This window comes from Aquarana catesbeiana, linkage group LG02, assembly GCF_042186555.1.
Source record: "Aquarana catesbeiana isolate 2022-GZ linkage group LG02, ASM4218655v1, whole genome shotgun sequence".
NCBI classification, from domain to species: Eukaryota; Metazoa; Chordata; class Amphibia; order Anura; family Ranidae; genus Aquarana; species Aquarana catesbeiana.
The window spans coordinates 315,342,583-315,486,761 of record NC_133325.1 but is presented as its reverse complement, the minus strand read 5'-3'; the positions used below and the strand labels follow the sequence as shown (position 1 = coordinate 315,486,761).

Genomic DNA, 144,179 nt, shown 5'->3' with positions numbered 1-144,179 from the left:
TGCGTGCAGTGTTTTCCATGCATTCCAATGTCTCTAGTTCACACCAGTGCAGTCAGTTTTCAGTGCAGAAAAAAAAGTAGAGTGTGCTGCATTTTTTCTACACAGAACTGTACTGGAACCTAGCAAATTGTATCATGCACTGGAACTGCGTGTGGTGTGAACTGTATGCAAAAACTAATCCGAAACGTATGAGTGCATTTTTGTGGTGTGAACTGGCCCTAAAAATGCATGCACAGTGTTTTCCATGTGTTCCAATGGCTCTAGTTCACACCATGCAGTCAGTTTCTGCACCTGAAACTGACTGGAACTGACTGCACTGATGTGAACTAGAGTCATTGGAATACATAGAAAACACTGTGCATGCATTTTTAGGGCCAGTTCACACCACAAAAATGCACTCATACGTTTCGGATTAGTTTTTGCATACAGTTCACACCACACGCAGTTCCAGTGCATGATACAATTTGCTAGGTTCCAGTACAGTTCTGTGTAGAAAAAATGCAGCACACTCTACTTTTTTTTCTGCACTGAAAACTGACTGCACTGGTGTGAACTAGAGACATTGGAATGCATGGAAAACACTGCACGCATTTTTAGTGCAGAAAAACAGAACTGCATCTGGTATGAACAAGCACTTAGTGCAGAAAAAAAGAGCACGGAATTGCATCAGGTGTGAACTAGCACTAAAATCTTGTTTCTTTTCCTATAAAAAATAATAAACATGTTATACTTACCTGCTCTGTTGCAGTGGATTTGCACTGAGCAGCCCCAATCCTCTTCTTCTTGGGTCCCTCTTCTGTGATCCTGGTCCCTCCCTCCTGTTCAGTGCCTTCAGATCTTTGCAAATCCACTGCAACAGAGCAGGTAAGTATAACAGGTTTGTTATTTTTATAGGAAAGTTTGAGCTGCTGTCAATCAAAGTCAGCTTGCCAATTAGGGGAGAGAGGGGGCGGGGCAGGATCAGGGCTCTGTGTCTGAATGGACACGGAGCCCTGATCCGGGTCCAATCCCCTCTCCCCTGATTGGCTAGCTGAATTTGATTAACAGCAGCACAAGCCAATGGCGCCGCTGCTGTGTCTCAGCCAATCAGGAAGGAGAATCTCGGACAGCTTAGACACTCGTGGACAGAGAGGGACCTCAGGTAAGTATTAGGGGGCTGCTACACATAGAAAGCTTTTAATCTTAATGTATAGAATGCATTAGGATAAAAAAAAAACTGCCGTTACAACCCCTTTAACCACTTGAGCCCCGGACCATTATGCTGCCTAAGGACCAGAGGTCTTTTTCCAATTTGGCACTGCGTCGCTTTAACTGCTAATTGCGCGGTCATGCAATGCTGTACCCAAACGAAATTTGCGTCCTTTTCTTCCCACAAATAGAGCTTTCTTTTGATGGCATTTGATCACCTCTGCGGTTTTTATTTTTTGCGCTATAAACGGAAAAAGACCGAAAATTTTGAAAAAAAATGATATTTTCTACTTTTTGTTATAAAAAAAATCCAATAAACTCAATTTTAGTCATACATTTAGGCCAAAATTTATTCGGCCACATGTCTTTGGTAAAAAAAATGTCAATAAGCGTATATTTATTGGTTTGCGCAAAAGTTATAGCGTCTACAAACTAGGGTACATTTTCTGGAATTTACACAGCTTTTAGTTTATGACTGCCTATGTCATTTCTTGAGGTGCTAAAATGGCAGGGCAGTACAAAACCCCCCCAAATGACCCCATTTTGGAAAGTAGACACCCCAAGGAAATTGCTGAGAGTCATGTTGAACCCACTGAATATTTATTTTTTTTGTCCCAAGTGATTGAATAATGACAAAAAAAAAAAAAAAAAAAATATTTACAAAAAGTTGTCACTAAATGATATATTGCTCACATAGGCCATGGGCCTATGTGGAATTGCACCCCAAAATACATTCAGCTGCTTCTCCTGAGTATGGGGATACCACATGTGTGGGACTTTTTGGGAGCCTAGCCGCGTACGGGGCCCCGAAAACCAATCACCGCCTTCAGGATTTCTAAGGGCATAAATTTTTGATTTCACTCCTCACTACCTATCACAGTTTTGAAGCCCATAAAATGCCCAGATGGCACAAACCCCCCCAAATGACCCCATTTTGGAAAGTAGACACCCCAAGCTATTTGCTGAGAGGCATGTTGAGTCCATGGAATACTTTCTTTTTTGACACAAGTTGCGGGAAAGTGACAATTTTTTTTTTTTTTTTGCACAAAGTTGTCACTAAATGATATATTTCTCACACAGGCCATGGGCATATGTGGAATTGCACCCCAAAATACATTTAGCTGCTTCTCCTGAGTATGGGGATACCACATGTGTGGGACTTTTTGGGAGCCTAGCCGCATACGGGGCCCCGAAAACCAAGCACCGCGTTCAGGATTTCTAAGGGCGTAATGTTGTGATTTCACTCCTCACTACCTATCACAGTTTTGAAGGCCATAAAATGCCAAGATGGCACAAAACCCCCCCAAATGACCCCATTTTGGAAAGTAGATACCCCAAACTATTTGCTGAGAGGCATGTTGAGTCCATGGAATATTTTATATTTTGACACAAGTTGCGGGAAAGTAACACTTTTTTTTTTTTTTTTTTTTTTTTTGCACAAAGTTGTCACTAAATGATATATTGCTCAAACATGCCATGGGCATATGTGGAATTACACCCCAAAATACATTCTGCTGCTTCTCCTGAGTATGGGGATACCACATGTTTAGGACTTTTTGGGAGCCTATCCGCGTACGGGGCCCCGAAAACCAAGCACCGCCTTCAGGATTTCTAAGGGCATAAATTTTTGATTTCACTCCTCACTTCCTATCACAGTTTTGAAGGCCATAAAATGCCAAGATGGCACAACCCCCCCCCCAAATGACCCCATTTTGGAAAGTAGACACCCCAAGCTATTTGCTGAGAGGCATGTTGAGTCCATGGAATATTTTATTTTTTGACACAAGTTGCGGGAAAGTGACAATTTTTTTTTTTTTTTGCACAAAGTTGTCACTAAATGATATATTTCTCACACAGGCCATGGGCATATGTGGAATTGCACCCCAAAATACATTCAGCTGCTTCTCCTGAGTATCGGGATACCACATGTGTGGGACTTTTTGGGAGCCTAGCCGCATACGGGGCCCCGAAAACCAAGCACCGCCTTCAGGATTTCTAAGGGCGTAAAGTTGTGATTTCACTCCTCACTGCCTATCACAGTTTTGAAGGCCATAAAAAGCCCAGATGGCACAAAACCCCCCCAAATGACCCCATTTTGGAAAGTAGACACCCCAAGCTATTTGCTGAGAGGCATGGTGAGTATTTTGCAGCTCTCATTTGTTTTTGAAAATGAAGAAAGACAAGAAAAATGTATTTTTTTTTTCTTTTTTCAATTTTCGAAAGTTTGTGACAAAAAGTGAGGTCTGCAAAATACTCACTATACCTCTCAGCAAATAGCTTGGGGTGTCTATTTTCCAAAATGGGGTCATTTGGGGGGGGGTTGTGCCATCTGGGCATTCCATGGCCTCCGAAACTGTGCTAGGCAGTGAAGAGTGAAATCAAAAATTTACACCCTTAGAAAGCCTGAAGGCGGTGCTTGGTTTTCGGGGTCCCGTGTGCGGCTAGGCTCCCAAAAAGTCCCACACATGTGGTATCCCCATACTTAGGAGAAGCAACAGAATGTATTTTGGGGTGTAATTTCACATATTCCCATGGCATGTTTGAGCAATATATCATTTAGTGACAACTTTGTGCAAAAAAAAAAAAAAAAAAAAAGATTTGTCTCTTTCCCGCAACTTGTGTCACAATATAAAATATTCCATGGACTCGACATGCCTCTCAGCAAATAGCTTGGGGTGTCTACTTTCCAAAATGGGGTCATTTGGGGGGTTTTGAACTGTCCTGGCATTTTATGCACAACATTTAGAAGCTTATGTCACACATCACCCACTCTTCTAACCACTTGAAGACAAAGCCCTTTCTGACACTTTTTGATTACATGAAGAAATAATTTTTTTTTGCAAGAAAATTACTTTAAACCCCCAAACATTATATATTTTTTTAAAGCAAATGCCCTACAGATTGAAATGGTGGGTGTTTCATATTTTTTTTTCACACAGTATTTGCGCAGCGATTTTTCAAACGCATTTTTTGGGGAAAAAACACACTTTTTTAAATTTTAATGCACTAAAACACACTATATTGCCCAAATGTTTGATGAAATAAAAAAGATGATCTTAGGCCGAGTACATGGATACCAAACATGACATGCTTTAAAATTGCGCACAAACGCGCAGCGGCAACAAAATAAATACATTTTTAAAAGCCTTTACAGGTTACCACTTTAGATTTACAGAGGAGGTCTACTGCTAAAATGACTGCCCTCGTTCTGTCCTTCGCGGTGATACCTCACATGCATGGTGCAATTGCTATTTACATTTGACGCCAGACCGACGCTTGCGTTCGCCTTTGCGCGAGAGCAGGGGGGGACAGGGGTGCTTTTTTTTTTTTTTTTTCTTTATTATTTTTTTGCTTTTTTATCTTATTTTTAAACTGTTCCTTTCATTTTTATTTTTTTTTTTATTAATTTTATTGTTATCTCAGGGAATGTAAATATCCCCTATGATAGCAATAGGTAGTGACAGGTACTCTTTTTTTAAAAAATTGGGCTCTATTAGACCCTAGATCTCTCCTCTGCCCTCAAAGCATCTGACCACACCAAGATCGGTGTGATAAAATGCTTTCCCAATTTCCCAATGGCGCTGTTTACATTCGGCGAAATCTAAGTCATGAAATGCTCGTAGCTTCCGGTTTCTTAGGCCATAGAGATGTTTGGAGCCATTCTGGTCTCTGATCAGCTCTATGGTCAGCTGGCTGAATCACCGGCTGCATTTTCAGGTTCCCTGTTGGGACAGGAAAGCCAGAGAAAAACATGGAAGACGGTGGGGGGGGGGGGGGGCATTCCCTCCCACTGTTTGCAAAAGCAGTCTAGAGGCTAATTAGCCGCTAGGATTGCTTTTACATAAAAGCCGACCGCTGGCTGAAAAGAATGATACCAAGATGATACCTAAACCTGCAGGCATCATTCTGGTATAACCACTCAAAGTCCAGCAACATACCAGTACGTTGCTGGTCCTTGTTAGGCATATATTGTGAACTTTTTTTCATGCAGCCTGTGGGCTGAACGAAAAAAAGATATTGATCGGTGGGTATGCCCACCATTAGAATACCTCCCTTCATCCACCCACTTCTAATGATGGGCATACATGCACCATTTATATATGCCGAAGCATGGGGGCATCCTCCCGCAAAAGGCAGGAGCAAATTGCTCCTCCACCCACTGCTGCCCCCACGCTTCGGCATATATGCTGAAGTATGTAACTGTGGTGGTGAAATCACCTCCGACAGCGCTGGAGTCACGGCTTTATATATCGTGGGAGCAAACGCTGTTGCTGTCAAGATAAATAAATCCGCGCTGCAACTGAATGGCGTACCTGCTAAGCAAATGATGGTTAACAATAAAACAAAGTAACATTACAGTATAACAGTAAGACTTACCATACCTGCAAAGCAAATACAAAAAAAAAAAACATAGTAAAAAATAAAACATTTAACGCAACCTGTGCCTAAAATATATATATGCCGAAGCATGGGGGCATCCTCCCGCAAAAGGCAGGAGCAAATTGCTCCTCCACCCACTGCTGCCCCCACGCTTCGGCATATATGCTGAAGTATGTAACTGAGGGACTCAAGAAGAGGAGGATCTGGGCTCCTCCAACAGCGCTGGAGTCACGGCTTTATATATCGTGGGAGCAAACACTGTTGCTGTCAAGATAAATAAATCCGCGCTGCAACTGAATGGCGTACCTGCTAAGCAAATGATGGTTAACAATAAAACAAAGTAACATTACAGTATAACAGTAAGACTTACCATACCTGCAAAGCAAATACAAAAAAAAAAAACATAGTAAAAAATAAAACATTTAACGCAACCTGTGCCTAAAATATATATATGCCGAAGCATGGGGGCATCCTCCCGCAAAAGGCAGGAGCAAATTGCTCCTCCACCCACTGCTGCCCCCACGCTTCGGCATATATGCTGAAGTATGTAACTGTGGTGGTGAAATCACCTCCGACAGCGCTGGAGTCACGGCTTTATATATCGTGGGAGCAAACGCTGTTGCTGTCAAGATAAATAAATCCGCGCTGCAACTGAATGGCGTACCTGAAAACAATAAAATGGTTACCAACAAAACACAGTAAACGGTAAAGTATAAAAAATCTGAAAAGCAAACATGGTAAAACATAATAACAATAAAACATTGCAGAATAGAATACAGTAAAAAAGAGCAGAACAATAGAGAGAGAGAGAACAATAAAACAACAACTATTTTTGGTTTTTTTATTTTATATTTTTTTTTGTGTTTTTATTTTTTTTAATTTTTTTTTTTTTTTTTTTTACACTTTTTTTTAGTAACTTTTAACTTTTGTAACTCGTTCCAGGTTTGGGTCTCTCAAAATGCAATGGCATCTTGGGAGACCCTGTGTTAGTGTGCCTAGTCTGTGCAGTGCTGAACCCTACGCTAATACTCAACTAATGTATGGTAGCGTTCAAAGCATTCACCCATGCAAAGACCAGGATTGCCAGGACAGGAGGGACAATAAGACCGGGTGTCACCCCTAAATCCGCGCTTGCTGCAGACACGACATCTTTTTTGGGGGGCTTTTTGGGTAGGGGTACTCGGGATGGCATAAAGAAAATGCCGCTCATGCAGCCGGCTTACTGCATTTGGTTGGGGAAGGTGAGGTAGAGCACCGTCTGGAAACAGAAGGGCTCTGACGATCTCTTCCTGGAATTTAAGGAAGGATCCAGTCTGTCCTGAAGCTCTGTATAGCACATGAGCGTTCAGCAAAGCCAATTGAAATAAGTATACAGACACTTTTTTGTACCAGCGTCTGGCCTTACGGGCAACTAGGTACGGCGCCAACAACTGGTCGTTGAGGTCCACCCCTCCCATATTAAGGTTGTATTCGTGGACACAGAGGGGTTTCTCCACAACACCAGTCGCCGTAGGAATTTGGGTCGTCGTGTCTGCATGAAGGGAGGTGAGAACGAAAACATTCTTCTTATCCCTCCACTTCATAGCAAGCAAATTATTATACTTCAAGCAGGCTCTCTCCCCCAGCCTAAGACGGGAATCTACAAGCCGCTGGGGAAAGCCCCGGCGATTAGGTCGCACGGTGCCACATGCTCCAATCTGCTGATCAAACAAGTGACTAAAAAGTGGCACGCTCGTATAATAATTGTCCACGTACAAGTGGTACCCCTTTCCGAATAAGGGTGACACCATGTCCCACACTATCTTGCCAGCGCTTCCTATGTAGTCAGGGCAGTTTGTCGGCTCTACGTGACTATCTTTGCCCTCGTAAACCATAAAACTATATGTATAGCCTGTGGCCCTGTCACGCTTGCTGGGAAGGTACTGTTTGAATGACAAGCGGCCAGAAAATTTAATCAGGGACTCATCAATGCAGACAACTTGATGGGGGGTAAACAAGTCTGCAAAACGTTGGTTGAAGTGGTTTACGAGGGGCCGAATTTTGTAGAGCCGATCGTATGCAGGGTCTCCACGAGTTCATTGTCGTTGAAGTGCATGAACCGCAAAATCTGCTCGTATCGTGCCCTGGCCATGGAAGCAGAGAACAAGGGTGAATGGTAAATTGGGTCAGTGGACCAATATGACCGCAACTTACTCTTTTTATTCAACCCCATGAGGAGGGAAAGGCCCAGAAAGGTCTTAAATTCGGAGACCGTAATTGGTCTCCAATCTCTGGCAAGGGAGGACTGGGGATTAGCGGCGATGTGTTGACCAGCGTATAAATTGCTTTGGTCCACAATAGATCTATAGAGATCTTCGGTGAAAAACAGTGAATAAAAATCCAGTGGCGTAAAGTCAACTGTTTCCACCTGAATTCCGGGTTGGCCAGTGAAAGGGGGAAGTACGGGTGCTGCAGAAGTGGAGGGTTCCCAATTCGGATTGGCCAATGCAGCAGGAAGGGCACTATGGGCACGACGGGCCTGTCTTTGTCTTCTTGGTGGCAGCGGGACACTACTAGTGCTTGCCACCTCGCCAGCTTGAACTGCACTTATGGGACTCGCCACGTCACCACGTGATACTGCAGTGCTGGATGTACGACCAGGGTGTACTAGGCCGCTGGTGCTTGCCAGTTCACCAGAAGGAATAGCGGCGCTAGTACTTCTCTGCTCCATACGAGAGCCCTGCGGTTCTTGCACTTCAAGGACAGAAGAAGATTGGGGTCTGGTACGCCTGACCTTAGCAGGGACCACAACTCTGTCGTCAGAGCTATCTGTCATGGAGCCGCTGTCCTCTACAGGTTCGTATTCTGAGCCTGAACTTGACAGATGAGTGACTTCCTCTTCACTATCTGTCATACTCAGAAACGTGTAGGCCTCTTCACTAGTGTACCTTCGATTTGCCATTTTGGGCTCTAAATTTAGGGGTACACTAGTGAGACTCACAGGCAAAAAAGCTCCTGACTGTCAGCGACTGTATCAAAACGCTACCAAAAAACTGTTAGCGATCGCAGGGATCAGGCCTGACTCTGCGAACGCTGCAGTTATGTGTGCTTAGTGTTTTGTAAGTGTCAGTTATCGATCGATACTGCACTTGAGTGGGCTGGGCAGGGCTGGGCCGAGGAGCAAAACGCAGGTGCTAGCAGGTATCTGGGCTGATCCCGCTAACACTGCGTTTCAGGGAACCCTAAACTGCTGGGGAGTATAGATCTGATCGGATCAGATATCAATCCGCTCAGATACTATAGCACTAAGGGAGGTGTATGCTGCGTGCGTGGGTTTTAGCGGTACTGGCGCTAACCTGACGCTGCCTGGGGCGACGCAGACCTTAGCTGACCCTAAAAATGTAATTTATATCACCGCCGGGCAATTAGGGGGTTAAACCTTTATAGGGTAATAAACGGCGGGTGCCCTAAAACTATAATAAACTGTAATAAACTACAAAAAACAAACTAGCTAACCAGCGTCACCCGTAACACTTATACGGTGATCGCTGGTGAAAGGGTTAACTAGGGGGCAATCAGGGGGTTAAAACCTTTAGCAGGTAGTATATGGGGGTCCCTGTCGCTATAAAACACTGACAACGAACCTATATACTTACCTCCCTAACTAGCGTCACCTGTGTCACTAATACAGCGATCAGAAAAACGATCGCTTAGCGACACTGGTGACGGGGGGTAATCAAGGGGTTAACTTTTATTACGGGGGGTTAGGGGGGGTACCCTGGACCTAAGGGGGGGTACGCTAGACCTAAAGGGGGCTAACCTAACTGCCCTAACACTTGTAACTGACACAAACTGACACCAATGCAAAAAAAAAAAAAAATGCTATTGGTGTCAGAGTGACAGGGGGTACAGGGGGGTGATCGGGGGGTAATGGGGGGTGACAAGTGTGCCTGGCGTGTTCTACTGTTAGTGTAGTGTTGTGCAGACTTACTTGATGTCTTCTCTCCTCGGCGCCGGATCAAAAAGACCGACTCGAGGAGGGATGACATGACTTCCTTTCCCTCTGTTTACCTTACAGAGGGAAAGGAAGCATTCTCATTCGCCGGGAGCGATCGGGAGGGGGTGGCCAACAATGGATGGCCTCCCCCTCACCTCTCATCGCCCGGGAAGAAATGGCGACCGCCTCGGGCACTGGGGGGGGGACCGATCGGACCCCCCACCCGCGGAAGGCAAATCACGTATATATACGTGATTTTGCCTGTCCGTGCCACCTTGCCGACGTAAATCGGCGTGAGGCGGTCGTCAAGTGGTTAAGCAAAATAAAAATATTTGCACAAGCCTTTTTTTTTATGTTTTCAGGGCCAGTTCACACCACATACAGTCCAGTGTGTTTTTATTTCTGGATCAATAAAAGCATGGAAAGTAGGTTATATGGTTTCCAATGGCATAGTTCACACCAGTGCAGTCCATTCCAGGGCTTTCCAGTTTGAGAAAAAAAAAATAGAACATGCTGCCTTTTTCCTGCACTGGACTGTACTGGAACGCAGTAAAACAGATCAAAAATGCACCAGACGCCAGTACACGGTAAAAAAAACTAAAAAAAGAACAAAAGCATCTGGAAATGCATCAAAAACACTCTGGAACGTGCCAAAAACACACATGCAGAAACATGTGGAATGGATCTGGAGTGTGTTTTTGTGTTGTGAACCAGCCCTAAAGCCCATTTTTGTGGAGATGGGGTACTTGCTGTTATTGTGCATTGTGTTATTGTGCATTTTACAAGTGCATTCATTTCTGTGGCAGATGTGGTTTTGTCAAAATGCAGGAAAAATGGTGCTAACAGGACTTTTAATAAATATAATGGAAAAAAATACATGAGAATAAACGTCAATGTATTATGATAGTATAGACACCATCAGGCATTTTGTGTGTTGCAGCAAGAGTGCAGAAGTGTGACTGGGACCTAAACAATGATGTGTGTATTTCCTCACTAGTTTCACTAGGGGGTGTCTTTGTAACGTAAGTCAATCCAAGTTTTGTCATGGAAGTGGTCTCATTTTCTATGGAATAAAAGTGTCAGTATCATGAAAAATATTGTATTGTACAACTTTAAGTGGGTAATACCTTTAACGACAGTATTCAGTGTATTCCTTCTTTTTTTTATTTTCCTTGTCAAAAGAAGTTTATTGAGTATACAATGTTATAAAGATACATAAAGTAAGTTTACAAGGATCTATAAAGTAAGCTCATTGTTTTACAGTAGGGTTTATATAGGTAAATATCATGAAATTTCAAATATTAAACATTGGGTTCACGTAAACCTAAATTAAAGATATATATCATTTCCTTAGTTACTTTTGTAGGTATTTAAATGATTTATACCTACTATACATATTGTTTACAAGTAGAGTGTATATAGGTCAAATAAATTCTGATAATGAGCTTTAATCGTAAGGTGGAGAAAAGGAAAGAGAAAGAAGAAAAAGGGCTGAAAGGTAGAGGTATGGTCCACAAGGTTGTCCCGCTCGTCAGTTTATTATTCTTTTTAGTTCTCTTTGAAGCCTTAGAATGGGTGTCTCTGTAAGTCTTTTAATCTGTTACCATGGCAACAGGACAGAGTCATTGAAGTTTGACAGGAACTGTTGTTTTATCCAAGGATGCCAAAGTTTTTCAAATTTTGGAATTTGATTTTGATCGATGGCTACCATCTTAGCATGGGACATTGTATTATTCATTCTGTGAATTGTTTCTGCTAGTACCAATGTAGGAGATTTCCATGCCTTGGCCACTGTTTGTTTTGCAGCCGTTATTAGTTGGATCATAAGTTTGAATTGAGAGAGTGTTAACCATTCCGGTTTTAGATTAAGTAAAGTTAAATATGGATCTGGTTGTATTATTTTTTTAAATATTTTAGATGCAATCACGAAGACTTCCTTCCAGAAGGTTTGGATTACTGGGCACGTCCACCATATGTGTAAATATGTGCCTATTTCTGGGCATCCTCGAAAACAAAGAGTTGAGGTATTAGGTGAATATTTTGCCACTCTAGCGGGTACAAGGTACCAGCGAGTTAGGACTTTAAAATTTGTCTCCAGTGCTAAGATGTTGGGTGAAGATGACTTAGATGTGAGCCATATGTTAGACCAGTCCGTGTCTTCTAAAGTTCGTCCCAGGTCCTCCTCCCACCTCTGAACGTAAGAGGGTCTATTAAGATTTGCCACTCCATATAATTGATTATAAAGTGATGAAATTGTACCTTTAGCAAATGGATCTTTTGTACAGATTGATTCAAAAATGGATAATTGGGATAATGGTGTATCCCCCTTTAGGAATGGTGTATAGAAATTTTTGATTTGGAGATATCTAAATATCTCAGAGTTTGGTAGATCATATTTTTCTCTAAGCGATGGGAATGAAAGGAATGATTTAGATGCTATGAAGTCATTTAGTGTCTGAATGCCTGATGTTGTCCAAGCTTTAAAAGAATTTTGGTAGATCCATGCCGGATAAAAGGCCGGATTTCTGATAAAAGAAAGACGAGGATTGTGTGGAGATTGTAACTGATATTTGGTTTTTAGTTTATCTCAGAGAGATAAGAAGTGTTTAGTTATGGGATTATGAATTTTAAAGCGGTCTTTAGGATCAAGCCATAATAAATTTGATATTAATAGAGGGTCATTTTCTGAAGCCTCTATAAATACCCATAATGGGATTTCCTGTTTTGCATGGTATTTGGACAGACTGGCCAAATGTGCTGCTCTGTAGTAGTTAGTAAAATTAGGGTATCCCAGGCCTCCTTTATTTTTGGGAAGATGTAGTGTGTGTATAGGTATACGTGGTTTAGAAGAGCCCCATATAAACGAAGTTGCTCTTTTTTGTACTATTCTCAAAAAATAGGAAGGAATTGGAATAGGGAGGACTCTGAATAGATAAAGCAATTTGGGTAGAATAGTCATTTTGATTGCATTAATCTTCCCTATCCAGGATAAAGGAAGTTGCGACCATTGTTTTATTAGATTTGTGATCTGTCTTAATACAGGAGGATAATTGGTTGAGAATAAGTCAGAATGAGATGCTGTTAAATGAATTCCAAGATATGGGATTGATTTTTCTGCCCATGTGAATGGGAGTGCAGCCCTAGCCGGGATCAATTCCATGTTTGTGAGTGAAATATTAAGCACTAGGCATTTCTTAGGATTAATCATAAGGCCGGATAGGGCTGCAAATCCATCAAGAGCTGGTATTAAGTTAGGACCAGAGACCTGTGGTGATGATAGAAAAAGTAATATATCGTCTGCAAATATACATAATTTGTGTGTAATACCTCCTACTTCAATGCCAGTTATAGTTTGGTTTGTTCTGATGTATTGGGCCATGGGTTCGAGTATAAGGGCAAATAATAAGGGAGATAATGGGCAACCCTGTCGGGTACCTCTTTCGATATTAAAGGCTTCAGATTTGTATCCAGCATATTTTATATAGGCTTTGGGTTTATTATATAATGCTTTGATCCATGTTAAAAAGTGGGGTCCAAAACCCCATTTTTGTAATGAATATTGCATATATTGCCAGGATACTGTGTCAAATGCCCTCTTAATATCGAGAGATAGAAAACATAAAGGGATTTTCCGTTTTTTAGCAATATGTGCCAATAACACTGCCCTGCGTATATTATCGCCTGCCTGTCTATTTGGCATGAAGCCTACTTGATCTCTATGTATTAATTTTCCTATAATGCTATTGAGGCGTTTTGCTATTATTTTTGCTAATAATTTAATATCAAGGTTTAACAGAGAGATAGGCCGATAATTCACACAGGAAGTATCATCAGAAAGGGGTTTTGGGATCATACAAACAATTGCCATTAGTGTTTCTTGCCGCAAAGAATGTCCATCTAGAAGTTTGTTAAAAGTTTCAGTGAGAATGGGAGAGAGTATTTCTGAGAATGTTTTATAGTATAAAGCCGAGTAGCCGTCTGGGCCTGGTCTTTTGTTAAGTTTTAGGTCTTTTATGGCGTTAGCAACTTCATCTATAGTTATAGGCTCATCCAAACTGCTTTTTTGATTCTGAGATAACTCAGGTAAGGTTATTTTTGAGAAGAAGGATTCAGCTTCTATAGGATTAAATTCATTGTTTGTCTTGTATAAAGTTGCGAGATGTGAGTGAAATTTATGGACTATTTTAACTGGATTACAAGTGTAAATATTTTTTGATAATTTCAAACGTATAGGTTTGAAAGATTTGTTAGTTGAATTTAATGCCCGAGCCAAATATGTACCTGGTTTGTTTGTATTCATGTAGAAATTGTGTTTGGAGCGTTTGAGGGATTTATCAACTGACTCAGTGAGAAATAGATCATATTCCAATCTAGATTTTTCCAGATGAGATTTTGTACTCTGAGATGGATTATCTTGAAATGATATGTAGGCTGCATTAAAATTGAGTTCTAGTTTTTTTGCTAGATTTTTGCGTTCCCGTTTAAATAGTGCCATTTGTCTTTGTATTGTACCACGCAAGACAGGCTTATGAGCTTCCCACAGTGTTATTGGGGAGATGTCTGTTGTATTATTAATTGATATGTATTCCTTTAAAGCTTGTTCAATGGCCATCTGATGTAGTGGGTGTTTGAGCATTATGTCCGGTAAGTACCACGTTGGGTCATGCGCTTTTGGTATGGCTGAGGCTATAGTAGTGTATACTGCATTATGGTCAGACCACGGAATCGGAATTATATCTGATGCAATAATTTCTGGTATCATTCCTATTGTTAGAAAAATATGATCTATTCTGGTGAAGGCTTGATGAGGGTGCGAGAAATAAGTGAATTTCTTTTTCATTGGGTTACTTTCTCTCCATGAATCTACCAGATTATATTTGGAAAGAAGTTGAGAAAAAGGTAATCTAGAGGTTATTTTGGATCGTGTAAAAGGTGATTTATCTAGAAATGGGAGGAGGACCTGGTTCGAATCCCCACACATTATCACTGTTCCTATTTTGTGTGTATTAATCACTTGTAATATATGTGAGAGGAATGGTGTAGGTTGTTTGTTAGGAGCGTAGTAGGAAATCACCGTGATTGCTGTATCCATTATATAACCCATGAGTATCAGGTATCTACCTTCTGGGTCTTTAATTTCTGATGATAAGGTGAATGGTGTGGATCGGTGAAATGCAATTAGAGTTCCCCTTTGCTTGGTACAGGCAGAAGCCGTGTAAATTTGTTGATAAAAAGGAGAAATATATTTTGGAGTAGAATCTTTGGTGAAGTGTGTTTCTTGGAGACATACTATGTGAGCCTTCTTGTTATGGAAAGTACGGAAGGCTTTGGTCCTTTTTTGAGGGACATTTATTCCCTGAACATTCAGGGAAAGTATATTCAGTGGTGCCATGGCAATAGATCAAATAGTTTTGACTTACTTTTTGTTATGCAGAGCTGACTGCGCAGATCAACCTGTGTGGACTGAAGAAATGAATAGATAGAAAAGAAACCAGTGAATTCTGGAGTAAAGAGTAAACAAAAAACATATGAGATTAGATGATACATTGTATAAATTATTTTTTGCAAGTAATCACAATTTACCCGTGAAAGAGAATAAATATCTCTTTCAGGGGAATAAGTGCCTTCGTCACACTCCCACATAATATGGTTGGGAGAATGAGGAGGGCTAATGGGGGTACACGGATCTTCCGCTTACAGGAGAGAAGTGCTATGTCAAAAGACATCAAAATGATGTTTCATTAATTGGAGTGCAGAATATAGTTTTTGTTGAAATTATTTATTCCAGGGTGGTTGTATATGGTTAGTCTTGCCCTAGGCTAAATAATTCAGTTAGAAAGGTACTGTTAATAACTTTGGTATTAATGAAGATAGTTTGAATTATTTTGGGATTTTAACCCTTTTAGAGTAAACAATTACATATTTTATTCATATGTAACTGTTTAGATATGTTAACTCATAAAATTGAGGTTGTATTGCTTCAGATTAGAATAAACAAAAACATAATTCTAGGAACTAGTTAGGTAATAATATATTTGTTTTAAGAAAAGAAAGAAAAAGCTTCCATTACTTCTGGATTATTGAACATATTTGTCCTAAAAAGTAATAAATCTATTGTTATTACCTGATAATATATAACTGAACAAGAATTTCCTTATTTCACTTATATATTCTAAGGCTATATGAATCAGAAGTAATAAGAAATATAACTGGAATGTAACATGATCCCACACAGTGTGTGACTATCAGAATGCAGTTACATTCAGTTATAAATATAGGTTTTTTTATAGAGAACCATCTCTTAGTATAATAAATGAAGAGATATCAGGAATTAGGATGTCAGTCCATTGAATCTTCTTGGTCCATGGATGATGTGGCATAACGGCCTCTTTTATGAGAATGATGATTCCCATTTTGTTCTGAAATTTTCTGGGTGCTGCCTGAAGGTGAAGATGACGCCATTCTTCTGCGTGTGGGAGTGTTGCTGCTTGTGGGTTCTGTCAGATTTAATTTTAAAAGGGTTTGTTGTAGTTCATCTGCTGATCTGCTTCTGTAAATTGTACCTTGGTAGTTAAATCTGACTGAAAAGGGGAAGCCCCATTGATACATAATGTTGTGGCGTTGCAGTTCCATTAGTTTGGGTTTCATGGATCGTCTTTTAGTAATAGTAAGTTGGGATAGGTCAGCAAAAATTTGATAATTGTGTCCTTGAAAATTAAGTTCCTTTTTTTCTCTTGCAGCAAATAGTATTTGTTCTTTCGTTCTGTAATAATGAAATTTTGTGATTATATCACGTGGGGGTCCATCTTTCTTTTTGGCTGTGAGGGCTCTGTGTACTCTGTCCAGTTCTAAACGTTCAACAGGGATATCTGGCTTTAGTTCTTGTAATAGAGCAGTAATAGTAGATTGCAGGTCTGTCACAGTTTCAGGTATTCCCCTTATGCGCAAGTTTGAACGTCTGGCTCTATTTTCGTAATCTTCGAGCTTAGTTTGAAATATTAAATTCTCTTTTTTTAATTGTTCCAATTCTGTTATATTTTCTTGGGTTGTAATTTCAATTTCATCCATTTTTATTTCTAAGGCTGCGGTGCGGTTTCCCAGCTCTCTTATATCTTTGGTTAGGCTGTTTGTTATTTGGTCTGAGGTTTGTTTTAAAGCCTTATGAAGCATCTTTTCAAATTGTAATAATATTACTGGGGATGGTGAGGAGGCTTGTGGAGAAGTTTGTGAGAGGATTTGTTCTGTATCTGACTCAAATGGAGAGTCTTGCTGTGACATGTTTTGTCTGTTAGAACGCCCTGATGCTGTATCTTGTGAGGTGACTGGAGCTGCTTCAGCTGCAATGAGTGCCTGTGAGCTCTTTGTGAGGTGATTTTTATTTCTGCCACGGTTTCCTCCCAGTACCATATTTCCTGCCCAAACTTTCACAGTTTGTTCCCTGGGGCAAAAAGGTTCAAATGGATACCTTTTGAGCCTGCAGGCTCCGCTTTGTCCTTCTCTTCTCTCCTCAGCGGTGTGGAGCTCTAACAATGCATGTCTGCTCCGCTAGGCTCCGCCTCCTGCCCCCCTTTTTTTTATTTTCATATGCCTTTATTTGTATTTCCATATTTTAATGCAAGTTAACAGGCAAAAAAAAAACAGGGGTTGTAATAAACTATACAAATGTTAGGAGTACTCGAGCAGTTACCCACAGTAGAGGCATAGTTTAAAACAGACCTGGGGAAATTGCGCCCAGACCCCTATCCAGCCCTTGAGCCTGTTTTCTTACTAAGATCATCACAGATGTTTGTGCGCAGAGCTGCAAGAACTGGAAGAAGAGAGCCTAAGGAGCTGATCACAACAGTGGGTAGGCTCAGTTCTGGTGGGGGGAGCATTGCCTAGGAGACATCCCAACACTCTCCCGCCACTTTGCTAGCTGGCCATGTTCTTTTTGTTTCAGCACCTGCACGCTGCAAACCGCAGGAGCCATGCAACTGTTCTTCACTCCAGGTCAGGATGGGCAGAAATCTCTGCTGCGCCGATCTCAGGCTCTCTCCTTCCAGTCACAGTTCTTTTTAGAGGGCATTTGGTAGGTGGTGAGAAGGTGTTATGTCGCCTCCCACCACCTAATTTAACCATATAATGCCACACTACCACTCTGCAATCCCATGCATTGTGTGTGGTTGCAGCATGGCCCCACTGAACTCACTGGGTGAGTTTGACAAGTGGTGCCCCTTGTCAAACTCTGCACCTCAAGTTAAAAAATGGCGTGGTCGTTGCATGTAAACAGCCTCGTCCGGCTATTATTTTACAGTTCAGATGGACATTCGAGAGGCAGTAAAACTGCATTGGGAAAATTAATTGCCCACCCATGGTTTATAAGGTTGAAAAAAGATACAGGTCCATCCAGTTCATTATATACAGTGGGAAAAGAAAGTATTCAGACCCCCTTAAAATTTTCACTCTTTGTTATATTGCAGCCATTTGCTAAAATCTTTTAAGTTCATTTTTTTCCTCATTAATGTACACACAGCACCCCATATTGACAGAAAAACACAGAATTGTTGACATTTTTGCAGATTTATTAAAAAAGAAAAAGTGAAATATCACATGGTCCTAAGTATTCAGACCCTTTGCTCAGTATTTAGTAGAAGCACCCTTTTGATCTAATATAGCCATGAGTCTTTTTGGGAAAGATGCAACAAGTTTTTCACACCTGGATTTGGGGATCCTCTGCCATTCCTCCTTGCAGATCCTCTCCTGTTCTGTCAGGTTGGATAGTAAACGTTGGTGGACAGCCATTTTTAGGTCTCTCCAGAGATGCTCAATTGGGTTTAAGTCAGGGCTCTGGCTGGGCCATTCAAGAACAGTCACAGAGTTGTTGTGAAGCCAGTCCTTCCTTATTTTAGGTGTGTGTTTAGGGTCATTGTCTTGTTGGAAGGTAAACCTTCGGCCCAGTCTGAAGTCCTGAGCACTCTGGAGGAGGGTTTCATCCAGGATATCCCTGTACTTGGCCGCATTCATCTTTCCCTCGATTGCAACAAGTTGTCCTGTCCCTGCAGCTGAAAAACACCCCTACAGCATGATGCTGCCACCACCATGCTTCACTGTTGGGACTGTATTGGACAGGTGATGAGCAGTGCCTGGTTTTCTTCACACATACCGCTTAGAATTAAGGCCAAAAAGTTCTATCTTGGTCTCATCAGACCAGAGAATCTTATTTCTCACCATCTTGGAGTCCTTCAGGTGTTTTTTTTTTAGCAAACTCCATGTGGGCTTTTATGTGTCTTGCACTGAGAGGCTTCCGTCGGGCCACTCTGCCATAAAGCCCCTACTGGTGGAGGGCTGCAGTGATGGTTGACCTTCTACAACTTTCTCCCATCTCCTGACTGCATCTCTGGAGCTCAGGTGTGTGGCTTTCCTAATCAAGTCCAATCAGTATAATCAAACACAGCTGGACTCAAATGAAGGCGTAGAACCATCTCAAGGATGATCAGAAGAAATGGACAGCACCTGAATTAAATATATGAGTGTCACAGCAAAGGGTCTGAATACTTAGGACCATGTGATATTGCAGTTTTTCTTTTTTTAATAAATCTGCAAAAATGTCAACAATTCTGTGTTTTTCTGTCAATATGGGGTGCTGTGTGTACATTAATGAGGAAAAAAATGAACTTAAATGATTTTAGCAAATGGCTGCAATATAACAAAGAGTGAAAAATTTAAGGGGGTCTGAATACTTTCTGCCCCCACTGTATGTGTAAAGTCCAAATGCAGCGCTGAAGGTGAGAAATGGATGAAAAGACGGTGGATACAGATGGACGTGGGAAGAGAAAACCTCACACCAACTTCAGTGTATGTTCAAAACACACCACCGTGCTGACAAACATATCTTTTTACCAGAAAGCCAGTAATAACAGACAAGTAGATGTATCCAAAATGTTATACAGGCAGCATAATCAGCTTACTCATCAGATTCAGAATAGGAGCTCTGGGCATAGGATCCTCTGCAGCCTTCAAAGACCAGCAATGTACCGCATGAACTCCAATAGCAATCAATGAGAAGGATGGATCCCATAAAAAGAAATAAGAAGGCGCATAGTGAAGCCCATAAAAACAAATCCTCAATTTATTTAGAAAGGGCTACTCACAAACAAGTGATGACGTTGAGCATTGTGAAAATCAAAAGAACCGTGGTATTGTAGCGTGCTGGCGTCCTCACAACGTCACCTAATGCATTTCAGTCTATTGGCCATCATCAGAGGGGGTCATATATGAGTGTGCATGATGTTTATTCTCTAACAATTTGCATAGCCCTGTATATTCTGCTTCCTGAGGAAGACATCTAGTAGTTTTTTTTTTAAGTTGTCAATTCTCTCGGCTAGTGCGACTTCCTGGAGAAGGGAGTTCCACTTTTGTACTGCTCGAACAGTAATAAACCCGTCCTGCAATACAAAGTTAAGTGTCCTTTCTATTAACTTAAATTGTGGCCGCATGTCTTCTTCAGGGACTTTAGAGTAAACAGTTTATTACAGCTACTGGAGTCACCTTTAATATATTTGTACATTGTTATTACATCCCCTCCTAAAGGGTAACTCCATTTTTGTAGGGAAAACAAATAAATAGCAAATAAAAAGATAATAATATAGCATACACAATTGCGACACAAGTCATATTGTAATAGAATGTTATTAAAAATGACCTTTCCTTTTCAATCTGCAGCGCTATAATTTTCTGTAAATTCAATGCAATATGGTAAGCTGGAGGTGCTCTGTACACAGAATGTGTACAGAACGCCCCCCAGAAACATCATTTCCTGCTTGTGTGATTGGCTCACTGATTTTCCCAGTTGTCTGCACTAAGATACAAGTCAGATATCAGACACCTCTGGAACACAAATGTCATTTTTGGTGAGACACTCCCAATAGGAAATCACGTCTAAAGGAATGCAGAACCTGCAATTTTCCTCATTAGAGCTCTGCGGGTGCAGCAGCTGATTGATAATCAGAATAACAAAATGTAGGAATCTGCAACGTTTGTTAAAATCCTTGGAATGTACATAGATCACCCAGAGGGGAATGTTTTTTTTACTCAACAAAAGTGGAGTTACTCTTTAAGCATCTCTTTTCCAGAGTGAATAACTGTGATCCTATGTAATCGATCCTCATAGCTGAGGTCCTCCATCCCCATTATTCATTTTTTTGCCCTTCGCTGAACCCTTTCTAATACAACTACGTCTTTCCTGAGGATTGATGACCAAAAGTGAAGTGTATTTTGTAAAGGGGTAGAATTATTGATTTATCTCTTCAATGTATGCTGTTGTTAATGCATGACATGCATGGCTTGGCATTGCATGCTATCACTAAAACTGGATACACACTATACAATTTTCTGTAGATTTTTTTCCTTCAGATTTACCAAAACCATATAATATGAGGTCAAACCTTAAGAGTTTTCAACTTGTATGCAATCAGGCAGGCCCTTGCACCACATGGTTTTGGTAAACCTAAGGGCACTTTCACACTGCCAGCGCCCGGGCGTTGGTGGTAAAGCGCCGCTATTTTTTGCGGCGCTTTACCATAGTTTTTGCAGCGCTTTTCGGTTGCTAGCGGGGCGCTTTTAGCCCCCGCTAGCGGCCGAAAAAGGTTTGAAACTGCCCACAAAGCGCCACTTTGCCGGCGGTTCGGCTGCGCTGCTCATTGATTTCAGTGGGCAGAGGCACTTTAGGTGCGGTGTATTCACCGCTCGTACAGCGCTGCAAAGAAGCTGCTTACAGGGCTTTTTTTTATGTCCTGCCAGCGCAGCGCCCCAGTGTGAAAGCACTTGCAGCTGAGGCTTTTTACAGGCGCTTTATAGGCGCAATTTTTAGCGCTAAAGCGCCTGAAAAATGCCTCCAGTGTGAAAGAAGTCTTAAGGAAATCAGACAACAAAAGTTGTATAGTGTGTATGGGGTCTAGGCCTGTGATCTACAAGGCCCTCAAATCCTTTTCCATCATTGATTCTCCCAGGATATTCCCTGCTAAAGTGTATTTTGTTTGTGTATTTTTGGCACACAATGCATACATTTCTCAGTATTGAACCTCAACTGCCATGTAGCTGCCCAACCTCCTATTTTACCAAGATCTTCCTCTAATGATGTTATATCGTGTGATAAATGTATTTCCATGTATAATTTGGAATCATCTGCAAACACTGAAATCAAGCCCTTGATTCCAACCTCTATATATCATCAATAAACATGGGTAGGTGTGACATGGTGCAGCTGCAGTAAACACTCAGAGCCCAGTTGCAGAAAACAGAACTGTATTGAAATTGAAGTTCAGTAATGCACAACAAGCCAGGCAGGGAAGACAACCCGACCGGGTGCATCACAGAATGTACAGCGATGAGTGGTAGCAGTGGTCTCAGATGTGCCGACACAGTCTGTTTCGAGGAGCGGAATGGAGCCTGGCCTGTGGGGAACAAGCAGGGAGCCTTCCAGGAAGAATTGAATGCCCTCGCACTTTCCCTACTCATCTGGAACCTCTCCCTGACACTAAGGACTGTCAGAGCTGGGTGACCTGTCCCTACTCTATCTACAAGCAAAATGCGTGCAAAACCCGGGAGCCAGCGTCTTAAATAGACTCTGCCCGACCCAAGATGGACCAACAAAGTCACATGGGATGCCAGCATCCAATCGGATGCCACCTCTCAGTGACTTAGGAGATCATAAAGGCTCCTCTCGACTTCCTCCTCCACCTGCATTGCCGCTAGGAATGAGCGCTGCCTGCAGTTGAGAAAATAGACTGCACCTGCCTACAAACGTTGAACAGCATTGGCCCCAAGACAGAACCCTGGGGCACACCGCTCACAGTTGCAGCAGCAGTATAAAAAAAAAAAAAAAACAAGACATTTAAAGCCCATTGTCAGGCAAAAATGTAATTTAACTAAAACATTGTGCATCCGTTACCTTACTCCTCAGGCTTGATTACAGACATTTCTTCCTAATCTATCTTGTAGTCTAAAGGATCAAAGTCACAGTTTCATTAATGCGCCAAACGAATTTCTTGCTCTGATGACCGGACATTCTTCCCTGCTCCTTATCTTCTTGAGCACTGGTCCACTCGCCACTCCGTGGAGTTCTCCTGTCTCTGGAGCCTATGAGTGAGGACCAGGGCACTGGAAGTGTCACCTCCGCCAATAAGAAGATTGCACATTGTGCAGGCAGTGATATGAACACCTGAGGAAGAACTGCAGGAAGTGAACAGAGGAAGAGAGAAGGATTACCATGTGACTGGGACTTCAGGTAAGTAAAATGGACTTTTAATTAGGTTTGACTTTTTTTTTTCCATCCTAGCTGTTATTTAGGAGGGATGGGAGGTTGCGGTTACTAAAAACCTGAAGTTGAGCTTTAAACCATAAAAATAAAAGTTGACTGCTGTAAACTCATAAAATACCTGCTTGGGAGTGGAAGTCAGTGGGAAATAGCAAATGTTTTATCCGTCTTTGAGAGCAGCACATGGTCAGTATTTTGATCCTTTGTCTTCTCTGTAGAAGAGTGATGCATTGGTCTCACTCTCAGATTGAGACAACAAGAGTCTTGTGGGCTGAGAAAAATGTTTTAGCTTCTATGCATGTCATTGGAGGTGCAATCACTGCAAATGATACTACGCTGAAAATGCTGGAAGTGTCAGAAGACAGTATATGGACACCCCAAGAAGACCACATTGCCTTTTAATTTAAAGCACCCATACAATTCTGGGATCTACTGTTTAAGCATGGTGCTATTTCTTTTTGCACCTTGTATTGTCACAGTATACAACTTTGCCATATAGAGCAATATCATGTTTTTTTAATACAGCCAGGGCTTTTTTTCAGCAGGAACGCGGGGGAACGCAGTTCCAGCACCTCCAGCACTGAATGTATGTAATAGCATGGGGTGTGGGGTGTGCTGGAGGGTCTATTGATGTTGTCTGCTGCGGGATCTATTGTCACTGGTGAGGATCTGATTTTGTGTGAGTGTCTATTGTTGCTGGGGGGTCTTATGTTCCTGGGGTGGATATTTTGTTACTGGGTGTGATATTTTGTTGTGGGTGGTTCACTGTTGCTGGTGGAGTCTATTGTTGTGTGGGGATCTATTGCTGGGATTCTATTGTTGCTGGCTGCAGGGGATCTATTTTACTGCTTTTTCTTTTTATCATTACCATGTTCCATACAAATGATTTAGCACCACAAAATGATACTTGGTTCTGTATTCTCTAAAAGAGGCAGTACTGGTAGGTGGGTAGGGGGTGGAATCAAGAGATGGTGGTCAGAGGTGGGTAGGGGACTCAGATGGGGGGAGTTCCTGCACCTATTCTCCGAGAAAAAAAAGCCCTGAATACAGCTATTCTAAGTGTCAATCAGTTATAGTTTGCTACTGGCCCCAGAGCAGCCATCAGAAATTGTGGAACCCTTTACCCAGCTTTAGGTCTGGGCCCCCTGGGCCTGACCACCAACATTCCCCAGGGCCTGCCCACTGGCCACCCCACCGAGTCCTTCAGCGTCCCCACTTTTATTTTAACACTCTTATGCCCCGTACACACGATCGGACATTCCGACAACAAAATCCATGGGTTTTTGGAGCCTACACACGGTCGGAATTTCTGAAAACAAGCTCCCATCGAACAATTTCTGTCGGAAAATCCTACCGTGTGTACGGGGCATTACAGCTTAATATATCCTCCATCCCATGTCCTCCTCCTCCTCTTGTCCCATCCCCTCTTCCTCCAGTCCCATCTCCTCCTCCAATCCCATCTCCTTCACCCCACGTTGTCCTCCTCCTCCTGTCCCACCTCCTCCATCCCATGCCCTCCTCCTCTTCCAGTCCTATCTCCCCTATCCCATGTCCTCCTCTTCCAGTCTCATCTCCCCCATCCCATGTCCTCCTCATGCTCATTCACATACTGTAGGTGCTGTGGCCTGTACAGGTGTTGTGGCCTATTTCTGTGTGCAGGTAGCCTATGTTATGCTATGGGGACACAGCAGCTGTACGAACACAGCCACAGGTTGTTATTTGACAGGTGTGTGGATTCAGGTGTACGGCCCCAAACAGACAGTATGCATTCAGGGCCACTCATCCGTACCTGCACTTCTGACAAATTAGGACTTGCGGCTGTGCTCATACAGCGGCTGCATCCTCAGAGTAACAGGCGGCTCCAGCAAACCGCTCATTTACACTATATGGGCCAGAAAACCAGTGTGAATGAGCTCTTAAATGTTTAAATCATTTTTTACAATATTTCAAAATATTTTTTTTACAATTTATTTTTTTTACATTTTTTTAAATTATTTTTTACATTTCTTTACACAATGCTTTTGCGGGTGTTTGCTGAGATATCAGGGGTCTAAACGAACCCCTGACAGCTCACCTTTGAGACAGAGAAAGGAATTAAGGACACATTCTTCAATTTTTCTCTTCAACTTTCTCTGTAGCCTCAGCTGCACTGCAGATGAATGAACAGGAGACAGATTCTCCTAGTCATTCATAAACTGAAGCATAGTAAACACAGTTTATTATGCTCAGTTATCAATGGACACAGGAGCGATAATAACCGATCGCGCACTATGTCTATTCATTCACTAGAAGAAGGGGCTGGTTACCAGCCCTTTCCACTGCTCTCCATCCTGACAGATGCTCCTGTGTACCCGCAGCCACTGGTGAGACAGGAAACTGGCAGAGCTGCGGGGAGTCGGGCACACAGGAGGGAATCCAATGTAGGTAGGACAGGGAGGGGGATCAGTGCAGTGGGACAGGGGGGCTATTATAGGAACAAAGCTCTATATGCCTCTCCCTGCAGCAGTTGAAAGAAAACAGGAGGGAGAGAGGGTGAAACCAGTTTTCAGCTGTTCTGCATCTCTCCCTCTGCACTGGGGTCACATTAGCTGAGTAATGGAGAGAAATTGAGGAGGAAGAGAAACATTGGAATACTAGTAAGTACCAGTGTGCAAAAGTGTATTTGCTTTGGAAGACTAAATGACCTCTAATATTGGGTGCCCTACGTGTGTATGTTTCTGTATTATGTAAGACTATTAGAATCGTTTTTTATATTTTAGAATGGGGTGCCTTGAGACTGTCCATAATTTTAAAGGGTGCCTTTAGATTGTTTTTAATTTTAAAAAGTGCGTCGACTGAAAAAAGGGTTGGGAAACACTGATCTGGAACATATATCACATGATCCAAATATAAAAGATGCATTGGAAAGAGTCCCAGAGCCAGCCCGGAACCATTTCCCTGTACAATCCTACTATGGATTATGTGGCTGGCTCCTCACCAGTCATTCTTTGCTCCAAGTGAGTGTAGATAAAGGAGGCAGCAAAGGGTGGGGACTTAAAATGAGGGTGGAAAGGTGAGACAAGCCCAAAACCTGCATCTGTTATTTCATATGGGTCTCTGGTACAGACCCCTTTCTTTATTACAACCCCAATTCCAAAAAAAAGTTGGGTTGCTGTGTAAAATCTACATAATAACAGAATGCAATGATTTGCAAATCGCATAAACCCATATTTTATTCACAGTAGAAACTATATTGAATGTTTGAACTGAGAAAACATACTATTTTAGGGAAAAAAATAAGGTAATTTTGAAATTTGGGGCATGTTTGCCACGGTGTAGCATCCACTGTTCTTTTAATTACACTCTGTAAATGTCTGGGGACTGAGGAGACCAGTTGCTGGAGTTTTGGGAGAGGAATGTTCCATTCTTGCCTGATATACTATTCTAACTGCTCAACACTTCTGGGTCTTCTTTAGTCATATGTATTTTCAATAGGTGAAAGCTCTGGACTGCAGACAGGCCAGTTAAGAACCTGGACTCTTCTACTATGAAGTCATGCAGTTATCATTATTATTATTATTATACAGGATTTATATAGCGCCGACAGTTTACGCAGCGCTTTACAACATTAGGGCAGACAGTACAAGTACAATACAATTCAATACAGGAGGAATCAGAGGGCCCTGCTCTTTAGAGCTTACAATCTAGATGCAGTATGCGGTTTAGCATTGTCCTGCTGAAATATTCAAGGCCTTCCATGAAAAGTTGTTGTCTGGATGGGAGCATTTGCTGCTTTAAAACCTGGATATATCTTTCAGCATTGATGGAGCCTCCTTACCAGTGATTGACAGCAGATGGAAGTGAGCAGTGGGCAGACTCCATAGCCACTTCTCAGTCCAATAGCTGTCAATCACAGGCAAGGCAGACCTGATGGGGAACTAGTCTCTCAGAATTCAGTGCCACTGTACCTGTTGGATGGGTGGAACCTAATGGGGTCTGCCTTCCTTATAAAAGCCTGGTCTGTCTGTAATGAAAACAAGTATATAGTCTCTGTAGCTGGACTAGGCTGCTAGGACAAATTTAGTTTTGGTTTCACTGTAATCAGTGGAGCAGGGGTTGATTAATTGGGGCTGCTCAGGGTTTCACAGGCTGCTGGTCTGCTACTCCCCCTGTTTTCTAGAGGTTTCTAAAACATAGTGGGTGGGAGGGCAGAGTCTGCAGCCGGAAAATTTATGGAACTCCAGCCAATCCCTGGGAAGCTGTGTGTCCAGAGGGTGGGGGGGGTTGGCCATAAATATTCCACCACCTGTACAGAAAGGGCAGCCTGCAGTATGTGGGTGTGGGGCAGTGTTATCATAGATGCAGTATGCGGTTTAACACTGTTCTACTGAAATATGCAAAGCCTTCCATGAAAAAGTTGTCTGGATGGGAGCCTATGCTGCTCTAAAACCTGGATAAATCTTTCAGCATTGTTGGAGCCTCCTTACCTGTGATTGACAGCAGATGGCAGTGGGCAACTCCATAGCCACTTAGTCCAATAGCTGTCAGTCACAGGCAAGGCAGACCTGATGGGGAACTAGTAGTCTCTCAGAGTTCACGGCCACTGCATCTGTTGGATGGGCAGAACCTAATGGGGTCTGTCTTCTTTAGAAAAACCTGGTCTGTAATGAAAACAAGTATATAGTCTCTGTAGCTAGACTAGGCTGCTAGGCCAAATTAAGTTTTGGTTTCACTGTAATCAGCGAAGCAGTGGTTGATTAATTGGAGCTGCTCAGGCTTTCACAGGCTGCTGTTCTGCTACTTTCCCCTGTTTTCTAGAGATTTCTAGAACATAGTGAGTGGGAGGGCAGAGTCTGCAGCCTGAAAATGTATAGAACTCCAGCTAATCCCTGGGAAGGTGTGTGCCCAGAAGGTGGGGGTGGGCCCATAAATATTCCACCACCTGTGCAGAAAGGGTAGCCTGCAGTATATGGGTGTGGGGCACTGTCAGCGCGAGCCTGCAGGAGCAGACCACTGTTGAGGGGCCTTGCCCTCCTGGGCAGAAGCCAGGGAAGGAAGCCAGCCTGAACCAACAGAGGCCCCGGCTAGGCCTATTATTAAAGTAACCCAAGAATCCAGAGGGTCAGGAGAGAGATCACAGGATAGAACCGGGAGGAAGCTGTAGGAGAGAACCCAAGTTGTCCAGAGGCGGTGTGCCTCTACATCTCCATCACTAGGAAGAGCCTGGAAAGATATCGGCAGGAGTCAACTGATGTTGCTGGTGGCTGAGTGAGTACGAGACCCCATTGTTGCAAGGTTGACAGTGAGGTATTTGGGAGTGTGAGTGAAGTACAGGTCACGGGCAGCTGGAAATTCTATGGGATTTTGCTGGGAGAGTGCAGCCAGAAGTTCTGCAGTACAGCCACGCAGTTGTGGAATACATCCAGGAGTTGTGTAAGTGCAGTCAGTTTTGTGCAGGGTTCTCAAGAATTGTGCAGGGCAGACAGAAAGTGAGTGGTCCACAAGTTGTTCAAGTTCACGTTTTACAATTCCGAGGTATCCCATGCTCCCTAACTCTATCCAAGTTCATTGTTCTCCAATAAAAACACAAAAATACACCCCTAGACTGAATATTGAGCAAGAGGAAGAATGCCAAAAATGCTGTGTGCCTGGCTTTGTATGCTGTGAGATGGGGAAAATAGGCTCAAATTACCAGCAGGGGTAGCTCTACAGGGGATGCTATTAATTTGACTTCAAATTCTCTGTTCTTACACAGAGTATTGTTCCCGTAATGTAAGAGAGCCTGGATGTAGACTGATATACAGCATATTATGAGAACTCTTGTGTAAGTATTATATACTGTATATACTCTAAATATGGAGTTTTCCTTCAAGTAGTCAAGGTAGACTAATTGTCACAAAAATTACTTTGTGTATTTTAAGTCAGTGACTTTATGATATATTGCAAACAATATAAATAATTATGCCTAAAGCAGCAGGATAAAAAGCAACAAAGTATAAGGCTAGGTTCATACCTGTGTGGGTTGTGCAGCTAACGTTTGCATCAGCACAGCAGCCCATTTATTTAAATAAATAATAAATAAATAAATTCCCAGCAGGTACAGGCTGCTGTACCTGCTGGGAATAAAGGGGCAAAGTCCCCAACCCTTTTTTTAAAACGCGACCGTACGGAACTACATGGTGCTATGGCCTGCGGGTAGTGCTAATTACATGAGATCCCTGACCCGCATATGTGTGAAACTAGGCTAACATTTATTTGGCTTAATTTTTTTGTTTGTTTGGCAGCAAAGCATTGGAGGAAATGGGATTGCAAAGGCTCTACAGAGGAGTCACAAGACTCGCTGTAGATTATTTAAAATCTCTGCAGAACCAGCTAGGTTAACTGTTGAAATGTTTGTATATAAAGCATACAACTTTCCACATCCAGTAACAAAATTTGTGTTTTGGATTTTTACAGTTCTAATCTATACTAAGTTGGCGGCATAATGGTTTTAGTCTTCATAAAATGAAGGAGGATCTCTGAATAAAACCATGTTTTGTCTGGTGTATGCCTTATACTCATCACTATGAACAATTCTTTACCTTTATAACAGAGTTAAAACTGAGTTTATATTCCACATATGGTTGTAAAAGGTGCAAATATTCAAATTTTCAAAAAGTACAACTTTTTTAAAAATAGTTTTATTTTTTTATTTTTACAGAAATAAATGTAGTGCAATGTAATTTCCAAAAGATATATAATACTGACGGTGTGTTATTTTACCATGTTGCAATTCATGCCAGCTATTATCATGCAATAAAACATCTGTAATGTAAAATCTAGTACTACATTAGACTTAGGTTCTTTTTATTCAGTAAGTTTAGATAAACTCTTTACTACAATACTACATACATGTCACTTGTCATAAGTGTAAAAAATGGTTTCTACGTGAAAAATGTTGCACCATACCTAATATCATTAGATTAGACATTTCACACATCCACACTAAGTTCTACACTTTTTCCAAATGATTTCAGTACCTTGGTGACGTATTAGATTTTGTTGGATAAGAATTAGTATGCAATATAAAAAAAAAAAAAAATCACATTTTTTAACCACTTAAGGACCAGGCCTATTTTTGACATCTGTTGCTTACAAGTTAAAATCAGTTTTTTTTTTTTGCTAGAAAATTACATAGAACCCCCAAACGTTATATATATATTTTTCAGACACCCAATTGGCGGTCGTTGTAATACTTTATGTCACACCGTATTTGAGCAGCGGTCTTACAAACACAATTTTTTGGGAAAAAATACACTTTTTTTTATTAAAAAATAAGAACACAGTAAAGTTAGCCCAATTGTTTTCTATATTGTGAAAGATGATGTTACGCCAAGTAAACTGATACCCAATGTGTCATGCTTCAAAATTGCGCCCGCTCCTGGAATGGCGACAAAAATCTCCATAGGCGACATTTAAAAATTTCACAAATTTACACTTAAAAGCAATTAAAAATTTTTTTTTAAATTTAATTTTTTTTTTTTTTTTTTTTTAAATTGTCCCATTTAAGGGCATTGGGCTGCACTGCTCAAACTAGACCCAACACAATGACAAAGCTGAGTACTATTTTTTTTTACAGGCCAAGTTTATATAAAGGCTCTGCCTTGGTGTGTGCTGGGTACAATTGGAACATGTACTTGAATTCAAAGTGTTACAACTCGTCGCAGCGTGCTGTCACAAACATTGAAAGAAAAATGTAAGTATTTTGGTTCCAGCTGTGATACAAAAAAAGAATGTACATCAACACAACGCAATACAAATTGCATGTCAATGCACATCACCTCACGTGCACTTAGTACACTAAATGTATTGCACATGATGTGGATCTAGCCTCACAGTTCATATGAATCAAGGATATAGCTACAGCTGTTCATTTTAAATTGCTTTGAGATCAAGTATTACAGTGATGGGGGGGTCAGATACACTATATTGTCAAAAGTATTGGGACGCCTGCCTTTACACGCACATGAACTTTAATGGCATCCCAGTCTTTGTCCGTAGGTTTCAATATTGAGTTGGCACTCCTTTTGCAGCTATAACAGCTATAAGAGCTGACTTACTGTTAGCTTCTCAAGGGAAAAGTATAGAATTGTAATAAAGGACAAAGAAAAAGCATAAGGCATTGTACATAAGCCATGTACCATGCATGTATATTATAAGAAAATATAATTGCTATAAAATATGAATCTAAATTGTGTTACATTCAGTAATCTTGAAGGATATTCATGATAATCAACTACTATATACAATCTATTCAGATCAGTGTATATATTTTTAATGACTAAAGTGTCAAACTTTTTTTTATTATGGAAAAAGAACAAATATGTCAAATATATGTCTTAGGAAAACGCGTGTATGTTAACTTGCTGCTTTTGATCCATCATATGATTATTATATATCTTTTCCACATTCAGGACACAGAATGTCATCTCTCTCTGTAAGAAAGCCACGGCCCACCAAGGAGATGGCGCACTTCTTACAGTTAAAACAATCGCTGTGCCACTGACGCTCCTCAAAGGATATGTATTTTGTTCCTCCAAGCCCTGAAAGATGAAAACATAACAGAAAACACAAAATTAAGTGTTTGTTTATGCAAAAAATGTTTAACAAATGTCCATAAAACAAAGAGAGCATGGCTCAACCCCACCCCTGCCCCTGTTCCCTCCTCACTGGCTGCGATTGACTGCAGCGGGAGCCAATTGCTCATGCTGCTGCATCTCAGCCAATGAGGAGGGAGAGTCCCCAGAGAGCCAAGGCTCTCGGACACATTGCTGGATTGAGATGGGGATCAGGTAAGTATTAGGGGAGGCAGAGGGGAAGCTGCACACTGAAGGTTGTTTACCTTCATCATAGAATGCAATGAAGGTAAAATGCCTTCAGCCTTTAGAATAACTTTAAGACACATATACTTTTATGCCTATTTTAATGGTCAACTCTGGGCAAAACATTTTCATTTAAGGTTAGAACCTCTGTCAGGTTTGTATTAATGTCTGTGTGCCACTAGGGCCCTGGTGTATAGCCTGTGGCCTAAAGGAAACATGTATCCCCTTGTTACTTACTGTGAGACCCATGGGCCCAGTAGCCTATAGTCACTGTATTGCAGGGATGTGCAGTCAGGGGAGGCAGGTGAGGCAGGACCTCATCTGCCATGAACATTGAAAAAAAAAATAAATCAAATCATCCAGCTTCGAGGGTTGTAGTTTGGCAACCTTGGGTGTGTTTGGGAGGTATGTAGCCTAAGTCCTACCCCACCACTGGTAAAAAATTTGGGGCTCCTACGACCTATGGTTCTGGAGATACCGGCCTCCTTGCACAGCCTGTCTAAATACAGAGCAGCCACTTTAAATACAAGCTGGCACACTCTGTTTGCAGCAGACTGAGAGGTTGAGCTCACAGTGCCTCTCCTCTCTTCTTGTCAGACGCACTGAGCTCAATGAACAGCTTGGAGTCTTAGACCAATGGTAAAGTACCATTGGTCCCAGCTGTCCACCAAAAATGCTGCAGTGGAGGCATGCCTCTCACTGCAGTGTCATATAAGGGTCATGTGTCTAAAAGACAAATGCTCCCTTCCAGCCCAGCCCTCTTAACTACAAGGAAAAAACCTGTTTATGTGTATAAGATTTACCCGCAATCCCATGTTTTTCTCACACAGTTAAGCGGGAGAAACTGATTCTGCTGAAAAGGTACTGTTAAATTCAAGTTAAATCATATATATATATATATATATATATATATATATATATATATATATGCTATATGTTATAACATAAATAATAAATGATTATCTATTTACTGTAAAATTACTGGTTCAAAGTTTAACTTCAAACTTCAGTAATTTGTCCGTTAAGCCACCTGCTTGAGTACAGATTTTGAAAATATAGTAAATTACCTTAAAAAAAATATATAATAATTAGTTGTATATTACTTACTTACATAATTAACCCCTTGCCACCCAGGCAAATTCTGACACTTCTCTCACATGTAAAAAGTATAATTTTTTTGCTAGAAAATTACTCAGAACTCCCAAACATTATATATACTGTTTTAGCAGACTCCTAGGGAATAAAATGGTGGTCGTTGCAACTTTTTATGTCACACGGTATCTGCACAGCAATTTTTTTAAACACATTTAATTTTTTTGAAAAAAGTTTCATGAATAAAAAAAAACACTAACGTTAGCCTGATTTTTTTGTATAATGTGAAAGATGATGTTATGCTGAGTAAATAGATACCTAACATGTCATACTTTAAAATTGCGCACACTCGTGGAATGGCGCCAAACTTCAGTACTTATAAATTTCCATAGGTAATGCTTTAAAAATGTTTACAGGTTACGTGTTTAGAGTTACAGAGGAGGTCTAGTGCTAGAATTATTGCTCTCGCTCTAACGATCGTGGTGTATGTAACCTGTGTGTATCTGGCTCTGATACTAACCACTGCCTCACCAGCCACTGACCTCATCACATGTCCCTGCTGTATTGCTTGCGTAGGTGCTTAGTAAGGGACAGTGAATGAGAATATGCTTTAACCTGAATTTTGAATGTTTTGTTCTATTTTAATTACACTTTCTTACCCTTTTTTGCTCTCCATTCTCTTTTCTCTTTTTGTGTATTTTTTTTTTCCGCTGGCCTTGTGTAAGGTATCTTGATGAATGGATATGACGTGGCATATTTTAAGGGGATTTTGGGGCACCAATTTGTAAAGGGTCTGTAATGACCTGACCTCTAGCAGTCTCTTGTATTGTGTCCCTGTCTCTGACAGTCTCTAGCCAACTACTGTGTTTTGCCCCCTCTGACCATTTTCTGAAGTATTATACTGTATACATTATGTGCAGCCCCAGGTAAGTAGCTGTACTTGGGGTCCCCTTATATCAAGAATGATGATCAACACTGTTCTAGGGAGAATCACCCTCTCTATTTTTCCTGATGACTGGTACAAAAAGTGGGAAGAAATCCAAAATTTAGGTTTACTTATCAACATAGTTAGGATAATTCATCTGAAACTAGCATTTCATTTTTATATACTTAAAGGATCACTAAAGTTATTTATTTTATTTTTTTTTAAATAACAAACATGTTATACTTACCTCCACTGTGCAGCTAGTTTTGCACAGAGTGGCCCTGAACCTGGTCTTCTGGGGTCCCTCGGCGGCTGTTTCGGCTCCCCCCCGCAAGGACTCAACACCTTCATGCAAGCTCCCTCGCATGGTGTTGAGTGCTTGCGGGCGTGCTCCCATGATACAGTCGGCGGCCATAGCCGCTCACTGTATCACTCGGCCCCGCCCCCCGGCGCGCCGCGTCATTGGATGTGACTGACAGCAGCGCGAGCCAATGGCTGCGCTGCTTTCAATCCATCCACTCTAGCCAATCAACGTCCAGAATGAGCGGCGAAGAGGATGTCGGGGGCGAGCGCGGGACTTTCGAGGGGTCAGGTAAGTAAAACGGGGGGGGGGGGGGGGGCTGGGGGGATGGTATTGTCGGATGTTTTTTCATAGAATGCATTAAGGTGAAAAACTTTTACCTTTACAACCCCTTTAAATCGATATTAAACTCCAAAACCAAAATTTATTAAATTGCAGCTCACTATTTCTTAGATGTGAAAATTTGAAGGAACAGAATGGAAATTGTTTCCCCAACTAACATTTTTCGAATAGTGTGTGTGGGTTTTGGTTCGGGAAAGTACATTCATTCTAAAATCAAATGTTAAAAGCAAACAGGATTTCAAAAAACAATCAAGCCACCGAATGAGAATTTTCATTTGAAAATCTACTAGTGTATACCAAGCTTAAAGGATCACTAAAGATATATATTTTTTCTTTTTAAAATAACAAACATGTTATACTTACCTCCACTGTGCAACTCGTTTTGCACAGAGTGGCCCCAAACCTGGTCTTCTGGGGTCCATCGGCGGCTGTCTCGGCTCCCCCCCGCAAGGACTCAACACTTTCATGCGAGCTCCCTCACATGGTGTTGAGTGCTTGCGGGCGCGCTCCCGTGATACAGCCGATGGCCATAGCCGCTCACTGTATCACTCAGCCCAGCCCCCCGGCGCGCCGCGTCATTGGATGTGATTGACAGCAGCACGAGCCAATGGCTGCGCTGCTTTCAATCCATCCACTGTAATCAATCAATAGCCAGGCTGAGCAGCGAAGAGGATGTCGAGGGCGAGCATGGGACTTTCGAGGGGTCAGGTAAGTAAAACAGGGGGGGGGGGGCTGGGGGGGCTGGGGGGGGGGCAGTATTGTCAGATGTTTTTTCACCTTAATGCATAGAATGCATTATGGTGAAAAAAACTTTTACCTTTACAACCCCTTTAAAGTGGAAGTAAACTCTAATTCAATAATTTTCCCCATGTAAAGCAGCCTAGAGTAACTTACATGTGAATATCTTTTATATTGCTCCAATGTGCTCCCTTTAGAAGAAATCACCAATGTTTACTTCAATGACGTCACCAGCGCATGCGCATTTTTGCCTCTATTTACGGCATGCTTCATGGGCTGTCAGTCTATTCCTCTTGTGCCATGCCTGCATCATCAGCAGGATATGTCACGAGATTACAGACCCATTGAGATTTTTCTGATACACCCCATGTGACTTGCTAGGTCACAGGGGGTGTAACATTGGTAGGGGATAAAGGTGTAGCGCTAAAAAATGGTGGTGAATAAACAAAAAGTTCATATATAATAGATTCAATAGCATAAAAAATGAATGCATAAAATTAAAGTCCATCTGAAGAACTCCAATAAGATGAAGAGAGAGAGAACCGTCACCAACACCCAATATAACTGACTCTTACCGCCAGAAATACACAATAAGCAAATCACTAAAAGGTCAGATCCATAGCTCCTCCTGTTCATCAAACGGTCCACTAATTAAGAGATCCTTCTTCCACAGACCCACAAGATGCAAATAGCTTAATCTTTCCAACACCTTGGCTAAAAAGTATGCTCATCAGGTATAGCACGGTGGTCACATATATGGGAAATGAAAGAAATACTCTCATTGCGCAGACATCCAATAAAAGGGCAAATTTATTTAATTAAAAGCTAGCTATATACAACTCACATGTGATGTGTGCAATACAGGTAGTGGGAAAGCGTCCAGTGCTTCCTACCAACAAGAGAGCGGCCACTCCTCTGTCCACACCACTACGTCACTCGTCCCTTGCTCAACCAGACGTTTCATCACAAATGTGCATCTTCAGGGGCGTGGTCATGACGTGTGACGCTACTATTTGTAGGGAACGGACTTGGATATAAGGCCGGATATTGAGTGCGATCCACTAGGCGGAAGTCATCACCTCCCGACCAATGAACAGCGCAACCGCATATTAAGTGCGATCCACAGGGCGGAAGTCATCACCTCCCGACCAATGAACCACACAACCCGGAAGTTGTGTGCGTTCCACAGGACGGAAGTAGTGATCTCCGGGCCACTAAACAGCACCTCCCAGAAAAATGATCCAAAGTGTGCTCCACAGACCAGAAACAATTGCCAGCCATTGTCAATAAACAATAAGGGCTCATTTACACTTGCTTCGGCTTCAACACACATTATACTTGCTTCAAAACAAGGCTTCAGACACGCTTTGTTAAAGCTCTCTGAACGCTAGTCAAAGCTCCTGTCACTAAATAAAATGGTTAGCTTACAGTCCTGTTTACACCTTTGCTTTGCTTTGCTTTGCTTCGGCTTTGCTGCAAAAATTATACCCCATGTATCTTTATTTGTGCTTCAAATTGTCTTCAAAGTCTCCATAGAAGGCTATGGAAAAGCTTGCTTTAAGCCCCACCGAAGCTTCATCGAACCTCCACCGAAGCCCCACCAAAGGGTCATCGAAGCTCTACCAAAGCCCCACCAAAGGCTCATTGAAGCCTCACTGAAGCTTCATCGAAGCACCAAGCAAAAGCAAGGTGTAAACAGCCCTACAAACTAACCACTTTATTTAGTGACAGGAGCTTTGACTGGCGCTCAGAGAGCTTAAACAAAGCGTTTCCAAAGCCATGTTTTGAAGCGAGTGTAAACTAGCCCCAAAGGTAAAACAAAATTTTGGATTTATCCTCACTTGGTGATACTGGTGATTAGCACAATAAGAGAGTGAATCTCCAAAGAAGTCACAATGATAAAGCACAGCATAAACATCTGAAAGCGTTTCTAACCTGTCATCGTTCTATCCAAATCTTAGTTTTACTTTAATCTGAGTATTTTGTTTTATATTCTTAATAAAAGAAAATAAAGCTAAAGAATTTGAAATGCAGTGTATACTTTAAGCAATACATAACTATGAATAACAGAAAAAAATACATATTTGGAAAGTAAATACCGCTTATGGGGGTAGTACAAGCAGCACATTTCTTGGCATACAAGTCGCAGAAGCAGTTCAGACAATAAGCAAATTCATCTCTAGAAGTAAATCGTTGTCCCGACAGAGGTTTCTTGCATCCTGTACAAAGAAAGCATTCTTTATGCCAGGGCTGATCTCGGTAGGTGACACCTCCAGTGGTGATGGCCTTTAAGAGAAACAATCATTTTCACCAAACAGTTCATTACTTTATCCATTTATTCATTTTATTTTTGCAAGCACAATTTATTGAAGTTTAAGAGTCAAAAGAATTTTGCACAGATCAAAGTTCCCAGATGTTCCTCTTTTGGACATAAAACACCTGTCCTTCTTTTAAATATGGTGTAAAGAGTTGTACACATAAATGTGGTATCAAAAGTGTCCTTATTGCTCTCAGCTTTATGTTTAAAGAGATTTTTATCATCTTTCCCATGCAGGAAAGTGTCTCTGTAAAGGGCCCCATTTACACTTTTTCATGGAAATTCAACTGGCAGGGAGGAAGGACAATTCAGCAATAATACAAAAACAGGCCAATAATGGCTTGGAAAATATTTCACAGGTTACACTTTCCTCATAATTTTTTCTGTGGATGTTCTCAGGGCTTTTTTTCTCAGGAAATAGGTGCAGGTACTCCCCTTCAGACTCACCCCTTGTCTTCACCCCCTACCTACCTCCCCATACCGTTCCTTGGTTCCACACCCTACCCACCCCCAGTACCTTTTACCTATTTTACAGAATACAGAGCCAAGTGTCACTTTTGGTGCTAAGTAATTTATATGGAATTAGATAATAACAACAAGAAAGACAGTCAAATAGATGCCCTGCAGCCAGCAATAATGGATCTCCTTAGCAGCAATAGATCCCCTCCAGCAACGATAGATCCCGCAGCAACAATAGACACCCCTGCAACAAAATACCCCCAGAATAACAACGGATCCCTCCCAGCAATAGTTGACCCCAGAGCAACAATAAATCCTCACCCCAGTGACAATAGATACACCTGCGGTCTGCATCAATAGACCCTCAAGCACCCCTTGGCATTACAGTGTACATACATCAGTGCTGGAGGTGCCAGAACTGCGTCCCCCCACATTCCGTCTGAAAAAAAGCTCTGGATGTTCTGATTTAAATACAGGCTAGTGCTTCTACTTCTTTCCCCTACCTAACCTGGCACTACCCCCTCCCTAACCTGATGCTGCCCCTTCACTAACCTGGCATTTCTCCTTCCCCAAAAAGCAGCCAAGATTTAGTAGACAAAGTCAGTGCTCTGCCTACATAGTGACATAATTTAGGTAGAGTTTAGGAGGCAGAGTCCTGCTGCATTGCAGGCATGATGGGTGAACTCCACCTCTTTGCTAGTAATGATAAAATGAAGGAAGGAATAAATGATGTCATGCTGGTGGGCAGAGTTTGAGAAGTAGAATCCCACTGCTGGTCCTTGTAAGTGGGTAGCAGCGCTCTACTTCTCTAATTCTGCTCTCCAACATGACCTCATCTATTCATTTGCTACTGGTTGAGAGGCTGAGCTCACTCCCTGTGCCTGCAGTCCAGCAGCAAATAAGCAGGGCACAGCAGGGTCATCTTGGGGTCTATGGGACTCTGGGATTTTCTTCAAAATGCGGGACAGCTCTGCAAAATTCAAATTAAGAGGTATAGTGGCAGTGTTATTCCCCTACCCCCCACCCCACATACAGGCTTTAGTAGTAAAGAGGCAGTGTTATTTAACCCCACAGCATTGGTGGTCACTGGTAACCTACCTGATCACAAGATCCTGCAGGGGCAGCGATCAACCATGAAAATCATGGGACTGGGTTGACAAAAATACAAATCTTTTGGTAGGTAAAACGGCCTCCTTATATTATCATCTGTGTATTTAGCTGTTTATATTGAGTTCAGCTTTAGGCTACTACAGACTTGATTCCACATTGTAATCAGAATAAACGAAGTAGGGATTTCTAGCCATCACATTTTTCTACAAAAAGTAGAAGATATAAAGTTCCTGTCTGCTGAAAAGTTTGAAGCTATTCCTGCATAGCTTTTACAAATATTTTGCCTTCCCTTAAACTATAACTAATGAGAAAAGGTTTGAACAATGTGCAGACTGCACTCTTTTATGGTATCAGTTACAGAAAAAATGTTTTCTTCATTATTGTGCATAATTCTTATCTTCAGTGTATTGCTCAATAAGTTCCAAAGGCCAAAGCAAAGGAGGTGGATGTCAGCAACGTGCTTTTCATATTTTTAAAGCATGCAATATTGGTTAGAATCTTTAACAGATGGCTTGGTTGTCACTTACTTTTTTGCACTGGATGCAGTGCATTGCAAACTGCTTTTCATAGCATGGCACACAAAAGTTCTGGTTCTCCTTAGGGATAAAGCTTTTCGTTCCTATTGGTTGCTGACAGCGGGAACACACAAAGCAGGTCTCGTGCCAGCTATTTCCCTTATATTCCATCTTACGTGTTCCTGTTTGGAAACCAAAGATTGTAAAGGTTAGTCATCATCACTTGACAACACTTACAAGTACATTGTTCCTGTAAAGTATGGGGCATATATATACTGTATGAAGCAGTCAATGTGACATTCACCAAATATTTACTGCAGGTGAATCTTCCTGGGCGATGTGTTTTTTTCTTAATCAAAAGGTTTTATTGAGCCAAAAAGAACATTGCCAATCTGGTGTCCATACAAGAATTCAATGTTCACCAACAGCCAATCAAATGAAAGTTTGTCAATGATACACAGTCTACTCAGGAAACAAATACATGACAAATAGTACATTAGTAAGTGTCTAAATAAATTACATCCGATCATGTAGTAACATTGCAGAAGCCTTGTTTTAACCAATTCTATAGGGCTCAAACCCGGAGTATCGAGCCAGGTGGCCATAGCCTTTCCCCAGGCAACCTCTATGTTGATACACATATCATTCAAAAATAAGAGTATTGCCCATATGAGTCACCCATTGTTTAACTGAGGGGGGATCTGGGGACTTCCAAAACATTAAAAGTGTTTTGTGGGCCTGAAAGAAGGAGCAAGAAATCGCCACTCCAGTCAGCTCCTCAGGCACACAATCACTTAGAATACCAAGAAGGCAGTGCTTTGGGTCAAGAGGAAATGTGGTTTGAAACACTCTGTTAAGGGTGGTTAAGACAGCCAGCCAGTAGCGGTGTAATTTCAGTCAGTGCCAAAGGAGATGTTCGAAATCCCCTCTGTTATTCTTTACATTTGCAGCAAGCTAGTTCAGACATCAGTCACATTTTATGTAACTTATGGGGTGTGGTCAATGTGTTTTAATATGCAGTGAGTTATTCTCCATCAGTGAATGTTTACTGACTGTCATATTCACTGCTTTATAAATATGCCCCTTAGTGTAACTACAGTTGGCAGGTATCCCAACATGCATTCATGTGCTGCATAAATATAAAATCATGTATTGACTAATAACTTCCAAAACATTTCTTTGCCATAAAAATTGTAAATACTTTATCCTACATCTAAATTGTTTGTTCTTAAATTCTGAGTAAACAAATTCTGTGTGTTATTTGGTAAAAAAAAAATCTCATGTAAAAAGACTCCATACATTTTTGACTCTGTACAATGAATGTATTGGTCCGCTGATAATTTGGCCCATATGTACTGGGGTATTGCCATTTATGATTGTTTCTTTTTTCATTGGAATACTTTTATGTATTCTTAAATGACCAACCTACTTTTAGATTTAAAGAAACATTTGAAAACCTAACCTTACCAGGCTGTGGGTAAAGCTGTACAATAGTGCCAACATTTTTAAAATGGCACCAAAAATTTAGAAAGAAAATTCTAAAATCCCCTTTTTTGCCTTTCCCCATACCTATAGTTAAAAAAAAGCCAGACCTCAAAGCAAATTAGTCTTTCCAGAACATTGTAGCAGTTGGAGGTTTGTAGCAAGCATAGCTAGGTGAATGTATATATATATATATATATATATATATATATATATATATATATATATATATATATATATATAATTTATATTTATCTTTATTGAATCTGTCTAGGATATGTGATTCATCTAGTCACAACTTGTTAAATAAATTTCACCAAAGATTTTGGCAGCAGGTTGTTATGCCCCGTACACACGATGAGATTATCGGACGAATAATCGTTAATTTTTTTTTGCATGCTAATCTCAGATCGAATCTGATGAGTTTACTAAAGTCACAAAAATTCCCGTATGACAGAAAAAAAATTCGGAAGTGATGTCATGTGTTTTCGAACGATAGCTGTACTGATTAAACGAAAATCGTACGATCTGGCATCGCACAAAAAATTTTTTCGTGCACGTCCGATAGAATAATATTGGATGAACTGTCATGATCGTCTCTCGAAAGCTCTGTACTAACGATCCGATTATGGTACGATCGCTTCGAAAGTGGTATTTTCCGTATAATTTTCCATTAGGTTCCTCTATGAAGATACTGGATGCTCAGTCTAAACCCTAAGGATTTAAGGAATCTTTGGTTTAACAAGGAGAGTTCCATATCTCTCAACAAGAATAAACCTAATGCCCTGCACGAATTTCTGTACACAGCCCATATAGTGGTTGCGTGGCTTCAGCAATGGCTTACTCAAAAACTCCTGGATAACAATAATAATACTGCAATTCATAGGCGTGCGCAAGGGGTGTGCCAGGTGTGCCTGGGCACACCCTAATCCTGGGGTTGGCAATCTGTCAATGGTGGGCAGGTGACAGGTAAATCGCAATCCTTCCTTGCCGACCCTCAGAACATGGACAGGAGAGGTGGCGGGGTGGAATTTAGTGGATCCAATCTGTATTTTCCTCCTGCAGCAGCTGAAAGTAGGCTTCTCCTCCTCTCCCTTTTGTCAACATTCAGCTGCCACAGGAGGAAAATATAAGGGATCGGTACTAAGATATGCCACCCCGTCACCCCTCCTTTCCCTGTTCCTCTTCCTTCTGTTGCCTGGGTCCCCCTTCTTCCCATTGTTTCAGGATGGAGAGCGGGGAAGAGGCCGGTAAATATGTCAAACGCAAATGTGTTGGAGCTTTGGGGTGCACACCCTAATGCAATAGGCTGCGCACACCTATGCTGCAATTCTAATAATTAGCATTGTCATGGATTCTACCGAGCCTCTTCCATCCTCTGGAATGCTCTACCCCAATTTGTCCGACTATCTCCTACTTTGTCTACTTTCAGATGATCCCTGAAAACTCATCTCTTCAGAGAAGCCTATCTGGCCCCACCTAACAACTGTACATTTATTTTCTCCATCAGCACATCCCCCACAGTTCTTACCTCTTGTATCTCTTGACCTTCCCTCTTAGACTGTAAGTTCAAATGAGCAGGGCCATCTGATTCCTACTGTATTAAAGTGTATTTTGTATTTGTACTGTCTACCCTCAAGTTATAAACCTCTGCATAAACTGTCGGCGCTATATAAATCCTGTATAATAATAATAATTAAGAAAGTTTCAGATGATCTGTAATAGATAAGTAATTTCTCCTGTTACCTGCAGCTATCCCTTTCCTGTTCATTCTTTTTATTTCTATCTGAATCCAAGTTTGGTGATTTATTTTTTCTAGGTGACCACTGAGAAATCGCTTGATGGTGACACCTGTTCCAGTGACAACCGGCGTAGATTTCCTTTATAGTGTGTGATTCTTTTTTACTTTTTTGCTGTTCCAGTGACAACTTTTATAGATGGATATTTAAGAGTTTTCCTTTCATCTTCTGTTGTGTCTCCATGAGCAGAAAGGGGGACCAATCTTTCAATAGATAGACAGTAATAAAAACCTAACACTCAAGCCCTTCTGTACTGTATCTAATTTTTTTTTAAAAAGTTCTAGCTTTAGATTCACTATAACACAGGACAATGTTCTATTATGTGGTATAATCACAAGGATAGAAATCAAGTCATGAAGGCATAATATACAGATATTAGATGGGCATTTAAATACCTTCTCAAGCAATGCAGTTTCAGGTTTAAAAATGTTATTAAACTAAGCCCTGTCTGTCTAGTCTCATGTGCTATTTAAATCCAAGTCACTGTATAAATGCAGAAACACAGTACTGGTGGTCAGTGCAAATTAGAAACACTTGAGACTGCACATTTTGGAAATTCCACATGACTTTTGCCTCTTTTCTACCTCAAGGGGAATAGCTTCAAATAAGCGGATATCTATACAAACTGCGCAGGATGTGACTACTCTAAAATGGATTTGGTAGCTGTAAGCGGATTTGATTTTGGGAACGTGTTTACTTAAAGATAATTTATTACTTTGCTATTGTGCTAAATAATAACTAACATTTTTCTTTTTTTTGGTGAATCAGCTTTTATTACTCTGAACATTTACAGAACTGTTTTCATTTAAAATCACAGACCTTGCTAGAAGCATAATCAGGTCCCATTATACAAACTTAAGTTCTACACTCATAACTAGACTTAACTTGGGTAATTTTGCTACCACCTTAGTATGTATATATATATATTAGGGTTACACCGATACTAGTATCGGTGCTGATACCAAGCATTTGCCCGAGTACTTGTACTTGGGCAAATGCTCCCGATGCCTAATCCGATACCTGTGAATGCAGGAGCGGCCGCGCTCGTTCCCGGAAGTCAGGGGGCGGAGCGGAGAGAGCGGGGCGGCGAGAGCGAGTAAACAGGCTGGCAGCCTAAGGTAAGCTGGCAGGGGCTTGGGTCGCAGCCGCATGTTGACGTCCCGTGTCTCCGTCAGAGATTGAACACCGCAACGCCCATCTTGGTACACCCTGCACTTGGGGGTAAGCCTGCAGTCACAAGGCAGCAGCGGACATCTTATTACACCCAGCCCATATAGTTCACTAACTATATGGGCTGGGTGTAACAAGATGTCCGCTGCTGCCTTCTGACTGTAGACTTTCTGTGGCCGAGTGCAGGGTGTACCAAGATGGGCGTCACAGCGTTTGTACTAGAGCAGGTTTGACTTACTCATTTCAGTGCCACTGCCTGCCCATCAGTTCCTCCTATCATTGCCCATAAGTGCCGCCCATCAGTGCCATCCAGCCATCAGTGCTACATATAAGTGCCCATCAGTGCAGCCTCATTAAGAAGATATCATTAGTCGGTATTGTGGTTTGAAAACTGTCACATGACCTTAAAAAATATCAGTATCGGCGAGTATTTGAAAAAAGTATCGGTACTTGTACTCAGTCTTAAAAAAGTGGTATCGGTACAAATCTAGTATATATAAAGTCTGAAACCTCTTGTGGGAGGCTTAAGGCTTTTATGAGGGGTGTGAACATTTTCAACCCTGTTGTTTGATATATAGCTTGTAGGTGTGAGCCGAACACACCCCCCCCCCGTTCGGTTCGCACCAGAACTTGCGAACAGGCAAAAAATTTGTGCGAACACGCAAACACCATTAAAGTCCATGGGACATGAACGACATGAAAAATCAAAAGTGCTCATTTTAAAGGCTTATATGAATGTTATTGCCATAAAAAGTGTTTGGGGACCCGAGTCCTGCCCCATGGGACTCGTATCAATGTAAAAAAAAGTTTTAAAAATGGACGTTTTTTCAGGAGCAGTGATTTTAATGTGGCCTGGTACGGTTCAGGAGGGGGGCTCTCTCTTGTCCCACCCTTTTCCTGCAGCCTGCCAGGTTGCGTGCTCGAAAAAAAAGGGTCTGGTATTGATTTTTGGGGGGACCCCCACATTATTTTTTATGGTGCGGGGTTCCCCTTAATATCTATACCAGACCTGAAGGACCTGGTAACGGACTGGGGGGGGGGATCCATGCTGTTTTTGTGATTTTTATCTATATTGCCGGGATCTGGCAATACATTTAAGCTGCAAGCAGTTTTAAATGACATTTTTTTCCTTTACAAATGTCATTTTTTCTGCTCTCATTCATAAAACTATGTATGGCTGCTATGTAAGCAGCCTAACATAGTGTGGAACATGGACTCAGCCCCCTGAGCAATAATTGGCCAAAGGCACCCTGCCTTTGACCAATCATGGCTCTCACAGCAGAGCGTGCTGTGATTGGCCAAAACATGCAGGTCAGGTTCATGCTTTGGCCAATCAGCAGCCGTCAATGCACTGCGATCTGGGGCAGATAATGAAGAACATTGTAAAACTGGCCTAGACATGCCATGATTGTTGTTTGATACAGATGTTTTTACTTGGATTGAACAACAATCATATGTGTATGGCAGCAACAGACATCTGCTGGCCAAGTAGTCTTGGATAAAGCATTCAGCATTCATTTAAAAGGTTTGAAAACCTTGTCTATCTACATGGTCATCACCCTCATTTTTAATCTCTTCATCATTCTGCATGACATGCATGCTCCTACACACTCAGGTGTCCAAACATGTATGTACGTATGTGACAAAACAGGTTTTAAGATGATGGTTGGATCTTGTGTGAATATCTTACTGAGTGGTTAAGTTTATAACCACCATTAGTCATTTGTCACACTACTTGAATATGCTTGTACCCCTAGTTCCTCATCTACTAACCTGGCATTATTGTTTTCTTGCACTCATTGCACTTGGAAGAATATTCATTAGAATAACATTCTGTACAAATTAAGTGTTCATCTTTTGCTGCAAAGGGTTTGTCCACCAACGAGCGCTTGCACTGGAAACAATGAAAGCAGCCTTCATGCCAGTGACGATCCTTGTAGGAAAGATCCTGAAACAACAAATATTCATGATGAGCATGATGTCCATTTGGAAGGATGTCTTAAAACATATATAGGACGTACACCCCATATATTTTTCCAAATTCTGTTGGTCAGCTCTGGGTGTCTTTGTGTGAATGCATGGGAGGCAAAGTCCTTCATGTTATTATGCTTACCCATAAGCATAAAATAGCATTGTTAGCGAATTCTGAGCTGTAAGCCCCTCTGTCTATGAAAGATCTTCAGTTTTCCATTGGATAGATCATTTTTTGCATACATTTTTTTCAGTCCAATCATACACAATACATATGTGTATTTCTTATACCTGGATGCATGATTATGACATCCTTGTAAAAAAAATAACTAAACATATGATTTATTTGAAAGCTATAGCTTGTAATTTTTATATTATAATCTTTCCTTTGAAAGATCATTTGGCCAAAGAATCGGTTAGAAGCCTGATGCACACTGTCTCATGTCTAGGGGTAAAAACAGATGGGGGATTTTTTTTTACCTAAATATCTCTCCCATTAAATGAAAAGACATGAAAGACAGTTAAATGGTAAATATAAATATATATATATATATATATATATATACATATATATAAATATATATATATATATATATATATATATATATATATATATATATATATATTGTCTGTGACCAAAGGGATGGGTTGAGAGGAATCACTCAGCATTCATCACTGGGATAAGGTTGAGTAGGTGGGTCATGCAGTTATCAAATGTTAATGCTGTGGCTAGTACTCATCTTGCACATTCTGTCACATATATAAAACAAGACTTTGCATGGTGGACCAGTCTTTGTTGAGACAATTAAAGAGCAATTCCAGGCAACAAATTAAATCAATCAATGATCTATTAAAGCTAATGTATCTGTGCTATAGACGTGAAGTTTTCTCAGTTTAAATATGTGTAGTGTAATCCACTGCAGACTCTGGGGGTTATTTACGAAAGGCAAATCCACTTTGCACTACAAGTGCATTTGTAAGTGCACTTGGAATTTCAGTCATTGTAGATCTAAGGGGGACATGCAAGGAAAATAAAAAACAGCATTTTAGCTTGCACATGATTGGATGATAAAATCAGCAGAGCTTCTCCTCATTTCAGATCTTCCCCTCTGATCTACAGCGACTGCCGTTACAAGTGCACTTGCAGTGAACTTGTAGTGCAAAGTGGATTTTCCTTTCGTAAATAACCCCCACAGTCTGGACAACAACTCACAGGGTCATTGAAAGTGTATGTAACAAAGCCTGAGTCAGGTAACTTCTCTTATGCCCCATACACACGATCGTAAATTCCACCAGCAAAAGTCCGATGTGAGCTTTTGGTCGGCAATCCCGACCATGTGTATGCTCCATCGGACTTTTGCTGGCGGAATTTTCGCCAGCAGAAGATTGAGAGCAGGCTCTCTATTTTTCCGACATAAAAAGTTCCTATCGGAAATTCCGATCGTCTGTAGCAATTCCGACGCGCAAAATTCCTACGCATGCTTGGAAACAATTCGACGCATGCTCGGAAGCATCGAACTTCATTTTCTTGGCTCATAGTAGTGTTGTACGTCACCGCGTTCTTGACGGTCGAAAGTGCAGAGACTTTTTGTGTGACCGTGTGTATATGCAAGTTTGAGCGGAATTCCGTCGGAAAAACCATCCAAGGTTTTTCCGATGGAAATTCTGATTGTGTGTATGCGGCATAACTCCATATATTGGTAGGAGAGAGAATATGGGATTTTTAGCGTGCCAAGAAATTACTTAATCAGATATATAATAAATATAAATGTGCAGCACCATCTACCATAGGTAGGTGCTAGAGTGAGGATTTTGTAAGGGAAACTGTCAGTGCAGGTAAATTCGGGCAGGACATATGCTTCAGGCTAGGCCTGTTTGTTTTTATCTGGGGGCCAGGGAGCTGTTAGTGTAGCAGTGGGTGTGACCACCTGTGCTTTAGTTCTGAGGCGCCTCCCCTGCTTCCAGGAAGAATGTTCTGGAAGAGGGGCAGGGCCTAGGACTGGAGTGTCAGGCAGCTCATGTGAGGAGCCCGGACCAATCCCCAACTGGAATTGGCAGGGGGCAGGCCTCCCATATAAGCTGAGGTAACAGCTCACTGGGGGGGAGTTGTCGGCCGGGAGACATGGAGAATGGAGTACTAGGCCACAGCAGGGGCCCCATTCCCATCTGGGGGGGTGCTAGGCCTAGCGGAGGAGCCTGGGAGAGCTAGGAGGGAGCTTCATCTTTACACAGTCATGGATGAAGTGTTCTGAAACAGAGGGGCTGGAGAAGCTGCCGGAACGTATGTCCAGTTAAAGTTCTCCATCATGGACTCAGGGCAGAAGAACGTTGGTGAGTGGACCACAGTGGAGCTCTGGATGAGGCATGCCAGGAGAGCTGGGTGCAAGGCCAGAGGAGAGACCTGAGGGCGCAGGATTTGCAGGCCGGACTAGCTGGGAGCAGTCTGGCCTGCAAATGTAGGCATGTAGGTTGCGCCTGCGCGTGACATCATTTCTGGCGCCGTGTCATCGTGCCGGGTGGTTGCCGTGCTTGCGTCACTTCTGGCACCACTCGCGCATGCGCGGTGGTGATTTCTCGGCGTCTGCGCCTCATCGGCATCATTGGACGCCGGTGAGGTGGAGGGGATATAAATAGATCCCCTTTTTCTGTAGACAGGCAGCAGCTGAGTTGGGAGCAGGGCGATACTTGATGCTTCTAATCGGTGAAAGGTAATAATGCTCAGATATTGGTGGGAACTACTAGGACTGGAAGTTAGCAGATTAGATATGAATCTCTCCTCTTTTCTGTTTTGTTTGGCCGTCCATTAGGGTATTTGACCACTTGAAAGTTCTTTTCTAGGAAAAATCAACTCTCAGATCTACTAACCGTTTGGAAGTATCATCTGCTATAATACCATCCAGTACCATAAGTTGGTTCCCACATCTGTTTTCTGAGGTTTGAATATATTTATCTTTTATGGTCAGAAAGATACTCTTGTTGATTTTTTGATTCTTGTCAGTCTAAGTTCATCATCTATCCCCTTTTCTAGATAACCCTCAGCCTTATGGGGTCTGTATGTCCTTCTCTGTGATACACCAGATATCTCCGCTTTTTCAATGTCCTTGAGACACAAGGGTCACGATCTCCATGCATAGGACATGTTCCACAGTTCCACATGAGACTGCCAAGGAGGAATTTAGCTGCTCATTCGGCTCTGGACAGAAGCAAAGTGGTCCCATCCTCTAAAGCTTTCCCCAAATCTTTGAACAGATCACTATATAATCATCAATTAGTAGATACTTGGAGAGCTCACAATATAGGTATCAAATCCTACACATTCTATTCCCACCCGCATAACAGCTTTGCTCGACTTGATTATATCTTCTGCACCCCAATCCTACTTGCCAATTCCTCTAAGGCAGATATCCATCCATGTCCTTGGTCTGATCACCATATAATCTCCTTTAACACTTCACGTATAGGTCTAGCCAACACAACACACACATGGCGAATAAACGACTCCTTGCTCACAGATCCATCAAACAACCAACAAATTCTATCTCACCTTGAGCAATATTTTGCACATAATGTAACACCAGACATGTCTCCTACAAATATCTGGATGGCGCATAAATCGGTAATGAGAGGCCATCTGATAAATATTCCCTCAATTAAAAACAAATCCAAACTTGCAGATATTAGATCCCTCACAAATGATCTAGACCATTTATATCACAGAAACAACCAAAACCCATCTAGTGACCTTTTTAAACAGATTCAAGAGAAACGCACTACTTTAGACACATTATTAGCATCGGACACCGAAAAGGCCCTCAGATGGTCTAAAGCCAGATTCTTACTCAATAGTAATTCATATTCCACCATGTTCGCTAGAAAACTTAATCAATCTACGAAGCCACCCCACACATACAAATTGAGGAACCCATCTGGAAATACGGTGTCCCATCCCAAAGATGTCATGAAACTATTCTTATGCCGCGTACACACGGTCGGACTTTCCGGCATACTTGGTCCGGCGGACCAGAGTGTGCCGGACAATCCGCCCGTGTGTAGGCACCGGCGGACTTTTCCGGCGGACTTTTTCCCAAAAGCCCGCCGGACCTAGATTTGAAGAAAGTTCTAAATCTTTCCGCCGGACTCAGTTTCGGGCGGAAAGTCCGCTCGTGTGTGTGCTGGTCCGACGGAAAGCCCGCTCGTGTGTAGGCTGGTCCGACGGACCAGATACAACACGAGGGCAGGATATTGCATCTCACGCTCGCTGCAATAGGAAAAACACATTTTCCTATTGCGGCGAGCGCGGGGCATACCAGGCCCTTAGGTCTGGTATGGATTATAAAGGGGAACCCCGCTACGCCGAAAAAACGGCGTGGGGTCCCCCTAAAATCCATACCAGACCCCGATCCGAGCACGCAGCCTGGCCGGTCAGGAAAGGGGGTGGGGACGAGCGAGCGCCCCCCCCCCCCTGAACCGTACCAGGCCGCATGCCCTCAACATGGGGGTGGGTGCTTTGGGGGAGGGGGGCGCCCTGCGCCCCCCCCCCCAAAGCACCTTGTCCCCATGTTGATGAGGACAAGGGCCTCTTCCCGACAACCCTGGCCGTTGGTTGTCGGGGTCTGCGGGCGGGGGCTTATCGGAATCTGGGAGCCCCCTTTAATAAGGGGGCCCCCAGATCCCGGCCCCCCACCCTATGTAAATGAGTATGGGGTACATGGTACCCCTACCCATTTACCTAGGAAAAAAGTGTAAGTAATAAAACACACTACACAGGTTTTTAAAATATTTTATTAAACAGCTCCGGGGGGGGGGATCTTCCTCCGGCTTCGGGGGTCTTCTTCCGGCTTCGGGGGTCCCTCCGCTTCATCTTCTCCCGGCGTCCGGTTGGTTCTTCTCCGCTCTCTTCTCCCGGTGTTCCTGTTCTTCGGCCGGCTCCTCTGCTGTCTTCAAGTAGCTCTCTTGCCAGCAGAGGTCCGGACTTCTGGGCTTCTGGGCTTCTGGGCTTCTCTTCCCCAGATGTTGACACGACGCTCTCTCCTGCTGGACTGCTCTCCGAGGGCTGCGTTGTGACTTATATAGGTGGAGACCCCGCCCCCTTTTGATGTCACAGTCCCTGGGCATGCTGGGACTGTGACGTTTTAGGGGGCGTGGTCAACATCACCCAGTGACCACGCCCCCTAAAACGTCACAGTCCCAGCATGCCCAGGGACTGTGACATCAAAAGGGGGCGGGGTCTCCACCTATATAAGTCACAACGCTGCCCTCGGAGAGCAGTCCAGCAGGAGAGAGCGTCGTGTCAACATCTGGGGAAGAGAAGCCCAGAAGCCCAGAAGCCCAGAAGCCCAGAAGCCCAGAAGTCCGGACCTCTGCTGGCAAGAGAGCTACTTGAAGACAGCAGAGGAGCCGGCCGAAGAACAGGAACACCGGGAGAAGAGAGCGGAGAAGAACCAACCGGACGCCGGGAGAAGATGAAGCGGAGGGACCCCCGAAGCCGGAAGAAGACCCCCGAAGCCGGAGGAAGATCCCCCCCCCCGGAGCTGTTTAATAAAATATTTTAAAAACCTGTGTAGTGTGTTTTATTACTTACACTTTTTTCCTAGGTAAATGGGTAGGGGTACCATGTACCCCATACTCATTTACATAGGGTGGGGGGCCGGGATCTGGGGGCCCCCTTATTAAAGGGGGCTCCCAGATTCCGATAAGCCCCCGCCCGCAGACCCCGACAACCAACGGCCAGGGTTGTCGGGAAGAGGCCCTTGTCCTCATCAACATGGGGACAAGGTGCTTTGGGGGGGGGGCGCAGGGCGCCCCCCTCCCCCAAAGCACCCACCCCCATGTTGAGGGCATGCGGCCTGGTACGGTTCAGGAGGGGGGGGGGCGCTCGCTCGTCCCCACCCCCTTTCCTGACCGGCCAGGCTGCGTGCTCGGATCGGGGTCTGGTATGGATTTTAGGGGGACCCCACGCCGTTTTTTCGGCGTACCGGGGTTCCCCTTTATAATCCATACCAGACCTAAGGGCCTGGTATGCCCCGCGACGGGGCTAGTAAGGTGTCAATCTCGCCGATAAAAGCGGCAAGATTGACATCCTTTTCTAGTCCCGTCGCACCTGAGTCACGTTCAAAATGAACGGACTTGTCCGTGTGTGGGCAAGTCCGTTCATTCTGAAAGTCCGCCGGAACTCCGGCGAAAGTCCGTCGGAAAGACGGGCGGACTTAGCCCGCCGGAAAGTCCCGGCGTGTGTGGGCAAGTCCGTCCGTTTTAAAGTCCGGCGCACCTGGCGGACAAAGTCCGTCAGAAAGTGTGCCGGACCAAGTAGGATAGAAAGTCCGCTCGTGTGTACGCGGCATTAGACTTCTATAAAAATTTTCTTTCCACATCACAATCATCCCCCAAACAGTTCTCCCTGGACTGGCTCAACAACATTACATTACCCACTCTTTCCAGGGATCAAATTGAATCTCTCAATGCCTCTTGTACAGACACAGAAGTTAGCAAAATCATTGGAACTTTAAAGATATCAACAGCCCCAGGCCCAGATGGCTATTCCACTTCCTACTATAAAAAATTTGCCCCTACCATTACCCCACACCTTACTAAACTGTATAATATTATCTTACAAGGCGGCCAATTCCCATCTGAAATGCTATTAGCTAACATGTCCCTTCTTCCCAAACCAAAAAAAGACCACTCCACCCCTCAAAACTACCGCCCAATATCTGTTATTGACGACTTAAAAATATTTGGTCATATTTTGGCAGACAGATTATCAGCTGTTATCTCCCCATTAGTTGATCCTGATCAAACAGGTTTCATTCCTAACAGACAAATAACAGACAACATACGACTGACCACAAATATCATTCAAGACTCCAACATACATTCCAAATCCACATTATTACTCAGCCTTGATATACACAAAGCTTTTGACAGCGTTTCCTGGTCATATCTTGACACTCTACTCCCCAAATATGGCATCAACAATGAATTCTTACATGGCTTTAAGGCTCTCAATCACAACCCACAAACATGTATCAAACTCCCAGGCAACAACTCTGACTTTTTCCCCTTGACCAAAGGTACCAGACAGGGTTGCCCTCTATCCCCTCTACTTTTCGCCCTCGCGTTAGAACCCCTTGCTTGCACTATAAGAAACAACACAGATATTAAAGGATATTTCAAGGGATCCAAAGAATACAGGCTTAGTCTCTACGCAGATGACCTTCTTTTGTTTATAACCGACCCTCTAATCTCCCTACCCAACCTAACTAAAACTCTTGCCATCTTCCACGACTTGACAGGTCTGGGTGTAAATCTATCTAAATGTTCAGCTTTACCAATCAATATTCCCCCAGCCTTAATAGCTATACTTAAAGACAAATTCTCATTCAATTGGAATGCGGATTCATTTAGATATCTAGGTATCCAAATTACACCTTTGTATAAAACGTTTTACCAAGCAAACTACCCTCCCTTATTTAACAGTATTAAAAATCTACTTAAACTTTGGTCATCATACCAGATTTCATTCTCGGGCAGAATAGTGGCTGTAAAAATTATGATATTACCCTTTTATTTTTTTTAGAGCCCTTCCTCTTATTCTACATAAAAAAACATTAGATTCTTTACAGAGAGAGATCAACAAATTCATATGGCTAAACAAGAAACCCAGATTTAGCTATTCTCTTATGTTTAGACCCCAAATAAAAGGAGGACTCAGCATAACTAACCTTTGGCTTTATTATCTATCGGCTAGATTTACCCAATTAGCCCAATGGTATGCCCCCTCACTCCAAATCCCTTGGCTCCAGTTCGAAGAGGAATCTATCCTACCCTACAATCTACAAGGACTTCTCTGGTCCAAGACTATCCCACCACAAAAAATAAGACCCTTAAACCTCATCGTCACTCACACTCTTCAACTATGGAACAGACAAGTCTCTAAATTTAAGTTATCCTCTGACATTCCCCCCTTGGCTTCCTTTCTAGGTGACCCTCGTTTTCCCCTCCCAGATAGGGCTCAAGATCAAAACTCTCTAATGAATTGGAAGTCACATAACCTAACACATCTAAAATCGCTCTCTCACAACAATTCATTCCTCACTTTCTCCAGTATACAAATAAAATATGATTTCCCACCTACTGAGCTAGAGAACTATAGAAATATAAGACAATTCTATGAGAAATATCACTCACTTACACTCCATCCCCCTATACACAATTTGAACAAATTTGCATCTCTTCCCTCGTGATAGTGGTTTAATCTCCAGAATATATAAAAGTTTAAATGAGACCAATATGCCTGACAAATCACATCCCATGCTACAATGGGAATCAGATTTTAAATACCTCATTTACTCTTGATCAATGGGATACTATTTTTACAAATCTCCATAAATGTACAACAACAACCTCGATCAGAGAATCAGCCGTCAAATTGCTCTAAAGATGGTATCTTACCCCCGCTAAACTTAACTCATTTTATCCCTCAATATCCCCACTCTGCTTTAGAGGTTGCCCCTCCCAAGGTACACTTTTACATATCTTTTGGGATTGTCCCCATATAAAAAACACTTGGCATAAAGCTAGCTTAATAATTGAAAAAATATCAGGTAGGAAGATTTCTCTTACACCCCAAATCTGTCTTTTATTCTCCCCTATACAGGATATTCCAATGACTAGCACAAGGCTAATCCACACATTCCTCAGCTCTATTCATTGGGCCATAGCCTTCAATTGGCGCTCCACTACGGTACCTTGGTCACAAATTCTCAACCGCATGACGAACATCAAACTCTCTGAAAGAATTCACCACACGTTATATGACTCTATGCCACTTCATCAAAAAAAATGAACTCTCTGGAACACCACCTCTCTGATTTAGAAAAATTTCTATTACATATACGTAATTGTCCTTTTTTCTTCCCTCCACGACAATACTCTTGACTGGCCTAATTATAACAATGTGCATTTTTTCATCTGACTAATCATAATCCTCTTTTATTTCCTGCACAACATTTACTGTTAAAGATATTTGTATACATACCTGTACCATCATTGTAATTGTTTTATACCTTGACCTTTTACATAATAAAAATCGTTTGTAAAAAAAAAAAAAAAAAAAGAGACTGCCAAGGAGGGACCCTGGAGGACTTTCCTCTCTCTACTGGGCACCCTTGCATCTGAAGTCTGTTAATACATTTTAGCAAGGGAAGGAGGGGGGAGTTTGTGCTAGGATAGGGAGGGGCGTTTACCTTTAGGGGAGATTTGAGCTGAGTGGGGGAGGATTTGCACTTGTAAAAAGGGGAAGGAATTTGGGTTATAAAGGGAATTTGTGCTGCAGAAGGGTGGATGAGGGAGGAGCACTCTGTGCGCTATTCTGTTTCAATCATTTTTTGTAAGGTTTATAGAAAAATAGTCGTACAGTTAACAAAGAAATTGTATATTTCACTTTAACCCACATTCACACTAGTGTAGCGCAACACCTGATAGCTCACAATATTAGTGTGAATGGGGGCTAGAAATCACACTCTATGCATTGTAAACTCCTAACCTCTGCATTCTGTACATTACATGCTCCTGACCCCTACACTCTGCAAGTTATGTACTCCTGACCCCTTTTCACTGTGGATTAATTACTTCTGTCTCCTGCATTCTGTGCATTATGTGCTCCTGACCCCTGAACTCTGTGGGTTATGTATTCCTGTTCCCTGCACTCTGTGAGTTATGTACTCTCGTCCCCTGCACTCTGTGGTTCATGTATCCCTGACCCCTGCAATCTGTGAGTTATGTACTTCTGATGCCTGCCCTGTGCTATAAGTACCCCTAACCTCTACCATCTATGCTTTACACACTTCTGACTCCTGCACTCTGTGTTTCACACACTCAAGACCCTAATGCTCTGTCTGTGACATACTCCTGATTCCTGCACTCTGTGCAATATGCATTCCTGACCCTTGTGTACTGTGCATCACACTCTCCTGACCCCTGAACTCTGTGTGCTACATCCTGCTGAAATATGTGCATTACATAGTCCTGACCCCTGTACTCTATGATATACATACTCCTTACCCCTGCGCACTGGGCTTTACACACTCCTGGTCCTTGCACTTGCATTACATACTCCTTACCTCTGTGGTCTGTGCCTAACATATTTCTGACCCCTGTAATCTGTGCTTTCCACACCCTAAAGTTTGTGAGTTGCTTACACCTGACCCCTGTATTCTGTGCAGTAGATGCGCTTGACCCTTGTACTATGTGTGTTACATGCTCTTGACTCATGTCCTCCATACATTATATACTTCTAACCCCTGTGCTTTACATTCTTCTGTGTTTTACATTACTCACTCCTGACCACTGCATTTTGTACATTAAGTAATCCTGACCTCTGAACTCCATATATATTGTGCTTTACATACTGCTGACGCCTGCAAATTTTGCATTATGTACTCCAGACCCCTGTGCTCTGTGGAGTATGTACTCCAGACCCCTGCGTATGTACGCCTGATTACTGTACTCTGTGCATCACAATCATCTTCCCTCTAAATACTGTGCATTGCATACTATTGACCGTTGAAATCTGTGTGCTACATATTGCTAAACTCAAACTCTGTGCATTACATTCTCCTGACCCGTATGCTTTGTGTGCTACATACTCCTTGACCCCTTTATACACTGCTATAGTTTGCCCTATGTGTGTTATGCACTGCTTTCTCCTGTATTCTGTGTATTACATACTCCTGATCCCTGTGCTTTGTGTGTTACATACTCCTGACCTCTGTGTGTTTTGTACTCCTGACCTTGTACTCATAACTCTTGCATTAAAATCATGTGAAACTCAAAGCTCAAAAGGGTGCTTGAGCTTCAGTTCCATTTTTGTCACATGTAGGGCTCAATTAATTGAATGGCTGCCCTACACGTAAAAAGTGTGCATATGTACAACATCTTATATTGCACTACAATAGTGTGAATGGGGGCTAAACATCACACGCTGTGCATTTTATACTCAAAAGGGTGAGTACATTACATACTCCTGATCCCCTGCCTCTGTGTGTTATGTACTCCTGACCCCTGCACACTGTGCTTTATGTTCTGACTCCTGCATTCTGTAAGTTTTACACTCCTGACTCTTACTGCAAACTCCTGGCCCCTGCATTATGTGGGAAACACACTCCTGGACCCCCCCCCCCCCCATATTTTGCATGTTACACAATCCTGATCCCTGCACCATTCCACTTTAAGCCCATCCCAATGTTAGGGCAATCATTGAAAACACATTATTCACTGCATCACCCTATGCACATCTACGTCATTACTCTCATTGAAGTGCCTCAGGTCTTTTACATTATAGCTTTCTCTAGTTTTTCCCACGACTGTTTATCGTTGTCCCCGTAGCCTAGCTGCAGTGTTTCAGGTGAAATAATTATTAAAACATACTTATCAGTAGATGATGGCTATCCAATGCTACTTGGCCTTTTTTTTTTCTTACAGTAAGGCCAATGTGGCAGATCAGCGAATCCCAGCCCTGTCCAATCAATCCCCTCTACAGTCTAAACCGATACTCCCAATGCAATTTCACTATGCATGCTTCTGATCATTTAGGAGGAGGTAACTATTCCATTACCCTGAACTATACAGGAAGCACAACAGGTTCCCACTCAGGTTCCCTTTGCAAGCTTCTCTTTTTTTTTACTTTTACTACACATACATAAGGTAAGTAAAAAATGCAACACGTCCGCCCTGACAACAGTGGAGAGAAGGTAGACACAGGCACTGTGAAAGCCTTTCTTGATCTGAAATAAAAAAGTGAAAGACTTTAGTTCTCTGGCAATGATTCCTAAATTGCCTTAGCTGTTTTGACTTGTTGCCTTAAGTTGGTATTTGATAGCACATGGAAATCATCTCTTTATATCTATGACACTTTTATTCTGTAATTCATTAGGGCTTCCAGCACACAGAATAAATCTGTCACAGTATGAACTGAGATTTAGCAACAAAAAACTTGGCAAGCTCCAAGCGACCAGCTAGCATTGCTCATAAATAATAAAGTGACTAAACAGGATATTTCTCAATGTGTTGTCATTGCTAATAGCCCAGTGGAGAGTATTTTGTATTCCACTGGATTGTTAAACCACAATAAAATGTGAATCTTTTTAATCATGAAAAAAAAACATTGCGCAAATGTTTTAGAGATGTATTAATAAAGATTACTTTTGCAATGAAAGAGATTTCCTATTGTACTTTAGAAGGGTTCAGCTGATTTATAACTCTATCATAAAATAACTCAGAAGCTCCTTTATATACTACAGTATCTCACAAAAGTGAGTACACCCCTCACATTTTTGTAAATATTTTATTCCATCTTTTCATATGACAACACTGAAGAAATGACACTTTGCTACAATGTAAAGTAGTGAGTGTACAGCTTGTATAACAGTGTAGATTTGTTGTCCCCTCAAAATAACTCAACACACAGCCATTATTGTCTAAACCGCTGGCAACAAAAGTGAGTACACCCCAAGTGAAAATGTCCAAATTGGGCCTAAAGTGTCAATATTTTGTGTGGCCACCATTATTTTCCAGCACTGCCTTAACCCTCTTAGGCATGGAGTTCACCAGAGCTTCACAGGTTGCCACTGGAGTCCTCTTCCACTGCTCCATTACGACATCACAGAGATGGATATTAGAGAAATTGCACTCCTCCACCTTCCATTTGAGGACGCCCCACAGTTGCTCAATAGGGTTTAAGTCTGGAGACATGCTTGGCCAGTCCATCACCTTTACCCTCAGCTTCTTTAGCAAGGCAGTGGTCATCTTGGAAGTGTGTTTGGGGTCGTTAGCATGTTGGAATACTGACCTGTGGCCCAGTCTCCGAAGGGAGGGGATCATGCTCTGCTTCAGTATGTCACAGTACATGTTGGCATTCATGGTTCCCTCAATGAACTGTAGCTCCCCAGTGCAAGCAGCACTTGTGCAGCCCCAGGCCATGACACTCTCACCACCATGCTTGACTGTAGGCAAGACACACTTGTCTTTGTACTCCTCACCTGGTTGCCATGACACACGCTTGACACCATCTGAACCAAATAAGTTTACCTTGGTCTCGTCAGACCACAGGACATGGTTCAAATAATCCATGTCCTTAGTCTGCTTGTCTTCAGCAAACTGTTTACTGGCTTTCTTGTGCATCATTTTTAGAAGAGGCTTCTTTCTGGGATGGCAGCCATGCAGACCAATTTGATGCAGTGTGTGGCGTATGGTCTGAGCACGGACAGGCTGACCCCCCACCTCTAAAACCTCTGCAGCAATGCTGGCAGCACTCATATGTCTATTTCCCAAAGACAACCTCTGGATATGATGCTGAGCATGTGCACTCAACTTCTTTGATCGACCATGGCAAGGCTTGTTCTGAGTGGAGCCTGTCCTGTTAAACCGCTGTATGGTCTTGGCCACTGTGCTGCAGCTCAGTTTTAGGGTCTTGGCAATATTCTTATAGCCTAGGCCATCTTTATGTAGAGCAACAATTCTTTTATTCAGATCCTCAGAGAGTTCTTTGCCATGAGGTGCCATGTTGAACTTCCAGTGACCAATATGAGAGAGTGAGAGTGATAACACCAAATTTAACACATCCCCATTCACACCTGCTGTCCATTCACACCTGAGACCATGTAACACTAAAGAGTCACATGACACCGGGGAGGGAAAATGGCTAATTGGGCCCAATTTGGGCATTTTCACTTAGGAGTGTACTCACTTTTGTTGCCAGCGGTTTAGACATTAATTTCTGTGCGTTGAGTTATTTTGAGGGGACAGCAAATTTACACTGTTATACAAGCTGTATACTCACTACTTTACATTGTAGCAAAGTATCATTTATTCAGTGTTGTCACATGAAAAGGTATAAAAAAAATTTACAAAAATGTGAGGGGTGTACTCACTTTTGTGAGATACTGTATCTCTGAACTGTAAACCACTATTAAAGTGTAACTAAAGGCAAAACTTTTTCCTGGTGCCTCCATGGCAGCATTTATGTGGTAGTAGCCCTGCCTACTTCTGCCCACAGGACCAGTGCATAGCTATAAAACGTTAACACCCTCACAACAGTCCATTCCCTTTTTTGTCCTCACGGAACAATCGCCTTGCGGTTCCTAAAGTTAATTCTAAGGTTCCACTATATGGCTGGGCTGCAGCTACTGAAAGTAATTGCTGTATGTTCCTCCAGCAGAATCTGGAAATCGTGGGCATCTTATGCAAGAGATGTCAGCCAACAAACACTTTAAAATCGTATTTTGCTGTTATTGGGGTTGGGAGCAGCTTTTTAGGGTCCCTCTCACACTTCTAATTAGAGGCTTCCAATCCCACCAAAAACATTCAAATATGGTTGCAGGTGAATACGCTACTTTTATTGGCATCTAAAACAGCTAAGATTTATATATTCCTTCTGTATGTATTGTGGCACATAAGTTCCATTAATCCACTTATTGTGTCCCCTAATACAATCATAAAAACAAGTTAAACTGCTTTGTTGAAAGCCTCTGTTTCCAAGGGCATTTCCACACACACAAAGTCACTGGCCAGATCCTTTTTATTTAGGCTAAAGCAATATTGTCTTTCCTGATCATTGCAATACCGTCAACATTAAATTCTAGCCAAATCTAGGATAAAGTCCTGACACATACACTTCATCTTGTGCTACAAAACCACTTTTCAAAATAAAATGTATCCCTCATCCTAAATAAATAAAGTCATGGTCTCAAATTAATCCAAGTAACAATTTATATGGCTACCATCTGCAAATATGAACAAACAACAAAAAGGATTAGGCTTGTAATATGTTCCATCTCGCTGCCAAAGCATCTCAATATAATAAAATATGATGTTTTATGAAAAGATGATTTTTTTTTTTATACATACTGTATATACAGCTATAAAATTTACAATGGGCCTCACACAGCAGATTCTAGATCTGTAAGTTCAGTCAAGTCCTGTAGATTTTGTTTCTTTCTATTTTTATTGAAAGTTTGATGATAATTGCTGCACCCTGCCATCTAGGGGTTGGCAGGGTGCAGAGTACTGCAGATGCAGTCAGTGGTTTGTATTGCCCTTGTTTCTGCAGAGATACCCACATATTATTATTATTATTATTATTATTATTATTATTATACAGGATTTATATAGCGCCGACAGTTTACGCAGCGATTTACAACATTAGGGCAGACAATACAAGTACAATACAATTCAATACAGGAGGAATCAGAGGGCCCTGCTCGTTAGAGCTTACAAATTGAAAATTTGCCTCTGCCCTGGCATATACAGAACTCAGATACCGAGCAGCACGGAACCAAGGGAAGCTATACCGGATTTCTCCGGTGGCTCTAACATGTTACATGACACAGTCGAGTGGAAGCCTAAGAGGTCTTCCCCTCATTCTCCTCCAGCTTCTGTTCTATATGTGAGGTCCGGTAAGTGTTTTAGAAAGGAAGATAGTGTTTGTTGGAGGAGAGTATTTTTTGCTGGGAATGGATTTTTGCTAGAGGAGACAGATTTTAGGATGAGAGATGATTTTTGTTTGGGGGTTTCCATATTTGTGCAGTGGGAGTTACCTGCTGTTAGGTACACTTACCAAACATCCACTGCGGAGCCTTGCCTTACCCAGTCATCCACACTTCTGTACCTCGTTCCCCGCCTGCTACTGACCCCAGCTACCTCTATGACCTTGCTCCTGCTTGGCTTCATACTATTTCTTAATGTCTGCTTCAGCTGTTCTTCATAACCACTTCAGTCATTGCAGTATGTTCCTGCCAGAAACCTGCTAAGAGCTTCGGCAAGCCACGCTTCCAGAACCTGCAGTACATGCGAAGTGCCCCTTTAGCCCCTGGTCCAGCATGCATCACATCTGCTCCTGATGCCCTGCCTGACTTCTCAAACCTGCATATCCTGCTGCAAGTTCTGCTATCAACACCTGCCACCACTTGCGTTCCTCCTATCCCTTGGCACCATCTGTTCTATCTTCAGTGGGGCCTGGGCTGGAGATACAAAAGAGGCCAACCTTGTCAATTCAGTCTCCTACCAGGTATGTGACAGTGCGTGATCATACCCTCTCAGTGATATATAACATCCTTGTGTGTTGCGCACATTGTGATCTTCCTGATTATACAGAACCCTGGGCAACAGAACTTGATGTTTTGATTCCATCAGAAGACTAGGTTAAATACTTTATACTTACTCACTACTTATCCTTAGCCAGTAGGGCCCATGAGACCAGCTACAAATTACTGTCCAGGCTTCCCCTCCTGTACATAAGTTCTGGACGTCAATCTTGGAGGTGTACGCAAAAATCACTGATGTGACTATACCCAGGGCTTTTTTTCAGCGGGAACGCGGGGGAACGCAGTTCCGGCACCTCCTGGACTGACTGTATGTAATGGTAGGGTGTGCTGGGGTGTGCTGTAGGGTATTGATGCTCACTGCTGGGGGATATATTCTAGCTGGAGGGGATATATTGTTGCAGGGGGGGTCTATTGTTGCTAAGGAGGTCTGTTGTTGCTGGGGGTGGATCTTATGTTGCTGGGTGGTCAGTTGTTGCTGAAAGAGATCTACTGTTGAGGGGAGGGGTCTATTGTTGATGGCTGCCAGAGAGTCTATTGATGCTGGCTGTGCAGAGATATGTTGATGCTGCTGGGACTCTATTGTTTCTGGGGGGGGGGGATTTTGTTGCAGGTTGCTCCATTGCTTTTAGGGGGATCTATTGCTGCTGGCTGCAGGGGATCTTTTTTACTGCTTTTCTTGATATCATTACCAAATTCCATACAAATTACTTAGCAACACAAAATGATACTTGGTTCTGTATTGTCTAAAAGGGGAGGTACTGGGTGGTGGGTAGGGGATGGAAAGAAGGGATGGTGCTCGGAAGTGGGTATGGACAGAGAAAAGGGGTGACTCGGAAAGGGGGAGTTCCTGCATCTATTGTCTGAGAAAAAAAGCCCTGACTATACCAAACTCTTCTGAGATTGTAGTGCTCTCTGTTATTCCTTATACTCTCAAACTTAAAGAAAGCTATATTATGGCATTTTTTAACAGCTGCCCAGGCAGTTATCCCGTGACACTGGAAATCGACACTCTTTTGGAATGGGTTTCTGAGATGGACCATATTGGGTGTATGGAGGATCTCAATGCACGTGAACTGGGCACCTATGACTATTATTATCAAACTTGGCTCTTCTGGAAGGTCTTTAGACGTTCTCAAGAATTGAAAGATTTCCTCATAGCATGCTGAAGTGGAATCAATCGCTCTCTTTAGTATTACATTTTCCTCTGCATGCCGTGTTCAATTTTTCCTTGTTTTTTTTTTTATTTTATTTTTTGTTCTCTCGTTTCTTCTTCTCTTTCCTATTGCTTTTTACGCTTTTTGTCATTTTTCAATCATTTTTAACTGTCCCGCATTAATTGGTCTTGTCATATGTGCTCTTATGTGGGGTCAGCTCTGTTCCCCAACCTTTACATGCAGTCAATTTTGTCTACAGAGTAAGTGATACAATTTTTTTTGTAATTGTTGAAATAGTGTTGTTCTGGCTTGGATTTGTTGTCTATTTACTTAGTATTTTGTTACCATGCTTTATCTTGTTTATATGAAAATCTTTAATAAATTCAGATTTAAATACCAGCAGGAGAAGACCCTGAAGCAGAGGTGCACAAGATTCCAGAGTTTACATAACGCCTTTGTTTGTTCTCCCTAAGGGACCACAATGAGTCATATACCAACAACTAATTATTGTAAGTGTTGGTTTTGCCAGGAGAATGCATTTGCACATATTTGTAGCATGATCATACAAATGTATACTGCACTTGTAGTCAGTAAAATGGGGGCCCTTTGTTAAGATTTACTTAGAAATAGCAAAAAGTTTTTCTTCCATACCTTTGGGATGTGGAGTTAGTTGTATAAACCTTTAAGTCATGTATCATATACAGATTCCAAGATAAACCGCATTTTTCACTAATTTGTGCCAGATCATTTTACCACAAAAAATGCAAGCATTTGTAATTTACTCACTGGTTTTACAAACAACAACTTGAAATGACTACATGCAATGCTGTGGCTTTTTGCCAACTATGTTATTAGTACCACATGCAGTCGCTATTCATCAGACAGAAAGATAAAAGAAAACAGGAATAAACTAGTTTCAAAAATCCTTCCTCGTTGCATCAGTCTTTTCTTATAAATCTTGAAATCCTCTGTAATTTCTTATTTATTTTGTTAATAAAATCTGATGTAAGGATGGCTAGAATGCTGATTGTGGGGGTGTTTCTGACTTTTGTTAAGCGAGGATGCATGATGCCTCCAGTACATATTCTAAATTGATTCTCCTGCTCTCTATGAACACAACAGGTTTTACCTACCTGAACAGAGCTCTTAGTCAACAGTTCTCACTCTGAAATGGTAGAAATCAGCCATTCCATGAACCAGACAGCTTTACCTTATAACTGTAAAGCTTAACTCCAGGTATGATCTCAATTGCATAGTTACAATCCAGCTTGGGACAATGTAGGTATGCATATTTTAAACCTGATGGACTATTGTGGAAGCAGACAATCATTGTAGTATTTGGTGCTACTACAGTGATTGCCACATTCTTCTGGGTCCTGTGCCAAGTGGCTGTCCCACTGCACACTGACCACAGGGGTTGTTGGCCTTGACAGCCAATCCCTGATGAAGTCACATGACTTGTGACGTAAAGCGTAGGAAGCAGCCAATGATGTCACGCTGCAATCAGAAGTGAGCGGGCTGCCATCTTGTGAGTGACCAGAGATACTATCTCTCAAGGGAGAACCCACTGCTTTTAATAAAAGTTTTAATGTGAGTGGATATTTTACTTGTTTAATAAAAAATACTGATGGGTAAATTCAGTGCGCTATAATGGCTTGTTCTTTTTGAGCTTGGAGCAAAGAGTTACCCATGGTGTGAAGAGGATGAAGGTGGATTGAGAACATCTAAATACTGGAGAGTGAGAAACTGGTCGTGGCTATACTGACCCCGGTTTGAAGAGGAAAAGCGCATTTGACCTAAAATACAGAAGGTACGGGCAATTGTTGAATGGTGATGTAGAACACATCTTGTTGGGTGAATTGAAACACAATTGTATTAGAAGATTGCCAGTGTATGGTTCATTTTAACAAGACTGCACGTGAAGATTATATGTTCAAATTTAAGTGGACTAACTGTTTTAGATAAAAAAAACATATACAGACACTTAAAGTGGAAGTCAAGCCTAAAATTAAAATCTCTAAATCTACTTGCAGGCACAATCTAATGCCCCGTACACACGATTGGACTTTCTGACAACAAAACCATGGAATTTTGTTCGAAGGTTGTTGGCTCCAACTTGTCTTGCATACACACGGTCACACAAATGTTGGCCAACAATTACGAACATAGTGACGTACAAGACGTAGAAGTTCAATAGTCATGTGATATCTCCATTACGAAAGCTAGTTTTACAAGACCGAGCGCTTCCGGCTCATCCTTGATTCTGAGCATGCGTGGACTTTTGTGTGACGGACTTGTGTACACACGATCGGAAAGTCCTACAACAAACATTTTTTGGCTGAAAATTTGAGAACCTGCTAGCCAACATTTGTTGGTGGAAAGTCCAACAACAAATGTCCGATGGAGCATACGCACAGTTGGACTTTCCGCCAACAAGCTCACATCCAACTTTGTTGTCGGAAAATCCAATCGTGTGTACGCGGAATTAGACTAATCTATCTAACCCTGTAAGACAAAACTCGCTATATATACAGTACCTTTTCTGCAGCCGATCCAGTCCGGTCTCCATCGGCGGAAGCTGAGCAGGACACAGCTGACAACGGTTGGGAAATTAATGAGAAGTGATGCCACCCACAGAGTTACTATGGGGCTTTCGTTGTTACTGCCTCTTCTACACCCGCCTATGCAGAGAAGCTGCTGATGACATCTCAGCATGGAATTGGATCAGAAAAGATATGTATAGTGAGTTTTGCTTTGGGCTAGATAGCTTAGTCTTAGATTGTGGTTGCAAGTAGATTTAGAGATTTTAGTTTTAGACTGGACATCCACTTTAAAGGAGCGCGTGGTGGATATATTTAAGGACTCACTTTATTTATATTTCTTTCTGTTTTTTTGGGGGATTATTTTTATTTTATATGGAATATGTTGGATTATTTGTCTATGAGGTGTCTAACAGAAGTGGATTAATGAAAAGTACTGCACGGCACTGATTTACTATTACAATATCTTGATACGTATGTGGGAATGCATATAGTGTCAGTGGCGGTACATTGTTAGTATATTTATTGAGTTGAAAGTTGCAGAATATTGTGCGTTGAATTTTTTTTCCCTAGCTTAGAACAATGTAAGTATACATATTTTATATCTGATGGACCACTGTGGTAGCAGACAATCATTTTAGCAGTTGCTGCTACCACAGTGATTGCCGTAATCTTCTGGGTCCTGTGCCAAGTGGTTGTTCCACTGCACACACACCACAGAGGTTGTTTGCACTACCACTGTACACTGTGTTCTCTGATTAGACAAGATAGAGAGGCAGGGTGGTGATGTCACAATCTCCATCTCATCAAATCAAAAAACAACAAAAATACAAGGCATTCTGTGAATGATGGCAGTGCAGAGTGAGAAACCCCAGTGTGCAGAAAGGGCAGCCACTTAGCACAGAATCCAAAAGCTAGCAGCAATCACTGTAGTAGTGCTGCAGCATCAGCTTCTATGAGATGGAGCGGCTGCCTCAATATAATAGCCAACAGAGGAGATTCATCCACTCTGTTAGCCCGGATGGGGGAATCAATTGATTTGATGCTAACCAACTCTGACTAGCAGCAAAAACACAAGTAGAGGGAGGAGTAATGAGAATAAGTGAAACGATGAAAACCTGAATCTTGCAGAAACTGTAATAAAATCTGAAAATGATCAAGTTTAGGACTGGCTTAATCCAGTGGGAAAACAGAAAGCATTTCATGGATTTGCTTGTTTATTCCTATTCCTGACTTCCTTCTGAAAACGCTAATTGCCTGGCTGTCATTCTGACCCCCTGACTTCAAAACACTAAATCAGTAGTTCTCAACCTCAGTCCTCAAGTACCCCCAACGGGTCATGTTTTGGGAACTTCCCTTAGATAAAATAGCTCTTATCAATAACATGTCATTGATATTGATTTAAAGCACCTGTGCAAAGTAAAGGAAAACGTGGCCTGTTGGGGGTACTTGAGGACTCAGGTTGTGAACCACTGCTCTAAATCACCAACCCAAAGCAATAATGCTGATCAAAGTTATACCAGAATTCCTAATATTTATGTTTTCTTTGGGCAGAGACTTAAAATATTGAAGTACGAGAGCAGGATAACCATATAACTAGCATTTTCAGAATAAGAAGTCAGCAATGATAGCTTCTATGTTTCAAATTAGGATTAAGAGACATTCAGCATTTTATAATTACACATTTTCTATTATCTAATTGGATACTGTGAAATAGGTCCAATTCCTGTAGATTGTCATTTTATGTCCTCATTAGATAATTTGTCTGCCAACAAAGAATTTTTTTTCCCTCTAAACATATTTTGGAAATGGTATGTGACTGTATTAAATAACAAACCATAAATCTTGAGTTTAAAAGTTCAGCCTGATTAATGCTTAAATACATTTCTGACTCTGATGTATTGACTCTTTTCCAGCTTTTGAAATTCCTAATGTCCTATACAGAAAAATCAGACAAAGTTCCAGAAAATAATTTACTGTCTGCCTTCCCATGAAGAAAAAGCAAAGCTGTCTATTTATTCTATCCTCTTTACTTAACAAATGGCTGTTATAAAAATTCCTCCTTCAGTATTTAAAAAAAAAATATGTTTTGCTGTTAAAACATATAAAATCAACATAGAGAGTACTGCTTAAACTGTGAAACTGATAGAAAACAGAAACAATTTCGGTTATTTCAGAGGGCTACGTGACTTCAGTCTGGACTGGGTTATGTCAATGCAGAGAGCATACTGTTCTATTATTTCTGTTAGTCGTGTGTTTTACAGCTGAGCACACTCTTCTAGTCTTTTTGTTTGTCGTGTGTGCTACAGCTGGACTTTTGCAGACTCCAGGACTCCCATGGGAGCTCATGTTTACATTTTTAGCAACAAGAATTCCATCATTTTGTCTTCAACCAATCTCACAATATAATGTCATTGGCACTGTCATATGGGCACACACATAACTTGCTCAAAATGTCCATAGTATGAATCAGGGGCAGGACAAAAAGGAGGGGGGTGGAATGGGCACGTGCCCTGGGTGCAGTGTTATTATGTGGAGGGAAGGTGTATCTTCTTCTGTGCCTTCATGCCTCATTAACGAGGAGTGATTGCTGTCTTTGCAACTTAGGGGGGCTCTAAAACCAAGGTTTTGCCAAATGTTTTTACCACCCCCAAACCACAAGTGTAACTAAGACCTTGTGACGGATCCTGGATACCCTGGCTGGGCACCTCTACCAGACCTGTGTCTCCTGTTCTCCAAACACTCCCGCAGCTGGCAGACTCACCTTAGCCAGCCCTTAACCCCCCCCCCCCCAATCACGAGGCAAACCACACAGCATAAACTGTTTATTAAGTACAAAACATACACCTTTAAACACAGTTAGGAACACTCCCCTTAGCCTTGTCATAGAGGGGGTAGGGGACAAGGAAGAACCAATGGGAACTCAACACTTGTACATTCAAACAGAAACTACAGTTGAAACACATAAAGGGATTATGATAAGCAGGAAGCCCCTCCTTACACATCCCCTACTGGGATGTGTCGCCACAACTTTTGTCTACATGCCATGACATAACATACTTGAACACAATAACAAAAGGGGAAGGATGGGGAGAAGGGATGCAACTGATATAGGGATCTTCATTACATTATCCCAACGCCATTTTGTCTCCATGTCTCTCTTCTTCTTTTTTTTTATATGCCTTTATCAGCTAAAAGTACATTGTTTGTGGAATAAAAGTATATATTTAGCCCAGCCTGGACAATAAGTTTAAGTAGCTGGAAACGACTCCACGAGCCCGGCCACAGATACCACGTTCACCTGGTTCCGATGAACCGGCGACCGCGGACACAAATGTCTGGAGGTGGCGTCTTCACTTGGTGGTGGGAGATGAGAAATAGCCCTCCAAATCTCCCGTTCTCTGGTGGGCCACAGTCTGTGGGTAGGAGGCCAGCCCACAGCCCCCTCCAAAACACACAGTGACAGTGGGTTCTGTCACAGACCTTATTACCTTTTTCCTTCCAGTGATACCACTGAAGCAGGGACAATTATTCTTCCAGTGACACCACCAAGGCAGGGACATTTTCCTTTCAGTGACACCACAGATGCAGGGACGTTTTTCTTTCAGTAACACCAGGACGCTGGGACCTTTTCCCTTGCAGAGACACCACTGAAGAAAGGACATTTTTCCTTCCAGTTACACCACTGATGCAGGGACATTTTCAGTGACACCACTGACAAAGGTAAATGTTTTTCTTTGTCACTGTTAGCCCCACATTTGTGGACTATTTTTAAAATCTTCTGTTCACTGCAGTCTACCACAACTATTGATATGTGTCATTTCACATATGCCCATGGGATTTTGAGCAATATATCATTTAGTGACAACTTTGTGGAAAAAAAAAAGAAAAAATATATTGTCATTTACCTGAAACTTGTGGCAAAATATAAAATATTCTATGGACTCAACATGCCTCTCAGCAAATAGCCTGGGGTGTCTACTTTCCAAAATGGGGTCATTTGGGGAGGGGGGGGGGGTTGTGCTATCTGGGCATTTCATGGCCTCCGAAACTGTGATAGGTAGTGAGGAGTAAAATCAAAATTTATGCCTTTAGAAAGCCTGAAAGTGGTGCTTGGTTTTCAGGGTCCTGTACATGTCAAAGTCCCATGCTTGAGTAATATATCATTTCAGTGACAACTTTGTGAAAAAAAAATGTATTGTCATTTTCCTGAAACTTGTGGCAAAATATAAAATATTGCATGGACTCAACATGCCTATCAGCAAATAGCTTGGGGTTTCTACTTTAAAAAAGAGGTAATTTTGGGGGCTTTGACCTGTCCTGGTATTTTATGCACAACGTTAGAAGCTTATGCCACACATCACCCACTCTTCTAACCACTTGAAGACGAAGCCCTTCTGACATTTTTTGTTTACATGAAAAAATATTTTTCGTTTGCTAGAAAATTACTTTGAACGCCCAAACATTATATATTTTTTAAAGCAAAGGCCCTACAGATTAAAATGGTGGGTGGTGACACAGTATTTGCGCAGCGATTTTATATAAGAGAATTATTTTGAAAACAAAAACACTTTTTTGACTTTTAATGCACTAAAACACACTATATTGCCCAAATGTTTGGTAAAATATAAAAGATGATCATATGCCGAGTACATAGATACCAAACACGACATGCTTTAAAATTGTGCAGAACCGTGGAGCGGCGACAAACTACATATATTTTTAAAGGCCTTTAAAAGCCTTTACAGGTTACCACTTTAGATTTACAGAGGAGGTCCACTGCTAAAATTACTGCCCTTGATCTGATGTTCATGCTGATACATCACATGCATTCAATTGCTGTTTACATATGACACGAGACCGATGTTGCATTCGCCATTGCGCGCAAGCGGGGGGGAGCTTTTTTTTTGCTTTTTTCTTTTATTTTTACACTGTTCCTTTATTTTTATTTTTTTTTAATCATTTTTATTGTTATTGTTATCACATGGAATGTAACTATCCCCTACAATAGCAATAAATCGGTGTGATAAGATGCTTTCCCAATTTCCCAATGGCGCTGTTTATATCCGGCGAAACCGAAGTCATGAAATGCTTGTAGCTTCCGGTTTCTTAGGCCATAGAGAGGATTGGATCCATTCTGGTCTTCGATCAGCTCTATAGTCAGCTGGCGGAGCCACCGGCTGCATTCTCAGGTTCCCCGGTGGGACAGGAGAGCCCGAGAAAACCATGGAAGACGTTCCCTCCCACTGCTTGTAAAAGCAGTCTAGTGGCTAATTAGCTGCTAGGATTTCTTTTACATGAAAGCTGACTGCTGGCTGAAAAGAACGATACCAAGATGATAGCTAAACCTGCAGGCATAATTCTGGTATAACCACTCAAAGTCCAGCAACATACCAGTACGTTGCTGGTCCTTGTTGGGCATATATTGATCAGTGGGTATGCCCACCATTAGAATACCGCCCTGCATCCACCCACTTCTAATGATGGGCATACATGCACCATATTTTTTTTAACTGTGGTGGTGAAATCACCTCCTACAGCACTGGAGTCACTGATTTACATATTGTGAGAGCAAACACTGTTGCTGTCAAGATAAATAAATCAGTGCAGCAGCTGAATGGCGTACCTGAAAAAAAATAATGGTCAACAATAAAACACAGTAAACAGTAAGGTATAAAAGAATTACATACCTGAAAAGCACTTACACTTTTTTTTGTACCTGTAACAGTTCCAGGTTTTGCGGTTTTGCTCTCTCAAAATGCAATGGCATCTTTGGAGACCCTGTGAAAGTGTGCCCTAGACTGTGCAGGCTGTACCCTGCGCTAATACTCAACTAGTGTGTGGTAGCGTTCGAAACATTCACCAATGCAAAGACCAGGTTGGCCAGGACAGGAGGGACAATAATAGTGAGTTTCACGCCTATATCCGCGCTTGCTACAGACACGATATCTTCTTTGGGGTGATCGATTGGTAGGGGTACCAGGGAGGACATAGAAAAAATGCCTCTCATGCTCATTGCATTTGCATTGGGAAGTTGGGGCACAGCACCGTCTGGAAACAGAAGGGCTGTGATGATCTCTTCTTGGAATTTAAGGAAGGATCCAGTTCATCCTGACACTTTGTATAGCACATAAGTGTTCAGCAGAGCCAGTTGGAATAAGTATACAGACACTTTTTTGTACCAGAGTCTGGCCTTACAGGTGCCATCAACTGGTTGTTGAGGTCCACCCCTCCCATATTAAGGTTGTATTCGTGGACACAGAGGGGATTCTCCACAACACCAGTCGCCGTTGGAATTTAGACTGTCGTATCTGCATGAAGGGAGGACAGAATGAAAACATTCTGATTATAGCTCCACTTCACTGCGAGCAAATTATTACTTCTCAAGTAGGCTCTCTCCCCCAGTCTAAGTCGGGGCTCTACAAGCCGCTGGGGTAAGCCCCGGCGATTAGATCGCACAGTGCCACATGTGCCAATTCCATGATCAAACAAGTGACCAAAAAGTGGCACACTTGTGTAATAATTGTCCACGTACAAGTGGTACCCCTTTTCGAATAAGGGTGACACCAAGTCCCACACAATCTTACCAGTGCTCCCTATGTAGTTTGGGCAGTTCTAGGGCTCCACATGACTATCTTTTCTCTCGTAAACCATAAAACTATATGTATAGCCTGTTGTCCTGTCACAGAGCTTATACATCTTGACCCCATATCTGGCACGCTTGCTGGGAAGATACTGTTTAAATGACAAGCGGCCAGAAAACTTAATCAGAGATTCATTAACGTAGACAACTTGAACAGGAGTAAACAAGGCTGTGAACTGTTGGTTGAAGTATTTTACGAGGTGCCGAATTTTATGGAGCCGATTGTATCCAGGGTCCTCCCTGAGGGTGACAGAGTTCATTGTCATTAAAATGCATGAACCGCAAGATCTGCCTGTATGGTGTCCTGGTCATGCAGGCAGAGAACAAAGGCATATGGTGAATTGGGTCAGTGAACTAATATGACCGCAACTTACTTTTTTTAGTTATGCCCATGAGGAATGATAGGCACAGGAAGGTCTTAAATTTGGAAACCGTAATAGGTTTCCAACCTCTGGCAAGGGTCAACTGGGGATTAGCAGCAATGAATTGACCAGCATATAAATTGTTTTGGTCCACAAGAGATCTATAGAAATCTTCCCTGAAAAACAGCAAATAAAAATCGAGTGACGTAAAATCAACTGTTTCCACCTGAATTCCGGGTTAGCCAGTGAATGGGGGAAGTACAGGTGCTGCAGAAGTGGTGGTCTCCCAATCAGGATTGGTAAAAGCAGCAGGAAGGGCACTATGGGCTCGATGGGCCTGTGTTTGTCTTCTTGGTGGCTGCGATACACTACTTGTGCTAGCCACCGCACCAGCTTGAACTGCACTTATGGGACTCACCACATGACCACGTGCCACGTGATACTGCAGTGCTGGATGTACGACCAGGGTGTACTAGGCCGCTGGTGCTTGCCAGTTCACCAGAAGGATGAGGGGCACTAGTACTGGCTCTCTTCTCCATACGAGAGCCCTGCGGTTCTTGCACCTCAACAACAGAAGAAGAACAGGGTTGGGTACGCCTGACCTTGGCAGGGACCACTACTCCATTGTCGTATTCTGAGCCTGAATCTGACAGATGGGTGACTTCCTCTGCACTCTCATCTGTCATGCTCAGAAACGTGTAGGCCTCTTCACTAGTGTACCTCCGATTGGACATTTTGGCCTTTAAATTTACTGGTAGTTACTAGTGTGACTCACAGGCAAAAAGAGCACCTGATTGTCAGAGCCTGCTTCAATACACCAAAAATAACTGTTAGCTTTCGCAGGGATCAGGCCTGTCTCTGAGAATGCTGCAGTTATGTGTGTTGTGTTTTGTAAATGACAATAATCCATTGATACTACACTTGGGTGGGCTGTGCGGAGGGGCTAAACGCAGGTGCTAGCAGGTATCTGGGCTGATCTCGCTAACGCTGCATTTTTGGGAACCCTAAACTATTGGGGACCCTAATATAGTTCTGATCAGATCAAAGATATTGATCCGTTCAGAAACTATACTACTAAGGGCGGTGTATGGTGTGTGCGTGGGTGTTAATGCTACTGGCACTAATCTGATGCTGCCTGGGGCTCACGCTGACTCTGACGCTAAAACCGATGTAAAACTGATGTCACCCGCCGGGTGATCAGGGGGTTAAACCTTTATTGGGTAATATACGGCGGGTACCCTGACATCATAAAAAAACAACTAACTAACCAGCGTCACCCGTGACACTAATACGGTGATCACTGATGAAAGGGTTAACTGGAGGTGATCAAGGGGTTAAAGCTTTATTAGGGGGTACCCTAAAGCTACCTGAGCCTACTACTAACTACCCTAATGCTGATTAGAGTCACAAGTGACACCAATGCAGTGATCAGTGAAAAATCTGAAAATTGCACTTGGTGACAAGTGTGCCTACATGTACTGGTGTTAGTGTAGTGTTGGTGCAACTCACAGTTAGATGTCCTCTCTCTGGAACCAAAAAGAATTCCAGGAGAGGAGATGATCACTTCCCCTGCCTGTGTTTACACGTACAGGCAGGGGAAGCATTTAATTCACCAGAACCGATCAGCAGGTCCAGGTCAATGATTTCTGGCCTGGACCTGCTGATCGGTTCTGAAGATTGATCTGTTCTGGAACGAATCCGATCATCTCGCATGCGGCAGGGGCTCCTCTAGGTGTCATTGTATCGAGGGTGAAAATCCAGTATGATTCCCGGCGGCACAGCCTTTTGAACTGTCCTGCTGGGGAATATGTGTCTGGGATGGATTCAAGGACCAATATTTGCCGGCGGGAGGGAGCGCCATACGGGTACAGGGTATCGCCCAGTGGTGCCATTGTGCCGCAGTATATGTGCGTGAGCCAGTCGGGAACCGGTTAATAACAGCATGCAATGCTCTACAGTAGTGGTCCTCAAAGTGCGGCCTGTGGCCCAGATGAGGCCTTTTGCTTGCTTACCTGGCCCTTGGGGCAATATTCCTTCAAAGGACATGAGGTGCTATTCATCCAACTGAAACCAACAATGGGGCATGATTCCAGCCACTGACACCCACAATGGGGCACCTTTCCTCCCACTGACACCAATGATGATTCAACATTCCTCCCACAGATATAAATGTTGGAGTGCTATTCCTCCCACTGGCACCAACGATGGAGCACTATTTCTCCCACTGACACCAATGATGGGGCAGTATTCCTCTGGCTGATACCTACAACAACGGGGCACTATTTCTCCTACTGACACCAATAATGAGACAGTATTCCTCTGGCTAATACCAACAACAATGGGGCACTATTTCTCCCATTGACACCAACAAAAGGGGCACTATTTCTCCCATTGACACCAACAAAAGGGGCACTATTTCTCCCACTGACACCAATGATGGGGCACTATTCCTCCCACTGACACTAATGATGGGGCACTATTCCTCCCACTGACACTAATAATAGAGCACTATTCCTGCCACTGACACTAACGTTATGGGAACTATTCCTCTCACTGACACCAACAATGAGGCACTATTCCTACTCCTACTAACCACAGACATTGTTTACTGACACTGGGACATTTTCTACTCCCACTGGCCCTCCAAAAAATCTAAATAACAGTAAACTGGCCAAGCTTTGTTTGGAAATTTTGGAGACCCCTGCTGTATAGCTTCCAGATTGAGGAAGATACCCTCTTGTAAGAATATGGAGGTATAGGCTTGAGAGGGAGAGAGACATAGAAACAGAAAGATTACAAAAGAGATACCAGTAACAACTTTCTGGTCAACAATTTCTTTTAACTTTAGAGAGGCTTTTCTTTTAATTCTTGTTATGTTTCCAGTAAAGAAAATGAAGAGGAATTACCCAACAGACCATAAAAAAATGGACAAGAGTTCTAAAATCTAACTAATCCCTATTTAGTCCTATCTAAAAAAATAAACATTTGGCATTAGCATCAGTTATTAAAGTAATACAACTTTAACACATCTGCCTACCACAGGATTAACAATAATTTATGATCACATAAATCTAGAAATCAGGAATATGTTACAATGGAAAAATGCCAATTTTCCATTATAAAGGCTATGCTTGGTATTGAAGTAACTCTTATGCAATAGCATTCACTGCTAACTTATTGCAGTGACACATGAAAGAAAGAAAAAGTCCTTTATGTCAGTTCCTGTATTGTGAAATACAGATGAGCAAAATGTTTTAGGAATGTATGAGGTAGTAGGATTGATGTCTATAATCTTTCTCAGCAAGACTAGGAAAAATATACCGTACTTTTTCATATATTTCGCATACATTTATCACTCCTGTAGCGTTAGCTTATAAAGAAATTATGTCTTTTATATAATCCAAGACAGTATATGGTGTTGTCAGCATTTACTATATCTAATATACAGCTAATATTATACCATAGTCTTGTACAAGGATACAAAAGCTGGTTGAGGAAAGAGCTAACAGGGGTTGGCAGGATATTTGGAATCTGCTATACTGGAGGGTTGATTGTTACCTATCAAAGGATCAAAGTTTCTTCCTGATGCTTCCTATTTAAATAATAATAATATGCTACCCCCCCCCCCCCCCCCACACACACACACACACACACACAGGCATATGGCTACCCCATCCTGCTTCCTGCTGATAGGTAGTTCTGACAATGCACATTGTATTCTGTGATGGGCAAAGCAGTTAAAGCCAGCGACCGAGAAGCAAGATGGTGGAACGACCACAAGGACAGATATGGACAATCCGCAAGGGCCAGAGGAAAGTCCACCAGGAGTCTGAGTATGTCTGAGTACCACATCCTCCTGGGATCCTGCAGAGTCTCCAGAGCATCCAGCGAATGCCTAAGGATCCCTGAGCCTAGCGACATACTTGCCTGGTTAGTATTTTAACCTGGACAACAGAAGGTCCCTGTTCAGTGTTTTCCACCTGGGACAAAGTGTTCAAAACACCTCTGGTGCTGAGACCATACTATGGAATCCAGACACTGACAACTGAGGAAGTCCAACTGCTAATTTTTGATGGCAGAATGTGAAGTTCTACCCAAGATAGGATTAGATCCGCTTCTCTTTGAGCTGCTCAACTGGTTGTTCCCTGATGGTTGATGTAGGCCACTGTCATGACACTGTCCAGCTAAATTCTGGTTGGTTGAATTTGCAAACTACATCCTCACAAGACACAGAAGTGTTTACAGGAATGTCAGAGATGGACTCAGGAAGAGAAGCTGAGGGTACCTGCTTGTGGTCCCTGCGTTCTGGGACCTTCAAAGGAGCTGAAAGCCTACCCATAAATACAGACATAGTGGCTGAGAACTCTTGTCTGTATAAATGGGAGGAAGGAGTGTGCCAGAAGACGCTAGGGAACTTTGAGAAGGGAAGCAACTCAGACTGGAGACAGCGGTCAGGACTAACAGAACAAGACCTTTTGAGGAGATTCTACAGACTCCCACAAAGCAATTAGCTGAGCATGACCTGGCAAGGCCTGCTCACCTATTCCCCTTGCGCTTACGATCCACTGTGTGTAGGAAGGGGTATCTCACCAGGGGTTCTGCCAACTGGTACTGTTGAGCAAAAATGGTTAAGCCTTTGTTGACCAGTCACTATAGGCAGTGAGAGCCCAGAAACGTCAAAAGACTGCTGTGCTGTAAAGTAGTGGTTAGAGAGCAGAGGAGAAGCTGGCTGTCTATGCCTATAAATGAATGAAAATAAAGGGTCGTATCGTGCTAGCTCCATGGTATTGCGCTCTCTTCAAACTCTTTGTGATTACATTGTTTTACAGTGCCTGCATTCATCCATATTGATGTAAGTGTTCTACTTTACTCAATAAAACTCTAGCTTAAGGATTTTATGTTATGTGGCGACTTCTTTTTTTCATGACTGGTGGAGCCTAGTGCTATTTGTTGTTGAGACGGTCCTGCTGTTCATCCCTTGTGCTGGTTCCTGTGAAGTGACTACTTTTCCAGTTTTTACGCTAGACCCCTTGCCGCTGGCTGGGGAGTCCATACGCTTTGGTGAGAGTACCCAATTATCTCGTTTGGTGGTGGCTGCACAGTGGATTGTGAATTCCTTTCATGGTGGTTTTTCCTCACAAATGCAGACTATATATATTCTTACCATCTTGGAAATGTCCTCAATCTAGAAGTCACATCTATTTACATAGACTTATTGTGGATTTAATAAGTGTTTTCACTTTTGAATTAAGATTGGTGAACATTGTGATTTTTCCACTTTTTGGTACATTTGCACTTTATTATGTTTATATACTTTTAAGAATATATGTTTATACAGGTGTAAATCATTATTCTTGTATATCTGACACATCAATAGTGTTGCACTGACACTTTATTTGTTTGAATATTTGCACATTAATTTTTACACAGCACTGCACTTTATTTTCATTTATTTATACAGCATTTGTCTAATTGTAGTATATACTATAAATCTTGCGAGCTACCAATGACTAGTAGGGATGAGCCGAACACCCCCCCCGGTTCGGTTCGCACCAGAACCTGCGAACGGACCGAAAATTTGCACGAACGTTGGAACCCCATTGAAGTCTATGGGACTCGAACGTTCGAAATCAAAAGTGCTCATTTTAAAGGCTAATTTTCATGGTATTGTCCTAAAAAGGGTTTGGGGACCCGGGTCCTGCCCCAGGGGACATGTATCAATGCAAAAAAAACTTTTAAAAATGGCCGTTTTTTCGGGAGCAGTGATTTTAATGATGCTTAAAGTAAAAAAAAAAGTTAAATATTCCTTTAAATATCGTACCTGGGGGGTGTCTATAGTATGCCTGTAAAGTGGCACGTGTTTCCCGTGCTTAGAACAGTCCCTGCACAAAATGACATTTTTAAAGGAAAAAAAGTCATTTAAAACTGCTTGCGGCTTTAATGTAATGTCGGGTCCTGGCAATATGGATGAAAATCAGTGAGACAAACGCCATGGGTACCCTCCAGTCCATTACCAGGCCCTTTGGGTCCTGTATGGATATTAAGGGGAACCCCGCACCCAAATTTAAAAAAGGAAAGGCGTGGGGCCCCCAGGCCCTATATACTCTGAACAGCAGTATACAAGCAGTGCAAACAAGACAGGGACTGTAGGTTTGTTGTTAAGTAGAATCTGTTTGTAATTTTGAACTGGTATATTTTTAAAGTGTAGCTCCAGCCAAAAAATCTGTTTTTAAGCTTTTTGGAAAATATAAGGAAGGGTTATCACCCCTGTGACATTAGTTTTGCTGTCTGTGCTCCTCTTCAGAAGATTTCACCTCACTTTTTGTCCCAATGACAAATGTTTTTTGAAAATTTGGGGTTTTTAGTGAAACAAGGATTGGTGATAAAGCATCAGTGGAAAGGAGAAAAGTTTTTCCCATATTAACTCTTACAGGAGAGAATTTCCCTTCCTATGGGGTAGATTTCATCTCACTTCCTGTTGTCTCCTTCCGTTTGCAAGTAGGAGTCGTTTGTAAGTTGGATGCTTGAAAGTAGGGGCCTGCCCTATATACTCAGATATATAGGGCAGGAGAAATTTGGGCCTTAGGTGTTGTTGTGGCCTCAACACTGTAAGCCCTCACAGGGCCCTGCTGTGAAATATTAGATCAAGAATTGTAATTACATGCCCCTGTTGAACAGGGCCAGAAAAATTGGGCCTTTGGTGATGGTGGTGGTGGTGCCACAATACTGTAAGTCCTCACAGTTACTCTTGGTGGGCGCTGGAACGGGCCCTGCTGTGAAATATTAGATCAAGAATTGTAATTACATGCCCCCCGTTGAACAGGGGCTGAAAAATTGGGCCTGTGGTGGTGGTGGTGCTGGTGCCTCAACACTGTAAGTCCTCACAATTAATCTTGGTGGGCGCAGAAACGTGCCCTACTGTGAAATATTCGATCAAGAATTGTAATTACATGCCCCTGTTGAACAGGGGCTGAAAAATTGGGCCTTTGGTGGTGGTGGTGGTGGTGGTGGTGCTGGTGGCACAACACTGTAAGTCCTCACAGTTAATCTTGGTGGGCGCAGAAACGGGCCCTGCTGTGAAATATTCGATCAAGAATTGTAATTACATGCCCCTGTTGAACAGGGGCTGAAAAATTGGGCCTTTGGTGGTGGTAGTGGTGTTGGTGCCACAACACTGTAAGCCCTCACAGTTAATCTTGGTGGGCGCACAAACGGGCCCTGCTGTGAAATATTAGATCAAGAATTCTAATTACATGTCCCTGTTGAACTGAGGCTGAAAAATTGGGCCTTAGGCACTGGTGCTGGTGCCACAACACTGCAACCCCTCACAGATACTCTGGTTGGAACGCAGGAACGAGCCCTGCTGCAAAGTATTGCATCAAAAATTGTAATTATACACCCCTGTTAAACAGGGGCTGAAAAAATTGGGCCTTAGGCACTGGTGCTGGTGCCACAACACTGCAACCCCTCACAGATACTCTAGTTGGAAAGCAGGAACGAGCCCTGCTGCAAAGTATTGCATTAAAAATTGTAATGACATGCCCCTGTTAAACAGGGGCTGAAAAATTGGGCCTTAGGCACTGGTGCTGGTGCCACAACACTGCAACCCCTCATAGATACTCTAGTTGGAGAGCAGGAACTAGCCCTGCTGCAAAGAATTGCATCAAAAATTGGGCCTTAGGCACTGGTGGCGGCACCCAGAACCAAAAATGTTCTTACAAGCTATCAGCATGATCATTGAGGAGGAAGAGGATAATTACTCAGCATAACAGGATAGTCACTCAGCATCAGCATAGGCAGTCTTTGAAGGGATCTGACATTTCAAAAAAAATTATTTGGTTACATCAGCATCAGGTGTTTGGTAGCTGGTGGTGATCCAAGACTGATTCATTTTTATGAAGGTCAGTCGATCGAGTCGGTGGACAGACGCACCCTGTGATCGGTTACAAAGCCTCCAGCAGCACTGAATGTGCGTTCCGAAAGAACGCTGGATGCAGGACAGGCCAGTAGCTCAATTGCATACTGTGCAAGCTCTTGCCAGTGATCCATCCTCAAGACCCAGTAACCCAGAGGATTTTCGGTGGGAAAGGTGTCCAAGTCAGATCTTGCCCCTAGGTATTCCTGCACCATGTAAAACAGACGCTGGCGATGGTTGCTGGAACCGATCATACCTTGGGGCTGTGGACTAAAAAATTGTCTGAACGCATCGGTCACCTTCTCCACCGCTCCTTCTTTGACTGACCGAAGCCTCAGCAACACGTTGTCCAGAAACAGGAGTTTGTAACCTCCTAGTATCTGGGAACATGTTGCACAGACCTTTCTGCAAGGCCTCCTGAAGAAGTTTCATCCTCTGCTCCCTCTGCGACGGCAAGATAAGGTCCACAACCTTACCCTTGTAACGTGGATCAGGGAGGGTTGCCAGCCAGTAACGATCCCCCACCTTGATACTGCGAATACGAGGATCCTTCCGCAGGCTTTGCAGGATCAGGGAGGCCATGCAGCGTAGGTTTGCTGAGGCATTCGGTCCGGAGTCCTCTGGGTCACTAAGGACGACATGGTCCGCAGCCACCTCCTCCCAGCCACGTACAAGTCCATGTGTATCATGGGACTGATCCCTTAAAGACTGCTGCTGATGCTGAGTGCCAGGCTCCACCTCCATGCTGACACAATCCTCCTCCTCCTCCTCTTCCTGTGTAATCGGCGGACACGCAGGAACACTGTCTGGATAAAGGGGGCCTTGAGAGCTAAGGAAGTCCTCCTATTCCTGCCTCTGTTCTGCCTCAAGTGCCCTGTCCATTATTCCACGCAGCGTGTGCTCCAACAGGTGGACAAGGGGGACAGTGTCACTGATGCATGCACTGTCACTGCTCACCATCCTCGTGGCCTCCTCAAATGGTGACAGGACAGTGCATGCATCCCTGATCATGGCCCACTGGCGTGGGGAAAAAAAAACAAGCTCCCCTGACCCTGTCCTGGTGCCATAGTCGCACAGGTACTCATTGATGGCCCTCTGCTGCGTGTGCAGCCGCTGCAGCATGGCCAACGTTGAGTTCCACCTGGTGGGCATGTCACAGATTAGGCGGTTCTTGGGCAGGTTAAACTCCTTTTGGAGGTCTGCCAGCCCAGCACTGGCATTATATGACCAGCGGAAAAGAGCACAGACTTCCCTGGCCTGCCTCAGGACATCCTGTAAGCCCGGGTACCTGCCCAAGAACCGCTGCACCACCAAGTTAAGGACGTGAGCCAAACAGGGCACATGGGTCAGTTGTCCCTGTCGGAGGGCGGAGAGGAGGTTGGTGCCATTGTCGCAAACCACCATTCCTGCCTTAAGTTGGCGTGGCGTCAACCACCTCTGAACCTGCCCCTGCAGAGCTGACAGAACCTCTGCCCCAGTGTGGCTCCTGTCCCCCAAGCACACCAGCTCAAGTACCGCATGGCATCTTTTGGCCTGCGTACTTGCGTAGCCCCTTGAATGCCTACGGAGCACCGCTGGTTCCGAGGACAAAGCACAGGAAGAGGCCATGGAGGAAGAAGAAGAGGAGGGGGTGGAGGAGAGAGGTGTGTCACAATCATTAGTGGTGGCATTTTGGAGGTGTGGTGGCAGAACAACCTCCAACACTACTGCACCTTGTCCTGCATCCTTCCCAGCTGCCAGCAGAGTGACCCAATGGCCGTGAAACTTAGGTAACGTCCCTGTCCATGCCTGCTGGACCATGAGTCACCTTACCTCTGACCGTCCTGTCCAGTGAGGCCAAGACATTGCCTTCCACATGCCGGTAGAGAGCCGGAATCGCCTTCTGTGAGAAAAAGTGGCGTTTGGGTACCTGCCACTGAGGAACCGCACATTCCACAAACTCACGGAAGGGAGCAGAATCTATCAACTGAAAAGGTAGCAGTTGAAGTGCTAGCAATTTTGCCAAGCTAGCATTCAACCGCTGGGCATGTGGATGGCTGGGAGCGAACTTCTTTCGGCGGTGCAGCAGCTGGGGCAGGGAAATTTGCCTGGTACAATCTGACATCGGTGTACCGAAAGCAGATTGCCCACAAGTACTTGGCTGTGACACACCTAATTCTACACCTTCATTCCTCTCAGTGCAGGTCTCAGAGAGGACTGAAGGTATAGTGGGGTTGGAGATCTCAGCTGATGAGGAGCAAGGAGAGGTCCTCTTTGTTCTTTGGTGTGGGTCTTTTAGATACGCTTGCCAACGAACTGCATGGCAGGTCAACCTATGTCTGGTCAAGCATGTGATGCCCAAGCGGGAGATGTTTTGGCCACGCGAGATACGCTTGAGACATATGTTGCAAATAGCAGCGGTGCGATCTGATGCACTCGTCTCAAAAAAGGCCCACACCAAAGAACTTTTAGAATAACGCGCAGAGACATCAGCGCCCTGCACATGCGGAGCTTTGCGGTGTGATGCAGTCAGTGTGCTGCTCTTAGGCTGGCCCCTGGAGGGCATCCTGCCTCGGTGATGTGCCTCCTCCTCCTCTCTCCTATCAGGCACCCACGTTGAGTCAGTGACCTCATCATCCCCTCCCTCCTCATCACTGGAGCAAACCTGGCAGTATGCTGCAGCAGGGGGAGCATGACTGCCAGATTTCTGTCCTTCTTGGGCACCCCCTCTGTCCGTGCGCACATTACTGCCTTCATCTAGCTCAGTATCATCATCAGAGCCTTCTAAACGCTGGGCATCCTCCTGGAGCATGTACCCAATACTGTGGTCAAACAGTTCGAGGGACTCCTCAGAAGGACATGGTGGGGCTAGGGAAGGAGTCACTGATGCCATTGAGCTGAGGGAAGAGGCCGTGTTGGCAGCTGCTTTGCCAGACAAAGTACCCTGAGCATTAGTGAGAGAGGATGAGGAGGATGAGGACGGCTTAGTCATCCACTCAACCAAGTCTTCCGCATGTTGCGGCTGAACACGGCCAGCTGCCGAAAAAAAGGCCAAGCGTGTCCCACGGCCACGTGCTGATGAGGATGCACCGTCTCCACGACCAGCACTGTTGCCTCTAGACACAGAGCCTGCTTGCCCTCTTTTATTGGCTTGTGACTGTCTGCCTCTCCTTGTTATGGCCTGTAGCTATATATATATATATATATATATATACTGATACTGCAGCTAGCAAAATCAACTGCCTGCCTGTAGTATGAGAACACCACCAACCTTCTACAGGTAGCTTTAGCTGAACACTGTGCAGAGGTCACACTACACTAACGTGTAAATAATTTAGCTGCCTGCGGTAGTGATAGGATCAGGAAAACACCACCAACCTTCTAAAGGTAGCTTTAGCTGAACACTGTTCAGAGGACGCACTACACTAACTTGTAGCTTTAGCTGAACACTGTGAAGAGGACGCACTACACTAACTTGTAGCTTTAGCTGAACACTGTGCAGAGGTCACACTAAACTAACTTGTAGCTTTAGCTGAACACTGTTCAGAGCTCGCAAAAAAATAACTTGTAGCTTATTTAGCTGCCTGCGGTAGTGATAGGATCAGGAAAACACCACCAACCTTATACAGGTAGCTTTAGCTGAACACTGTGCAGAGGTCGCAATACACTAACTTGTAGTTTTAGCTGAACACTGTGAGGAGGACGCACTACACTAACTTGTAGCTTTAGCTGAACACTGTTCAGAGGACGCACTACACTAACTTGTAACTTTAGCTGAACACTGTTCAGAGGACGCACTACACTAACTTGTAGCTTTAGCTGAACACTGTGCAGAGGTAGCACTACACTAACTTGTAGTTTTAGCTGAACACTGTGAGGAGGACGCACTACACTATCTTCTAGCTTATTTAGCTGCCTGTGGTAGTGATAGGATCAGGAAAACACCACCAACCTTCTACAGGTAGCTTTAGCTGAACACTGTGTAGAGGTCGCAAAAAACTAACTTGTAGATTATTTAACTGCCTGCGGTAGTGATAGGATCAGGAAAACACCACCAACCTTCTACAGGTAGCTTTAGCTGAACACTGTGCAGAGGTCGCAAAAAACTAACTTGTAGCTTATTTAGCTGCCTGTGGTAGTGATAGGATCAGGAAAACACCACCAACCTTCTACAGGTAGCTTTAGCTGAACACTGTGCAGAGGTCGCAAAAAACTAACTTGTAGCTTATTTAGCTGCCTGTGGTAGTGATAGGATCAGGAAAACACCACCAACCTTCTACAGGTAGCTTTAGCTGAACACTGTGCAGAGGTCGCAAAAAACTAACTTGTAGCTTACTTAGCTGCCTGCGGTAGGGATAGGATCAGGAAAACACCACCAACCTTCTACAGGTAGCTTTAGCTGAACACTGTGCAGAGGGCGCACTACACTAACTTGTAGTTTTAGCTGAACACTGTGAGGAGGACGCACTACACTAACTTGTAGCTTTAGCTGAACACTGTTCAGAGGACGCACTACACTAACTTGTAACTTTAGCTGAACACTGTTCAGAGGACGCACTACACTAACTTGTAGCTTTAGCTGAACACTGTGCAGAGGTAGCACTACACTAACTTGTAGTTTTAGCTGAACACTGTGAGGAGGACGCACTACACTAACTTGTAGCTTTAGCTGAACACTGTTCAGAGGACGCACTACACTAACTTGTAGCTTTAGCTGAACACTGTGCACTACACTAACTTGTAGCTTTAGCTAAACACTGTGTGGAGGATGCACTACACTAACTTGTAGCTTTAGCTGAACACTGTTCAGAGGACGCACTACACTAACTTGTAGCTTTAGCTGAACACTGTGCAGAGGTAGCACTACACTAACTTGTAGTTTTAGCTGAACTCTGTGAGGAGGATGCACTACACTAACTTGTAGCTTATTTAGCTGCCTGCGGTAGTGATAGGATCAGGAAAACACCACCAACCTTTTACAGGTAGCTTTAGCTGAACACTGTGCAGAGGTCGCAAAAAACTAACTTGTAGCTTATTTAGCTGCCTGCGGTAGTGATAGGATCAGGAAAACACCACCAACCTTCTACAGGTAGCTTTAGCTGAACACTGTGCAGAGGTCACAAAAAACTAACTTGTAGCTTATTTAGCTGCCTGCAGTAGTGATAGGATCAGGAAAACACCACCAACCTTCTACAGGTAGCTTTAGCTGAACACTGAGCAGAGGTCGCACTACACTAACTTGTAGTTTTAGCTGAACACTGTTCAGAGGATGAACTACACTAACTTGTAGCTTTAGCTGAACACTGTTCAGAGGACACACTACACTAACTTGTAGCTTTAGCTGAGCACTGTGCACTACACTAACTTGTAGCTTTAGCTGAACACTGTGAGGAGGACGCACTACACTAACTTGTAGCTTTAGCTGAACACTGTGCAGAGGTCGCACTACACTAACTTGTAGTTTTAGCTGAACACTGTGAGGAGGATGCACTACACTAACTTGTAGCTTTAGTTGAACACTGTTCAGAGGTCGCACTACCCTAACTTGTAGCTTTAGCTGAACACTGTGCACTACACTAACTTGTAGCTTTAGCTGAACACTGTTCAGAGGACGCACTACACTAACTTGTAGCTTTAGCTGAACACTGTGCAGAGGTCTCACTACACTAACTTGTAGCTTTAGTTGAACACTGTGCAGAGGTCGCACTACACTAACTTGTAGTTTTAGCTGAACACTGTGAGGAGGATGCACTACACTAACTTGTAGCTTTAGTTGAACACTGTTCAGAGGTCGCACTACCCTAACTTGTAGCTTTAGCTGAACACTGTGCACTACACTAACTTGTAGCTTTAGCTGAACACTGTTCAGAAGACGCACTACACTAACTTGTAGCTTTAGCTGAACACTGTGCAGAGGTCTCACTAAACTAAGTTGTAGCTTTAACTGAACACTGTGAGGAGGACATACTACACTAACTGTAAATAGTCTAGCTGCCTGACTGTGGTACTAATAGGATCAAAAGAACACCAGCAATTTTCTTCAGGTAGCTGTAGATACTGTAACAACACAAGCCTGCCTGTCAGTAGCAAGATAACAGGAACGGATCTAGCTAAACTGAATACAGTGTATATATATATATATATATATATATATATATATATATATATATATATATATACAACACCTAGGATGCATATATATACACAATACACTGTAAGTGCAGCTAACTTACTGACTGTCCTGCCCAATCTATCTAACTTAAATCAAATGACACTGTCTCTCTGTCTATCTATCTCTTTCTCAACGCCGGAACACACACTACACAGGGCCACCATGCAGGCGGCCTTATATAGTGTGGGGCGTGTACTAAATCCCCTGAGCCATAATTGGCCAAAGCCTCCTTGGCTTTGGCCAATTATGGCTCTCTGTTCAGACGGCGCTGTGATTGGCCAAGCATGCGGGTCATAGTGCATGCTTGGCCAATCATTAGCCAGCAATGCACTGCGATGCCGCAGTGAATTATGGGCCGTGACGCACCACACGAATTTGGCGCGAACGGCCCATATCGTTCGCAATTCGGCGAACGGGCGAACAGACAATGTTCGAGTCGAACTTTGGTTCGACTCGAACACGAAGCTCATCCCTACTGACTAGTATCTGACACCTAAATATATAAATAAGCTGTGCCAATATGAGGTAAACATATAAACTCAGATGTTACTAAACGTTTAGCTGCTAGCGTCAGTCACACTCCCATAAACAGTGAACAAAATATTATGCAGCACTGTGTAAATAATTACCTTAACCAGGTGTGACAAAAATCCTATATAGACATGAATTCATTGTGAAACCTTCACTAAAGGGTACTTAATATTATAAATATTAATTAATCGGTGCTACATAAAGTGCTATAGTGCCAAAAACAAACATTGAATGGTATAATGTTAATGATGATTCTTCAAAACAAACATAACATAATTCATCAAAAGTCCTCTAGTAAAAAATTGATGCTTTGTGATAGGTGCTCAAAAGTACATTCACAGTGACTTCAAACAAATCGTGTTCCCCCCTGTGTGATTGCGCTCATCTCAGGGTATGTAACATAGAGCCCAGAGGTGGTTCAACTGCGATTTCAGACCAAACTTAAGCCCCATACACACTATTAAATTTTCTGCAGATTTTTGTCTTCAGATTTACCAAAACCATGTAGTGTAAGGGCCTGTCTGATTGCATACAAATTGAAACTCTTAAGGCTTGACTTCATATTATATGGTTTTGGTAAATCTGAAGACAAAAATCTGCAGAAAATCTACTAGTGTGTATGGGGTCTTAGTTGTGTGGTCACATACCCTGAGGTGAGCGCAATCACACAGGGGGGAGCACGAGTTTGAAGTCACTGTGAAAGTACTTTGGAGCACCTATCACAAAGCATACATTTTTTTACTAGAGGACTTTTGATGAATTATGTTATGTTTATTTTGAAGAATCATCATATACATTTTATCATTCAATGTTTGTTTTTGGCACTATAGCACTTTATGTAGTACAGATTAATCAATATTTATAATATTAAGTATACTTTATGTGAAGGTTTCACAATGAATTGATGTCTATATAGGATTTTTGTCACACCTGGTTATATATTTACACAGCGCGGCATAATATTTTGTTCACTTGCCTAATTGTAGTGTCAGCAGCTTTTTTATTTATTTGGTGACGCAGTAATTTTTATAATTTATATGTCTATGCCTATAGGCAAAATTGGATCCCAATTGCACAGTGAATCCCCTTGAAACAGAGAGTGTGCAGGCATAATGGCAGCCCAGGCTCGCAGCCCAGAGACTAAGGCAAACAAACAAAAGGGCACCTAATCAAAAGCTAAATCTCTGTTGTTGTGAGGAATAGAGTTGCAGTCAGTGCTAGATGTAACCCCTTAGGGATTGCAGCAACAGCACCCTGCGCTCCCAGATAGGGCTGTATCCCTGGCTTACTGCCATCTTGCACTCCTCCCAGCAGTAAAGGGGGGATGTTAGGGACCAAGCTCCAGTCTGATGTTCACCCTCCCAGTGGGCATATCCCTAAGGGTTCTTCAGAGAAAGGGTTCCACCTACAGATAGACCATAGTCCTGGACCTGTATAGCACCCTGTGTCAATACATTGCACTACATGCTTAGATGAGCACCAGATGTAGGAACCAGTGCCCAAAACAACAATACAGGCTGGGCCCTATATCTTCTTGTTCACAGGGTCTGGATATGGTCTGCCAAAACTCTGGAAAGCTACAAAGGGAAAGATGCAGTGGCTATGTAGCAGTGAGGAATTTCGCTAGATTTGTTATGAAAAAATGAAATGGTTAGCTTCTCTTAGAAAAAAGACATCCGTTGCTTGCCAGTGTCCAGTCATCTGAAGACAGTTTATAACCTATGATCTAAAGCTCTGATTGTGTGTCTTAAAATGTATGAATATGAAAAAATATAACTCCTACACTGTCTGTGAGTTGCCAGTAGTTGCAGTAGTGTAATCTAAACCTCAGTTCCCAGTTGATTTAATGTTTGCTGCAAGTCCTTCCTGTGGAATTGTGTTTCCCTTACATATTCACGTGTGTAAGTGTGTCATTTAGCAAGAGCCTGCTTTTAATTCAAAGCGGTGTTTATTAGCATATATCAGCCACATGTGATGGGCGCATTCTAATCTGCTGCTTTAAAGAACAGGCCAGATTCAAACATATTGTATTTAGTTGTGCACTATCCTACAAACTCGTCTCTTGGCCTGCCTTCTTTCTCCTGCCTAGGGTTGCCAACTTTCCAGGAAAACAAAAACTGCTTGGGTGTGGCCATGTTGCTGTGTGCAGGATTACAATACAAAAACTTCAAGGGCATTAAACCTGACCTGAGGTCTGATTTAATATACAGATACAAACAGCAATAATAATTAGATTATATAACACATACTGTACCCAACAAAGGACTGGTGTGCAACACCAGTCCAAAGTTTGTTAAATGGTCATTGCCCAGGAACGAGTAATTAGAAGAAACCCCCATGGTAGGCATCTACAGTATAAGGAAGCTGAACAACATTCATGACTTCTGACCATAATAGCCCCATTATGGGGCAGTATTATACAAAATGCAGAAAAGAATAATCTGAAGGTTTGTTTGCTAGTATATGTGGTTTAATAAGTTTGCAAGTTTTTTCAGGTAACAATCTCATGATAGGTTTTTAGAAATTCTTTTCAATCCTCCAGAAATATCTCATGGATTTTGTTTAAATTGTATATTTTTTTAAATACAGTGATTTGGCCTATCAAGGTAGATTACTTTTTTTAACGAATAATCATAATTTACCACTGAATACTGCCATCTACAGCAAGTGCAAACCTCATCTCTTGGAAAGGGACAGATCGTATTGCCATATTCAAAAACATGGCCAGTTACCACATTCAGAATAACTTGTATCCAGATATTCTAAATAGTAAACAGTCCTTTTGACTTTCTAACAATTCCAAATTTTGCCAAAGGAGCTAACTTTTAAGGGTCATTTGTTTGTCTAAATCATGAGTTAGATGTGCCTGTTTGCCAATAGGCAAAGCAAAGTAGATCTGGTCATCTTGGATTTCTCCAATGACTTTCAGTTACAAATATGGCCAGTCATCATCAAACTACAATAACTTGTTATCAGGCATATATGTAAATAGGTCAATAAAATGCTATATGAATAAGAACATATCATGAAAAAGTTGACTTCAGCTATGAATGTTTCAGGTTATTCTCTCCAATGTAAAGAAAGGTGCATATGTATGTAATCTCAAACATATCCGCTGATGATTTAAATGCTGGAGTTGCATCTGATCCCCACTTGACTTGCAATTATGTTAATGCCTGCAGCTCACTAATGGAATTTTCTGTTTAGTCAGTGGAGGCATGATCAGATGAACAGGAAGTGTCAGCATACCTTGCCATCACATCCGATGGGTTTCTTGCATTCCTCACATGTGTTGGAGTAGAGGCTTTCAAAACATTTCACACAGTATGGGTTCTCTTCCCTCAGCAGGTATTTCTTTCCAAACAGAGATTCCTTGCAGTAATGGCAGTCAAAGCGCTCGGTCATTTTCCATGTAATAGTTTTTTATCCTGAAAGAAATTGCATGTATCATTTTTCTGCTACTGGTGAAATAATAAAAAATATGACTTCTCTTAGAGTCTACTTTTACTTGATTCATATATTTTTCTGGAGATCATTTGCCACATATCTTTTTAAATTAGGCCTCATTCACATAGCTCTGCACTTCTATGCATTTAGATGTAATCTTAGGACATAGAAATGCATGTAACGATTTTAAAAGGTATAATCCACACTGTTTTCTTACTTGCGTTTAGGTGCACTGAAAAGGGGGGGGGGGGGTCAGAGTGTCTTTACACAATATAATCAAATGTAATAAAAGGAGTAATTTTTCACCAAGAGTGTAGGACATCATTTGATGACAAACCTCTACTGACTTTTCCTCAAATGCTGATCAGTCAGGACAATTAGGCTTTATAACATGTAGACCGTATAACATATAAAAATTGTGTATGCCCTTGGGCATTTACCCAACCTCTAAAGTGATGGTAATGCACGTGTAGGTGTGAATGGGCCCATAGATTTTCTTTTGTCTTTCGCACTAAACTGTAATACATATGAACCAGTCTCATTGAAAATTGGGCTTCTACTTGGCATCTTCCTGCAGAAAAATGCAAGAGTTTTGCTGCATCAAAATGGACAAGTGTTAATAGGCCCTAAATATCTCTTAGCATTCATGTCAGAATTCCATTTTTAATTGTAAAGTCACAACGTTCCTACAAATCTTTTACAGCTGTTTTAGGACACGTACTTGTAGCTGCATTAAGTGTAACTGAAGCCAAAACTCTTTTATTAGTCTTTGATACAGCAAGGCAGGGTTATAACCTTTGTCAGCTTTGTATTGATGTATGAGTGCTCACTTGGGAGATTTACTCTCAATTATTCCTCCCACTGACACCAACAATGGGGGACTATTCCTCTCACGGACACCAATGATGGGACATTGTTACTAACACCTGGACATTTTCTACTCCTACTGAGTACGTTTAGTTGGCCATATGCTATACAAATTTTGTCTGGTTCCTGAAGAACCAGCAAAAATTCACTATGTAGTTGGCCTTGTCAGTTCCTCACACCCAACATCCTTCGAAAAATGTAAGGGGCTGGATGGAAAATTTTAGGCATTCTGACAACCACCATCGAAGGAGTAGGATGGATAATTTTTGGCTTGCAGTATCTGAACGACATCAGATGCAGCCAATGTTCAGGCATCCTGACAGCTTCCTGTGACACCTGTTAAAATACAATAGGCACAGCAGGGGATTTTTCTATCTACGCTGCATATGTAGAATGTATGATCACACTTAAGTTTTTCAGAGTACAATGCATCCAGGGCCCTATGTCCTGATACTTACCACTGCACTTCCATTTTTCTTGCAGTTCATAGACTTCACCAACTGATAAGGATCTTGTAATTGCTGAGTGGCCGCCCTATTCTTGTATTCATGGAAAAATATGATTAACAAAGATTCAGGGACTGGCTGGTTGAGAACAGGCATAATAGTGAGAAGCATTCTCTAACATTTCAAATGTTTTGTGTCCACCAACCCCAGAAACTGTGTAAATCATGAATGAAAATGGTTAAAGAGCTGATTAGATCATCCTGCCGTAGAGGGAAGATTTAAGCAGAGGTGTAGGCAGTTTTAGCCTGAGAGAACAAAGGGCAGCACTGTAAGCCAACCAGGGCTGACCCATCAATGGAGTTGATTTACTAAAGGAAAATAGACTGTCAAGACCTGTATCGCCTGCTGGTGACACTGTGGTTCCCTGGGCTGTAGTTCCAGTGTCCACCAGTGGGTGTCTCAGAGGAGCCAGCCGTTTCCACCTGATGCTGGCTGCTAGAAAGGTATTTAGGTCCTCTCCTTTCAGTGAATTTTTGCTCCAGTGTTCTGCTTTGCTGCTGCCAGAGCCTGTTGCCATTCCTGATCATGCGCCTGTCCTGTACCCTGCTGCCTTGCCTCTCCCTTGTTCCTAATCCCAGTTTTGCCCTCCCCCTCCCTTCTGCTCTCTGCACCTCCAGTTTTCTCCTGATTTTTGGTGTTCCCTGTTGTGTATATATTTAATTGTTAGTTAGGCTTCTGTTTGTTAGTAATAAGTCAGGTATTCTGTCACTGGACTTTTTGTTCACTTGTATTTTTATGTTTGCTGTGAGCTGGTGCTTGGATGTATTTTGTTGCACTGTAAATAAATCTCACTTAAAGCATATATAGTCTGGTCTCAGTTTCCGAGTTTAGCCACACAGATCTAGTCATCTCTGCTGCAGATACCTGACAAAGAATGTGTACTTTGCAAGTGTAGTTGCACTCTGCAAGGATATTTGTTCAAAAATGGCACACCTGGTTGTAAGTTGAAGGCTGTTCACACCTGTGTAACTCAAGTATTACAACAATGCTACCACTCTATAACAGTACACAAAAAATAGGCCACAAGCAACTGAGTGGTAGATTAAATAGATGTATTATGGCAAAGTGGGTAAACAATACATGAATCAGAAAACAAGCAACTGAAAATGTTTAAAGATGCTAACTAAATCAGATGAACACTGGCCTATAGGAATGGGAATTACCATACTGCGACAGGCTAACCAAATTGTAACTGGTTTAAACAAACAGTTATAACTAACCAAAAAAAGCTGTCTTTAAGTGCATTCTGCAAATACAGCCCTTTTGTGGGTAGTTTATCCATTCCTGGCAAGGGATACCTCTGGAAGTGGCTGCAAAGCACTTGGCACCTAATTGTCAGCCCTAGCCGGCCATCGTTGGGGCCCTTCTGAAGGTGGTGTTCACATGAAGTTGTCCTTTTAAGACAATGGATGGCTGATAAGCAGGGAGAAGTCTCTATAGGCATTAACTGTGGGCAGTATGGGTTTAAGCTCAGTTGTATGACTTACCACTCCTGGTATGCAATGGAACCTGTCCCCTCTGCTTAGTGGTCAGCTATCTCAGAAGGCTCAGTCCCCACAATCAAGTCCTCAAGATCAGACTCTCACTAGTTCTGTCCTGACTGTAGGCACACATGGCAATGAGTTCCTCCAGCTTTGGGTCCCAGCTTGGCAGGAGAACTCTCCATGTCTCAGTCTCTGGTATCTGGTGTGGGTACAGACATCCCAGCGACAGGCATGCACTAACTTCTGGTTCCTCTTGGCAAAAACTTACGTGGCCCCTGGTCTCTGCACAGTCCCAGCATAGGCATCATGTCTGTACAACTTGGAATCTTCCTGCAAAAGACCCAGCTCTCTGCTAAGTCCTACCTCTCCTCCTCTGCGGTGCAGAGATCTCTGGGTAGTGAAGTCCACAGTCCATTAGCCTCTATTCACTTGCACTGCACTCTACACTACATCTACATCTCCCAGAATCCTCTCCATTTATATCTGATTAGTTCACCACCCTGCTGCTGGGGGGGGGGCAGGAGTGAGTGGGAGATTTTACACTGAGCCACTCCTGTCAGCAGCAGCAAAGTGAGAGGGAGAGAAGCTGGCTGAACACACACAGCCCGCTCTGTTTACCCAGAGCTCAGTGGCAGGGGGGGATATAGGAGGAGAGTGGGTAGAAGAATGCACAGCCTGCTCTTCATACACAGTCAACGGCAGCACCTGGCTACACATGTATGCCTCTCTTCCATTTGATAAATTATTATAAACGACAAGACCCTTTACAGTTCATACAGTCGAGGCATGGAATTAGCAAACAAGGCTTCCCTGTCCACACTATATGCTGAATCCCAGAGCAATCATTTTCAACCTTTTATATCTTAAGTACTTTGGATGCATCATCCAAACCATGCCACATTGTCTATCTGCATACCTCCCAACTTTTTGAGATGGGAATGAGGGACACCTATCAGCAAAAGTATGCAGGCATAGGACATACCCCTTGCCACGCCTCCTTGAAGTAGAATTGTACAAAAAAAAAAGATTGGTTAAACCCACAAGTGCTTTTTTTTACCACTACTATTCCTTTTTATTGGCTTTTGGAATTTACAAATGCAGCAATTTAGAAATCAGATGAAAGGTTTAGTGCTGGAACACACTTTTTGATAGATAAGTGTATTTTATATACAATTATATAGATCAGACCAAAATGAGGGACAAAATGGGGTGGAACGAGGGACAGAGGGGCATTGCTCCAAATCGGGGACAGTCCCTGGAAATCAGGGGCAGTTGGGAGCTATGTATCTGCTGTACTAATTTTGTGCAAGTAAATCCTTTACATCTTGAGTTTGTATATTTTCTCATGCATTCTTGTATATTTGAGCTAATTCCCCTTTATGTTACACTGAGCCAGTTGTTCCACATGAATACACTGAAGTTCTTTTTCTTATTCCATCATTGATTTGGAATATTTCAAATTTTTCCCAGAGAGGAGATGAAAGTATGATTTGAAAACAAAATATCCAAGACATGTTGTTACAGGAAAGAGAGATCCGATTCCTCATTTCAGGAGATACTGCTAGGTGAGACTACCAGATCTAGACTTCTTTGTCCAGATAGAAGGTTTTGGCGTATGTATAAATAATGGCCCCTCTGCAGAACTTACTATGTGAATGTCATATGTCATATCTATACAGACCGCACGCTCTTGTATATTATTTCATAATTTAATACCAACTCATTATCAACATATCTATTCTGGATTCTGTCATTTCCCACACTCACTAATGGAATAAAAACAGTGGCATGTGAGCTAAAGGCATACATTCCTCCTAAATATTTACAAGAGAAGCATACAGATGGAGTCTAACACTGTCATTGCTGTGTAAATTCTCCTTGGCTTCACTAATCCACTTTACTTTACCCTATTTACTTTACCACTTGAGCATTAATAAGGAGGGACTTAATTGATTACATGCTCCAGGGTGAACGTTGGGTGAATTGCCCAGTTTTGTTTTGATATATATATATAAAAACCCGTGTGCATGATATTTAAATAATTAGGTTCTGTTCCAGCAACTTAAGATTGGCAGTATATAAACAGAGCCTAATCATTTTTAAAATATAAAATCTGTTATACTTACAACAATGTGTACAGTTCCAGGAAAGTCTACTACCTCTTACCTTTCCAAGTTGAAAGCAGTCCCATTGCTTGATATTCCCTTTCTTTTTAACTTATTTTGTTTACCATGAGTAAAAAATACAAGTAAACAGGCTTTAAAAGACATAGCTATTGGTACAAGCGTGCTAAGAGAAAGGTGATGTACATCATAACATGTTATTAAGAGCATCACTGGTACAGATGAACACTAGATAAAGGATGTATGAGACCACTAAAAGTATTATATATAATATAATATAATAGATTAAGTATGCTGAATGCAAACTATAAAATCTTCTAAGAAAATCAGAAACCATGGTGCAGTAAAAAATCTGATTGTTTTTGAAGATTCACAGTATTCAGAATTATAATGTAATATACACAATATTACCAAACGTATTGGGACTCCTGCCTTTACACGCACATTAGCTTTAATGGCGTCCCAGTCTTAGTCCGTAGGGTTCAATATTGAGTTGGCCTACCCTTTGCAGCTATAACAGCTTCAACTCTTTTGGGAAGGCTGTTCACAAGATTTAGGAATGCGTCTATGGGAATGTTTGACCATTCTTCCAGAAGCACATTTGTGAGGTCAGGCACTGATGTGGACAAAAAGGCGAGTCAGGCCTTCTCGTCCACATCAGTACCTGACCTCACAAATGTGCTTCTGGAAGAATGGTCAAACATTCCCATAGACACATTCCTAAACTTTGTGGGCAGCTTTCCCGGAAGAGTTGAAGCTGTTATAGCTGCAAAGGATGTGCCAACTCAATATTGAACCCTATGGACCAAGACTGGGATGCCATTAAAGTATATGTGTGTGTAAAGGCAGGTGTCCCAATACTTTTGGTAATATAGTGTATATGAATATGGAAAATTCAAACAATAAGAGTACACTTATAATGGAAAATTAAAGAATCACATAAAATATTAAATGGTAATTAATATGAATCATATGGAATAATAATGAATGATAATAAAGATTATATTATCAATAATAATATAGAGAAATATAGAGTAATTTTTAAGGTATAACCGTCATTCTACCATCGTGGTGTAGATATGAAGGTCGAGGATAGAATCTCACTCATCATATGTAACTGCTACAGTTATTATTTTATTTTTTATGTCAATAATCAATAAACATTTATGGAGAAAAAAATTCTCATAATGATTATAACTAGAAAAGCTACAATTTCTGGGGAAATTGTGTGAAGTGTTCTTGCCTCCACCTACAGTAGTGTACAACTGGAGTGGGCGGAGTAACTGGGTGGAGTGGCTTGAGTAACTGTTGTATGGTTGGAGTGGCTGGAGTAACTGTGAAAAGTGTTAAAAAGCTTAATATTTTAAAAAGTATAAATAGTAGTAAAAAAGTTGAAGAAGTCCCATCATTAGCCAAAAGAGCTGAACTTTTTTTTTGCAAAAATTTTTTTTTTTTTCAAAAAATGATTTTTTTTAATGATTTTTTTTCAAATTTTTTTTTCAAAAATGATTTTTCTTTTTCAAAAATGATTTTTTTTTTCAAAAATGTTCTGATCAAGGGGTGGTCATAATGTTTTGGCTGATCATGGGGTGGTCATAATGTTTTGGCTGATCATGGGGTGGTCATAATGTTTTGGCTGATCATGGGGAGTCATAATGTTTTGGCTGATCATGTGGTGGTCATAATGTTTTGGCTGATTATGGGGTGGTCATAATGTTTTAGCTGATCATGGGGTTGTCAGCTTTTGTCACCTCCCACTCTAGTTTTGAACATTTCGCCATTCATTCCTATGGGACTAATTTCGCCGCAAAAACTACGATATTTCGTGAACCATTCGGCAAAACGTTCCACAAAGTAATAGCACACCAATTGGGAACAATCCGCACATTTTGGTATATTACTGTCTATGAAGTGTAAAAGCTGTGGGAGGAGTTACAGTGGTAAATTTGGCTATAATAAGAATAATATATATGTGCGATAACAGTAAGTGGTCTTGCTATGCAAAAACACTTAATAAAGCTAAGTATACAATATTAGGCTTTAGGTTTGTGATTTGTCCAATCGGGGTCAATATTTACACAATCATTTCATAATGATACTTCATACAGTGTGTGTTTACTAGAAAACCATTGTCCTAGATTTTCTACATTTTTTGGAACAACTATTTTTTGGCACATAATATGTTCATACAAAAAAATCTATGGTGGATAATACATAATGGTGTCATCTTATTATTAATCTCTAGTGATGCATGTATATGAGATTGTAATTCATGTTCCCATTTATAAATTGAATTTGATGTTTCCAGCAAGTTTTACCTTTTATTTCAGTAAAAAATTGTTTTGGACTGAATTAGATATTTATTAAAAAAAATGTTAAGAAAGCCCAGGGACCTTGAGTCCTAATCACACCAATTAGAGGCTGTTTCAAAATTATTTTCTTAGGGCTCAGGCACACGGCCCTATGATTTTACGCAGCAAGATCCTACATAAAATTTGGTGGAAATGAGGATACAGGCGGTTCCTGCTGCCAAGCATACTAGGTTGCTAGGATGTAGGCGATTTCTGTTGCCAAGAGTCCTAGGTTGCTAGGACATAGGCAGCTCATGAAATATAGCATTTTATATCCTAGGTTGCTAGGACACAGGTAGCTCCTGAAATATAGCATCCTATATCCTTGATCGAAAGGATGCAGGTGGCTCCTGCTACCTAGCATCCTCAGTTGCTAGAACTCAGATGGCTCCTGCTGCCTAGTTCTTTGGTATTCCCAGAAAATAGCCATACATTTAATGTTGTATGCATGTGAATATTTAAACAAGCATTATTCTGTATCAAATGTTTTACTAGGGTAACTTTCTAGGGTCTGTGTTTCCTCCAACTAGAATTTGACAAGGTTCAGTTAGTCCTGGGTTCCCCTACAGCTGAACCTCATTCAACATTATAGTGTACTATAGGTCTGTTGCCACACATAAATTGCCAGTTTGTATATGAGAAGAAGAATGAAGAAGAAAGAACATGATTTAAAGGAAGAACATGACTTAAAAGAAGTAGGATTCTCTAACAGTCCCAACAGATGGTCAGTGTATGCAGGTAATTGCAGGTAATCAACTGTGCGAAGAAAGCCTAAGTGTCTCCAAATATCTATCCATCCAACTGTTTGAGTAAAAACTTGTAAATATTTGCAAGTATGGGTTTGAGTGGAAGGTGGCGATTTATTCCAAAACCATATTGAAATGCCTCATACATATCAATCTATCATCAAGGTAGTCGGTGGCAAAGTGTGACACTTTGTGGCATAAAATTCTATGAATGCTGGAGAAGGATTGTAAATACACAGCATTGCAAACAGTACATTTTGGGTCATTGCATAGACAAAGATGAATCTACCATTGGTATCAATAACAACTCTATGAAGGTTCTAGATTTACACCCCTCAAAAACAGACCAGAGCTAACAGTCTACTGTGTCCATTGTTTATTTAACAAAACGGAAAGTGATCTTGGTTAGTTGAGTTTGATAGATACTGACAATCTGTGGGTGAATAATTTTTATCTCGACCATCACCAATTATCTTTCAGGAAGGTACCAAGACTTCTAACATTCCATGACATAATACCTAATGTTGGACTAGGCATGTGTATATTCTAAAAATATTAGTAAACAAGTATATTCTGGATGCCAAATAGTTACACAGACATACAGGAATAATCATGCATCTTCACCATAAACAGAACCAAGGTCCAACCGTGACCCTCCAAACTTTGCTGGTACCTACTCACACATGGTAACAGTGTGAAAACCCATAGGGCCATTGCCCCGTCAAATAAGTTGTGTCCTTTTATTAGCTCAATAGTCAATGAAGGTGCAAATGGTACAGACATATAAGTCTTGGAAACAGAGAAGAAAAGGGTAAAGTACGTGGCTCAGAGTAAATGAGAAGAATATCAAATTAGCTCTTTCAGTAGATATAAATCAAGTAAAGGAAAATTGGACTAGGGAGTTAAAAAAATCAAAATGAAGAAGCCTGTATGCAATAAGTGAAATAAAGCACTTTGAAGGATATATGAACTGTGGAACTATCTTGTATTACTGAGTAGTAACCCAAATATGAAAGCCAATCAGGTCAGGAGGAGATCATTAAAAACCTGCATAGGAATAATACAAAACAGCTTGCCTTCTCCCAGAACAACTCATAGATGACTGTGCAATGTAGCAAAATGCAGCAGACTCCTGCTGCCCTGGTAAAGCGCTGCGTAAACTGTTGGCCCTATATAAATCCTGAATAATAATAATAATAATGCTATTCAGTACTTGAAGAGCTGCTAATGAAACATTTGAGCAAAAGCCAGTCAAATTAAGAAGTGGCATATACTGTACACCAAGAGATAAACAACAAAAGGGATGCCCCTTTATTCATAAACCAACTACGTACGTCAGTTTTGAAGCTTATAGAAAGAATTTAATTGCACGTAGGAGTATAAACAATGCGGGAGGGAACAAAAGTAGAAACCATGCTAACAAAAAATGGTTATCAAATGTCCAGATGAGAATGTACTACAGGAATATTCTTAAACTCGTTTAGGTGCTTTATTTCTTAATTGTAGCCAATCCAATGCCTCCTACCAATTAGAGAAAAACAGTGATTCCCCATCTGACACTATACAAAGACATGCTGGGTAAGCCATAGAGTACTGGGTATTTGTGTCACAAAGTTTAGGTTTAGCTTCCATAAAAAAAAAAAAAAAATCAGCTTTTGCAATTCAATTAAAAAATACAGGAAATTAGAAAAATTCTTGTTTTCAATTCTCATTTTTGTCTTGCTAAGTAAATAACCAGGTCTCTATTCTTGTTGTTGAGAAGTCTAGTTAGTAAGGGTATAGGAAGGACTCCTGGAGCCCTTCCTAGGAACCTATGCTCCACAGTGAAGGTTGTGAAGAAAGCCATTTGTTCAAAATTGCTTTTTAACCAATATTACACAAAGCTGTCTTGGTGTTGCCCTTCAGCCCTTTTAAGGACATCTACAATTCTGATAATTTTCTAAGCCTGGTTTATAGGTCATATAGATCTGACTTGTGTTATGTTTTGGAGAGTTTAGCAGGTATAAGGTTAAACTGATCCTTCAGATCTGAAATTCTGTTCATCATACGTAGCAGTAATTCTTTCCCGTGTTTTGCCGATTTTGGCACAACAGACCAGCAATCAATTTTAATTTCCTCTGTTTTCCCACATAATGAGATTTTACATACCCTAATTGCTGTAAGAAGTTGTTTGGATACTTGCCTTAATGTAGGTTCCTGCTCAGGTTCCTTTTGTTGCTCAGAAGAGGAGGCTTTTGTGCCATTCACATTGGCAGGGATGCAGCTACCAATTGGGGCTTCCAAGTGGGCAAACTTCTTGAGCTTGTCCACCACAGTCTGGTGTCTAATGGGTTCATGCTGGCTGCCTTGAGTTCTATGTGAAGTCATCACAAAAGGTAAAAGGGTTTTCCATAGAGCTGTCTGCACCATCAGGGTGTAAGCAGGGTAAAAGTAATGTGGGCTTTGTGAGGAGCTCACCCTCACCATGTGCATCTATGCTGTAAGGCTGCTAGCCAAACCCTCTGATATTCTTATTTTTACTGCATGCTGAAAAGCTTAGGGAAATTGCAAAGAGAAGGAAAAGGAAATGTTGCTTTACTTTGTGCAGCTATTAAAGGATAGCTGTAGTTATACCACTTTTAAAGTGTAACTGTGGCCAGGCTGTGAATGTTTATAGTTCTTGCAGTAAATTGGCTTTAAAATAAGGCCTCACGGAGGTCTATAGCTGCAGACAGTATTGAGCAATTCAGCCCAAAAGTTTAGTGCAGAAGCACTGAAGACATCCAAGTTGTTCTCTCAGCAGCTCTATCTGCTCCCCTTGGCCTGTGTTTACACCTGAGATATAGGCCCCAATTATACAAGGTAATTACTTGCGTGCCCTGTACAGAGCCACGTTTTGCCAGCAAGGGGATGTGCTGGTGTTCTGTGCATCCCTGTGTCAGCAGTGCCATAGATGTCTATTGGGACATGAGGCTGCATGAACACAGTGTGTCCCAATATGATTGTGTCCCAATATGACATCCATGTGGGTGTAGATGATTATGCCCAACCTCACCCTGGGTGCGTTCGAGGCCATACACCTGTGCCTGCACAGATTTCACATTAGTCCACAGCAGCTGTGTCCATGCAGCCTCGTGTCCCAATAGACATCTATGGGACTGCCGGCATGGGGATGCACAGAACACCAGCACATTCCCTTGCCGGCAAAGCATGGCCCTGCACAGGGCACGCAAATAATCACCCCATGTGATGGTTTACTTAAAGTGGTAGTAAAGTCTAATAAGGCTTGCCTGTGGGTACAGTGAATATCTCCTAAACTTGCTGTGTTTAGGAAATATTCACACTCGATACAGCTGGTGATGTCACCAGCGCATGTGCTCTGAAGGTCCGGCATACCGCGCTGGACCTTCAGAGCTCCGTGCCGCAGATGAGGGCTCCCGTGTGGGAGTGATGTCATCACGGTCCCGGTCACTCATACAGCTGAGGCCCGCAAACCCAGAAGGAAGACCAGGGGAAGATGGAAGCCCTGTCAGCGGTGACAGCGCACCACTGGAGGGCTTCCTTCTAAGGTAAGTATTTCATAATGTGCTAGTATGCGATGCACATTATGCCGTTGCCTTGCAGGGGATTATTTTTTAATATATGCTGCAGTTTACTATCGCTTTAAAGCCTGACAGGCTGCTGAGTCACTGCTGGGAGGGAAAGCAGGGTGAGTTGAGCTGCTGAGAGAACAACTTGTTCAGCAATGCCTGCACCTACTGTAGAAAGGCCAGTGAGGGCTTATTTTATTGGTCAGTGAGGGCTAATTTACTGCTTGTTAAGAATATGTAAAGACTTGAATGCCCATACCCTGGCCACAGTTACACTTTAAGGGTTAAACAGTACATAAGACAAAACTTTATTGAGAAATGTGTCAGCTCAACATACAGAAACATAGACCTACTTTTACAGTGGTCGCTGGCTGTCAGAAGACAGTTCTTAATCTCTAGGATGACTGGAGGTTCTTACATGACAGAGTGTGTCATCACAGGCCCACGCGTCTGATGACACAAGATGCAACTGTTAACATTTTTATATCTACAGATGTGTGGGCCTGCTCTGACAAACATTATGTCATTCTGGAATGTCTGCTTAGCTTCAAATCTATAAGGCACTCATTTTGGATGTTAGATATCATTCTGTCACCTCATTAGTTTCACAACTGAAAATTCAGAGAAAAAAAACACTTTTGGTAACATAACTGATAAGATAAATGTATTTACAGGCTATATATGTTATGAGGTGTTGGTTGATGTTGAAGGGTGTATAACACAAGCACACACAGAAAAATGTGACCATTTTAACAAGTTTACTGCAAAGCTTCAATGGGATAAAACAGTAACTCGTATGACTTGTATGACAGTGCCACTATAACTTAAGGCAGCTAATGCTTATGCAAACATGCCACAACTGAGCAGTACTGTACATACAATCCTAACTGGAACAGGACGCAGAACAGTCCTTGTGCTGGTACACAGATTTATATGCTGTCCTCTACACACCAAATGGTGTCACCTAGGTTCAAACCCAGGTTTCTTTTGGCATGATGCTGGGACTTTGACTTTAGCCACATTCGTTATTAACTGGCATAACTAATACCGCAGTGCCTGGTTTTACCAGACCCTGTGCATCAACTATTCCTCTTAACAAGACTTGCACCTCTTCCTCATTCATTGGACTCCCCAGCTTTTAAAAAGGGAACCTGGTGCTTTGCCATATTGCCCTATCCTTTGTATTTGCTACATTATTTCCCTTTTCTGACTTCCCTTTTTGGACCTTGGCCTTCCTAATGACTTTGTTCTTGTCTGATAAAGTGGTATCTTGATTTCTAACCCCTGTTACTGACATCAGACTTGCCTGTTACTACAATCTTATCTACTGTTCTGGTATTGAATTTCGATAATCTGGCCTGCCTCTTGAAAATGTCCAGTTTCTCCATCTAAAACAAAGTATTTTTCACAATAGTTACATAGTTGGTAAGGTTGAATAAAGACATCATCCCATTCAGTTCAACCTGTGTGGGTGTGTATTTGTGGGTGTGTTTGAATTTATATCACTACCGTTTCCCATGTCCCATCACTGAGATGCCCATTTAAAGGTTTGTTGAAATTATCGACACTTCCTGCTGACACCACCAACTGTGGAAGGGGGTTCCACATCCTTACCACTCCAACAGTAAGTAACCTCTTACACAATTTCAGCTTAAATCTCTTCCTGTCCAACTACATTGAGTGGCAAGTGTCTATTTAAGTAACCTGAGACTAAATAGGTTTCTCCCTATGCTAGAATCACCATTTAGATAATTGTATATTGTGATCATATCTCCTCTTAAGCGTAAATGGCAGACAGTTATTCATTTATATCTCTTTGGAGATTTTGTTCCTCTGTAATGCACATGGGGAAGTTGTTTAAGTGGTTTTATGGATTAGGATTTTATTTTTAGTTATAAATAAAATTGTGCAGCAGTATTTAGAGTGTCTCCTTTTTGTTTTTATATTGATCTTATGAACTCTTTGGCTAGCATGCTGTGGGATGGCCCTATATGACAAACTATATACTATATAAGTGTCTTCAGTTGCTCTTTCAAACCTATGTGTCCTACCATCATCATCAGACACTTTCATTTTGAAACAGGTAATTACTCCCAGGCATTCCTATACTTATCCTGGTTTTGGGTGAAATCTCTGTGTCTATGCTTATCATTTGCAGCCCAACAAGGCCTCTCTGTCACAGCAACAGTCCCTATATGGGGTCCTAGCACCTTCCTATTCTACCCAAAGAAGGAATTTGATTTCTACTTTAACACCCTGACATTCACTGAAATACTACAGGAATTACACAAGGAAATGATTTAACCTCATGGCCTCAAGATATCTTCCTTTCTTCTATTCCCGTTTTGTTACTTCCAGACATCACAGCCAAAAATAAAACCTAATTTTTCCGCTTTACTTAGCTAGTCTATCCACAACTGCCATAAGCACCTATGTCACAGAAAGACTGCTACATATTAGCATTTGCAAAGCTACCGGAAAAAAAGCTAAATGAAACCATATGACTGTTTCTGAATCCCAAATACTCAATGTAGGTCATTTACTAACCCCCCCCCCCCCCAAAAAAAATCCAATTTGAATGGTAGGGCGTTTACATTCACTCAAATTAGGCTTTGTACATCTTACAACCATTTCCTCCCAGATGGACTTTTCAACTTCAACTGTTAATATTTTTTTAGACTATATAGGCTTTTGTCTTGGAATTGAGATATTACAAGATGTTGGGGTGTGATATTCTGAAGCTGTTAAAATACTAAGATCATTATGGTTACTAGAGGAGAGCATATGTGCACTCTCAGGCCTAAAATTGAATTGGCCCCTTGTGTGATATGTGTGTTCAATATTCCTACTAGAGATTCCTAGCTCATGACTTCTAATTTGTAGTCCAGGGTGCTGATATTACAGCCTTCCATAATCCTTACTTCATATTTAAACTTAACCATCTAGAGCAGGGGTCTCCAAACTTTCTGACCAAAGGGCCAGTTTACTGTCCTCCAGACTTTCGGTGGGCTGGACTATGGCCAGCAGGAATAGGAGTTTACTTTAGGCATCAGTGGGAGTAAACAGTGCCCTATCTTTGGTATTAGGGTTAAATAGTGCTCCATTGATGGTGTCAATGGCAAGAATTATGCCCCATTGTTGGAGTCAGTGGGCAGAATAGTGTTCCCTATCAGTGAGATGAAAAGTGCCCCAAAAGCCAGAAAAAGGCAAGCAAAAGCCTGCATCTGGCCCACGGGCCTCACTTAAGAGACCACTGATCTATCATATTTGCTGATTCTGCCCTGCCATCATTTATTCCTGTCAATTAAAAGTCATTTCACCCAACTACTTGCTACAAAAATTTTTGTTGCCTAATCTATGTGCACATAAGATCTGGGTAACTAATTACTATTTGAGAACTTCACATTAAACAAACATAGAATGCCATCATCAAAGTGTGTTAGTCTTGGGTCTGTGGCAACAGGCTAGATTTACCCTAGAAAATAGGAATCTTTTGCCATAGGATAAAGACAGTAATATGCATAGCAGTGTTTCTACAGTATATGCAACATCAGGTTTTTACTTGACAAGACTATTTAAATGAACTCTATGACATGGAGGTAGAAATACAGGGTGGTATATCAGTAGCTTTAAATGGCCTCATGACTTAATACACTAGTGACCATATCCTGTATATAAAACTAAGTGCAATTGGATCTCATTGGTATTATATACAGTATACTATACTGAATGTTTATACATATATATATTTATATACATTATATTACCAAAAGTATTGGGGTGCCTGCCTTTACACGCAAATGAACTTTAATGGCATCTCTTATGGCGTCACCATACCAAGACATTTTGGACAATTTCATGCTCCCAACTTTTAGGGAACAGTTTGGGGATGGCCCCTTCCTGTTCCAACATGACTGAGCACCAGTGCACAAAGCAAAGTCCATAAAGAAAGTCTACTGACAGCAAGAAACCACAATTCATACATAGACCTGTGGATTGCTAAAGCTCAGTGTCAAAAGTTTGCATTTTTCCCTTACATTATGTTGCATGCAGGAAAAATAATCTGTTTGCCTAAATCATTAGTGTGACACTGGGTTAACACCAAGTCAGGTTTGTATAGGCATAAATGAGAATAATGCATTTTTTTTTCAGAAGTAAAACATTATAAATTACATGGTACACACACTTACTGTTAATGTTGATTTTATTGGCATACCAATGGCATCCCAGTCTTAGTCGGTAGGGTTCAATATTGAGTTGGAGGAACTTGACTGGCCTGCACAGAGTCCTGACCTCAACCCCATAAAACACCTTTGGGATAAAGTCTACTGTTGTCAGTAGACATTCTTTAAAAATGTTAGGGGAAATAACCAGACTGAGCTCCAGTGCACAAAGCAAAGTCCATAAAGAAATGGATGAGCGAGTTTGGGGTGGAGGAACTTGACTGGCCTGCACAGAGTCCTGACCCCAGCAAGATAGAACAACTTTGAGATGAATTATAGTGGAGACTGTGAGCCAGACCTTCCTATCCAACATCAGTGCCTGACCTCACAAATGCACTTCTGGAAGAATGGTCAAACATTCCCATAGACACACTCCTAAACCTTGTGAACAGCCTTCCCAGAAGAGTTGGAGCTGTTATAGCTGCAAAGGGAGGACCAACTTAATATTGAACCCTACAGACTAAGACTGGGATGGCATTAAATTTCATGTGCGTGTAAAGACAGGCGCCCCAATACTTTTGGTAATATAATGTGTGTGTGTGTGTATATATATATATATATATATATATATATATATATATATATATATATATATATATATATATATACACACACACACACGCACATAACAACAATCTTTTTATTCCTATTGCCTGGTAATAAACCCAAGATCTTCCTAGAAGGCCAACTGGATAGATATAGCCCCACCAAAATTCACTGGCACAGCTTAGCATCAACACACATGCCTAGAGCAGTCCCTGCTGAATTCTACAGGGGCATCTTTTGAAGAAGGTGGATCTGCTCGGGTATTTGAACATCTCACCCTTTATAAGTCACAGAACTCATACAAAAACTCAGTTCACTCTTCCACACCACAGACAAGTTTGTCATTGTTAAAGCAAAAATGCAGCTTTTGCCCAAATTTGTAAATTAGTCTTCAGTTTCTTAAATTACTTTTTTTTTAATGTAACATATCCATATGGCTCAAGGGATATAGTGGACAAACATACATTGTTAATGAATGGATTGTTGCCAAATCATAGCCCTATAATTGTCTACTATAGTGAAAGGATTATAATTGGTATATAATGATATAGAGAGAGGTATCTGCAGAAATTCAAAATTCTTCCTCCTCTATTATAGTAAAGCAATTATACAGTTATGAAAAAGTGTGTGTGAACCATTAGATAAAGCTTATCCTATTTTAGGAGCCATTGAAGCAGACATCCAGCAAATTCTCCTTATCCCTCTGACCTAATCCAGCCCCCCCCCCATGAAGAAAAAAATGTAAAAAATAAAATCAACATTTACAGTAGTGTGTGTACAATGTAATTCAGAATGCTTTCAGTTGCACACTTCTGAAAATAATTGCATCATTCTCATTTCTGCCTATACAAACCTGACTTGGTGTTATCCCAATGTCACACTAATGATTTAGGCAAGCACATTATTTTTCCTGCATGCATCATAATGTAATGGAAAAATGCAAACTTTTGACACTGAGCGTTACACTCCACAGTGCTATGTATGAATTGTGGTTTCTTGCTGTTGGCAGACTTTCTTTAAAAAATGTTAGGGGAAATAAGCAGAATTGTGATAACAATGTAAAATTTGGGCTCTAATTTTTTTACTTTTTCTCATCCAAATAAAAAATAAATATCTGTCTTTTCAAATCTGCTAATGAAAGTCTCAATTGTCCCAAAGTACATTAGGATAGACTGAAAAAGGAAATGGTTTTAAGGTGCAAGAATCAGCAGGTGAAAAGAAAAAATATTAAAAAAAAACCCCATGCACCCACCACTTCAATATATTACATTTTTGTGCTTTTAATTTGGTGAAGTACTGCATAGCAGATTAGATTGAGTTTTCTGCAGTCAGATCATTAAAAGAGCAATGTTGATGGGTTCTGATTGGCTGTTGTATTTTGCTTTGCACTTGGTTTGGCCCTGTCTTTAAACTGGAAAGGTTCAAACCATAGCATTAAAACAGAATTTTTAAATTCTTTTTTTAAAGTTTTTAACATGACAAAGTGAAAAATTACAACTAAGACAAAATAGAAGGTCCACAAGCAAGCAAGAAGAAAATGGGACATATGTATAGGTCGCTGAAGGCATAGGTTTATATAAAGACAACATACAGGTCTATAAATGATGAACTGACTGCCAAAGAAGTAAGACATTTATGGGATAGCAATCAGCTTGCACCGATGGAATTTGGATTGATGTGTTTGTACAGAGCAGTATTTTATCCTTTTACATGTGAGTGCAATTTTACTTTATAATAAGAGTGGTGACTGATTTACACTGGAGCATAGATCCCCTGTTGTGTTTCCTCTGTGTGTTTACGTATGGATGTCTGTCATCAGTGTTAACCATAAAGCTGCGTACACACAAGCGGAATGTCCAACAGAAAAAGTCAGACTGAAGCTTTTCATCGTCTATTCCGATTGTGTGTGTGCCTCATCAGACTTCTTTTTCGAAAATTCTGACGGACCTAGAAATAGAACATATATATTTCCGACGGAACCAATTCCTATCGGGAAAACCGCTCGTCTGTATGCTGTTCCGACGGACCAAAAACGACGCATGCTCTAAAGCAAGTACGAGATGGAAGCTATTGGCTACTGAACTTCCTTTTTCTAGTCCCGTTATATGTGCTGTACGTCACTGTGTGGGACGGTCAGACTTTGGTTTGACCATGTGTAGGCAAGACCGATTGAATAGAATTCCGTCGAAGTTCTGTTGGAGAAACCTTCGGAGTTTATTCCGACGGCAAAACCGGTCGTGTGTACACGGCATAAAAAAGTGTCTTACTGAACAACCATTGGAATTCCTTTGGAGCTTAATGTGGAAGCGACTGAACACCTTTGTATGCCTGGGCTTAATCTACAATTAAGTTGTGTGCCTTGAAGTGTGCCAGGGATATTAACTCATGTGGTCCATGACCTGTCTATTAAATTAGAGGGTCATGGAATTCTGGTAAGCTTTTGAAAATCTACCCTTGGTGGTGGCTTATTTCACTGGTGTGGGGTGCACTATCCTGTCTCGTTCCTTGAGTGGATTATCAACAGGATTGGATATTGAGTTATAATTGGATTTTTAAAATTATTTATCCAATTTTTTCTTAATATTTTGATTACATTTTCATATTTTACTTTGTATACACACAATAAGTACTTTATTTTACTGAAGCACAGCACATTGTTTTATAGATACTTCAGGTATCTGTGCCATGGTCCCAACCCCAGAGTGTGGCAACTGAAAACATATAATTGATTTTTGTAAAAAAAAGAAAGCTTTTTTTTTTTTTTTTAACTCATCTGCAAATTTATGCTTGGGTTGTATTAGCTGTCATTTTATTCTCACTTCATGCAAGAGAAGTAAGGAAGCCAGATACCTTTAGTGAATGGCCAAAATATCCACCAAGGAATCTGATGGCATCTACCAACATGGAAGATGAAGAATGAGCTGTATAGGGTGACAACTATCCAAAATGTATTGGTACATTTTCAGTCCCAGGATATTTTCCACTGAAAGCAGTTGTCCAGCATAAACAGCGACAAAAGACTCTTCTATATATGTAGCACTTTAGTGACCATACTCCACGCACTGAACTTAAAAATATGGTTGTAATCACGATGAACAAGTACACTGTTTATATAGGAGGAATCTGAGAATATACATTGAAATTAGAAAGGGGAAGGAGAAGTTTGGATTGGAAACCGCAACAGCCCCCTTAACCACTTGAACAATGAGACTGTGGAATGTGTTCCAGAGGTAACTGAAATCTTGTGACATAACTGACTAAATGGGTTGTTTGCTTTGGAAATAGAACCCTGGAAATACAGGGAAAAAAGCTTCTAAACTTGCTGAGTCTGCATTTTTTCCCAAGCAGAGTGCAATGAATGAAAGTAATACAGAAAGTGCAGATGTGGATATGTTTGTCATTCATGCATTAGCTTGTATAAAAGAATGTATAAAAGGCAGCTCCCTTTCTCCACTGTGGAACTATGTGGGGGTTACTATTTTACGGTGACCACACCACATTCCACAGCCTAAGGTATGGCTATACAATGAAAGCTTTGTAGTTTCCTAGACACTGAACATTGGCGGCTGCATGGCCATTTTATAGAGGTCTGTGATCTAAAGTCTGCTTGAAAAATATCTGGGAACAAGTGCTGGTCTGAATGTGTAAATGTGATGCTTTTTATATTTTACTTTGCAGTTTACAAATATTAAGTAAAAAATATTAAGCAACACAATATAATACAATTATATAAATAAAAATACAAAATAGGCAAAAATCCTGCTTCGTCTTCTATTACCTCCTCCCTGAGAATCCCTCTAGGTATACAACCTAATAAAAAAAAAATAATATACTTATGACATATTTTACAAATTACATGTTGTCATTTACCAAAAAACACAAAAAATTAGCAAATGATTCAGGCAAAGTTGCTAACATTTTTTGCTACAAAAAGCGCAAACAACAGGGTGCCTTGCAAAGAAGATAGTAAATACTCACTTTTATCACTCTAATCAAAGGAAATAATCCACTGAAGTCTCTTTGGAAACCAACACTTCCAGGAGTGTCAATTTCCTGATCCCCCCTTGTGAAAAAGAATGGAAACTGAAAGTTAGATCCCTTTCACACTGCGAGCTCCGGCCGTTAGTGCTAAAGCACTTCTCGTTTTAGTGGCACTTCAGCGCTGTTTAAGTGGCGCTTTTGCACCGCTTTTTGGCAGCTAGCAGGGGCTTTTAACCCCAAAAAGGGGGTTAAAAACTCCAGTTTTGCAGCTTTTTGAAAATGCCTTTAAGGCGCTTTGAAACCACCGCCCATTCATTCCAGTGGGCAGGGCATTTTGGGAGCGCTAAATACACTTTCCCAACCTTCCCCAAAGATGCTGCTTGCAGGACTTTTCGGAACATCCCGCAAGCGCACCGCCCGAGTGTGAAAAGTCACACTGGAATGAATGGGAGGCGCTTTTAAGGCACTTAGCAGAGGCTATTTCTAGCGCTAAAGTGCCTGAAAACCGCCCCAGTCTAAAAGGGGTCTTAAAATCCAACTGAACCTTCAGTTTAAATCAGTTGAACACATTCCAGGTGCATAAGGTGGGGACGGAAAGTATTCAGACCCCCTTAAATTTTTCACTCTTTGTTATATTGCAGCCATTTGCTAAAATCATTTAAGTTCATTTTTTTCCTCATTAATATACACACAGCACCCCATATTGACAGAAAAACACAGAATTGTTGACATTTTTGCAGATTTATTAACCTCCCTGACGGTAATCCCGAGTGTGGCTCGGGGTTAAATTTCAGTCCCATTAGCGGTAACCCCGAGCCACACTCGGGATTACATTGCAGGATCCTGGTGCGCTTTACTTACCTTGTCCCCAGGATCCTGCGATTTCCCCCATAGTGTCCGTGGGCTGTGTCTCCTCTGAAGCCTTTCTGTGCCAGGCTCCATCCCCTGCGAGCGGCGCGATGCATGGGGGCGGAGCCTGGTGGCAAATTCAAAAAATTTAAAAATCATAACACATACAGTACTGTAATCTTACAGATTACAGTACTGTATGAAATCATTTCACATCCCTTTTGTCCCCAGTGCTTTGGCCCATGCCCTGCATGCAGTTTTATGTGATATATACTGTTCTTTCTGCCTGGAAACTTGAGATTGTCTATAGCAACCAAAAAGTGTCCCTTTATGTCAAAAGTGGCTTTAGATCAGCTAGAAAACAGCGATAGTAAATTAGATCACTTGCAGAATTGAGCGATAGTGAATCATGGGGAAATGTATTTTATTATTATTATATTATTATTTTTTTTAATTATTTATATATTTATTTATTATATTATAATTTATGTTTTTGTGTTTCAAACTTCATCATACCCGGGATATCTACTAGACTCTTGTTTGGACAGATTTAAGTGTGTTATTGTTAAGAATTACAGGCCTACAATATAAAACGCCAAATTTCCATGCAAAATAATTGTACCGCTTTCAGCACCTAAAATCCGAAATAATCATACCGCCAGGGAGGTTAAAAAAGAAAAACTGAAATATCACACGGTCCTAAGTATTCAGACCCTTTGCTCAGTATTTAGTAGAAGCACCCTTTTGATTTAATACAGCCATGAGTCTTTTTTGGAAAGATGTAACAAGTTTTTCACACCTGGATTTGGGGATCCTCTGCCATTCCTCCTTGCAGATCCTCTCCAATTCTGTCAGGTTGGATGGTAAACATTGGTGGAGAGCCATTTTTAGGTCTCTCCAGAGATGCTCAGTTGGGTTTAAGTCAGGGCCCTGGCTGGGCCATTCAAGAACAGTCATGGAGTTGTTGTGAAGCCACTCCTTCATTTTAGCTGTGTACTTAGGGTCATTGTCTAGTTGGAAGGTAAACCTTCGGCCCAGTCTGAGGTCCTGAGCACTCTGGAGAAAGATTTCGTCCAGGATATCCCTGTACTTGGCTGCATTTATCTTTCCTTCGATTGCAACCAGTCGTCCTGTCCCTGCAGCTGAAAAACAACCCACAGCATGATGCTGCCACCACCATGCTTCACTGTTGGGACTGTATTGGACAGGTGATGACCGGTGGCTGGTTTTCTACACACATACTGCTTAGAATTAAGGCCAAAAAGTTCTAACTTGGTCTCATCAGACCAAAGAATCTTATTTCTCACCATCTTGGAGTCCTTCAGGTGTTTTTTAGCAAACTCCATGCGGGCTTTCATGTGTCTTGCACTGAGGAGAGGCTTCCATTGGACCACTCTGCAATAAAGCCCAGACTGGTGGAGGACTGTAGTGATGGCTGACTTTCTACAACTTTCTCCCATCTCCCGACTGCATCTCTGGAGCTCAGCCACAGTGATCTTTGGGTTCTTCTTTACCTCTCTCACCAAGGCTCTTCTCCCCCGATAGCTCAGTTTGACGGCCAGCTCTAGGAAGGGTTCTGGTGGTTCCAAACGTCCATTTAAGGATTATGGAGGCCACTGCGCTCTTAGGAACCTTGGGTGCAGCAGAAATTTTTTGTAACCTTGCCCAGATCTGTGCCTTGCCATAATTCTGTCTCTGAACTCTTCAGGCAGTTCCGTTGACCTCATGATTCTCATTTGCTGACATGCACTGTGAGCTGTAAGGTCTTATATAGACAGGTGTGTGGCTTTCCTAATCAAGTCCAATCAGTATAATCAAACACAGCTGGACTCAAATGAAGGTGTAGAACCATCTCAAGGATGATCAGAAGAAATGGACAGCACCTGAGTTAAATATATGAGTGTCACAGCAAAGGGTCTGAATACTTAGGACCATTGTGATATTTCAGTTTTTCTTTTTTAATAAATCTGCAAAAATGTCAACAATTCTGTGTTTTTCTGTCAATATGAGGTGCTGTGTGTACATTAATGAGGAAAAAATGAACTTAAATGATTTTAGCAAATGGCTGCAATATAACGAGAATAAGAGTGAAAAATTTAAGGGGGTCTGAATACTTTCCATCCCCACTGTAGATCCCAACTGTCCCTGATTTGGAGGGACTGTTTCTCATATGAAACAATCTCCCTCTGTCCCTCTTTTTTTTTCTTCTTTTTTTTTTTTTACAAAGCGTCACTAAAGAAGAGATTGAACTATAGATTATTAAGAGAGCAGAATGATAGAAGTGGCATTACCCTCTGTCCCATTTCCTCCACATTTGTCCCTCATTTTGGTATATAAAATGCTCTTTTTTTCCAATTTCTAAATTGCTGCATTTGTATATTTCAAAAGCCAGTATACAGGAATAGTAGTGGTAAAAAAGGCACTTGTGGGTTTAACTATTCTTTTTTTTTAATTTATTCTCCTTTAAAGTGGTTGTAAAGACACAAGGTTTTTTACCTTCATGCATTCTATGCATGAAGGTAAAAAACCTTCTGCATGCAGCATCCCCAGCCATCCTAATACTTACCCAAGCCCCCGCTCGATCCAGCAATGTCCACAAAAGTCTTGCCTCTCTGGCGACTCACACTCCGGATTGGCTATTGGCAGCAGCGGGAGCCATTGGTTCCCGCTGCTGTCAATCACAGCCAGTGAGCCAATCAGAAGATGGAGGGCGGGACCAAACTGTGGCTTCATATGTGAATGGCCACACAGAGCAGCAGTCTGGCTCGTAGCAAGCTGCTTGCTGTGGGGGTACCCGACAAGAGGGAGGAGCCAGGAGTGCCGGCAGGGACCCGAGAAGAGGAGGATGTGGGCCACTCTGTGCCAGTGGCGTCACTAGGGTTGGTGTCACCCGGTGCCGAAAAAATTGGTGTCACCCCCTCCTCCACCAACTACCTCAGTACATACCCCCCTCCACTAACTACAGACCCCACTCCATCAATATAGCCCCCCTCCCTTAGTACAGACCCCCTTCCATGAATATAGACCCCCCCACTAGGTACAGACTCCCCTCCCTCAGTACAGACCCCTGCTCAGTGCAGACCCCCTTTCCTCAGTATAGACTCCCCACTAAGTACTGACCCTCTCCCTCAGTACAGACTCCCCTCCCTTATTGTAGACCCCCCATCAGTACAGACACCCTCCCTCAGTGCAGAGTCTGCAGACCCCCCTCCATCAGTATCAACCTCCCACCTCAGTGCAGACCCCCCATCAGTACATACATCCCCCCCTCAGTGCTTACTCCCATCAGTATGGAATCCCCCTCTCAGTGCAGACCCCCCCATTAGTATAGAATCCCCTCTCAGTGAAGTCCCCCCATCAGTATAGAATCCCCCCTCAGTGCAGTCTCCCCCATCAGTATAGAATCCCCCCTCAGTGCAGACACCCATCAGTATAAAATCCCCCCCTCAGTGCCAACCCCCATTAGTATAGAATCCCCCCTCAGTGCAGAGCCCCCATTAGTATAGAATCCCCCCTCAGTGCCAATCCCCATTAGTATAGAATCCCCCCTCAGTGCAGAGCCCCCATTAGTATAGAATGCCCCCTCAGTGCAGAGCCCCCATTAGTATAGAATCCCCCCTCAGTGCAGACCCCCATCAGTATAAAATCCCCCCCCAGTGCCAACCCCCATTAGTATAGAATCCCCCCTCAGTGCCAACCCCCATTAGTATAGAATCCCCCCTCAGTGCAGAGCCCCCTTTAGTATAGAATCCCCCCTCAGTGCAGAGCCCCCATTAGTATAGAATCCCCCCTCAGTGCAGAGCCCCCATTAGTATAGAATCCCCCCTCACTGCCAGCCCCATTAGTATAGAATCCCCCCTCAGTGCAGAGCCCCCATTAGTACAGAATCCTCCCTCAGTGCAAAGCCCCCATTAGTATAGAATCCCCCCTCAGTGCAGAGCCCCCATTAGTATAGAATCCCCCCTCAGTGCAGACCCCCCATTAGTATAGAATCCCCCCTCAGTGCAGACCCCCATTAGTATAGGATCCCCTCTCAGTGCAGACCCCCCATTAGTATAGAATCCCCCCTCAGTGCAGACCCCCCATTAGTATAGAATCCCCCCTCAGTGCAGACCCCCCATTAGTATAGACACCTCCTGCACATGTCCACCCACATATACATAAAGTTTACAGACCTCAGAACAGCGTGGACAGATACACACAGCCCTGTGTGTCCCTCGGGCTCCTCCTCCTCTTGTGTGGATGTAAACAGAGAGGAGGGGGAGGCGGCTTCAGTCCGCTGCGCTGAGGGACACAGCACAAGACTTGAGGCGCAGATCAGGGCAGCGGGCAGTGTTAGCAGTGCGTGCCGCTACCTACAGGTGTCACCCCTCTGGCGGGTGTCACCCAGGTGCGGCCCGCACCCCCCGCACCCCCCGCACCCGCCTAACAACGCCACTGCTCTGTGCAAAACCACTGCACAGAGCAGGTAAGTATAACATGTTTATTATTTTAATGAAAAAAAAATTGAAACTTTACAATCACTTTAAGGGGGCGTGGCAGGAGGTGTGTCCTGTGCCTACATACTTTTGCTAATAGGTGTCCCTCATTCCCATCTTTAAAAGTTGGGAGGTTTGCAAGTGCAGTAAAGCAAAAGGTGTTTCTTTCCAAAGCAGAGTAGAAAGCCTGTCAGCAGTGGTGGCCCCCCTAATCCATGCGCTGGCCCCTAATCTACATGCAGGGCGCCGGATGCATGGATTTCAATGTGGCTTTTTTTTTTTAAGCACAAGATTAGAGCCTATTTAGAGGTAGAGGTATTAATTGGCTTCAAAAAAGGGAGGGCTCGGGGCGCACAGCACTGCGCCCTGAGCCCACCCAGTTGTGTGACAATAGCGAATTAATCAGGAAAAGGGTCCTAAGACTCCTGTGTCTCAGGACACACTTCCCCTTGGGCCAGGAGGAGAAGCAACGGCCCAGCTCTTCCTCCCCCTGCTCCTAAGGTAAGGCCTCTGATCATCACCTTCCTGTCCGTCTCCAGCGGGGGGGGGTGTCAATCGCCGCATCCCTGTCCGTCTCCCATACGGGGGGGTTAGTTTGCCGCCCCCCCCCAAAAAAAATATTGAGCACCGGCCGTCACTGCCTGTTGGCATACTACAGGGTGGGACCCTTACTGCAGAGGCCCACCATGCCCCCTACTGATTGAGACCTGTAACTTGTAACACTGCATTCAGCAAAGCTCAAACTTACCACTAAATTTAGATCTCTAGTTGGCACTCACTAGGGTGGTGTTTTGGACCTCTGCAGAGAGATACTGCTTCCACACAGGGAACTGACATTTCTACTCAGGCAATGACTGATTCTTAAAGGAAACAAACTTTTTTTGTCTGAGGCCCTATTCACATTATTGCATAGCAGGAACGAGCGTTCCCGCCACACCATTTTGACATGCAATTTTCACATGATCCTGCATGCCGCATGTGCGTTTGTCACCGGAAAATAAATTCCTACTGCTTTTCAGGCATCAAGCTTCACGTGATTTGTGAAGGCGCAGTTTGCAGTGCAATCCTGTCCAGCAACAATCGCAGCAGAATTGCATCACGTTTGAAGTGTCATTGAAGGATAATGTCACCCAAACGTGTGTGGCTCGTTGGGCTGCCATTGTCACAGGATTTGAGATCACAGGCAGAATCGTGATTCTGCCCACGATCCTGAATCGCGGGGTGTGATGAGGCCTGCGAAAATAGGTAAAAATATTTTGTTCTGTAGTTGACATTTATCTACAGGCCCTCAAAGCAAAATAAAACAGTATAAGAAGCACTGTCACTTGGTCTTTTAGCACTGGACGCTGATACAGTATGTGTGTTTTACTATGTTCCGCACCCATAAATTACTGTATACTGGAAGTTTGACAGTATCAGGTAAATGTTTGAATAAATCTGTCCAGATAAAATCTCGTACTAGGAAACATGAATGGGTCATGCCTGCAACATTGTGTGGGAAAACACCCTCTGTCTGGAAGGCGAGAGCAGAAGCACTGCTAAGAAAAGTACTTGTGAGACACTTCCCTCCGGCAAGCCACACACAGAGCAAATTTCTTTCCTGCAACCACAAAGGCGGAGGAAGCTGTCCCTGCTGGGAGAAGACAGTGATTATTGCTAGCGTCTATACCAGCTGCTAGTGATAATCGCAAGTAAATTCAGCAGGCTGGTTGTACCCATTTGATCGATCAATCAACTTGGTACATTCAGCTTGCCCATACATGGTTCGAATCTCAGCCGGTTCAGCAGGAACCGGCCAAGATTCAATCCGTCTATGGCCAGCCTAAGCCTCTGTGACATTACCCAGATAGTTCAGGGACAAAGCTAGAATCAGAAATGGCACTGTAAGTGACATAGCTTCATACTGGTTATTGGAAAAAAGCTGTAGATTGATACCGTGGATCAGAGGCGTAACTAGAACCTTCAGGGCCCGGCTGCAAGAAACCATGAAGGGCCCCTCTGGCTCCCCGACTGGGACCTTTCCCACTGATCCAAGGGCCCTTTACTCCCATTGTGGGACCCTTTATTACGGTCCCGCAGCGGGCCACCTTCCTGCCATCTTGGGGTGGCAGAATGCCAGAACCCAGCTGCAAGTGCAACCTTTACGACCCTGGTAGTTCCGCCACTGGTGTTTTTTTAGTTTGGTTTATTTATTGTTTGTTTTGTTTATTTTTATAGTTTTTTTTTTTTATAATTTTTTTATCTTTTACATATTTCAGGACCCCTGTTGGGGGGGTGTGATGGAACCGTCACACACTCCGCTTGAGTGCTTCCGTCAGTATACCACTTCCTCCAGTCTGAACATAGAGAGCAGATATTATAGCCAATCGTACAAGACTAGCCGACAATAGTGTATGAACATGGAATACTTTTATAGAAACTCAAACAGAATATATATATATACCCCACAGGAGGACATTCCCTTCCTGATCATATTACCCTAACAATACAAGCTGTAACTAAGAACATAATTAACAATTAATAATGGGACAGACATGCTTAGCAGAAAACAAATAGCACCTTCAGACAATAGCAGGAGACCTCCGGTAACAGACTGTTCGACTCCTACATTGAACAGAGGCCAATGTGACCAGCTCTTTCAATGAACATGTATAGTTCAGAATCAACACATCAGGAATAGTCTTTATATATTTCTTGAGAGATACTGTTGATAAATATTGCTGCCTCATCTGAAGTAATCCAAACCACATTCTCAGTTTCCATTAAGTAGTTTTTCATACTTTTCTCGGTCAATCTGTGCCCCTAATAGACACAGGGTAACTTAGACATAAGAGGGGCATGGGGAGCTGAAACCAAGTGAAGCTGGGTTCCACGGGCACCCTGCCCAAAGTGACTCCCGTCACAGCGGGCTTGGGTGAAATATCAAGGGTTTAAACAGAAAAAGGGAACGAAGACAGATTCTACTGTCCCTTTCTCTGCAGCTTCACAGAATGAATGAACAATGAATGTGCAGTGCTTCCCATTCATTCTTAAACTGAAGCATAGTAAACACAGTTTACTATGCCCCAATTATGAAAAAAAACTCTATTAATGACTGACTCTATTAATTAAAACAAGGAAGGGGCCGTTAAATGACACATTTACCGCCACCTTTCCCGATCTCCATCCTGACAGATCCCCTGTAGCAGCCGGGGGAGGGGGAAACCCGGCAACGCTGGGGGGGGGGGGGGGTGCAGGGAAGAACACAGAGGCTGGAGAACAGGGATAGAGAGGCGGCAGGAGTGGCATGTAAAGGAACCGATGCCCTCCATTTCCCTCCTGCTGCTGCTGAATATCTGCAGGAGGGAGAGAAGGAAAAGCAGGCATTCAGTGGCTAAATGGAGGGATCGGTTTCTATACATGCTACTGCCCTGCGCTGCCCTCCTATCCAGGTGTACAGGGATGCACAGGCCCCCTGGAGCATGGGGCTGGGTCGCAATGGCATCCCCTGTATGTATGCAGCTGCCGTGGCTTTATACTCTCATCCCTTCTGCTAAACAGTTAGGGCTCCTAAAGGGATAACAAACCCTCAGTTTTTAAGCACGTTCATTAACTGATTTAATCACTCAGACTGCTATCACACTGAGGCACTTTACAGGTGCTACAGCGCTAAAAATAAAGCCTGTAAAGAACCTCTCCTCTCACTCCAGTGTGAAAGCTGAGTGCTTTCACACTGGAGCGGTGCGCTTGCAGGACGGTAAAAAAAGTCCTGCAAGCAGCATCTTTGCAACGCTGTAAGAGCGGTGTATACACCGCTCCTAAAGCGCACCTGCCCATTGAAATCAATGGACAGCGCCGCTTAGTGGGCATTTTAACCCTTTTTCGGCCGCTAGTGGGGGTTAAAAGCACCTTGCTAGCGTCTGAATAGTGGCGCTAAAACGACGGTAAAGCGCCGCTAAAGATAGCGGCGCTTTACCGCCGCCGCCGCTAAAGATAGTGGCGCTTTACCGCCGACGCCCCCAACGCCTCAGTGTGAAAGTACACTTACAGAGTATGCAGCTTTGTCATCTTTTATTCCTTGCCTATGTTCTAGTTTACACTGATATAATCACACTGCCCCAGGTTTCCTGTTTTAGGTTGGCTCCTCTCTCTTGCAACCTCTTATGGAGTCATCCCTACATGCAGGGACTAAAGCTGTGTCTCTCTACACTGTGCAACAATAGAAACACACAGCCCCATAGCCTAGGATGACAAGGAACTCCCCTGCTCCTTCCTCCACTTTCCCCTCCATTCTCAAAGCTAACAGACCAACTGGAGACTGCACTGTCCACTGCATACCTCCCAACATTTTGAGATGGGAATGAGGGACACCTACTAGCAAATGTATGTAGGCATAGGACACTCCCCCTGCCACACCCCTTTAAAAGGAGAATTAACAAAAAAAAAAGGGTTAATTAAATCCATAAGGGACTTTTTTTTACCATAATTCCTTTATATTGGCTCCTAAAATTTACAAATGCAGCAATTTAGAAATAGATGAAAGGTTTAGCCCTGGGAAACGCTTTTTGAAAGATAAAAAGTGCATTTTATATACAACTATATAGATCAGACCAAAATGAGGGACAAATGAGGGGGAAAGAGGGACAGAGGGACATTGCTCCAAATCAGGGACAGTCCCTCGAAATCAGGGACAGTTGGGAGCTATGCCACTGTTAACTCTTTCCGGTGAAGTTCAGGGAAGCAGCACTGAGAGAACAGGAGCCAGCACCATTGAAAGTTGTAAACTGTGATTGCTGGGGTAAGAATTTTAACAAATAGTTTACTAGGGAATGTTTATTTTAATGTGCTCAGTAGGTTAAGCTAAAAATGCCGTGGGTTTAACACATAATAGATTTGACCCCTTAATGTTTTTTAAAGGAACCTATCATGAAAAGTGAAGAAAAATTGGCAGCCAATATTATTATCAGTCATTTATAATACTTACTGACACATTAAAAGCCAGATCCCCAGTGATCATTATCCACAGTGTTTGAAAGATATAAGAGCACATATGGTTGCAATTATAGCACACAACATTTTTAAGGGTTTAAGACATGGATATGTAAAATATTTAAAGCACAGCATCTTGTTATGGGCACTATTATTCAAAGCAATATGTATTAGAAGTTGTAATATTGCTGATCTGCTTTTAAAACATAACTGTTGAATCAACTGTGACTTAATAAATAATTGCAAAACTTTTTTCCCACCTGTGTTCCATGTGAGAAATTTCTCTTCACTTCCTGTCTCATAGCCAAAACAGGAACTGGAAATCCCTACAAATTGAGAGAAGCCTGGGGTGTCACCAGGGACACTGGAACTGGCCATTGGAAGATTTCCCCGCTATCCCTGTTCTGGGGACAACCCAAAATATGGAATTTTGCTTGACTTTCACTCTCAATGATAATGGTAAGCAGGACAAATAAAGAGGGTGGACCCCAACAGAGACACACACGGCAATAAAAACCTGACAGGTGTTCTAATCCCTCCCCACTTTATTAAAAAAAAAAAAAACATTTTTGCCTTTACATATACTTTTATACTTTAATACTTCTGACAGACTGATCTAGGCCAGCCTTTTTCAACCAGGGTGCCCAGGCACACTGGGGTGCCTTGAGGTTTATTCAGGGGTGCCTTGGCGAAATGCCTAAAAATTGCCCCAATATTGTATACAAGCCAGTGGATGGACTAAACCTGCCTTTTTAGTTACACAAAGCCACCGGTTTTCATTGTGCACCATTACAACGTTCCAGCTGCCAACCTCCTAACGACCAATTACATCATCAGTTGATAGGGAGGATGTCAGTTGCCTGTATATAATCCTTGTTTGACCCTCCCTTACCTCTCTCCATCAGCTTTGGGTTCTCATTAGCTAAGTGATGGAGAAAAACTGAGGGAGAAGAGAAACATTGGAATACTAGTCAGTACCAGTTTGTAAAAGTGTATTTGCTTTGGAAGAATAAATCACCTCTAACGTTGGGTCTCCTACGTGTATTGATGTTGCTGCATTATGTAAAACTAGAATAGTTTTTACATTTTAGAATGGGGCGCCTCAAGACTGTCCATAATATTGGAGGGTACCTCAAGATTGTTCATCATTTTAAAGGGTGCCTTGAGTGAAAAAAGGTTGGGGAAAAATTGATCTAGAGCAAGGAAGTAATAATTAAAGCCACAAAGACTTGGTCCAACTATTTGTACTGGATCAGACACCAAAAAAGCAATGAAGACTGAGAAACAGCATTGCAGCCAAACAAATTCTCAGAAACAAATGTCAGCTCTGACAGCTTTTTTGTTTACCTTTTTGTCTCATGACAGATTACATTTATTGTAAAAAAGAAATCTTAGGAGGCTACATTGTAAATTCTATTTGTTTTTTGGGTATCCAAACATAAGGCACACATTAAAGAATATCTAAACTCAAAAACAAATATTTTATGTACTGCTGCTTGCCAATCTTTGGGTGCGTTGGCTGAATTTGTTTTCCATTTTCCCTTTATTTCACCCAGTGATTCAGCTGGTAACACACTTCCTGTCTTAGGGTGGCTACCCTCAGTCCTCCACTCAGTCTATGGAGGAGCTACCCTTAGACAGCAGCATTCTTTTTTCTTTTCTTTTTGACAGTGACAAACTTCCTGTCTTAGGGTAGCTTCTCTATCTATGAAGGAGCAATGGAGACACCCTTGGACAACAGCACTGTCTGGATAGGGGAGTGTAAGATGAACTAGTAGATTAAGATGGACTTTGCATAAGTGATTAACACATTAAAGGGCTTGTAAACCCTTGTCAGCCCTGTAAGATTTTACCCCCTTTCCTTACCAGAGCATTTTTTGCGATTAGGCACTGGGTCGATTTAGCTGACAATTGCGCGGTTGTTTGAAGTTGTACCCAAACAAAATTGACATCCTTTTTTCCCCACAAATAGAGCTTTCTTTTGGTGGTATTTGATCACCTCTGCAGTTTTTATTTTTTGCGCTATAAACAAAAAAAGGCCATCAATTTTGAAAAAAAAAGCAATATTTTTTATTTTTTGCTATAATAAATATCCCCAAAAAATACATATAAAAAAAACAAATTTCTTCCACAGTTTAGGACAATATGTATTCTTCTACATATTTTTGGTAAAAAAAAAATCAATAAGCGTATATCGATTGGTTTGCGCAAAAGTTATAGCATCTACAAAATAGAGGATAGATTTATGGCATTTTTATTATTTTTTTTATTAGTGGTCTGCGATTTTTATTAGGACTGCGACATTATGGCAGACACATCGGACACTTTTGATACTATTTTGGGACCACTGTCATTTATACAGCGATCAGATCTACAAATAGCCACTGATTAATGTATAAATGTCACTGGCAGGGAAGGGGTTAAAAACTACGGGGCGATCAAGGGGTTAAGTGTGTCCTAGGGAATGATTCTAACTGTAGGGGGGATGGGCTCACTACAACATGACAGAGACCACTGCTCCCAATGACAGGGAGCAGTAGATCCCTGTCATGTTGCTAGGCAGAACAGGGAAATGCCTTGTTCACATAGGCATCTCCCCGTTCTGCCTCTCACCGCAATTGTGGGCCCCCAGCGAACATCGAGTTCGCTGGACCCGCAGGCATACTCCCGCGGCGCGCCCGATAGGCGGCAAATTCAAAGGTACGGGTATGCCCATTTTCCTGCCTGTGCCATTCTGCCGACGTACATCTGTGTGCGGCGGTTGGCAAGTGGTTAAAAAAAATAACAAACATGTTATACTTACCTGTTCTGTACAATGGTTTTGCACAGAGCAGCCCCAATCCTCTTCTTCTGAGGTGCCCCACTGCCGTACCAGGCCCCTCCTCTTTATTGGGTGCTCCCACAGAAAGCTACTTTTCATGGGACTACTCTTGCGGGCTTGCTCCTGAGTCCTGCTGCTGGGGCGGTTTCACGGGCAGCTGCAGCCAGGGCCGCTGATAAGGCAGTACAACCAGCCCTCCTGTACTGGGCTCCATCAGTTTAAAAGGGGGGCCCGGGCACCTGCCGAGCAGGAAGGCTGACTGTACTGCCTTATTGCTGACACCTCTTGTGGCTCCCCATGTAGCGATGCCGGCTTCACCTCCTCTCCCTCTATGGTTGCACAGTAAGGGGATTAATTCTAGTAAGTGCACCTCCCGCCCCCTTTCCATCGCTATGATCATCGCCACCCCCCTGCTGTTCAGGCCCCCCCCTTGTGCCCTTTCCCTAACAACACTGCTGGCTTCCCTCCTCTTTTCTCCCTCCCGCTGGGAGCTGCTAAGGGCACACAGTGGGGTCACTTTAGGATGGAAACCTCATTCACACACAGAACTTTATTTATTAACTCAATGCAGTTTTATATTTTTGATTTAGCAGGAATTTTGTTATATTTATGTCCACTAATAATGATTTTAGATTATTTTTAGCGAAAATGTAATTTATTATTTTCAGGGGGGAAGGAGGGCCCTGCCAGGTAGGCTGTACGGCCCCCATGATTTTAAACAGCAGCCCTGGCTGCAGCACAGAAGGTTTTTCACCTTAAGGCCCCTTTCACACTGGGGCGGTGGGGGCGTCGGCGGTACAACAGCGCTATTTTTAGCGCTGCTGTACCGTCGTTCTTGCAGCGGTATTCGTCCGCTAGCGGTGCGGTTTAAACCCCCGCTGGCGGCCGAAAAAGGGTTAAAATCCCTCGTACAGCGCGGCTATAGCCGCAGCATTGCCGCGGTATAGCCGCGGTGTCCCATTGATTTCAATGGGCAGGAGCGGTGAAGGAGCGGTGAATACACCGCTCCTTCACCGCTCCAAAAAAGCGGTTTGCAGGACTTTTTTCACCGTCCTGCCTGCGCACCGCTTCAGTGTGAAAGCCCTCGGGCTTTCACACTGAACAAACAGCGAAGGCTGTTTAGGGGCGGTTTGCAGGCGGTATTTTTAGCGCAATACCGCCTGCAAACCGCCCCAGTGTGAAAGGGGTCTTAAGCATGCATTGAGGTGAAAAACCTTGAGGCTTTACAACCACTTTAAAGTGGACTCCTGCTAAAATATTTTAATCAGTTAAATAAACTGTTTTTTTTTAAGATTGTACATACATGAATAAAAGCTGATCATTTTAAGCACCCCTGTCACTTTTAATGGTTTGTCTCAGCCCTTTAACTGCTACTTTTGTCAGACAGCTTTACATCTGAGAATTGGCAAACTGACATATATTTCATTTCTTTTTGAGATTCTTACTGCTTTAAGGAAGCCAAAACATGTAAGCATAGAATTTGCAGGTTGTAAAACAGTGAATGTGATGGCAGACAAAACAAATAATCCTCTTCCATGACACAACCATTATTGATGGCAAGATGGCTGACTATTGGATGAATCTGTGTAGATTGAAAAGGTTTGTCTCAACCCTCTAACTGCCACTTTTTCTGGACAGCTAGGTTTGTTAAATACCAGGGGAAAAAGTCTAAAAAGGAAAACAAATGTAGCCATCACATTAAGGATTGGTGAGCTGAATTTTTGCTCTGAGGATTAGTTCTGCTTTAAAGTAATAATGCCATGCATATTCCATAATCTAGAAATGCCTGTATAGTCCATAAGGTATGAATATTTCATACACTATAAATGCCTGTATATTCCATAAACTATAAATGCCTGTATAGTCTGTAAGGTATAAATGCCATGTATATTCCATAAACTATAAATGCCCATATAGTCCATAAGGTATAAATGCCATGTATACTCCATAAACTATAAATGCTTGTATAGTCCATAAGGTATAAATGCCATGTATATTCCATAAACTATAAATGCCCATACACTCCATAAGGTATAAATGCCATGTATATTCCATAAACTATAAATGCCTCTATTGTCCATATGTATATTCCATAAACTATAAATGCCTGTATAGTCCTTAAGGTATAAATGCCATGTATATTCAATAAACTTGAAATCCCTGTATATTCCATAAACTATCAATGCCATTATAGTTTAAACTAAACAATAAATGCCATGTATATTCTATAAACTAAAAATGCCATGTATATTCCCTGTATAAATGTCATCTACAGAATATTCTATTCACTACAGTATATCATAATTGATAAATGCCACCTATAGTCTTTAAACAATGCCATCCTTAAAGTATAAATGCAATGTATAGTCGTTAAACAATAAATGCCCTCTATATTCTATAAACTATAAATGCCATCTATATGCTATAAACTATAAATGCCATCTATAAACTATAAATGAGATCTATATTCTATAAACTATAAATGGCAATGTATAGTCTTTAAACAATAAATGGCATCTATATGCTATAAACTATTAATGCCATATCTATAAACTATAAATGCCATCTAAATTCTATAAACTATAATTGCCGTTTATATTTTATAAACAATAAATGAATAAATTAGGTGACTTGTATAAACTACAAATACCATGTATATTCCACAAACAATAAATGTCATGTATGGGTTTAAAATGACACATGCCATGTTCAGTCGTCTATAAATAATAATAAATGAAGATGCCCTCTATAAAGTGCTCATGCCTCTCTCTGCGTCCATCACCCCCTCCTGTACACCGATCTCCTGGGGTACACCTTCCATTAAATAGCCCAATTCCCAGAGCAATCTGCATATAATTAGCAGTAGATGTATACTATAAAAAGTCTACAAATAAAAGAAATGGATTTCTCCATCTGCAACAAAAATCCTCCGCTTATGAATGAACCTCCACACATCAGGCTCCGTACAATGATTGGAATGAATTGAAACCAGATGTCAGCATGACACCAATCATCATGAATAAATCTCCTATGCCATCTAGTATGAGATGGATCTTCAGGCTGTGCCTGCTGTCACCTGCCCTCACTATATACATCCATGTATGCCCAGTATATATGTCCAGGACCCGCACACACACCCGGAGCCCACTGACACAACCCACGTGCAGTAGTACAAAGCACGATGGTGTGAATGCTCAGCCCTGTATGCGATCAGACAAAGACACAATACCTGGGTGGCGGTGGCACTGGTGGTGGCGGTGGCGGTGTGGTGTCACTAGCGGTGTCACTGGTGGTGTCGGCTGTGTGTCCGGGCGGGTGTGCGGTGTGTTCAGGCAGACTCGGATCGCAGCGCCCCGGGAGTCTTCCGTATCATTTGCCCATATAAGGAGACGAAACATCCCACTCTCTCTCTCTTTTACATCCCATCTGCCGTCTAACACTTTCTCTTTTTCAGAGCTTGTCCCCTTTTATCATGGGGAAGATGAATGTCTGTCCTGGAATGTGTCCTGCCATCGCACCTCAGCGTCTTTCCCCTCTGTCCTCCTCCATCAAACACCAAGCAGGCCATTGTCTTCATCCAGGAGGACCTTCATGGAGGACCTTCACATGGAGGATCTTCTCTCTGGTGCTCCTCTGATGGTTATACTGGAAGACACCTATCTGAAGTATGTGCACAGGACAATGACTGACCTAAACATTCTCACCATGGCTCAGCAACCCACAATTTCATCACTTAAAGCTGAACCCCAGTCTTCTGGACTGAAATTGCTTCCTCTGCTTTTACTGCACACTGTGAGCTTCTAGGACACAGTCAGTGCAATTCAATAAAATACTAGTGACATTTTTCTGGTGATATGACCCTTCAAAATGGCCTGTGCCGGATTTGAAAATCCTTGCTATCCATTTCAGTAGCTTTATGGACACGCCAAGCACTGACCGCCAATGTAAGTGCACACTGAGTACTGACCGCCAATGTAAGGGTGCACACTGAGTACTGACCGCCAATGTAAGGGTGCCCACTGAGTACTGAACGCCAATGTAAGGGTGCACACTGAGTACTGACCGCCAATGTAAGGGTGCCCACTGAGTACTGAACGCCAATGTAAGGGTGCACACTGAGTACTGACCACCAATGTAAGGGTGCACACTGAGTACTGACCACCAATGTAAGGGTGCACACTGAGTACTGACCACCAATGTAAGGGTGCACACTGAGTACTGACCACCAATATAAGGGTGCACACTGAGTACTGAGTACAATAAAAGGTGCACACTGAGCACTGACCACCAATATAAGGGTGCACACTGAGTACTGACCACCAATAAAAGGGTGCACATTGAGCACTGACCACCAATATAAGGGTGCACACTGAGTACTGACCACCAATGTAAAAGTGCACACTGAGTACTGACCACTAATGTAAAAGTGCACACTTTGTACTGACCACCAATGTAAAAGTGCACACTGAGTACTGACCACCAATGTAAAAGTGCACACTGAGTACTAAACACCACTATAAAGGTGCACACTGAGTACTGAGCACCAATGTAAGGGTGCACACTGAGTACTGACCGCTAATGTAAGGGTGCCCCCTGAGTACTGACCACCAATAAAAGGATGCACACTGAGTACTGACCACCAATGTAAGGGTGCACACTGAGTTCTGACCACCAATGTAAGGGTGCCCACTGAGTACTGACCACCAATAAAAGGGTGCACACTGAGTACTGGCCACCAATGTAAGGGTGCACACTGAGTACTGACCACCAATGTAAGGGTGCACACTGAGTACTGACCACCAATGTAAAAGTGCACACTGAGTACTAACCAGTGACCACCAATGTAAAAGTGCACACTGCGTACTGACATCGACTGTAATGCCTTGTACACACGATTGGACATTCCAACAACAAAACCGTGGAATTTTGTTTGAAGGTTGTTGGCTCCAACTTGTCTTGCATACAAAACAGTCACACAAATGTTGGCAAACAATTACGAATGTAGTGACGTACTAGACGTACTACGTGCTTTTTCAGCTCTATAGTGCCACCCTTTGGGCTCCTTCTGCTAACTTTGTGTTAGTAGAAGTTTGGTGAGTGTTGATTCGCGCTTTTCAGTTCGCGTTTTTCATTTTGTGCTTTTCAGTTAGTTTCTGAATGGCCGTTCCTCAACCAGACATGTTGCGGAATCGGAGGAGATAACATGTTATTTATTATTGGCCGTGGAGTTATTGCTTTGATATTATTTTTTTGGTTAAATAATGATTTGATTTGGTATATTTTCTATGTTTTTGGATGCATAGAATGCACTTTTTGGTTAAGTTCTATTGGCAGATAGCATGTCTAATTTTTTTTAATGTACAATAAAAAAAATGTGTAGAATAATACTTGGCTATGTGTTTTACTTCAAATGACAGTTTGGAAGTAGGTAGTTACATTTTAAAAAATACAATGTAAAATTAACAAGGGACACCAACATAGTTGTATCTTTGTTCTTAAAAACTATGGGATAATGGTGTTGTGGTAACTTGCACAAATAAAAAAAAAACATAATAATATTATTCTAGATATCACTAGAAAAAAAATGCCTTTGAAAATTTGTTTGCAATAACTCCATCAGTATCACCAGTAAAGCAGCTTCATTATTATCCCATTAAAGAAGAAAAGAATCGTGTGCTGCATTTGGAGATTTCATAATTTGCCACGTCACGAATGTTAATTCTCCATTACAAATGCTAGTTTAAAAGACTGACCGCTTCTGGCTCGTCCTTGCTTCTGAGCATGCGTGTTTGTACTTTGGACTTTTGTACACACAATCTGAAAATCTGACAACACACATTTGTTGGTGGAAAATTTGAATACATGCTAGCGGTCGTTGCAATACTTTCTGTCACACCGTATTTGCACAGTGGTCTTACAAGCGCACTTTTTTGGAAAAAATACACTTTTTTGAATAAAAAAATAAGACAACGCTTAAGTTAGCCCAATTTTTTATATTGTGAAAGATAATGTTACGCCAAGTAAATTGATACCCAACATGTCACACTTCAAAATTGCGAATTGGAATGGCAACACATTTTTACCCTTAAAAATCTCCATAGGCAACATTTAAAAAATTCTACAAGTTGCATGTTTTGCATTACAAAGGACATCTAGGGCTAGAATTATTGCTCCCACTCTACCAATCGCATCGATAACTCACATGTGTGGTTTGTTTTCATATGCGGGCGCTACTCACGTATGCGTTCGCTTCTACACGCGAGCTCGTCGGGACGGAGCGCGTTTAAAAAATGTTTTTTTCTTATTTATTTTACCTTTTATTTTTTATTTTTACACTGTTCTTTAAAAAAAAGTGTCACTTTTATTCCTATTACAAGGAATGTAAACATCCCATGACAGGACCTCTTAAATATGAGGCCCCTTTGAGCCCCAGCGGCTGATGTGATACATAACCTGAGGATGGGCAAGAGGACTTGTGTTGCCATGGACTACATAGATGCCTTGTATGATGTATTTGGAAGGGTTGAAACTACTGCTGACCTGATGTATAAATTCAACCACACTCACCAACAGAAGGGAGAGAGTCTGTCTGAATACATCTCCAGGATGCTGCATTAAATCATCCTCAAAGCATTAAATCATCCTCAAGAAGGGCATTGACCCCAAAGATGTTGACCAGACCCGTCTGGACTGGGTTCTGCACGGGGCCCAGCCCAATCCTATCATGTTGAAGTTATTGCTGAAGAGAGCTCAGGTGGTACCCACCTAGCCTGAATTGATAAGTGAGGTACGAGAGGAAGAGGCTCTGTTGGAAGAGAAAAGTCAAAGATTGAGAGAATTGCACTCTACTGCTGGGAACAAGGAGAAAGTGGTGGTCAGAGGTGTCCATGCAGAAACTGAATTCTCCGATGACGATAGTGGAACTGAGTCTGAACCAATAGGGTTGGCCCTTCCTAACGTCTATAAACCAGTAGCAGAACTCGGGCCGACCGAATTGATGGATCAGGTAGCTCAGGCTCAAACTTAAATGTATCATGCTGTAATGCGAGTGATGGAGACCCAAGCAAAGGTCCAGGAGCAAGGGACTCATCCAAGTGAACAAAAACTGTACCAGGAGTGAGAAAAGAGATGTTATGGATGCGGAGAGGTTGGACATTTCCGAGCTAAGTGCCCCAAGTCTGGCATTAGCCCTCAACTACTCAGCGAAGTCCTAAGAGCCTTACAAAACTGCTTTCCCCAAAGCTAGCGGGAAACTTCAAGGGACCTCAGTGAAGGAGCTAGTTGAGAGTCCCAATGAAAAAGTGCGCTCCAAAGACAAGAAAAGAGACAAGAAGAGAGACAAAGAGAACGAGAAAGGGGGACTCAAGCCACCAGTCCCCTCTAACCCTTTGGTACCTAAGCGAGCCACAGAAATAAAATCCTCAGAGAATGGAAGATGGGAACAGGAAATCAGCGCACACTGCGCTAAACGATTAGCTAAAGTGACACCAAAGGTCCTTTTTTTAAAAAAAGAAATAACAAACATATCATACTTACCTCCACTGTGCAGCTCTTTTTGCACAGAGTAGCCCCAAACCTCATCTTCTGGGGTCCCTCGGCGGCTCTCTCAGCTCCTCTCCGCATCAGATAACCCCCTGGGAGAAGCGCTCTCCTGGGGGGGTTACCTTGCAGGCATGCTCCATAGACGCCCCCGCATGCAGGGCTCGGCCCCGCCCCCCGGTGGTCGCGTCATTGGATTTGATTGACTATCAATCTATCCAATCAACAGTCGAGAACCCGCTAGCAGAGAGACGGCGCGCCCCCATGGGACAAGTTCGAGGGTTCAAGTATGTAAAACGGGGGGGCTGGGGGGCCGGTCACTGACATAGGATGCGTTAAGGTGAAAAAACACAAACCTTTACAACCCCTTTAAACCAACTCCGCTGCCTCCAAAGAGGTTGGTTAGGGTACAAACCATAGAGTCACCTGTGAGAAACCTACCCAAGAAACTAGTGGTACCTTCCCCCATAGTATCGATACAGGTAGAGAGCATCTATACACAAGCCTTGCTGGATACTGGAGCCCAGGTGACATATCGAGACTTTTACCACAAGTATTTAAAGCATATTCCTATGTGCAAGCTCGAGGAGCTATCGATTTGGGCCATCGGGACCCAGAAATGGCCATATGATGGCTACATACCCATCAAGATAACCTTCGACTCTGCTCTAGCAGGAAAACCAGAGACCTTTGACACATTGGCTGTCGTATGCCCCTGACTTCCTGGGGCTGGCAGAAATTCCCTATTGATAGGCACAAACACCAACTTGGTGAGGAGACTACCCACTCCCCTGGAATTGGAAGGCACTCCCGTTGATCCTCAGTTGAGGCAGGCATTTCATGGGTTGTTGCAAGAAAAGAAGGCACATGCGGAAAGAGTGGGAAGATTGTGGTGACTAGACATCCAAAAGAGGGTGCTGCAGCCTGGAGAAAGGGCCTCCGATTGTGGTAAGAAGAATGTGTCCCTTCGGATGTATATCGATTACCGAACCTTGAACCGAAGGACAACCCCAGATCAATACACGACCCCTCGCATAGAAGAATCCTTACAATGTTTATCAGGGGCCAAATGGTTCAGTGTGTTGGATCTGAAGAGCAGGTACTACCAGATTCCCATGCACCCGGAAGACCGAGAGAAGATGGCTTTTATTAGCACACTGGGGTTTTTCGAGTGTGATCAAATGCCACAGGGATTAAGTATTAGTTTACCTCGATGACATCATCGTGTTTGGTTGAACATTGGAAGAGCATGAGGCCCAGTTGGAGAAAGTTTTCCAGCGACTACATGACGAAAGGCTGAAGCTGTCATTAGAGAAGTGCCAGTTCTACCAGACTTCAGTCACATACATAGGGCACGTGGTGTCTGCCAAAGGGATAGCAACTGACACTCAAAAGCTGGAGGCGGTCACTTCCTGGCCTCGCCCAACTACTGTCACCGAATTGAGGTAGTTCTTGGGCTTCTGCTCTTAGTATGGAAGATTTGTGAAGAACTTCTTGCAGATTGCTCGGCCGTTGAATGAGCTGTTACAGAAGCAAACGGAAGGGGAACAGCAGAAAACCCAGAGGAGAGGCCCCAGGAAGCCTCTGGAATCTATTCAGGAACAATGGACAGTGAAGTGTGAAAGGTCCTTCGAGAGGTTGAAGGAGAGCCTGGTTGAAGCACCGGTGTTGGCCTACGCTGATCCCTCAAAACCATATGAACTACATGTGGATGCCAGCAGAGATGGCATTGGTGGGGTGTTGTACCAAGAGTTGGAGGGAAGACTTTGCCCAGTGGCCTACTTGAGTCGCAGCCTCACCCCCCGGAGAAGAATTATTCTGTGCACAAGTTAGAGTTCTTGGCTCTCAAGTGGGCTGTGGTAGATACGCGACTATCTGTACGGGGCCACCTTTGTGGTCAAGACAACAACCCCCTGACTTATTTACTATCCACTGCCAAACTGGACACCACTGGACATCGGTGGTTAGCCGCCCTATCCGAGTTTCAATTCAGTTTGAAATATCGACCGGGAATGGGGAATAGAGATGCTGACGCTCTCTCCCGAAGGCCTCGCTCCATCCAGAATGGTCAGAAGAGTTGGGTCCATTTACCTTTAAAGGAGTACAGGCTGTGTGTCAGGGAGTGGAATATAAACACAGAGGAGCCATAGGGGCTAAAGCAGCGGGAGTCACCCCTGCGGGAGTACCGAAATACGACTGTAATTTGACCCAAGTATGTAGCCAAGAACTGCCTCAGCTGACTAAGGAGGTGTCAGAGAACTCACAGCACTAGCTCCCGTCTCCATGCAGCAGCGTCTAACGGCCATGCGCGGTGTCACCGACAGATACGAGCGAGTTCCGGATCGGACGTGCACAACCGCGCATCCGTACGAACGTATGCACGCACCCGCACAGCCATACGAGCGGGTGTACATTCTCACGCACGCACGTTCACGTCCACCAATCCTGGCGCTTGGCGCCATATATAAACAAGGTTCGTGCCTGACACTAGTGCTGGATCGTCTTCAGCTAGTTCCTGATTTCCTGACGTTCGTGTGACCTGTTACTTGCTCCTGATTACCTGGCTTCCTGACCACTCTCTCGGATCTCCCTTGTCTGCTACCTACCTTACGGATTATACTGACCCTGGCTTGGACTATCTTCTACGGCTCTGCCTCCTGACTTTGTACCTCGCTGCCTGCCCGTTGCCAACCTCTGCCTGACCTTGACCACGAACTGTCTTTTGTTTGGATACCTCGCTGCCAGCCCGTTGCCGACCTTTGCCTGACCTGACGTTGCAGTTGCCCCTGAACCCACGCCTGCCCGGCTTCTACTAACAGTTCTGGTGACCTATCTTTCATCTAGCCTCCGGAGGATTCCGAATCTCCAAGTTCCAGTTCTCCAGCCGCAGGCACCTGCACCCTTCTGTGCCCCGGCACTCCCTGTCCCTACTACCAGGGGTGTCAGGACCAGGACCGTGCGAGAGGCCTCCCTCTACATTCAGACTCTGCTGAAGGTACGTGACAGTACGATCCAGCCAAGATGGAGTCTGAAAGGGGGACCTCACCTCTAGACACTCTGTGCCAACAGATTTCGGCCCTTACCCAGGCAGTCCAGGGCCTACAAGATGGCTACCGGCAACTTGAGCAAAGAGTGGAGTCATTGTCTCCAGATCCCTCAACTCACCAGGCAGCTACAGCCGCTCGGTCTCCCGGTCCAGTGGCCGCAGCAGCAGCACCTGCAATAATGGTGCCACCCCTAGAGCCTCGAGTCCCCACTCCAGAGAGGTTTTTCGGAGATCGCAGCAAGTTCCGTGCCTTTAAAAATGCCTGCCAGCTATACTTCCTGCTACAGCCCCGTACCTTCTCTTTGGAGAGCACCAAGGTGGGGTTCATCATTTCACTACTCCAGGGGGAACCTCAAACCTGGGCTCACCGCTTATTGGAGCAAGCCAGTCCACTATTAGATACTATGGACTCTTTTATGAATGAAATGGCCAAAATGTATGACGACCCTCAACGAGCCACCACTGCAGAGGCCAGTCTTCATGCTCTCCAGCAGGGACGTAGGCCAGTAGAAGATTACGTAACTGACTTTAGGCGATGGAGTTCCGATACTCAGTGGAACGCCGCCGCCCTCCGCTATCAGTTCCGCATGGGACTCTCTGAGGCACTGAAAGATGAGTTGGCCCGAGTTGGACTTCCAGACTCTTTGGAAGACCTGATCCAATTGTCCATCCGGATAGACCGTCGTCTAAGGGAACGGAGATCTGAAAGAACCAGTCAGATGCGACCCACCTGGATGCTACCCAAAGTTCCTAGCAACCCTACTATGTCCACCTCCCATGTACCTGCTGCCACCTCCGAAGCTCCGGAACCAATGCAGATAGGGTTGCTCCGCTCACCACTGTCACCTGAAGAGAAACAGCGTCGACGTCAGAACAACCTCTGCCTCTATTGTGGGGAGGCCGGCCACTACGCAAATATGTGCCCAAATAAAGCTCGTAAGTTTAACTATCTACCTCATGAACCTAGAACACTAACTGTAACAAGATCTGCTCACATTGCTGTCCCTGTTTCCTTACAGCTTCCAGAAGGAACACTCCGGGTCCGTGCCATAATTGACTCTGGCGCCTGCAGCTGCTTCATAGACCGTGCCTTTGCCCTACTACATGACATCCCATTAACACCCAAGCAACAGCAACTTTCCATACGACTTGCAGATGGGTCAAACATTAAATCCGGGCCTATTACGCATGAAACCCAACCACTGCCCGCCAGCATATTACCCAACCATCAGGAACTATTGTGCCTGGACGTCATCTCATCCCCATTGTTTCCAATTATTCTGGGAATGCCGTGGCTACAAGCCCATAATCCCCAAATCAACTGGGTTACGGGCGAAGTAGTGTTCCAGTCCAGCTATTGCCTCCAGAACTGCCTCAAGGTCCTCCACCATGTAACCCCAGTCCTCGGCTGTTTAAAATCTACGTCAGAGTCCCAAGAACTGGTTCCATCTGTCTACCATAGTTTCCTGGATGTATTTGATAAGCATAAAGCAGATACTCTTCCTCCCCACCGGGTTTATGACTGCCCAATTGAACTGTTACCAGGGGCAGAAATCCCGTTTGGAAGAATCTTTCCCCTGTCGGAACCCGAACTCCTGGTCCTTAAGGAGTACATTATTGAAAACCTCAAAAAAGGTTTCATCAGACATTCCTCTTCTCCAGCTGGTGCTGGAATATTTTTCGTAGAGAAGAAAGATCATTCCCTCCGCCCGTGTGTGGACTACAGAGACCTAAATAAAATAACAGTTAAGAACCGCTATCCTCTTCCCTTGATCCCAGAACTGTTTCAGAGACTTCGCTCGGCCCGGATATTCACAAAATTGGATTTGCGAGGTGCCTATAATTTGGTTCGAATCCGTGAGGGTGATGAGTGGAAGACAGCTTTCCGGACACGCTTCGGCCACTTCGAGTACCTAGTTATGCCATTCGGACTCTGCAATGCACCAGCCACCTTCCAACATTTTGTGAATAACATTTTTAGAGATTTCCTGGACTCATTCGTAATTGTCTACCTGGACGATATCCTGATATTCTCAGACTCCTTAGAAACACACCGTGACCATGTGAGGCAAGTTCTTCTGAGATTGAGACAAAACGGACTCTTTGCCAAAGCCGAGAAATGTGAGTTTGAGCGCCAGACCATTCACTTTCTCGGCCTGGTAATATCAACTCGGGGTGTAGCAATGGATCCTCAGAAAGTCTCAGCCATCATGTCCTGGCCACCCCCAACCGATAAGAAAGGGGTGCAACGTTTTATTGGATTCTCTAACTTTTATACAAAATTTATTAAAAATTTCTCCAGTATTATAGCACCCATCACACATCTTACAAGGAAGCAAAGCCGTTTTCAGTGGACCACAGCAGCCCAAGCTGCGTTCGACAAATTAAAGGAGCTATTTACCTCTGCTCCGGTGTTGAAACACCCTGATCCTGCCCTACCTTATACCCTGGAAGTGGATGCATCAGAGAATGCTGTGGGGGCCATCCTGTCCCAGCGCCAAGGGCCAAAATCTTTAATGCACCCTGTGGCTTTCTTCTCCAAGAAATTAGGTGCCTCCGAGAGAAATTATGACGTTGGGGACCGAGAGCTCTTGGCGATAAAAGCAGCCTTGGAAGAATGGCGGTATCTCCTAGAGGGGGCAGCACATCCCATCTTGATCTTCACTGATCATAAAAATCTCGAGTATCTCAGGACTGCCAAACGCCTCAGACCCAGACAAGCAAGATGGGCCCTCTTCTTTTCCCGTTTCAATTTCCACCTTACCTATCGGCCAGGATCTAAAAACATCAAACCCGACGCGCTATCCCGCATGTTCACGGAAACTGTGGATCCTTCCCCACCAGATACGATCCTGCAAGCTGGAAATTTCTTATTGACCCAATCCAGTGTGATATCACAGATCCGTCAGGCATCTTTAGGGACAACGATACCCCCAGGAACTAACCTCCAAGAAAAAGATGGGCTCTTCTGGCAAGGGAGTAAGATTTTTGTTCCCCAAGGTCTACGTACCACCATTCTACAGGTCTGTCATGATTATCCCTTAGCGGGCCATTTTGGGGGTCACAAGACCAAGGACTTAATTCAAAGGCATTTTTGGTGGCCCAACCTTGCAAAGGACTGTAGAATTTATGTAAACTCTTGCTTGACCTGCCTCAGGAATAAAAGTAACAAGAACAAAGCCTGGGGACTACTGAGACCACTGCCCATCCCCGAAAGACCTTGGGATAAAATCGCAATGGACTTCATTGTTGAGCTTCCTCCTTCTGATGGATTCTCATCTGTCTTTGTGGTCGTTGACCGTTTTTCCAGGATGGCACATTTTATCCCTATGAAAGGGACTCCGTCGGCAACCGAGACTGCCAGAGTGTTTATTAAAGAGATTGTTAGACTCCACGGAATTCCCAGTGACATTGTTTCTGACCGTGGAGTACAATTCACATCTAAATTTTGGAAGTCATTGTGTGAGACACTAGGCATCAAACTGAACTTTTCTTCAGCATATCACCCCCAGACCAACGGGCAAACTGAACGCACCAACCAAACATTGGAACAGTACCTACGTTGTTTTTCTTCTTTTTCTCAGGAAGATTGGGCTTCATTGCTACCCTTGGCGGAATTTGCATTCAACAATGCTACGCACTCTACCACAAACCAGTCACCCTTCTTCTCCAACTACGGGTTTCACCCTTCCTTTTTGCCAGCGCTCATACCAGACTCTCCTGTACCTGCTGTCCAGGACAGACTCAATTTCTTTGCTGCAAACAATAAGTTGCTTAAAGAAACTATCTCTAAGGCACAGGAAGATAATAAAAAATTCTTCGACAAGAAAAAGAGGGGAGAGTTGGAGCTAAAGGTTGGTGATCGTGTGTGGCTGGCTACTAAGAATCTGAAGTTGGCATGCCCTTCTAAAAAACTGGGACCTAGATACTTAGGGCCCTTCCCAGTCAAGAAGAAGATTAATTCAGTCGCCTATGAACTCGAACTTCCCAATTCATTCAGGATCCACCCTGTTTTCCATGTTTCACTACTCAAGGTCGATGTACCAAATTCCTTTCCAGATCGGGAGGTAGGACCCCCTGAAGCTATAATTGTGAATGGGGAAGAAGAATTCGAAGTTGAAGCCATTTTGGACCATAGGAAACGGCAAGGACAAAACCAGTATTTAATCAAATGGAGAGGCTTTGGCCCAGAAGAGAATTCCTGGGAACCTGAAACAAATCTCCATGCTCAAAGACTCATACGGGCCTTTCACCGCTCCCGCTCAGAGGGTTCGGTGTCTAGAGGCATCCGGAGGCTGCCCGTAAGGAGGGGGCAATGTCAGAGAACTCACAGCACTAGCTCCCATCTCCATGCAGCAGCGTCTAACGGCCATGCGCGGTGTCCCCGACAGATACGAGCGAGTTCCGGATCGGACGTGCACAACCGCGCATCCGTACGAACGTATGCACGCACCCGCACAGCCATACGAGCGGGTGTACGTTCTCACGCACGCACGTTCACGTCCACCAATCCTGGCGCTTGGCGCCATATATAAACAAGGTTCGTGCCTGACACTAGTGCTGGATCGTCTTCAGCTAGTTCCTGATTTCCTGACGTTCGTGTGACCTGTTACTTGCTCCTGATTACCTGGCTTCCTGACCACTCTCTCGGATCTCCCTTGTCTGCTACCTACCTTACGGATTATACTGACCCTGGCTTGGACTATCTTCTACGGCTCTGCCTCCTGACTTTGTACCTCGCTGCCTGCCCGTTGCCGACCTCTGCCTGACCTTGACCACGAACTGTCTTTTGTTTGGATACCTCGCTGCCAGCCCGTTGCCGACCTTTGCCTGACCTGACGTTGCAGTTGCCCCTGAACCCACGCCTGCCCGGCTTCTACTAACAGTTCTGGTGACCTATCTTTCATCTAGCCTCCGGAGGATTCCGAATCTCCAAGTTCCAGTTCTCCAGCCGCAGGCACCTGCACCCTTCTGTGCCCCGGCACTCCCTGTCCCTACTACCAGGGGTGTCAGGACCAGGACCGTGCGAGAGGCCTCCCTCTACATTCAGACTCTGCTGAAGGTACGTGACAGGAGGACATGAGACGTGATCAACGGGAAGATCAATTAGGGAATCTAATAAGGAAATCGTTGTCCGCCCAAGACCTTCGGATAGTGATAAATAGCCCCATCGACTGGGCCAAGGTGATTCATACAGAATGGGAGCGAACGAAGCTGGAAGTGGGGATCATATATTGAAAAGGTCCCTCTGAAGAAGTGGAAGCTGCGAGCCAGCTATTCCTCCCTGTCTAACTGTGCTAACCACTCTCCATGATGATCATGGTCACTTAGGCCCAGATAAAACTTTCAAGCTGGTCAGGGATCGATTTTTACAGGCTATCCATGAGAACGGAGCTGGAAAGCTATTGCCGCTCCTGTGCCAGGTGTATCCAGAGAAAAACTTTACCAGGCAGGGCAGCCCCAATGGGCCATCTACAAAGTCAAGGGCCAATGAAGTTGATGTGCATTGATTTCTTGTGCTTGGAACCTGATCTGAGTGGAAGAAGTAATGTCCTGGTTGTGACAGATAATTTCACCCGATATGCTCAGGCTTTCCCCACTAAGGATCATCAAGCTATTACGGTGGCCAAGACGCTAGTGGAGAAGTTCTTCGTCCATTACGGGTTGCCTCAGCGCCTACATTCAGATCAAGGTCGGGACTTTGAGAGCCATATGATCAGAATACTATGTGAACTCTTAAACATAAAGAAATCCAGGACGACTCCTTACCATCCCCAAGGGGACCCACAACCTGAACATTTCAACCGCATCCTGTTGAACATGTTAGGAACCCTCCCATTAGAGAAGAAACAGCATTTGGGAGACCATATCGCTGCAATAGTTCATGCCTACAATAGTACCTCAAATGATTCTACTGGATACTCCCCTTGCAGAAGCTCACCTACCTGTGGATCTGGCTTTCGGAACATCAGTAGATCACACCTCCCAAGCTTCTTGTAGGGGATATATCGACAGACTCCAGAAGAACTTAAAGATGGCTTATGAGAAAACCAAGGAGGCCTCTACATCAGAGAACAAAGGAACAAGAAAACTTTGATCTTAGAGTGAGGGTTCAAGATCTACAACCTGGAGATTGAGTGTTGTTGCTTAATCTAGGGGTGCCAGGAAAACATAAGCTGGCTGATCGATGGCATTCCCAACCCTACATTGTTTGCAAATGACTACCTGGACTCCCAGTGTATCAGATTCAGCCTGAAGGGAAGACTGGCCCTCTCAAGACTTGGCATCGAAACCATTTGCTGCCCATTTCAGAGGCTGTTCGACTACCCCCAACCCCTTGCACAGGGACAAATCTGTCCCCAACGTTGAGGCCTAGGGTCAGGAAAACCTGTCCACCCATACTTCAGGAAGAGGAAAGTGATGATGAGGAGTTAACTTTAGATTGGCTGTGGGTTCCCTCTTTGGAAGATGATTACATTGTTCCTGATGCTGGAGAAGAAGGCTGTCCAGGGACAGGTTCCCATCCACCTGACACTGAGGTGGTGGTTCCTTACACACCTAGGGGAAATGAGGAAGTCAAGCTGGAACCCTGCAAAGCGTCTAATGTGACTGATGCTCTCATCCCTCCTACTAACACCGCATGAAGAGAGACAGTCCCTGAACAGGGGTTAGAGCCTGAAGTAGAATCGGGGCCCGAAGTAGAGCATGAGACCGAAGTAGAACCTGAACCAGAAGCTGGATGCAGTTTTTGGGAAGCAGAACAGGAACCAGAGTCATTAGAAGACATACATTTGCGGTTGAAACAGAGGATATGTCCCCCAAAAAGATTGACTTATGATACTCTTGGAGAAAATTTTGATGAACTTTTACCCACTACTCAACGTCCCAGTCAAGCACTTGCCTCCTTTACAGAATATTTAGTAAAGGATGACCTTGATCCACCCCTGTCACTACTGGGTGGGCCACTAACTTATTATTGGCCTGTCATAAAATATAACATGACTTCTCCTGTTGATGTATATAAGTTGCTATCAGAAGACCCTTTATTAGGTCAGTTATTAGCTGTTGCAACTTCTAGTTTGTTAGATGGTTAATTGTTTAGCTTTCGTGATGCAGTAAAGTGATTCCACAGGTGGTGCTCTGTCTTTAGGGACCAAAGACTTTCAAGTGGGGGAGGATGTAGCAATATACCTAATCGGATTACAGTTAACGACGGGGGCGGACTGACAACTCATAAGGCCCCCGGGCAATAGGAGATTATTGGGCCCCCAGGCAATCAGAGATTATGGGGCCACACAGTATACACACACACAGTATACAATCACACAGTATACACATACATGTAGACACAGTATACACAGACATGTTTCTATTGGCTGAGAAGGTACTGGAGAGGTGCGGCAGCTATAATCTCAGGGTTTTTAGACCAAAAGGATGTCAGTAAGGGACATTTCAGAGACAGATGTAAAAAAACCACAGATTTTTACATGCTGTCCCTGGTTTTACTCAGGCAGGCAACCCTGATGGGGCCCCCTAGTGGCCCAGGGCCTTCGGGCAGTGCCCAAGTGGCTCAATGGTCAGTCCGTCCCTCTGCTCCTACATGCCGGTGAAGACCATCAGATCTGCAATAGGGACATTGATGCTATTGTTGATACAAGGGCCGTTATATTATCACTTCTAGACCTGCTCTCTCTCCTTAGGATAGCAGTATAGGCTGGCCAGGTTCCATCTTCTGCAAAGTGTCAGTATAATCTGTTAGCTGAAACATCCCTTTAGGGGGTAGCATTTCTTTAAGGAAGTGTGTATATCATATTGTCATTTGTTAATATTTTGCCTTGTGTCTTTCAGAGGGATTCCTTTGCTGAGTTGGCGCTGTTGCCTAAAACTCAGCAGATCTATTACCTCCTTTTTGTGACATCTCCTTTAATTGGTTCAAGTAAATATTCTCAAAACATAAACGCACAGAGTTGTCTGATTTATTACTCTACAGTGATATAAGGATATCTGAACCCAGAGTGTCAGGTGGGTTGGAATGTTCACCAGGTCATGGCCGTGCAGATGAGAAAGTAATTCCAAGCAGTCCCTTATGGGGCCATGTTACACATATTTTGATAATGAGTGATGAGGCTTAACGGAGCAATCATCAAGCGCTTCCTGCTAGACCAATGAGGTGTCCGCTTTTTGGAACGACATGTAAACATAAGTCAAAGATGTCCCTTGTCATCAATATCGAGTAGCGAAGAAGAGGAAATTACGGCCAGACCTCCTTCAAAACTCCGTAAAAAGGATACAGTATATAAACAATGCTATATGCATCTGACATCCATAAAGAAAGAAGAAATAAAGGATTTTACCCGCACACTGTGGGATACGTTCAGAAACAGTGTCAAACGGTGGCTTGGCTTTCAGGGCGAGAGTCAGAGAATAGCAGAAACATACAAGCATTGTCCAGAAATCGAATTTAGCAATGTTCCCGAAGGGTACACTCACTCCACTTACTACAGGTGTTTCATTGACAAAAAGCGCTTGGATGCGGCAGAGAAACGGGTTACACAGCATCCTAAGGCTGATAATGATCACAAAGGTCAGTCTATGTCATCGGGTAGTAGTACTTAAACAATTGAATGTCCAACAAAGAAACTTAGGTCCAGAACGGGCCTGCCAGTAGTTTGTGCAGGTCCAGTGCTTCCTGCATTGTGTATAATTTGTAAGAAAACGGACAAGTACCTTACTGTGACAGGCAAACACCAGAAAGCAGGAAACATTCCCAGGCAGAAACGTTATTTGCAGGTAGGTAAAAACAAAGTACACACACACGTATGATTGAACTTTATTTTATGCATTTTATGCCATGGGTACCATAGCTAACTTTCAATAGCAATTACATCATTTACTTAATATTTATTGTTCAGTCAGAGTTAGATTTGCATTGTTTTGCATACAGCTACAGCCAGAACACTTAAAATAACTGTTAACAGTTTTGACTCAATGTTTTTATTTACAAATTAATTTCATCATATTTTTTTGAAGGCCAGTTGCTGAAAACTGCTGAGATGAAGGAAAACACTAGCGTTCTTGTACATATTCATGTCTCTGGAGGTGTGATACCAGAAGTCCTGTTACAGATAGTACACCAGGTTTTTGACAAAGTGTACTACAACAGATACTGGGACCTCAGAAGAACAGTAAGTTATTATATTGCAGCTGAAGAAGAGATTTGCTCGCAGCTTCAGAAAAGAGGGAAAACGCTGTCAAAGAGTTTATGAACCAAAGATTGTTATCACCATCAGTTAACATATTTTATCCCATCAAAACACAAAAATTGAAGACCTTTAGTGAC

At 42.8% G+C, this 144,179-nt stretch overlaps 1 protein-coding gene across 4 annotated transcripts; it reads right to left on the bottom strand.

The window, feature by feature from the left end:
* Window positions 1–29,481: 29,481 nt before the first annotated feature.
* Window positions 29,482–127,949, bottom strand: FHL2 (four and a half LIM domains 2). 4 transcript variants are annotated; one of them, XM_073614745.1, is made up of 6 exons: window positions 127,773–127,949; window positions 90,545–90,723; window positions 45,702–45,876; window positions 39,490–39,659; window positions 37,176–37,362; window positions 29,482–31,399 (listed from the first exon to the last, which is right to left on the bottom strand). In XM_073614745.1, exons 2-6 carry the CDS (start codon window positions 90,698–90,700, stop codon window positions 31,248–31,250), a joined length of 840 nt encoding a protein of 279 aa, XP_073470846.1. In that variant the 5' UTR covers window positions 90,701–90,723; window positions 127,773–127,949; the 3' UTR covers window positions 29,482–31,247. The 4 variants fall into 4 exon arrangements, with proteins under 4 accessions (XP_073470846.1, XP_073470845.1, XP_073470847.1 ...); XM_073614744.1 differs by lacking the exon at window positions 127,773–127,949 and adding an exon at window positions 127,484–127,734; XM_073614746.1 differs by lacking the exons at window positions 90,545–90,723; window positions 127,773–127,949 and adding an exon at window positions 127,484–127,740.
* Between the last annotated feature and the right edge of the window lie 16,230 nt (window positions 127,950–144,179).

Bases quoted from the DNA above. Each gene is read 5' to 3' on its own strand.
- FHL2 (XM_073614745.1), bottom strand. From the start codon at position 90,700: ATGACCGAGCGCTTTGACTGCCATTACTGCAAGGAATCTCTGTTTGGA. The intron at 45,877-90,544 runs GTATGCTGACAC...TTGTTGTTTCAG, and splicing joins CCATCGGATGTGATGGCAAG to GATCTTTCCTACAAGGATCG. The intron at 37,363-39,489 runs GTAAGTGACAAC...TTTCTCTTAAAG, and splicing joins ACTGCATCCAGTGCAAAAAA to GCCATCACCACTGGAGGTGT.